The 144,179-nt window shown below is 35.4% G+C and overlaps 1 protein-coding gene across 1 annotated transcript; it reads left to right on the top strand.

Moving 5' to 3' along the window:
• Nucleotides 1–10,312: 10,312 nt before the first annotated feature.
• LOC149538297 (NADH-ubiquinone oxidoreductase 24 kDa subunit) lies at nucleotides 10,313–68,056 on the top strand. Its single transcript, XM_089799674.1, has 10 exons — nucleotides 10,313–10,380; nucleotides 10,473–10,535; nucleotides 10,641–10,706; nucleotides 34,873–34,989; nucleotides 36,711–36,788; nucleotides 66,385–66,490; nucleotides 66,824–66,870; nucleotides 67,005–67,082; nucleotides 67,257–67,322; nucleotides 67,416–68,056. The coding sequence occupies exons 1-10, from the start codon at nucleotides 10,345–10,347 to the stop codon at nucleotides 67,521–67,523; spliced, it is 765 nt and encodes a 254-aa protein (XP_089655800.1). The 5' UTR covers nucleotides 10,313–10,344; the 3' UTR covers nucleotides 67,524–68,056.
• The last annotated feature ends 76,123 nt before the right edge of the window (nucleotides 68,057–144,179 follow it).

Raw genomic sequence — 144,179 nt, forward strand, 5'->3', positions numbered from 1 at the left:
AACATCATAGTTGGATCCATAAGGTGTCAGAACCTCTATTTCCATATAAAGTTTGTCCATTTTGGACAATGTCAATCCGAGATGCAATTTTCTTTTGCCTAGAAGGTTGTACAACCTCCTACACATAAAATGAGGCAATTTGTTTGGCCTACAAGCCCTTATTGGTGCTAAAAAAAGACTTTTTTGGTGTTGCATTGGCACAAACCATCGATCTTTGAGTTTCCAGTCGTTGATCTTGTCTCTTCGGTCACTGCTCACCCACGACCACCGTGCCCTTGCCTAGACGCCACTCAGTTACTGCTCAACTCAACAGTAATTTTTTAAAAGTTTTTTTTAATTATTATTATTATTTTTTAATATATTTTTGTATTGCTTCTAGGGGGCCTGCCACTTTTTTCCATGATATCTTGAGCATACGGTGGGATTTTTTCAATCTAAAAGAAGCGTTGGAAAGCTAGATCTGAGACAGAGACAATGGAGAAGGAATTTTTGGGATTTTTTTTCTAGATTGATACCTATTTTGGCTCTTGAAGTTAGTTGATGACTTCTATCTTTCGAGGGCATAACTTCTTTGTTATAGCTCCATTTTTCATTCCGAAAAAGGTGCCAGAAAGCTCTTCTTAACCACTTTATAGATTCTTTGTCATTTCAAAAGTATATTATACCACATATTTGTGATTCATATATGAGTTTTTTTTCTCTTCTCTTATTTACACAATCTATTTGTAAGTTGGGGTTTAGTTTATTGCATTGTGGGGGTGTTTTTATATTGTTTTCTATTATTATATTAGTATATCAGAAAACTTGAAAAATCCTTTTTTAAAATAATGGCTGAGACCACTTCTTCTCTAGAACTTCTAACCCCTCACAAGTACCACAATTGGAAGACATTGATGACTCAACTTATCTAGGTAAAAGGGTTGTGATCATGTTTAGATGTCCTGCAACCTATTTTTTAGAGGTCTTATGGGATCATGCAGCGTTCAAACAAAATGGATGAGGCAATCAAATTGATTACATTACAGGTATCAGATAGTCTACAGTTTCATTTGGACGGGTGCAAGACTCCTCTAGCAATGTGAACCAAGCTTTATGGCTTGTTTGGTACTATGAATGAGTGCTAAGCACTTCAGATAGAGGCAGAGCTTACCTCACTTGTGCTAGATTCCTTTCTGACTATTGATGACCTCTTGATGAATTTTAATCAATAGAGATCCGTGTTGTAGGGTTGTGGAAAGACAAAAACTAATGCTGAGTGCATCTATTTGCTTCTCCTTAAGCTTCAAGGGAATTTTCAGATATTTGCTTCCACATTCTATTCCACCAAAGATGCTTTGGGGAATAGATTTGTTATGCCTACTTTTGAGGTCTTTTGTGATCGCTTGATGATAGAGTAGTCAAACCTTACACAGTTGGATACTATGACTAGTTCTAAGATGAAGGCATTGGTAGCTCAAACATCTATAGGAACGAATGTCATTTGATTTCCACAATCCATTAGTAATATCATGAGAATATTTTTTGGAGCTTGATTGTTTCACAAATTTTTAAGCATCAACATTTCAGATCACACAAAGTGATCCATCATTAGGATGAGGAGTGCAAGAGAATAGAGAAATAAAGTGATGATGGATCACTGTGTGTGATCCAAAATGTTGATGCTTAAAAAATTGTTACACAACCAAGCTCCAGAAAATCTTCTCATGATATATCTATAGGAATGCCAAAGCAAAAATTGAAGCATAAGTTAGATTCAATGGGCAGTGAGAGTTCCTCCAAGCCTTCTCCCAAATCAGATGCTCGAAAGTCCTCTTAGAAGGGTAATATTTCTAAGTCTGGTGAGTCTTCCTCCAAGACTAAGAAGTACTTAGGTGAACTCTGCAGTTTTTGTGGCAAGGAAGGACATTCAATTTCCATGTGTTGGAAATGTCTAAAGGCATTAGAGGAGGCAATGCAACATTCTAGTATTGATTCTCCAAAGCCTTCACCTCCACCTATAAGGAAAGGACATGCTCTTTCTGCAAGAGCATTGTCTTCTACAACTTCTTGGATTCTTGGTTTTGGAGCTTCCCATCATATAACACACTCAACTAATTTGGTTACCTCACTTGCTCAGGGTGTTACTACACAGATTACAGTTGGTGATTCTTCTCAGCTTTCAATCATAGGTTCAGGAACTATCTCTTTAGAAGGTGGTTCACTACAGGACATTCATAGGTTCAGGCTCTAGAAAGATAATTGCATTCTTACCACATGATGTGGTTATTCAAGACCTCCATGATTTTGACTTGGTTATTGTTATAGGGAGTGTTGATCTTTAGTCTTACCTATATTAGTTCGATGGCTTTGAGAGTTCTGATTCTACAGGTGTTTCTCTCGTTGCTCATGCAAACACAGTGAGCAAGCTTTGGCATGAGCATTTTGGCCATGTCAGCTATAGATATCTACAATAGATGAGTACATAGGAGCTAGTGATTGGGTTACCTCATGTCTCTTGTACTGACAGTGTGTGTCAAGGTTGAGCACTTGGCAAACATGATAGAGATCCTTTTCCAGCAGGTAGATCAACACGTGCTAAGGCACCATTGGAGTTGATACACAATGATCTTATGTCATTTCCCACTCCATCTTTTTCAGGTGCTTGATATGTGCTCACCTTCATTGATGACTTCTCTAGAAGCACATGGGTGTACTTTTTGAAGTACAAGTCTAATGTCTTTGATTCATTCTGAATCTTTAAGACATTTGTGGAGAAGCAGTCTGGTTTTCCAGTCAGGTGTATACACACTAACAATGGGGGGAATATGTGAATCAATTTTTCAAAGATTTTTGCACTGAGCATGGTTTATATCATTAGTTCTTTATTCCCTATACACCTCAATAGAATGGGCTTGCAGAGAGAAAGAACAAGACAATACCAGGGATGGCCAATTGTATGATATAGTCTTGTGCTATGAGTTCTTCTTTTTGGGTTGAGGCTATTAATTGTGCCAACTATATTCAGAATTAGATGCCTCATAAGGCATTGTGACACTTGAATTTTGAGGAGGCTTGGACTTGTGTCAAGCCCGATGTTTCTCCTTTCTACATTTTTGGTAATGAGGCTTGGGCATTTATTCCAGATGCTCTGCAGAAAGCCATGGAGAAGAAGAGTCGACCACTCATTTTTGTTGGTTGTTGTGAGAATGTGAAGGCTTATAGGTTATTTGATCCTAATTCTAGAGATGTCTTGTTTCAGTGAGATGTTCAATTTGATATGCGTTATCGTCTGATGGATCCTCCATCTTCAGCTTCTTCCTCACTACCTAGTACTTCCTCTACTCCTCTACAAGATTATGCATCCTCTAAGGAAGATCTTGATATTGATCCCTCTTCACCACCTCGACCAGATGTTTTGCAAGTGCCCAAGTGAGCTCGTGATACTGTTGATGCAACTGGACCTTTGGTAGGTGATTCTATAGATGCTCATCGCACTCGTACTTAGACTTTACGTAGTGGCCTTTTGAGTCATGTCATTTCAGATGATCCTTAGAGTTTTTCACAGGAAACAAGACACTTAGAGTGGGATAGGGCTATGGATAAGGAGTACTCTTCTTTGGTGAAGAACCACACATGAGATCTTTGTCCTCTTTCGAAAGGAAGAGAGTTGGTTCAATGTCATTGGGTGTACCATACAAAATATGTTGTAGATGGTTCTATTGATAGGTATAAGGCATGTCTTGTTGCAAAGTGTTTTTCACGAGTTGAGGGTATTGATTACTCTGAGACCTTTTCCCTTGTCACCAAGATGAATTCTATTTGCCTTGTACTCTCTCTAGTAGCTTCACAAGGATGGACAGTCCAGATGGATGTGAAGAGTGCTTTTCTACATGGAGACCTTCATGAGGAGATCTATATGGAGTAGCCTCATGGTTTTGTGTAGGACTCTTCATTGGTATGCCGACTTTGGAGGTCTTTATATGGTCTCAAATAGGCCCCTAGGGTTTGGTATGAGAAGATGGATTCCTTCTTGCTTGCTTCACGGTTCACTCGGTGTCATTCTGACCCTACGATTTATATTCAACATCATGGGACTAACTTATTGATACTTGTGCTTTATGTTGATGACCTCATCATCACATGAAGCTCAATCTCCATGACACAGGGTGTTCAATAAGCATTGAGAGAGCAGTTTGAGATGATAGATCTTGGACTTCTGCACTATTTTTTGGGCCTATAGGTTGTTTAGTCTTCAGATGGGATGGCCATACTCCAATAGAAGTATGATCTTGCTATGCTTCAGAGATTTGACATGCTTGATTACAAGCCTGCCCCTATACCTTTTTAGTTAGGTGTTGTTTTATCTACCACTTGCTCTACTCCTATAGTGGATTCCACTTTATATAGACAACTTGTGGGTAGTTTGTTATACCTAACACACACACATCCTGATAATTCCTTTGCAATTGGACTTGTCTCTAGATTCTACCATGATCCTCAGGAGAGTCGTTGGAAAGCATCCAAACGTATCTTGAGGTATATTAGAGGTACAACAGGTTATTGCATTCACTACACATCAGGGGATCCTCACATTGTTAGTTTCACATATTCAAATTGGGCTGGTGATATTGATGATCATAAGTCTACTATTGGTTTTGTATTTTGTCTTGGTTTTGGTCCTATCACATGGTCATGCAAGAAGCAACATGCTCATGCATTATCATCTACATAGGCATAATACAGGGCATCTATATTGGCTAGTTAGGAGGTTTTGTGGCTTCGACAATTTATGATAGAGTTTGGATTTTCTCCTCATAGTCTCACCTTTCTATGGCGTGACAATTAGAGTGCTATACACATTTCACACAACCTAGTTGAGCATCAGCAAACCAAGCACATTGAGCTTCACATGCACTTCATCAGGGATCTCATTTAGGATAACGTCTTGAGCTTGGAGTACATTCCTACTGCTGAGTAGGTTGCAAACATCTTCACTAAACCTTTTGCATCCCCGCAGTATCTTTAGCTATGTTCTATGCTTGGGGTGAAGGAAGTTTCTCTTGCGGGTCTTAGTAATGAATCCTTCCTTCCTTCTTTTTATTGCTATCTCTTTTTGGAGTAGAGTTTTTCCCATTGGGTTTTCTCTATTTCTCTATTTCATAGATATTTACTTGTGATTGGGTACCTCATAAAGCCTTGTTGTCGGGACCCAAGTTTGCTTTCAACATTGCTTTGTGGTTTCTTTTCTCTTTCTGCATTGTTTGTAGTTGCATTGTTGCTCATCTTAAGGAGGGGTGTTAGAGTAAAGCGTTAATTTAATTCAATTTATTAAATTCACTTTATTCCCTTCTTACGATTTTACTTTATGCACCTTTTGCATCTCTATTTAATAATTAATTAATAGCTTCTCCCTTTTAGGTTATCCCTTTGTAACTTTTTAGGCTACCCTTTCGGGTTTTGATCTCCTTTTATAAGGATTGATCTTTTGTAATTATTTTTTATCTCTTTCATTTCTAAGAATGCATTTGCATAATTTTCAGAGCGAAACCCTTGCCTTCTCTTGTCTTTTTCTTCTGTGACAGGTTTTTTTACATGCAGGTGTTCGAGGGCTTTCTGGATTTGTATTGATCAAATCCTTCATATATTAGTTAAAATCCTTTAATCAAGGTTGACTTAACAATCATTTGTAAATCCTTTAATCAAGGTGACATTCTAATGGGATTTTCTTAACCCCTTTAACCAGGACACTCCTAATAGGGTGATTATATCCTTTAATAGGATCACACCTAACAGTGTGTATTGTAACCTTTAATATGGTTGGTTATTAACCAAGCTCACTTTAGAAGAGTGAATATTGCTAGCATGTTACTAGTGGTTTTTCCCAAATTGGGTTTCCATGTTAAATCTTGGTGTTATACTTGTGTTAATGGTAGCTTGTGTATTTTATTTCTTATTTCTTTACATTCTGCAAGTAGGCTACTATTGGGATAGTGAACTACAAGTTTATGTTACTGATAAGTTGTTATAGAGATTGAGTGAACCAACGAATAAATCTGAGTTGTTAAAAGTGGTTAAAAGTTTGTTTGGAACATATGAACGTGAGGATAATTGATTCACCCCCCCTCTCAGTTATTCTAAAATGATTCTAACAATAATGTCAATGTTTTCATGTGTCTACATGGTTTTATGATGGATGGTTTTGGAAATAAGCTTAAACTTTTGATGTAGTGGTGGAAAATTGGTTGTAGGTATCTTTGTAATATAAGACTAAAATTGGATCTTACACATTGCAATAAAAGATAAAGTACTATTTAACTTTTCTTTTTTATTGCCTCCATAATGCACCCCTTTGTTTAAATTTGTTCTTTATTCTGAGATCAATAATTAACATTTGTTGGTTCATGTATTAGGTATATCAATATATTTTACATAATGTCTTTAATATTTTTACGCTTGTCAATTTCTATTACAAAATCACACTTTGTCTTAAAGTTGGACAATTTATGTTGGGATTCACAATGTTAACAATTTAAAGGGTTTACATGCTCTTGTTGTAGGTTGGGTTTGGAAAGAAGCTAAAGCTTCCAAATTAATGATGTAAACTTGGCCTTAGACATGCTTGTAAGAGAAGTTTAAAATTACACCTTTACAAATTACAAAAAAAAAAGATTAATTTCTTTCATCTCAGTCATGAAGGTTATCATGTGTTGTTTTGTGAGGGCATATCAATAGTTTTTATATTTTTTCTTATTTATAAGTTTCTCAAGTTTTAGTCTAAACTCATATTTTGTCTTAAAGCTATAATTTCAGTATTGCTAAGTGCCTAAAAAATATTGATTAAGATTAGCTTGAAAAGAAGTTAAAACACTTACACATATTTGCAATAGAAGGATAAAATTACACATTTACATATAGCCAAAAAAGATAACTTGCTATTTATATCTTGAAACATGTTCCCTTGTACTTGATTTCAACATTGTGCATTTTATTAGTTGAGTGATCACCTTGTCCCATAATTTTAACATAGACAAAAATATTATACTTCAATTTTCACAACTTTTAAATTATCGATTTAAAAATATTCCATTTTCCTTTCTTTTGGTTTTCACAACTTTAAATACTTCAATCTTTCAATATACAACCCAATGGCCTTGCCCACACTTTCCTTGATCTCCTTGGAGCACTTTTTTTTTTACCTTCAATATCTAACAATTTTCATTGACAAAACTAAATTTTATCCATTACACTTGCATGGAATTAGTTAATTCACTCTTAAAATATGTAAAGGGGAAAATTTATTTCTTATTCCTTTATAGGAGGAGGGTTCAATTCAAAGTCTCTCTCTACCATATATAAACTTGTCCATATTTATTTTGTAGCATGCAAATTGATAAATATGTGTGCAGGGTCTCTATTCCATGAGCTATATATTATGAGAGATATCTATTTTATTCATTTTTTGAAATTATATTACATTTAATTTGTAAATTGAGGATACAAAGTCCATTTGATAGAGTCCAAAAGAAATTAAAAAATGATTTGTAAGTTGTTGCCCTATATAACAAATAATAAAGAAAATACATAATTTAATGTTCTGGTTATCAAAAAATTCAACAAAGAGGTGGAATAATTTTCTTGAGTTTAATGTTTACCAATGGTAAAGAGAAAGATCACAAGAATATTAAAAAATAAGGATGAAGATAAAAATGCATGTAGACACAATAATATTAAAAAGGACAAAGACGTAAAAATATGCAATTCATGAAGCTTATGATTAAACTCTCTGCAATATACAAATTCATCTATTATATATATTTATTCATATTTATGAATGTTAAACATATTGGAAATGAATATTTCAAAAAATTTACATAGTTTTTTTTGTAAAGTATATGTATGATAAGGGTGTGCTTATGGAAGGGGGTTCCCTTAAAAAAATTAGTGGGTGTTGTTGAAAATTTTAAGATTATTTTAAAAGGGGTGGTCCCATAAATTTTGCGGTGTAGTTTAAGCTTCAAAATTTAGAGAAGTTGGTGGTGTTTTGATTTTTTAATCTAGCATATTCAATTAAAGTAAATAAGTAAAATAAAAGAAAATTGATATAAATTGAAAAACTTAGATGAGTAGGAAAAAACTAGGTGTAATTTCTAACACCCCACCTTTTCCACCATCTCAAATATGTAGCCATAAATAATACATACTACTATTTTGAGGAAACAAGTCCAATTAATCTTTGAACATTTATTTTAAATTTTTTATGGAACATCCCTTACAAAAACCTTGAGGAATTGCACCCTAACTTAAGAGCACATGAGACAAGCTAAGGTGCTATTGGTCCCTTCCCTAAGAGAAGAACACTAGTAACCGAATGTGTGCCAATAATCACACACTCCACACACACTTAATCTCCCCAATTACTATTTTCGAAGAAATGTCCCCAAAAATGATAGGTAGCATATGTACTGATAGTTGATCATTTTTGACTTTTTTGGTTCATAATCGACCCATTTGTGCACCACAATTGGGTCATTTGTCCACAAGTACTAACAATTTTGAGTGGAGGGTTATTGATGCATCTCTAAGTGGGTGCCCCTGTTCATGATTTTTTGTTAATATCTAGAAGCCGTGAAATATTCTTTAATGTACACAAGAAATATTTTTTAAGGTGCCACCTAAGATACAAAGACAATTTAAAAAATGTCAAAATTTGATGTATACTTTAGACTCTATAGGTGCACAGAGTTAGGGTGTACAAATATTGGTGCTCTTCCCTCAATATTAGTACATTGTCTTAGGTTTTAAACTAATGTCTCTACATGAAAGAACTTAATACCTGAACACATTCTAACAACTATGATACACGTTTTTGATTTGACACCCACACATTTTTTTTGGATGATAATATTTCACTTTTGATTGGAGCTATGAACTAGTGAGTCCAGGGGCCTCATCCCCTTGAAACTACCACCCCAAACTTGCGAGAATGGAAGTCCAATAGGGACATCAAGCTCGAGGGGTGTAAGAGACACATTCAACGTAGGTCTGACACAATGTCCGTGAGCACACCTATCCCTAGGGAGGGTTTGACAACTAGATTGATATGAACATTGTTATCTTCATCTCCATCAATAATTAATTGGCAACAGGCACTTCTTGGTTAGTAATCCCTTCTTGTGATTGTTATGCTAAACGATGACTCCTTTTGACTCTTGTCCCTAGCTTATTGCAGTCAACTTTGAGTACAATTTTCTGTAAGATTCAAACCACGTACTTATGCTGAAAGACGAGTCCTTCTGAATCTTGTCCCCAACATACACCATCTAACTTGAGTGGAACTCCTATGGTTCTAACATTGAACCTCCCTATTACAAAGGCTCACAACAATCATTGCATTATGGACTCATGCTCTCGATACCCACACTTGTTGATTTAATGTTTAGTTTTTTAACAATATTGCACCAATAATTTTGACTTAAAAGTTATAAGTACAATGATGATTATCTATAATTGAATAAAATGTACCTTTAATTGTGAAAATAACCAATTACATAATGCCAAATCAGTTACATAAAAATGAGTGTCTTTTTGTACAACCATTGATCTTACTATTTCTTTTGATTGTTTTGAAATTCTTAACAAAAATTAACAAAAAAAACTCACTGATGTAACATCATATTTGATGATGACCTTAAAACCTTAGATATAAGAAGAAAATCTATTAAATTAACTATACCAAAAATTATAAGTAAAAGATCTATTAAATTAATAGTAACAAAAAATTAATAAAAATAATTTCATATTTTTGATAATGAGACCTTAAAATCTTACATATAAGAAGATCTGTTAAATTAATTGTACCAAAAGTGATATAGAAGATCTATTAAATTGATAGTACCAAAAAAATTAATAAAAATAATTTCATATTTCCCTAAAAAAATAAATTAAAAATGTTAAATACTCAACTAGTGAACTTAGACATCCTCGTCATCACGTCGAAGGATCGATGTTTTTTAATTTTCAATTCGTGACGACGGTTTTATATGAAAAAAAAAGTAAGTAGATTTTATTATCCACGACACTATGCCATAGTTTTTGGGTTTACATATGATGAGAGTGATATGAGACTACCTCGTACTCTTTTTCCAGAGGCGCTTGGTGCTACAAACGAGGCGTACATACCCCACCCCCAGTGGAATTTGAACTTGTGACCTCTCGTACAATTTCTCCACCACTAGGCCAACTCGGGTTGTATGTAGGAAGGAAACACGGACTGAAGCCCAGGCCCGAGGAGAAATAGAACTATAGATACAGTTTGTGGGGTTGAAGAGTTAATGAGCGCCTAAAGCGTGATATTCAAAGGCGAAGATGTCCGGGCTTGCACAGGCCGCGCGCAGGGCACTGGTAAAGTAACATGCATCTCATGAATAATGGTCTCCCTGTAAAATTTGCACTCATTGTGGTTATTTTGTGAAAAATGTCTACTGGATCTGCAGGTGGCCCTGAGTGCGAGGAGATTTAATCCAGGGCTTCGTCATTTTTCAGCGGCCTTGAATTATGTAGGCAAATGCCCTATCAATATTCTTCCCTTTTTAATAGTAAATTTTAGAATTTTTATTTTATTGTTTGGAATACTTATATATGTGATCTGCCCGGTGTCACAGCACTTGGATTCTCCAGATAACAATCCTAATGTAGCATGGGAGTTTACAGAGCCCAACAAGGAGCGGGTAACCTTTTATTTGACGCCCTAATACATCAGATCCGCAGCTTTTTTATCTGGATTAAAAAATGATGAACATTATATTCATTTCTTATTTTAATTGTCTCTCTTTTTCATTTTCCTCATTTTTCCGCACCACCTGTCCAGTGTAGCCGGAGTTTGTGCTGAAGGCATTTATTATTCATAATGGAGGTCACCTGTGGTATTCCGGAGAGCGTAGAATTATATGTCTATGTAAGTAAACGAAACAAACAATCCCCCATAGAGAGCTGGCGTAAGTGGGCTTTATTTGACTTGCTACTCGCTTCAAACGCTACCTTTATTCTCTGCCTTTAAATGAACAGTTAATGAAGGTCTCCTGAGTTAACATAGAATCCTTCATCCTACACCTTGACAAGGGTCCAGAAGATAATCCAAATGTGGTTTAATCCTTTCAAATGACATTGTAACTTAGAAAAACAAAAATCAAAAGTGGAAGTTTAAAAATTCTTTACTGTAATTTGTTAGTGAGTCATTCAGAAAACTGAATCGATTCATTTAAAGAAAAGTCTAGAAAGAAAAAAATGCTGTTTGGTAGAAGTGAAGAGCAGATCTCCGAAAAAATAACAAATGAAATGAAATCCTAAGTAGGGCACATGTGATTAAACAGCTCAGCCAGCAAAGTGGCAAGGAAAAATGCCCCTAGAGCAACTTCAGTCAAGTAAAATTACAGTGGTTGATTGACTAGTGTCTACGTAAAAGCTTTTGTTATAATTATTACGTGGGTTTGAGCTCTGTTAGATGGGCATATGTCGATGGAGATCTAATCCTTTTAAGACTGTAGTGCACTTACAGTGGGTGTGAGTGTAGGTCATGTACTATCTTAGGCTTGTTAGCATTCTGGCAAATGATGCGAGTTTTTTACTGATTTGTTGAACAAAGCAGAAGAAAATGATTGGTAAAACTAACTTAAGGAGCATTGGCTCTAGTATTATGTATGTCGATAAGAAGAAGCTACAAAGCAAGATCATCTCCTAAAGAAAGACAGGAACAAGTGCATGTGGACAAGATAGACAAATGGATAGGACTTATTCTCTTGAGATCTATAAGAATTTTTCAATACAATGTGTGGTTGACAATAATTCATCTGGATCAGTGTCCTAAAGGTGGCTTGGGAAAAGAGGAGCCTGCAGAAATGACCTTGAAGGTGTTACTGTGTTGAACCAGATTATTATAAATGCAATAATCAGAACCTTTAATAATATACCACAAGAAAACCAGACACAGATTTATTCTGGGAAAACCCTCCAACTTGAGGGAAAAACACAGCAACAAAAAAACAATCTCTCTTTTATTAAATAATAGAGGTCCGTTTACAATGCTTCTAACTAAATATAAAAACTCATCACACAAAGCAATGATATATATCTAGAATTGAGAGTCTCTTAATATCATAAGCAATAGTCTCTTCATTTTCTAAATGTGTCTCTCTTCATATTTCCAAACACATGTCTCTTCGGTTGTCTCTTCATACTCTCAAACACGTCTCTTCATGTTCCTAAACATGAGTATATAAAAGAGCACCATGCAGATAACCAGGATATTTCCTGCAGCTACAAACATCAACAGAGGGCATCACTCTTAGCTTTCCTATGTGATTGAAGAGTATTTTACATGGTACATATGGGAAAAGAGGACTGAAGTAGATTCTGAAGACTGAGCAACTTAGCACACTGTCAAGGTAAAGCACACAGTTAAAAGAGATAGAAGGTGCAGCTTTTAAAATTTATGCTCAATTAATTCATCACCAACCTTTCATGTCAATTTCAATTTTCAACTGCTGCTTGGTTAATGCAGTTTATGTTAAACACTCGAGGTATCTCTTAAAGTTGGGAGGAGCCATATCATAAACCCAATTTCATTAGAATTTAAAGAACCATAATCATTTTAGGTTTTTCCTGGATGTTAGTTGTCCAGCAACAACCATGGTACTGCTTTTCTGCTTTACAATGAGGTTTTGATTTGCCATTGGGTACCACACATTAATGTTCTATCAAGAGTCTAGAGTGTAGGGATTAAGGAACAATTTACAAAGATGACTTGAAATGCCATTCTGAATCTATATGTGGATAAATTCTTGTGATCATTAGAGGAACCAGCAATCTTGGATGGTAGTTGCGCAGAAAGTTTAGAGCTCTATCTCCACGCATCCTTCATCTTAGTTGACCCATGATGACATGTTTTTCTTTTGAGGCAATCTTTGGCACCAACATGTGACAACACTGATCACCATACTTGGCATATGCAAAATTGAACTTCATCATTTTGCTTCATTTAGAGCTTTTCCTCTCACACAGCTATTCATGCATGTAATCCAAACATAAGGTGTACTTGTTTGGTATTGCTCCTTTTAACTAAGTTACACTGGTTTATTTATTAGTATTTTTTTATCTTCTTGCGTCCTTTTTCACTATTCTTTTATGCTATAATTTGTTCTTTTGAATTCTTTTGAAATGCTTTCATCATCTAGAAAATGTTGCTGTTAATATTTTTTCCTTTTTATCTTTATTTCTTTCATAGCATGTAGCACATTCATCCTCCCTTCCTTCTAGTTCATGAAACGTGCCACTAATTTTTAAATTTGAATGAACAGTTATCAAAGTAACTCAGGATAGAAGAGTAAGTGGGAAGAAGGTTTTCTTTCCTTAAGTTCAAGGCATTAGAGAGAAACTAGGCAGAATTTTGCGAAAGAAGGGTGCAAAAATTTTCATTTTTAAACTGTTCAAAACCCTATAGAAAAAAATACGGATCGGATGCTTGACAAAGGATTATACTATAGTCCTTGCATTTTATGAGTTTCCCAATTGTTGATGTAGTTTTAGGCACACTAACAAACATAGACTCACAACTTGCTGGATAGGTCGAAGTCCTCCATTTTAGGCAATGGTTAACCTTGGATTTCAAAATGGAGTTGGTCTTACAGTTTATTAATCAAACCAAAGAGGAAGACCTTTTAACCATTGAAATTGTCTGGAGTTAGATTATTACCAGTGCATGATGGTTGAAACGTTTGGGAGATGATAATAAACAAAACTAAATATGGTAGAGCAATTGTCTGTAAAACAAAATGCTAAAACTAACCATAATTAAATTTGCAATACCATGAGATTCACATCAAAGAAAATAAAAAGGGATTCAGGCACAGTAGACAGAAACTCCTATGCCCCTCCTTGGGCACGTATATCTCCGTATTTGATTTGGATACGTAACCAAGACGGCTCGGATAGACGTTGAGCACTGTAGCCATGTGTCCCCAAACACTCGACTTTCCAACCGTGTTGAATACTATTTGATTTGATTTTTTATAGATCTTCCCAAGTTGAATTTGAATAAATTCTTTCATGCATTTTAAAAAAATTTCTTTTGGTATAAACAAAACCTACACCAAATGAGATAGACAAATCAGATGTTTTTCTATTTCAGCAGCTCATTTCTTTGGGTTATGTTCCAATGCAATTGTACTATTTTTGCATATATGTAGCATTTGTGTGTGTATAGTGCTTTTGAAGTAATGGAAATCTCCTCTAATAACTTAGAAATTTGTGTTAACTATATCTGTTTGTGTTTTTTATTACTGTCATATCCAGCTGTATCCATTTTTAGGTCTAAAAAAATGGCCATATCTGTATACAATATGGTATCTGTATTTGTATCCATATCTTGGTCTGTGCAACTTTGGATTCAGGGTGAGTGGGGAAGAGGACAGAATTGAGATGAGGAATGAGGACGAGAAATACAGGAACAAGCCGACATAAATTTTATTGTTGCAATTACAAGTCACAAAGTACAAAATGACTTTTATTGTGTCTAAACTGATTGCCAACAAAAAGGCAAGAGTACAGATTTTCTTAACAATGGTATGGAAAAAAATCGCTTATTGTACTTTGTTGGTCATTGTAATTGCTATAGAGATCTTTATCTCTAGGTGTTAATACCATTATGGTCACCTTCAATTGAAGAGGGCATTTATGATGATTAAATATAAAGACGTGTGTCAGACGACATGCATTGAGACATGGTAATACAAAGAGTTGTGTACTTGAAAATGAAGAGTCATATTTTTGGGAAATTCAAGAGACCTTTGGTTGTAATGTGAAGAGTCTCTCTTGTGTTATATATATTGTTTCAAGTGAAAGGCATTGTACATTTGAACATTTTATTATCAATAAAGTGATATTTAGTTTTGGCTGGGTATTTCCCTTCATTTGGAAGGGTTTTCCCAAGGTATCTTCTTGTGTTTCTTGTATCTTCTTTATGGTTTTCCTTATTGCAGTTTATCATTGCTTTCTGGGTTAATTTCTTAACATGGTATCAGAGCCAGGTTTGATAACAACAATGAAGGAATCATTCATTATCTGCCTGTGTTTTTGCTTGTCTTATATTGTGCACTCATATTAATGCTTGTTGTCAAACTCTTATACCTTCTACATTCGTGTTCATATATCTATTCTGTCCTAGATTTTGGCTCTTCTAGGCTCACCTGGAATACTCACATATCTCTTCTGTTGTGCGTCTCTGGATGATCTTGTTATTTCTAGCAATAATTTTTAGATTCGTATTGATGGGTTTGTGCAACGGTTCTTTTGTATTCAATAAAAGACCAATCTTATTGTAAAGTCAGAGTGGTCATTTCATTTTTCATTCAAGTGGGAACCTGCATGCTTCGTTATCTGATTTTCTTGTTTACGTATTCTCTGTAATGTTAGCTGAATCTTAACATATTGATGTTAGTATATCAAACGAATGCAGCAAGTTGGATTTTTATGGCGGAGGCAGTGTTGCCCGCTAGGCATCATCACTCACATATCATTGGTGTCATCCACAAAATTGCCGGTGGGTGCAGCTGTGTGCAATTTCATCTGCCGAACTTTGGTTTTACAGGAAAGATTGTTGTGAGCTGTGTTGACTGTTATCTGCATGTTTGCACCATTCTTGAAAAATTTCTGCATGATTGAAGGCTGTAAGGCAAACCATTAACTCAGATAACAGTTGATGAGGAGCGGTTAATGAGATTCAAAGTTTTATCACACATAAATTTCCATAGCGGAATTTTCTGTACTTGATTACTCATGGAGGCTACAGAAACTAATTCACCAGAAAAGGATGCAGAGGCGGAAATTATTTTCATCGAGCTCCCAGCTGCCCCATGATGGAAGTCACAGACAGGATACAATGTCATGAAGATGGAAGGAGCATCAATGGTGGATGACACAAAAAGCATACTAGACAGATCTTTTGTTGGATGTTGGCAGGCCTGTCATGTTAAGTTCAAATATTATTTCAAGTTAGGGAAGTATTGTTACTTCCTTTAGATTTGTTTTTTTAAGTTTGCAAGATAAGTTCGGTTCTAACGTCAAATATTTTTATCACTCGCATGCAATTCCTTATTTCTAATTTCTATCATCTCAGCTCTCCTTGTAACTGCTGACAGTTTCAGCTCATATCATGACGAGATTAATATTGTTCCCATTCTGTGCAATTGTCAAGACAGGTGGTCTTGCATTATCTTTGTGAAAAGCAAATCAGTGGGAAAACTTATCGTGAGAGAACTTTTCAATCTCCCAGTCTTGTAATGTAATCGCATCTTGCTGAACTAAATACGAGTGAATTTCTGGCATCGATCTCTAAGTAGTTGGTATTGAATAATGACAGGATTCGATAAACAAATAAATTTTAAATTTTTGCACGTTTTCTTTGCAGTATTGCTCTGGGATGCCTGTCTTATTCATTTGCACGGCTCTAAGGTATCTAGCATATGAGGATAATGAATGCTAACTCTGCTAATATATTCAGAGTTATTTGTTCTGTGATCATGATATATGAGACACTGTGGACTGGGTTGTGAATTACATAGACTTGTTTTACAGCTCCTTTGTTATCTAGCTGCCGTTGGTTCTTTTCCTAGGAAAGTTGAAGACATTGCCACGCTCTTTCTATGATTTATACATCTCTTTGGAAGAACATATTTCTGATGTGACAAAATTAGGGTGAAACATGAAATAAGATTTTGATCAACAATCAAGCACTGATCAGACAAGTTTTATCGTGCTTTATATGTGAGCAATATTGTTGAAAGAAATATGTATTCTATACATTATTCTATGAGCACAGGTCATATATTATTGGGAATAATATTATGATTTTAGCATTGGTCTCTATATTTCTTTGAATGATAGGAAGCAATGGGATGATTGTATGCAAAAATCATGCAGACTGTGAAAATGGACATATTAATGCTGATATTCAGAGGGAGATTAGTTAGCTTCAGAGGGAGTTGTTTAATCCTTTGCAAACTTATTAGAATCTGGTATCTTATTGTGGTGATTAAAGTTGTTCATGTTGAGAGGGAGTGTTTATGGAATCCCCGTCATTTTTATACATATTGATAATATGTTGGACTCTTGTTGGAAAAAAGTTTCAATTATGATTTCCTTTCTTGTTAGATTTTGAGACTCTTGTTGGAAAAGAGTTTCAATTGTGACTTTGAGTTATTTTTCATGTAAAATTAATAATAATTGTAAGGACAACCTGATCTTATGAGTGATTCATAGTCAGCATCATGTAGAGAGAGTCTATGATGTCATCATGTTGAGAGATTCTGTGATGGGATTTGGAAGTCATGTTGAGAGAATCCATGACTATATCATGTTGAGAGAATACATGAAACAGTGCTGGTTGTAAACCTTACTAACCTTACTAACTTGTCATGTTGAGAGATTCCATGACAACATCATGTTGAGTGAGTTCGTGATGAAAGGTGATTGTGATTTTTGTAGGTTTGTCATGTTGAGAGATTCCATGATGTCATCATGTTGAGTGAATCTATGATGAAAGTTGAATGTGATTTTTGTTTTTTCATGTTGAGTGATTCCATGATAATGAGTAATTGTTAAATGCCTATCATGTTGAGTGATTCCATGATTATTAACAACGAGTAAACTGTTCTCTTAGTGTCAATTTGAGAGATTCCATGACAACATCACGATGAGAGAGTCTGTGATGGAAGCTGGTTGTTTTTCTTGCAGGGTTTTCATGTTGAGTGATTCCATGAATTTTATAAGATCTATGTGATTCGATTTTATCATTGACATTTTGGCTGGAGCCTTGTGTGACTGTTCAGCTAAAGATCTCTCTCTTGCTAAGAGGGAGTGTTGGAGATTGTAGCTGCAATAGAGATCTTTATCTTTGGGCATTAATACCGTTATGCGCATTTTCAATTGAAGAGGCCATTTATGATAATAATTGTAATATTAAGTATAAAGACATGTGTCGAAGCATGGAAATACAAAGAGTTTTGTACTTGAAAATGAAGTCATATTTTTGGAAAAATCATGAGACCTTTGGTTGTAATGTGAAGAATCTCTCGCGTTATATATATTGCTTCAAGCGAGAGGCATTATACATTTGAATATTTTATTATCAATAAAGTGATATTTTGTTGTGTGGTTGGGTTTTTCTATTCATTTGGAAGGGTTTTCTGGGTATCTTGTGTTTCTTGTATCTCCTTTATGGTTTTCCTTATAGCTGTATATCATTGATTTCTGGGTTAATTTCCTAACACACTTATCTTAGAAGTCTCTATAGTTGCCTTATTGCACCTAACTTATCTTGGAGTGTCTGAGATAGGAGATAAAACCAAAATACTGAGGTGGCAAATAAAATGAATTGACATTGATCATGGAGCAGAAAGAACATGAACCACAAAATAAAACTAACCCCACCTTATAGCTGTATATCATTGATTTCTGGGTCAATTTCCTAACACTTATCTTAGAAGTCTCTATAGTTCCTGTTAAAATGCTCAGTCAATATTGAAAAATACTGATTATAAATTCACAGGTCTGGAGTAGAACTAGAGGTATTCGACACTCAAGAGATAGACCAATTATTGATTTCGATGATCATATCTCTTGTTTGGATCCTTATCTCATATTTTCTCCAAGGTACACAAACATAGACAGTCAAGTCTATTCACCACATGTCTCTTCATGAAAAGACACGATTAGATATTAAAGAGCATTTATTTAGGGACCCGATTTTAATCGGGTGTGATTAGGTTAAACTAATAATCTGCAAACTTCGATTTGGAATAAACAATCATAGCCACAATTTGTTTTCTTAATCGAACATGATTTAAGAGAATGAATGCTTCAGAATTTATAGTTAGTTTGATGATGATAATTTGATTAGTTTCAAGAGCTATTTCGTTGATGGGAATAACAATTCTGATTATGCATGTTTGTGTATGCATACATATACCTGTTCATATGATGAGTTGGTATACATGCATGCATACATGTATACAGTTTTATCAGATCAATCCTTGAATTCTGACTGACGCTACCGTATCTTTAACACCCCCTCTTAGCTAGGGAAGATGACTAAGTATGAAGTGGTTTAGATATCACCTAACACTTGATATCAAGGAGTATACAAAATATCAAGTCACATGATAGTTGTATATCCTAGCATTGGTATGTGCATTGACATCACGTCACATGATGTCTACCATAACTTATCATGACATGTCCACGGATATTACCTCAAATAGCATCCACCATGATTATCTCATAAAGAGCATACTGATACACAATTGATATCAAGTCAGCATAATATCTATCAATAAGTCTAAGAGATATTAACTATTCCATGAATAGCGAGTCAACCTGATATTTGCCATGATAGTGAACATTGTAAAGTCGTCACCTTACAATGTTGTATACAAGTATATATTATCAGAAAGATCGTCATCTTTGAGTAATGTACACTAGGGGCCATAGAGTCATATAGTCACACATATAACAAAGGACTTACACACAGTCACCACGGATTCTCTCACGTGGTTTTGCCATGGCGATACCATTAACCATATCATACAGATAGTGGAACACAGGTTCCGCATTAAGCTTCTCTCTTATAGAGAAGAATCCAATAAGGTATATTTCAAGAAATTACCGAGGCCAAGTCCCCCCTCTTGATAATGGCTTTATTCTTCACAACTCGAAATGCACCAACTTTGTTTTGGTATGAGACTTGGTGAGAATATCAGTCTTATGTTCTTCAATGATAATGTACTGCAACCAAAAGTTAGAGAGACCATCTCGACATGGTCTACTCCCTCTGGATCAATATCATTGGATGTCAATAAATGTAGATCCTTAGGTTGCTCCCTCTGTCATGGAGGCATGTCCTATTCGTATAGTCCAATCATGGATAATATCTTGTTCCAAGGTATTCATCATTTGTTACATAATTTATTATTTTAATAAGAACAATTTCCCAAAACACACATGTACTTGTTTGAATCCATGGTAACCTGAGTGAATGTAATAAACTATGGATTTATCCTCAAATTTGGTTGCATTAGGCATTCATGCTAATTTGACTTCCTTTTGAAGCTCCAAGTACATTCGTCAACTTGTTGACGTCCTCGTCCAAGGTTGCTTCTAATGTGCTGCTATTTTCCTCTTCTTTGAAGATCATCTTAGTCCCATGACTATAAGCATTTAAGTATCCATCTAATCTCTAAGATCAATTGAATTAGACACTCTAGCTGCTCCCTCTTGTCATAGAATGATAAATTTCTTTAATATACTCGCATCTTCTACCATGATCAACATATGACTAAGATCCCAAAAACATCTTGGAGCTACAGTCCTAAGATTGAGTGCTTTACAATTCCTTGGTAGTGTACCTAATGCACCATTCTTATTTTCCTATAAGAACATCCTTGGAAACAAAGGAAAAGATCAAGGCAAATAACTCTTTATAGTACATATAGAAATGCGAGAGAGAGAGAGAGAGAGAGAGAGAGAGAGAGAGAGAGAGAGAGAGAGAGTAAATAAGTAAATAAATATAATATTCAAGGATAGTAAATACTTATTTGCGCATCAATATCTGAGATACAAGTTGCTCCAATGAAGGTCCATCTAAATAGAAAATGCCTCCATATAAGTATTTGTCAAACAATTTAAGTACGTCATTCTCAAATAATTTGAGAGACATCTCCCCTTCAACGATGGTTCAAATGTGAATGTAACATTGGTTATTATTTCCCCCCACAATGTAAAATTCCCACTTATTCCATTATTCAAAGTTTTCTTGGCATCTTTGAGACCATAATAAGCCCATTACTATTTCAACTGCTGGGTGTGTGAATTTGGACAAGTCTGCAATCATGGCATTCTCTATAATCATACAACTCTAACTTGAATGTATATTTGCTCTTCTTGATGAGAATGAATCCCTTTTACTTATGATTGTAGTGAACTTCACTTTCAATCCAGACTTTGCTCCATTGTTCAGAAATGACAAAGGTATTGTACTCCATAATATCTCAATCCTTCTACGTGTTCAGACACTAGTTACAATTGTCAAGAATGCAAAGTTCTATCAAAACACTTTGTATAACTCCATAGAGTAGACTCAGGGATCCGCGGTGCTTTTGGATTGGTATGTTTGGATAGGAAATCAAAACTTTGCATAACGAGTACACAACCAAGTCACCATAGATGAGGGAGGCCATTTTCTTCAAGTAGTTGATACTCAAAAACAAAATACACAAAGTGAGAGATTAACAATGGTCCAAGCTGTCCATGTGATTATTTATATAGAGGAAGCAATGTATGCGTCAACCAAACTTTTAATGAAATAATCTTCGAGTCTCCAAGATTTGTGGAAGCATGATTGCTTTAGTCAATGAGATTTATTGATTTACAGAAAATGTTCATGCAATCATAAGCACAACATGCTACATCCTCCCTAGGGAAGACTGGAGTATAATCCAGGCTCCAACCATCTTGAATTCAACTCAGATATTAATAACTTTTATCCTTTTACAACTTTTGACGAGTCAATTATGCCAGGTATGACATTTGAAAGTGGCTAGTAATTTAATCCCTGTCTTTAGCAGCACCTTTCGCTTGGAAGGATCATCAAAGTACTAACGTGAGTATTCTTAGCAAAAATATACGAGTCATCAATTGTAGCAATTGTTTGATCTGTATGCTGGGGTTAACAAATAAACTGCTCCAAATAATCATATAAGTGTGACATTCTTTCACATTATTTATCTTGGGCAGTATGATCAACCATTAATTTTCATGTAACCTTTGAAAGATGGACACATGAAGAGTTATGTTTGGTGTATGCTTTGACTAACATGAATTTTTTTCACCTTGTTTAAGTGTGTAACAACGTAGATGAAAATAAGAAACAATTTGACTGTGATTCCATCTCCACAAACATAGCTACTCAATTTTGCGGAATAGTTGTCGTTAATCAACTGTCCAAGATCTATTAAAATTTCTGAATTGCCCTTTTTATTGACCACGATATGGCTACGGAACATACTGTACTTATTGCTGTCAAGGTCCTTCCACTTACAGAAATGATTTGTTCCGTTTTTGAGGAGATAACTATAGTTGGAGGAATTTCAGCTCTGTTTTTCTTCATCAGAAAGACAATTGGCTATTAAGCTAAGATTAAAAGGGCAATTGTATAAGGAACCTAGCTTTGGGCAATCCTTAACTAGCAAAATATTTTGAGTCGTGAGAGCATAATGGCTCTGCAACTCATGGAGACTAGTCATGGCACTGAAATCCATGGCTGATGTGTACTCGATCGTTCGTGATATTTTCCACTTGGAATCCTTTCATGGTAATATCACTATCACTGGAACGATTGGGAATGTTAGGGCATTTTCCTCCAAAGCTGAAAGGATACGACACTATTTTCAAACCGCATTGTCAGTTGCAGGCCTCTTGAACCCTCAGATATGAGAACATGAAAGCTTGCCATGACCAGACATATCTTGAAACAATTAATATGCCTCTGTATACATATGTGATGATTCACCTGATATGGTATTGATCTATCTCTGTCAATGTTCAACCCAATGAATATATATTGATCTATCATGAAGCCTCTATATATATTTATCTTTTATTATAAAGATCTCTATATATCTATACATTTTGATCTATTATATGACTGTTTCTGTATATATATATCTCTGCATGTGTATCGAACTTTACTCTTACACTGTATACATACATTGATCTTTCCTTGAATATATGTATATGACCCTGCCTATATTAATCTGCTTGTAACCTTGTACGTATCAGTTGATATGACTTTGATTATTGCTCTGACTTCAATCACATATCTCTTCATATATGTTGATCTGATTGTAATGTCCGAGTAAAATATGCACAGGACCATATCTCCATCTAGTGCACCATTTGACATTCACACCGATAATCCCAATCATAACATGCTCCATTATCAGATTTCTATATCAAACTAATAAGTTGCATGACCTGCTCTAATACCATGCTAAATTGCTCAATCAGTATTGAAAAATACTGATTATAAATTCACAGGTCTGGAGTATAACTAGAGGTATTCGACACTCAAGAGGCAGAACAATTATTGATTTCGAGAACAATTATTGATTTCGATGATCATATCTCTTGTTTGGATCCTTATCTCATATTTTCTCCAAGGGACACAATCATAGACGGTCAAGACTATTCACCATATGTCTCTTCATGAAAAGACATTATTAGATATTAAAGAGCTTGTATTTAGGGACCTGATCCTAATTGGGTGTGATTAGGTTAAGCTAATCATCTGCAAACTTTGATTTGGAATAAACAATCATAACCACGGTTTGTTTTCTTGATCGAACATGATCCAAGAGAATGAATGCTTCAGAATTTATAGTTAGTTTGGTGATGATAATTTGATCAGTTTCAAGAGCTATTTTGTTGATGGCAATAACAGTTCTGATTATGTATGTATGTTTATGCATACATATACCAATTTATATGATGAACCAGTATACATACATGCATATATGTATACAGATTTATCAGATCAATCCTTGAATTCTGACTGATGCTACCATATCTTTAACAGTTCTCTTATTGCACCTAACTTATCTTGGAGTGTCTGAGATAGGAGATAAAACCAAAATACTCAGGTGGCAAATACAATGAATCGACATTGATCATGGAGCAGAAAGAACATGAACCACAAAATAAAACTAACCCCACAAAGATGAATTGTATCAGAAAACTGCATTCTTGATTCTATACATCAAAAGAAAAGAAAACCTTTAAAGCTTCAATCAACAGATTTTACCATTATTCAATCCTTAAAATGAATCACAAGAACTGAAGTTCATCAGTAATTGCTTTCAAAATGAGAAACTTAGACAATTGTTTGCAAAATGAGAAACTTAGATATTCAGATAATAATAAACTAGAGTTATGAGAATCTCTCTTCTCTTGTTGATTCCTTTTATCTTTCAATTCTTTTCACAATCTCTCTTCCTCTAGTTCTATTCATTTTTCTATAATGATTATCTTGCTATATTTTGAACCACTATACAAGAATGCAATAACAGAAAACACAAATTAGACAATAACAGATGACATAAAAAATTATTGTGGGAAAACCCTCCACTTGAGGGTGAATAACTCAGCCACACAAAAGATAGAACCTTTATTGAAGCTCCAAAAACAAATACAATGTTCTCAGGCTTATGATTTTTAACTTTTAACAATCAATCAGTAAGCCTCATTCACAGTTCAATCACTTTTGCTATGCATATACAGAACATACAGTGCTCCAAGTATCTCACAGATACTTTTGAGAAAATAAGAATGATCCGTGCTAGTAATTTGATCATCTACTGACCATACAATAACTCTCAAACATATGCAGATTTTGCTGTAGAGGCAATTTTTGCATTCTCTGTCTCTCAAAAAATACACATGGCTCATCTCATACAGCCTGGAAAAGACCTCAGTTAACTGATGCCTGACATAGACTGAATAGACTTTCACCGAGGAACACAAAGGGACACAACGTTTCATAATCATAAAGTTAAACGGTTGGCAATCAAGAGGCCAGATGTATTCACACAGGTCATATTCACGAGTCATCTCAGATATGAAGGAACCATGAAATATCCCTAGCAGACCGATTCACTGATCTGCTGTAATTTTATTTAAATAAATAGAATTCTCCTTAGCCACAGTCAATGCCAGATATGGATAGGTGGCCAGCTACAGGTCTGCAGCAGATTTGCTCTTATTCCAACACCCAGGTGTGCAGAAAAGGCGGCCCAATGCTGAAGATCAGATCTGAGATGGCGGCTGCTGCTGAAGATCAGATAAGAAGGGTTGCCATTGCTGAAACTGCTTGCTTTCTGCCTGAAAATAGTACTGAAGACTTGCTGAATCACAGCTGCTTGAGGGTTATGTCCCAAACGGTTTACTCTCTCAACCTAGGGTTGGTGTCTTAGTTGGAGGAATGCTCTACCAGAGCCAAGCGCCCAAAATGATGGATGAATAATGTAAAAGATAATCTTTCCTTCCTTTGCTTCTCCTTATAACTCCCTACTAGGCATTCGAACCCAAAAAATGACCTAATATGACTTAAGTGGAAACTTTGGGTTATAATGTTTATTTTCATTATTGGCGTCCAACATAGAGGAAAAAACATTATTTCAATCATGGTAAAAGTATCAAGTGTCACCGAAGCTCCTGTAGCTGGAAATCAAATAGTAGAGGTTTGACACTTTCCAACGGACTATCACACCCCAACACAATTGACCAACTGGAGCCAAAAATCTCCTTATTTCAACCTAGTGGCTAATAAATTAGCCTTATTTAAATATTTAATTACTAACTTAGGGAAATATATATATATATATATCCCCAAGAGCCAACTAATAGCCAGATCACCATCAGAAGGTGAAACTGAACTTGCCACCATCTGTGACTGATGTCGGATATCAAGAAATAATCGACAGTCTCATCCCTCAAATCTAGGGATAACCCTAAAAAGTAGGAAGACCTCCGAATCTCCCAAAATTGAAACCAGGGGACGGTCTCCTATAACCTCAATGCTGGATGATACCTCCACCTCCTAGAAAGTAGGGGTCTCCTCCTATAATTAAGGAACTCCTCTGAATCGTGCCCTTACTGTCAGGAACTTCAAATCCGAATACTGTAACCCTGATTGAGCCTCTGAACACTCTTGCCAGTGTACGAGACTCCTTGATAGGCTAACTCGCATATCACTGCCAGAAGGAGCTAAAGAGGGGACATGACAAACTAGGATGTCATGTGATCATCACATACTTTTTCCTTTTAGGGATCACATAATAATGATAATAACTAATAATTAAGAAAGCCACTGACAAAGATCGATGATTGCAGATAGAGATTACAACCTGATGACTCACACACATTGTAACAATCAAGCTGGCTGGTTATAGATAAAAAAGGAAGCTGACACATGTTTCATGTGACAAGAATAAAGACAATCATAATGTAGCCGTCACCAGAAAGCCCTTATAAGATTACAAAGCTAGATGCCCGACGACCCTTCATGATTTATTGTAACGGTGAGGCTATGCCATTTTACCTTGATAAAATATGAAGACTCAAGACGGTAATAGTAATAAATAGCAGAGATGAAAGAATTCAATAGACTCACGATAAAATCTAGCAATCATAAGCAACAACTCTGAAGCATACTTTTGATGACAGATGCCGAGGAGAACAGACTTAAAGCAGCGTGAATAAAGGAATCACACTATAATAGAATAAACAACATATGCTCATAAAGCATCAGAAGACAGAAGGAATAGAGCACCAAAGTCAAACTGAGAAAGCTTGAGTTCAAGATAATCATCAACATGAAAGTCTGCACATCCATCACATGTATGATGATATCTTCTGCTACTACAAAACATTAACATTCCCTCTTAGCAAAGGAGATATCATTTACAAATTTTCAAGTCACAGAGTCTCTTAACATGAAAAAACACCTGCATGTGTTAACAACAAAACATTTTCACTGATTTTCTCAACGTGATAGCATCATGGATTTACTCACATGATGTTCACCGTGGTCACTTCCCTATGTGAAATAAACACAAGCTCTCATCATGGAATCCCTCAACGTGATGTTGTTATGGGGTCTCTTAGGATGACATCCATGGTCCACCATAGCTACTCCTAGAGGGTGGATCAATTATGGCTACTCCCACGTAGGGAAATTCAAATGAGCATAAGGGCTCATCATGAAATCACTCAACGTGATGTCATATCATCGTTATGTTCACCATGACTACTCCCAAAGGGGGAATAAACACAAGTGCTAAGTCATGGAGTCTCTCACATGACATCCACCATGATTACTCCTAGAGGGTGGAACAAGGGCTTTCACCTTAAACTTCTTTTTGATAGAGAAGAATGCATTAACAAGGGCTTTCACCTCACATTTCTTTCTAATAGAGAAGAATGCATTAACAAAGTTTTCACCTCAAACATCGCTCTCACGGAGAAGAATGCATTACAAGGACTTTCACCACAAATCTCTCTATCTCAAAGAAAAAAATGCATTACAAGAGTTTTCACCTCAAATTTGTATATCTTAGAGAAGAATGCAGTATAGCACATAATAGGAACAATTGAATGTCTGGGACTCCCTCTCAACAAAGACTGCCTCTCGGCAGGGGCAACATTCTCACAACTTTGATTACCAAAATAAACTATAGTTGGCTCCAATGTTTGACCAAAAAATGAGCTTTAGCAGTCACTTTGTTACATGAGCTTGCAGATCCTTTGCAAACGATTTGGCACTTTCCATTTGCCTTTCAAGCTCCCTCTAAATCTCCTACAGCTTGCATCAACCTCCCGACTTCCTTGTTTGAGGTTGCCTCGATGCTTCTAAAGTCTAGGAGTGTCCTCTTTGACCTCATCACAAATCACCTTAAACAGAATGTTTGTGGAGCTACAAATGTTAAATATAAATTTGATGTCCAATTATGTTCTTTACAACACCACAACCCATTTAGCTGACATCTTTACTTCTTCACAGAACACCCTCTGAATGCGATATCCTCTTCTTAGAAATAGCTGATCGCAAAGCAAACTCTTCATCCTTTTCAATTTCCTTGCCAAAGCAAACTCTTCATCCAATGCTAACTCGACCTTGTTATGAGACATCAACTAAGATTCATGACTGCAAGCTAAGTCCTCATGAATGATCATATCTCCAACTGTCATGACATCCACACTAGATGCTTAATCTCTTTCTCCTTATGCGATTTCAGGTAAATGATCTATCATCCTTTTGCTTCTTGACCCATCTTGCAACACAGAGAGATTAATAATAACTCATAGAATTAAGCTATCCTGAAGAGAATTATACAGACCAATGCTAAAGGAATACATGAAATATATTCTAAATAAGAACTGCATAAAAGATACATTAAGATTAGTCAAGGATATGAAATACTTATCTCTTAATAGACAATAGCTTCCCCCTGGATCAAGGAATAAGAATCTCATGCTCCTACAAGATATTAAGACTTGTCAAAGCACCTCCAAAGAACACAAGGTGGTCTGCAACTAAAATCAAGAAACTTCTGTAGCAGACTATGTACCCAAATAGGGCAACTGAGTCTCTAAGCTTCACACAATGCCCTCAAAACTCACTCAAATAGTTTAAGTCAAAACAATAGAGAACAAAAGACTGAACAACAATCTGAAATTTCAAACAAAATAAGATCAAATCTTCAAACAAATTTGAAATGAGCCCATCACAAATCAAACTAGCAACCACTCAGAACTTTTTTCAATCTTCTCATGTTGCAAGTTATATATACGTACCCTACAGAAATAATATAGCTTTCCCTTAAACTGAAGTCGTGAGTACCCAACCAAAAAAGACAACTAGCTTGATGATCACTTCAGATTGCCTGAACCAGAGTGAGATCATTCATGATCTCTATCAATTCCATATGAATCAGCAAAAATGAATCCTTGAACCTTGCTGACTAAATCTGCAGTCATGCAACTTGAACACAATTATAAACTCATATCTTTACTACAGAATTTAAACCAGCAGCACAAAATTGGAATTAGGAATTTTGGACTTGAAAAATCTCTATACAAGAACCCTTCTCAAAATGAAAAACAAATTTAGATTCAACAATGAAAAATTGACACCTTTAATTCCAGAGCTTTGTTCAGAAATGTTAAACTGATCAGCCAGAAGGATGAACAAAAATAAACTTTATTAGGATCAGACTTATGCCAGAATCTTATTACTTTCTCAAAGCCACAAAATCAATATTCAACACAGGATTATATAATATGGCACCTAAAGTCAGGAAAGTAATACTTTAGATTCTTAGAATAAGAATCCTTCTTAATTGTCATCAGATACTCTATGAGGTGAAGCATTGTTAACGTATGCAACAGCAGCTTGATGTTTTGGTTTTGATAAACAATTTCTAGCAAAGTGACCATACTTGTCACATCTTAAACATTGAATTCTGGAGAGATCCTTCTTCTTCAGTTGAGGAACTGAATCAGTATCCTCATCTCTATTTGTCTTGAAATTTCCTTTTCTGTATTCACTTCCTTTCTTTCGAGATGTATGAGCAATAAGAACATGATTTTCTTCATGGTGAGATTTCCACCCATTTCCTCTCTCCTCCAACCTGCATTCCTCTTGAATGCAATCAGTTCTCAGGCGATTTTGGGTAGTTGATCTCTTCCACTAATCCCTTGAATGAAAGATTCCCAAGAGTGAGGAAGGCCATTCATGGTTACTAGACCAGGTCTTTCCCCTCAATTGATTCTTCAATAGCATTTAGTTGATCCTTCAATTCAGTAATCTTCATAAAGATGATCAAAATGCAGCTGTTGCCAGCAAGCACTTATAAGACCATGAAGCTAGATGCCAGGCGACCTTTCATGATTGATTGTAACGGTAAGGCTGTACCGTTTCACTTCAGTAAAATATGAAGACTCAAGACAGCAATAGTAATGAAGAATTCAACAAACTCTCGGTAAAAGCTGGCAATCATAAGCAACAGCTCCAAAGCATACTTCTGATGACAACTGCTGAGGAGAACAAACTTAAAGCAGCGTGAATAAAGAAATCACTAACAGCATATGCTTATAAAGCATCAGAAGACAAAAGGAACAGAGCACCAAATTTGAACTGAGAAAGCTTGAGTTCAAGATAATCATCAAAATGGAAGTCTGCATGTTCTGAGATATCCTCATGTTTTAGTGACAATGGGGTGGTTGACGAGCGGCACCAAGGAAACTTGGGAACAATGTCCCCATCACCCAGGGACATTCCCCTCTTGGGAATGGCTGGGTTAGCGGTGGGGACATCCCCAGGTTACACTGCTCAAATCCCGAAAAATACATTTGAAACCTGGATTATTAGTGGAAGGTCGAGTCTTTAGAAATTTTGGAGTTCTAGATCTGATAGAGCGGAAACCAGGTTGGAATCAATTGTCCGGTCAGCAGGTTCATTGTTAGGAAAAGGTAATGAATTCGGGTATCAAATTGATTAAACTGGAATGAAGGGCAATGTGTTTAGGAGCTAATTTTCAACACACAAGGATGAAATGATGAACACAAGTTGATTTTCAAGCCTGGTGCAACTTATCGATGGGTTTTCTTTAATTCCTTGATTGGGTTCTAGTTTTGATTGAAATTGTTTGATCAAGTTGGTTTCTGACCCTTGTTTTACACCCACTGCTCATGGCAATGTGGAAACTTTGTAGATATGCTTGCCTCTTAGCAATTCAATTTCTGTAGTAAGCTGGTTCCTTGTATCCTAGCTATATCTACTTTGACTGAGAAAAAAGAGAAACATACTTAAAATGGAGTAAACTGAAATGGAAATGGGGGTGATATGCCCAGATTATGCTGCTTTTCCTTTCATAATTCAAACAGATAAGGATGGCAGATGGACAGTAGGGACTGGCTATTAGGATAACTCAAATAAACTAAAAGCATGCTGACATTTTTAAGTAAATATGAGTTGCTGCATTTGCTTGGACAGTACTCTCTCTTCCCCCTTTTAAAACTTTTAGGGGTTCTGGCTTTCCTTTTTATCTTAAAATTATACATTTTTTATTTTCATGCACCAAATGGGGTGAGTTCTCCAGTCCTGTAAAAAGGGGATGACCCCTCCAAATCCCCAATTTTCTGGGATATTGAGGATGTTCCTCAGACCCCCAGTCCTCACGGTAAACTACTTTGAAAGTTACCTTTTCTACATGCTTGGTCTTTGCACCATGTTACCAAGTAATGAACAAGGAGATCACTGACTGAACTCGAACCTGGGTCATCACTGTGGTAATTGCTCCTTTGTACTACTAGACCTTGGGATGCTGGAATCTGAGTTTCTTTAGTGCTTTAGTGTCTACAGGAAATTTACTTACCATATTTTTCTTCAGGTCTTGTAGAATTGTCTTTTCTGAAGTATGAAATATTTGCTTGGCTGAATGTTTAGTCCTTGTTTACATGATTCTGTCTGGAAATTGGAGCCTAAAACTGTGGAGGTTCCTGAATGAATTGAAGAGTACTGTAACTAACTTGTTCCTTAACAGCCTTGATAAATTACAACATATGGATAATGTAATCAGATTCAGGAGTATCAGCAGACTTGACTGATATATTTTTGTCAAACTTAGTAGAAAATTGAATGCATCTCTAATTTGCCTTTTTCCTTGGTTATGTGTGATGCCAAGGTTCAAAGAGGCAAATGGTCTATTAATTGAAAAGTGCAAAATGTACATGCCTAGCTTAATTAAATAAAAAATGGTAAGCATTTTCCATGAGCTAGTGATATAGTAGATAAGGCTGGTTTCTTTTGTCAAAGTGATAAGAAGAAAGTTGACATAAACATTTAATTTGCTTTTCCCTTGGCTATGTATGGAGTCGAGACCCAAAGATTCAACATGCTAACTAATAAAAAAAGAGCAAAGTTCATTTGCATAGATTTAATAAAAAAATTGGTAAAGAGTTCTCCATGAACAAGTGAAATGTCATTGCTGGCAATACATTTACCATTTCAATGAATGGGAACTACGCTGGCTGACTCAATCACAGAACTGTGAGATTGGTCTTTATAAAACGACAACTTTATTCCATGCTACCATGAGATAGATGTTTGTCAATGTTCATGAGGTTTATCTTCCTTGTTTTTGTCCTTCTGACCTTCTGAATTGGATATTTCATCTATCATATATCTATCTATCTTGATTTTTCTTGCCATCCTTTACCTGTGGCATGCTGTGTGTCTGTCTCAAATAAGCCCTCATACCTGGGATTGCTAATGTTGACTTCCTTGAGCTGTTCTCTTTTAGCCAATCGAAATTTCCTTTTTAGTGCTGAGATTTCAGTTTTTAATATTTTATTAGGTAGTGAATTATTCCTTTTTAAAATCTTATTGCGAGATTTATAGAATTCTTACATTTGCAGTTTGTGTTTTCCTCATCTTTAGGTACATGAACCATCTTCTCTACTCTAAAAAGGAATCAAATAGAATTAGAGGTGTTGATTTGGGAAAAGCTATAAGTAAGAAAATTTATTTTCAAAGACTGTTAGTTACTGAAAGTGTTTTGCTTTCATCATAAACTTCTTCATTCAGTAAGGCATTGTACACACAAATGTAATGTTCTGTATATTCATAAGATTTTCTTGCAGACTGCCATGTAAATACATTGCATAGAATCATTTATAAACATTATCTTTGTTGGCAAACAATCCTCCCGTGGTTACCAATCCTGCTGTTACTGAGACCATGATGGATCTGTATTATTCTCTATACATGCAGAATTGTTCCAGTCCAATTCAGACATTTTATTAATTACTTCTTTACCAAGAACTAATTTTATTTCTTTGTCCAGCAAATAAAATTTAGCATGTGTTTAGCATGTGTATGTGTTATTACTTCTTTTTGATTTTTTGGGACAGCTAGTGTGGCAGTTCGGCTTCTCTTCTCGGTTCCTCATTTTGATTTTTGTTGTTGCTCTTATTCCTTTCCGCGGACACCACTTGGTGCTCCTGTTGCTGTCTTTTCTTCGGCCTGGCTGTTGTAGTCCCTTGGACCCGCTTGTTGGTCTTTTGTTGGACATTGACATTAATAAATTTTTCTTATCTTATCTATGTCATATAATATTTTTAGACAATTTTTTTTTATAAGTTAGATTTTCTGAAAATAAAATTCAACTTGGTGTCTGATTTTTTCTGTCTCACAAATCTGGATTTCTGAAGTTAGTGATTATGCTCATTACTCAGTTCATAATTATATCTAAAATAGTAAAATTTTGGTCAGTTCATAACTTTCTAATATGTATAATATTCCAACTTTTCAGAGTCTGACATAGATTTATAGAGAGTGATGGAAATAGTATGTGTATTAGTAAAAATCATAAATGTGTTTAGTGTAAATTGTTCTTATGCAGTCTCAAGTTTTAGCAGTTTTCTACCAAGGTAGTCAGATGAGTAGCCTATCTAGTTTTTTGTTTGCTGCTAGATTGGTGAAGCTATGCTCCTACTTTTGACCAACCTTTCCTACTACATACTTCATGTATCTTCTTATTACTATCAATTTACTTTTGTTCTAACTCTTGATGATATGAATTTGCTGACAATTTCTCTGCAACTGGAGGTGTTTGTTCGTAGGTATATTTTCCCAAAAAAGGACAGTCATTGCTAGATATTTTGTATTTGGTACTTGATATCAAAGAACCAAAACTCGGAATTGGCTTGGAATCGGCAAGGTTGACTCGACTCGTGAATCGGATCGGAATCGGCTATGAATCGGCAAAGTGAAAAAAACCCTTGAAATTTAGAGATTCTAACTATTTAAAACTTATTTCATGCACCCTTTATTGAATATATCTTAAAAACACTATAACATCATCAAATAGAAGCTAACTTACATAAACGAAGAATATATGATAAATGCATCACATACTTAAAATGTAAATTGTAATTTGTAGCTGAAGTAAATAGAAAACATAGAATTATATGACATAGATATATAGAATTATAAATGTTGTCAAATCATAAATGTATGTAAGATGAAGATCCATAAAACCAATGACATCAAATCATAGATGTATTTAAGATAAAGATCCATGCAACGTATGTCTATCTATAAATAAAATCAAAAGACAAGTCTATCTGCTCCAGCACGAGCTCAAGTCTATCTCATTTTTCCTCTCTTTTTGTCATACTCAACAAATAGAAGGCCTTTTATGGTTATAAGAAAGAGAAATGTGAAAAAAAATCATTAAAAAAGTTGTATTTTTTTATGTTTTTAAGTTGCCCAATTGGGCTACCCAATTTTTCCAGCCGATTCATGGCGATTCATGCCAAGAAATCGCCGATTCAATTTGTCGATTCACAAAAATTCGCCTCGCTTGAATCAATCCACTGAATTGCGTGAATCGCCATGATACTCAATATTCTGCTTTATTTTATATGCTATAGCCTATAAACCTTTACATAAGAATAGGTAATTTGGATATAAGGTTAAGAGCATTTTTACGTTTTTAATCTGAATTTGACCTGTTTCCTTGCCATCATACTTGTAAGCTGATGATCAGAACACAAGATTTGTCACTAATGATTTGAGCCCTATTTAGTTCGTAGCAGTCTTTTATATATAAAAATCAGGGAACTTATAGACTGATGCTATAGCTAACTCCAATATTTGCTGCTAACTATTGTAAGAGAAGATGAAGTTTCTTTTCGTCTTGTCTGGCAATGGTCCGTGGAGGTTCTCCAGAAATAGTTATAAAGGCATAATAGGAAGTTTTAATTGAATACTAAATGAATTGAATATTTAAGTATTGAGCAGTTGAACTGAATTTGAATTGTTTTTTGGCCATCATACATGTATGCTGATGACCAGGATACAAAATCTGTTGCCAGTGATTGAGTTCTATTTAGATAGTAGCAGAGTCTGTTGCATATAAAAGTCAGGATAGTTATCATGACTGATACTGCTAATTCTGTTAGCTATGGGATTGTTTTATGTAGAAGAGCTCTTTTTTTCTTGTCTGGCAATGACCCTTGGAGGTTCGCCATGGTTGGTTATAAAGGCATAATGGGATGTCTGCTAAATAGGTTATACATGCATTTTTATTTGTTATTAAGTATTATTTGGTTCACATCAGTCGGTGTAAATTGTATTTTTTCATTTTGTAACAATTAATGATAGACACTAAGAGGTTATGCAGATGCCAATGTGAAACTTACCTGACTTGCTCTATCATTATTTAGGTGAAAGAAATTATATCTCATTATCCTTCAAACTACAAGCAATCTGCTGTCATTGCTCTTCTTGATCTTGCGCAGCAACAACATGGAGGTTGGTTACCAGTCTCGGCCATGAACAAGGTACTTTGGGTGTTTAATGATATTTTTATTTTTGTGGTTCTGCTTTGAGAAAGATGATTCTTCTATAGAGTTTGTTGTGCCTTGGTTGTGTTACATTATTCACTCTGGATGTACCTTTGCTCTTGTTTTATATGTTTTCAATGTTCATATAATGTGTTTTCCAGTTCAATTCAGCCACTTTTGTTCAGCTGTGATCATCATGTTTTTAGGGGTAGCCTGTGTTTGGATTATCACTAGCAGGGCAAGCTCTTTAAAGTTTGCCGTGTTTGCTATATTGAGCTACTAGTTGACTTCCATCCTTCTGCTTGAACTAGTTGACTTCAATCCTTTGGGTTGAACTAAAGGTGTTCACTAATTTGATTCTAGAACAGTTATTTAATGTGTATATACCTTTTGATTTGACCTAGATTATGTTGTTTCATATATGCAGCATTCAACATATCATGAATTTTGTATTCTTTATCTTTGAGCTTGGTAATTCAATGTGGTGCATATTTGGCATTTGCAATGCGTTGATATGTTTTTTTGTTTTTTCCCTTCTTTCTCGCACGACTTTAACTATTTGGTTATGTTTGCGGTCTTAAGATTTATGGTTATGCCAGGCCTTTTTGATGTCAATGTCTTGTTTGTCATTACTTGGACCCAAACCTTTTGTAGCTAATTGGCTGTTTAATTGCCATATCTGTTACTTATTGACTTAATCTTACCATGGATATCTGGTATGTAGCAGTGCCATGCAATATTCTTTGTTTCATTGTCCACTTGTTATTGAGAAGCTTTGCAAATTTGCATGATTCACAGATAGTAGGTTGTGTATCGGGAAGCTTTCCTATCTATTAATAATCCTGAGACTGAGAATATTGCTGGTAGTATACCCTCTAAGGACTGTACTCCGACTTATATAAAAAGTGTGTACTCTTTGTTCTTCTAAATATTTTATGTATTTCTTTGTCCTGATTTTTTTCAGAGCTAAACTGAATCTTTCTACATATGAGTATTTTGAAGGCATAGTTTTGGTATTTACTAATCTCCCCGTGCTTCCTTATTTACTTGAATCAAATTTGTTTGCCGAGTGACTGAGTTAACCTAGTGGCCTGTTTTAGTTGGGGGATCTTGGAAATCTACATAAATAGTGTGGTTCATTAATTGAGTTCTTTAAGCAGATTAACCTATCATCACTTCCTCTTGATTAGATTAACCAATAGCCTTTTGTCCACCTCAGGAGATTATAATGTGTGTAACGGCACAATCCTATACAGGGTAGATTACTTTAAATTGTGCCAGACCTAATTTCTTCATGGCCAATATTTGATCATTAATCATTCTATTTTTATCCATATTCATTATGTTTGTAAATCTATTAAGATATCATTGGATATGCTCATGCAAACATACATATTTAGACTTTTTGAACTTCCCAAGAAAATTCTTTGCATTCGATCTTATGCATTCTGCCATAATAGAAGTTTCCAAAACCGGTTTCAATTTCTTTTATTAAGTAATTTGTCTTAGGTTTTTGCCAAAGAACATGAAATGGAAAATAAGTTGCTATGCTGTGCAGATTAAAAATGGCTTGATTTAAAAGCAATAATACGCTTATCCTAACAATAATTTTCTCTTTATTGTAACATATCTAGTGTTTATCCTAACAATATTTTCTGTCTCCTTGATAAGATTGTGAATATAAAAGTAACAAGGGTTTTTTCATTATGGTGATTCAGATAGCCGAGACCCTTGGAATGGCTCCAATTCGTGTTTTTGAAGTTGCCACATTTTATTCAATGTTTAATAGATCAAAGGTCAGATGTTGTCACTCATAGAAGCTCAAATAGCAATCAGCTCTTGCTTCTAGTTTATCTAATATTGTATACTCATTTGATTATGTTTGGTGTATCTTACATGCAAAGATAATTCAGATTTAAAGCTTGGTTTAACTTTTATAGAATTATTTAGAGATACAAAAAATTAAAGGGCTGTCCACTGCAGTTCATTTTATGCTTCAAATTTAATCAATTGTAACATATTTTTAGTTTTGATTATTTTGAGAGGAAATGCTTTTTTTGTAAGAACTGCTGTATCATGGAAAGGGGAAAGTTTTGTTTAAAAATGTTTTTAGAGTAAATGACCATCTCATAAGAACTCTTAACTATTGCATTTTTGAAAGGGGAAATGTAATGCCTCGCTAAGAAACCCTCAGAATGTAGGACAAAACATATGTTAACAGAGATGAAACAACTTTTTTTTAATCACACACATATATACCTATGCATAACTCGACATCCTCACATCATGAAGCACATGATTGCAAGATACATTAATCAATTATGATTACTCTCTCAATCAAACATTATTTGACAAGCAACTTATCACTCCAGGGTTCCTTGACCTTCCATACTAGATTCAATTGCATCCAGTGAAGTGTTCCTAGGCGGTCTGTTCATAACATTTATCATCATTATCACAAACCAAACATGATGTTCCGACCCTTAGAATACCAAGGAACATATTAGAATATTTTAAACATTTTTAGTATCTTGCTATAAATAGCTAGTTCTTCTAGAACCAAAGTTAATGGTCATTTAGGCTTTCTTTTTAGTTTGTTCATTTAGTTCTATTTATAGACAATCTTTATTAAGACAACCTTGCTTTTCTATTCATGCCTCTATAGCATTTGTAAGCTCTATTTATGAGTTCATTAATAATACAATTTTATCCCATTTTTAACAATTTCACGGTATTAGAGCAAACTGATTTGTGGGCGACATTTTTGGCAGTCTGTTGCAATACCTGGATTAGGGTTTTATTGCTAATTCGTGGGTCGGATCTGTTACTGCTGTTTGAAAATGGCAAAAAATACACCATAGCCGTTAGTGTTTTTTTACCATGGTCTTCTCTGTAAGTTGTGGATTCTATTCTGCTGAAAATTGCGAGTCTTAAAAATGCATTTTTTTGTATGACCCACCTTTGGCTTTCAACCACCTATCTGTTAGCGGTGATTCTTGTTTGTCTGGTAGCAAAGTTTTACCTAGACCTGCACTAGCACATGTCCAGCTTAACAAACAAAGAAATGGTTAGGGATAGGAGTTTTTTGGGGCCTAGTGTGATGATTGTTTCTCGTTTTATTTACCCAGCTAAACCCAACGAAAGCCGTAGGTTCATCCAGTCTATTTTCTTATTCGGTTTTCAGTTTTCCAGCGTGTTCAGTTTGTCTTGATTTTCATGTCTTCACAAGGTTGACCAACAACCTCCGTTTCAGTGATGGCATCTTTGACCAACATAATGTTGGAATGGAATCAACGGTTTAATGGCGACAACTACAGCACGTGGAAGGAACAGGTGATGACGACATTTTTATATCGTCTTGATAAGATCATTTTGGGTACAAAGCATGTCCTACTCAAGCTCAGAGAGATCAGGATAAATGGGACGAATGTAATCAGGAAGCTGTCACGCTACTCAAACTTTTAGTTATAGATGATCAACTCCCTCAGGTGCCTAAACATATAAGGAAGTCTGGGACATCATGAAGGATATTTACGAGACATCCGACAAGAGTAGTGCTTTCTTTCTGAAGAATTTGCTGTTTTCTATAATGATGGGCGAGAAGACAACTCTTTAGGCCCATCGTGCTGAAAATCAATGATCTATGTAACCAATTAGAAGCTATTGACTGCAAGATGGAGGAAGACGATATGGCAGTGATCACACTGAAAAAACTGCCTCGATCTTATGAGCTTTATAGACACACACATTATCAGTTTTACTAGTGTTGCCCTGGCATTCTCTGATCTTTGCAGCAAGCTTCTGCAAGAGGATAGATGGAAGCAACAATTTGGAAGTCAAGCCAGTTACTTCTCTTCTAAATGGGTAGCCTGCACAGCTAAAGCCTCAGACAAGAATAAAGGTAAACCTCAACCTACACAACAGAAAGGATTAAGGGAACCTCCAACTTCTTCTAAGAATAAGAGTTGCCAGTGCAATTACTGTCTCACTAATATGGTCACCTAAAGATAGATTGCAGGAAGCGGTTGGTTGCAGTGCAATCTTCACAGAAAGGGTCTCAGTGGAAGGCCCAAGTTGCTACCATTCTGATCAGAAGCAACCTATCTCCTATGTGTTCATGGCCACATGCCCATCAGTTCATGCCACATCCTCAGCCTGGTTCATTGACTCTGGTGCCTCTTGATATTTTACACATTGTTGGGATTGGTTAACAACAGAATTCATGCCTTTCTTTAATTAGTTGTTTTAGGAGGAGATGAGTATATAGTTGTTGGTAAAGGAAATGTACAGATTTCACTGTGGGAGGGATTTGAATCTCTCAATGTGTACTTTGTTCCAGGCATGAAGCTAAATCTACTGCCAGTCAGTCAGATTATGCTTAATTCTCCTCAGTTGGATGTTTTCAGTGCACACAAGTGTACTATTATTGGTGAGAACTATCAATCTACAGTTGCAGTTGGCCACAATTATCATGGTCTATATAGACTCATTGATACAAGCGATTCTTTGAGCAGGCCATGGCAGCAAAAAGTTATTCCATCAGCAATCTTTGGGATCAACAATATGGGCATCTGAATATCCACTATCTCTCTGTTGGTTAACAGATTTATAGAACACTTTCATAATGACTCGTGAATGCCCAAACTAGAAGAGACAATCTGCAACTAACAGTTGAGTCACTTGCAATTATTATGTCAAGTGCTCTCTGAATTTTAATACGAAGGTACAACTCCCTTCATCTGATTTACAATGAATGATTTTCTGATTATGCCTTTAACCGGAAGGCACAAAAGGCACACTAACATCCATTCATCAACATGAAATGAATGCAAATATAAATTTAAATAATGAAAAAGGAAATTAAATACATGACACACAGGCCATTTAATCAATTTTTTTGTATACAGAGAAACAAAAAGGAGATTTAATATTCCATTTTGCATATATGGATGCACAGAACCTACAGATTTTGTAACATACACATGCACCTATCAAGATGGAACAAAATGGCATCTAAAAATTCAATGAAGCAACCAACATATTATTTCAATCAGAATAATATATATTCAGACCAACAGATTTGAAAAAACATATATTTCCCCAATTTTTAAAATACACAGCAAAAATGTTCAACAGATCACCTTATCTCCTGCCCATAAACAAGCTGCAAAATGAAAATCAACGCCCCCTTCACTTCTCAGTTACAATTGCAGAATAAAATAATTTCCCTTTCTTAGAGCACAAGCTGCTGGAAAAAGAAGAAAAAAAACTCTTTTTCTTTGAAAATCCTTCTCTTTTATAGATAATTCCAAGTCCTTCCCATGACTTTCCCATTTTTAAATTACTACTTCTTGATGATCCTTTTTTACATCTTTCCCACATTTGTGAGTAAAAGTCAGACTTACTCTTCCACTTTCTTTCCTTCATAACTGATTTTTGATAAGCAGAAACAATTTTTTTTCTCTTTAATCGCTGCCTTTACAACCAATAAAAACATTGTTTTTAATTGCTTTATTAGAGAAAGTATTAAACTAATATATAATGTATGCTTATATGGTCATAAAAAATAAATCCAGGAATATTTAAGACCAAAATATTTGTTGGGTCAGCCTTAGATTTAAATAACCAGCAACCTTTTTCGAATGCATTTTTTTGACTATTGGATATGTACACATAAATTGATTGTTGAACCACTTTGAACCTGTTGAACCCAAAGTTCAAAATTACAGAATTTTCCCTAAATCATTTGCCTTCATTAATGACCTTTGCCTTCTCATTTTCATCCATGTTGAACATTTTGAACCTTTGAACTTGGTTGAATCACTTTGAACCTGCAAACTGGGATGACCGTGGATGAACCTGTTGAACTAGTTCAGGGGGATTCAATGACTTGCGCTTTCACTTAACTGTAATTTTAACATGCAAATTTAAAGGGAAGAAATGACTATAGATACATGACATTGAAATAAAGGGAGTTGCTCAATTTTTTTAAAGTTGGGGTGCTATAAGTGGGCCAACACTCACTCCATTGACAGGAGATAGTCTGGTTGTTGGCTTACCTACGATCTAGACACAAAATCATGGAGTTTGTAGAGCATATTAGAGTGGGAAGCAACATTGTACCCTATTTTCAGATGGTGATGTTTGGGGAGCATCCAAGCCCTTGCACTTGGTCCATGCACATCTTTGCAGACTCATGAATACTCCATTAAATCACAAGTTGCAGGCATTTTCTCCTACTTGATGATTTCGGTAGGAACTCAACATTCAGACATCTAGTGGGTAGCTTTTGTTAGCATGAATGCTGATGGTATTCCTTTTGGGGAGTATCCTAAGCATTGGACTGATGGTTAGCGTGATTGACATATTGCATTCATGACTGTGCTTGTCATTGATGTCAACATAACATTGTTTTTGTGAAAACTGGCAGAGTAGCAGACAGAGAACGAGGTCATACGGACTATGTATTGATAATCAGGTCAAGCGTCGTTGAGGATGTGTTCTACATTGTATCCTGATGAAGTGGTCAAGTGCGCGTACAGGGAACCAAAGAAATGCGGAAGATATGAATTACAATAAGGAGACGGAGTACCTAATAAGTGGTTTCTGATGTTTGGATTGTATCTCTTCACAGGGATAGAATCGTGATGACCACAATTAGACAATGACAGTAGACAGCCTGATGATGACGTCAATAAGTGCGCAAGGTCAACGGTCACACGTGTGAGCCGACAGTTTTGTGTAATTGTAAAATAATTTTAATATCTTAATGAGGTCCTATTATAATTAATTGTGTAATTATAAAATAATCGTAATATCTTAATGAATGTTATTTTGAGGATATGGTATAAATGAAGGTTATTTTCTTTATTGTGAAGTGTATGAATGTATGAAGTGCAAATTGTACAAGTGATATGCGAAGTTGGTAAATGCGTGTAAGTGATCCAAGGGATTATTGGATGCGAGTTGGAAGATTTGGTATGGAGATTTGAAAGAGGATTGTTCCGGTCAAGAGGACAGAGGAGTTCAAGTTATTCATCTCTATTATTCTGCAAGGAATAATATAGACCAGTTGGACAGTGAGTTTGGTGGTCTTGCCCTTGAAGTTGTTTGGACAGTGGGTCCATTTGCCTTCTACAACTCCTAATAGGGTTGGAATCTCCAACAAGGGATTAAAAGTCTCCTAATAAGGACTGATATGTACTAAATATATTTTTGATGTAGGTGCATCATGGGTTTGCTCGATGACTACTTGGAGTTCTTGGAGGAATGCTTGGTAGTTGCTTTGGAGAGTACTTGGAGTGTTATTCGGTCAGAGAAGAGGTGCTCGACGATCCTGGAGGTGTTCGGTCATCGAAGGCACTTGACATGCATTGGGAGCTTGGTGATGCTTGGTTGCAGTGTTGACCGAGTAGCTCGGTCAATGAAGGGACTCGGTTACCAACAGAGTAGAACTTGACATACACTGGGATCGCAACTTATACTGGCTTGCTCTTTTTGTAGTCTGGTGTTGTTGCTCGGCATTGCTTGGGGGATTTTGCTGATGTTCGATAGCGTGGTTTGCAGATTGGAGTTCTTGCAGATTAGATTGGCCGACTTGGCATATTTAATGTGTGTAGCATATGATTGTGGCGTGGATCAATCGTGGGAGTTTGTGTGGACGTATTTGGGTCTTGGTTATTTGTTCTATGTGTATTTGATTAGTGTTGTAAGCCTTTCTAAGTCATTTGGTATTTAATATCTGTTGGAGGTTGACTTGTGGCTCAACATGTATTTAACACAAGGGTTTATTTAATTTGTAACTTACTAGGCTGACTTGTGGCTTAGTTGGGTATAAGTAGAGGGTCTTGTGGAGTCTTAAGTCATAATCATCCAGCTTGGAGAAGAGGATGTGGCAGAAGAGTGAAGTTTGAGGCCGAAGAAACGAGGAGATTGCTTGTTGGGCTTGCGAGCACAAGTTTAGATCTCGCGAGGTGTTTCTTCTAGGGTCCTGTTGTGCTATAGATCTGGACTAGCTAGCGTTTGGATTGGATCTTGAGGGATTTGGTAGAACTAATATTGTAATTGCATTTGTATTTGGTTGTAACCAAGAAGGCCTTACAGCCTGGCACATTGCATGTAATTAGTTGATTTATGAATAAAGAGTTGAGTTGGTATCAGATTATATCTTGTGTTGTGTTTCTACTATGTGGTTATTTGTTGGGGGCTAGGTCATCTCCTTTGGGGATACTCCTACCTTGCACTATGTCAGGTGGTATCAGAGCACATTTGTTCGTGAGCGTGTAGATAGATTGTTGAAGTTGAGGCAGTTTGCACCAGGACCTTGGGTGGGATAAGCTGATCTGAGAAGATCTTGATCTTGTGGTGGATTCTTCTTTTTGGAGTCCTAGATAACATGGTTGCGAGGCGGCTGATTGTGGTTCTGACTTGCAATTGCAGAGGACTTGCAGATGGATCAATGGATGTAAAGATGGAAGGTTGATCTTGATGGAGCATGATCACAGAGAGTTTGTGTGATTTATGTTGCAGATCTGTGTTCTTGAACTTGTGATTTGTGTTAGTTTGTGGTGATTGATCAGGGAAGTACTGTACATACTTCATAATTCTTTGGGGCCGACATATGGCCGACATGTTATAACCCTAAAGTGACAAAAATACTTGTATAAAAGGGCTAAGGGTCAGGTATCTTTCATAATGTGTGATGCGAAAATTGCTTCTTGCGGCAGTATTGAGTTGTAAGGGATTACAGATTGTAATCAAGTTGTAATCACTGGATCATAATAATATTGGACCTGCTGTTTGGTGGACGTAGCCCAGGGTTTGGGTGAACTACGTTAAATCTTGGTGTCTTGTGTCATCTTCTGTGTGATTTATTATTTTGTCTAATATTGTTTATATTTGCATGTAATTGTTATTTCTATCTGTGGTTTAATCCTAACAAGTGGTATTAGAGTGAGGTGGTTTTTCAGTTATCCTTTGCAGGAAAGTCTCACAGTTGAGTGGGAGTGATGGAAAACGAGGGTAAGTTGAAGGTGGAGAAGTTTAATGGGTAAAACTTTCAGTTATGGAAGATGCAAATGGAGGACTATTTTTATCAGAAGGATTTATGGAAACCATTGGAAAGAAAATCCAAGAAACAAAGAACTATGACAGATGAGGACTGGGAGATTTTAGATAGAAAGGCACTTGGAAGTATTTGGTTATGCCTGGCACCATTGGTGACATTTAACATTACAAAAGTGAAGACGATGGAAGAGTTGATGGAAACCCTTGCGAAATTGTATGAAAAGTCCTCCGCTTCAAACAAGGTATTTCTCATGAAGCGTTTATTTAATATGAAGATGACAGAAGGTGGATCTGTTGTGGAGCATTTAAATGAGTTTAATACTGTTACTAGTTAGTTATCTTCTGTGGGTATTAATTTTGATGAAGAAATTAGGGCTCTCTTGATTTTGTGTTTTTTACCTGAATGCTGGAATGGCTGTGAGTAATTCTGTTTTTCGATCTAATACTCTAAAATTTGATGCTGTGATTGGTGTTATTTTGAGTGAGGAAACTTGTAGGAAAGCCTCAGGTGGATCTACATCAAGAAGTGCTTTGAATGCACAAAGCAGAGGTAGAATGACTGAGAGAGGAAACAATTTTGGAAACTATGGGAAATCAAGAGGAAAATCAAAGGGAAAGAGGTCTCAATTCAGAGGACCACGAGATTGTTGGTATTGTGGTAAACTAGGGCATAAAAAGAAAGATTGTTGGATTGGGAAGAACAATGAAGGAGATAAGCCAGAAGAGAACAAGGAGGCAAATGTGATAAGTAAAAAATCCGAAGATGATGTTTTGCTTCTTTTTTTAGAAAGTGTTGATGATTCATGGGTTTTAGTTTCTGGTGCTTCATTTCATGCTACACTTCATAGATGTTATTTTATTAATTATGTCAAAGGGGATTTTGGGCTTGTTTATTTGGGGGATAATGAACCCTATCAAATTGTTGGAAGGGAAAAGATAAGATTAAGTTGCAGAATGGGAATCATTGGCTACTACATGAGGTAAGACATGTTCCAAGGTTGAGTAAGAATTTAATTCCAACAGGGCAACTCGGTGATGAGGGTTGTGTAGTTACTTTTAATAATAAAAATTGGAAGGTTTCAAAAGGTTCCCTTGTGGTAGCAAAAGGTGTGAAAGTAGGCACCTTATATCTTTGTACATGTCATACTGTTCCTACTATGATTGTTTTAGAGAGAAATGAATGTTTAGGAACAATTGTTGTAGTTGAGCAGGAAGAACAAATGATTGCTGTAGATTCTGATACAACGCTATGACACAACAGACTTGGGCACATGAGTGAGAAAGGTATGAAAGTACTTAATTCAAAGAAAGTTTTACCAGGTGTAAAATGTGTTAATATGGATTTCTGTGAAAGTGGTGTGTATGGAAAACAAAAGAGAGTGAGTTTTGTGAAGAGTGGGAAGGAAAAGAAAAGTGAGAGATTAGAGTTTGTGCATACAGATGTAGGGGGACCAGCTCAGGTATCTTCCTTTGGTGGCTCTCATTATTATGTTACGTTTATTGATGATGCAACTAGGAAAATATGGATTTATTTCCTTAGATAAAAATTTGATGTATTTCAAACTTTTAAGAAATGGAAATGCTTGGTTGAAAATGAGATTGGTAAGAAATTAAAATGTTTCATATCTAATAATGGTGGTTAGTGTTGTAGTCATGAATTTGAAGAGTATTGCTTCACTAATGGTATTCATAGACAGAAAACTGTTCCAAGGACTCCATAATAAAATGGAGTGACTGAACGCATGAACATGACTATAATGGAGGGTGCAAGGAGCATAAGGTTGCATGTTGGGTTGCTCGTAAACATGTGGGCGGAGGCTGTCAATACTGCTGTATACTTGATTAATAGAGGTCTCTCTACTCCTTTGGGCTGTGGTATTTCAGAGGAAGCATGGACTGGTAAGAAGGTGAGTTATTCTTTTCTCAAAACCTTCGGTTGTGAAGCATTTGCTCATATAGATTCTGAAAATAGAATCAAGCTGGAAGCTTAGTTAAAGAAATGTGTATTTGTTGGATATGACATTGATGAATTTGGTTATAGGCTTGGGATTTTGAAAATCATAAAATTGTAAGAAGCAGGGATGTTATATTCAATGAGAAAGTGTTATACATAGATCTGTTGCAGCAACATGAGAAGAAAGAAAATGATTATGTAGTGCTGGATGATACTCCAAAAGATGATGTTCCAACAATTCCTCATGATTTGCAACAACTGCAACAACAAATACCACACACACTAGTGAATGTTTAGAGGGGTCAGCAAGGCTAAATAGACCTCCAGAAAGATTTTACCCCTCTTTGTATTATTTTTTACTTACTGATGCTAGTGAACTTGAATCTTATGATGAAGTTGTGCAGGTGGCTACTAAGATTCAGTGGGAGTTTGCAATGGCAGAGGAAATGGACTCCTTGTTGAAAAATAAGACTTGGGATTTACGCAAGATGCCTGCAGGGAAACAGGCTTTACAAAATAAATGGGTTTACAGGTTGACAAAAGAGGATGGAGGTAAGAAAAGATTTAAAGCTAGGTTAGTTGTAAAAGGATTTGCACAGAAAAAGGGCATTGATTTTGATGAGATATTCTCTCCTGTTGTTAAAATGACTAATATTCGTATAAGCATTGACATGACATTGATAAATTTGGTTATAGGCTTTGGGATTTTGAAAATCGTAAAATTGTAAGAAGCAGGGATGTCATATTCAATGAGAAAAGTGTTGTACAAAGATTTGTTGCAGCAACATGAGAAGAAAGAAGATGATTATGTAGTGCTGGATGACACTCCAAAAGATGACGTTCCAACAACTCCTCATGATTTGCAACAACCGCAACAACAAATACCACACACATTAGTGAATGTTAGATGGTCAACAAGGCTAAGTAGACCTCCAGAAAGATTTTCTCCTTCTTTGTATTCTATTTTACTTACTGATGCTAGTGAATGTGAATGTTATGATGATGCTGTGCGGGTGGCTACTAAGATTGCAATGACAGATGAAATGGATTCCTTACTGAAAAATAAGACTTGGGATTTATGCAAGTTGCTTACAGGGAAACAAGCTTTACAGAATGAATGGGTTTACAAGTTGAAAGAAGAGGATGGAGGTAAGAAAAGATTTAAAGCCAGGTTAGATGTAAAAGAATTTGCACAGAAAAAGGGCATTAATTTTGATGAGATATTCTTTCTTATTATTAAAATGACATATTCGTACTGTTTTAAGTATTGTGGCTACTCAAGATTTTCATTTGGAGCAGCTTGATGTTAAAACAACCTTCCTTAATGTTGATTTGGATGAAAAAATACATATGGCACATCCACAAGGATTTGAGGTCAAAGGTATAGAGAACTTAGTGTGCAGATTGAAGAAAATTTTATATGGCTTGAAGCAAGCACGTTGACAATGGTATTTGAAATTTGATAATTTTATGCATGAGCATGGATATAATAGGTGTCATTCAAATCATTGTATTTATTTTAAAGAGTTGGATGATGACAATTACATTATTTTATGTTTATATGTTGATGATATGCTTGTAGTTGGGTCTAACATGGATCACATTAAGGGGCTGAAACGCTAGTTAGCACATGCATTTGTTATGAAGGATTTGGGGGCAACAAAACAAATTCTTGGTACGGAAATTTGCAGAGATAGGAAGAACGGGAAATTGACATTATATCAGGCTGATTATATTGCGAAGGTGTTGCAATGTTTCTCAATGGAGAATGCTAAAGCTGTCAGCACACCTTTACTTGATCACTTGGAGTTGACTAAGGAGATGTGTCCAAAGACAAAAGAAGAGGAGGATAAGATGTCCAAGGTACCTTATGCATCAGCTGTAGGAAGCTTGATGTATGCTATGGTGTGTACAAGGCCAGATATTGCACATGCAATGGGAGTCGTTAGCAGGTATGTGAGTCATCCAGGAATTGAGCATTGGAATGCAGTAAAATAGATTCTCAGATATTTGAGAGGAACATCCAATAAGTGTCTACATTTTGGAGGCTCTACTATTGATTTACAAGGATATGTTGACTCAGATTTGGCAGGGGATATTGATACCAGGTGGAATACTACAGGTTATGTATTTACTGTTAGTGGGGTAGCAGTGAGTTGGGTTTCTCGATTGTAGAAGGTTAATACTTTATCCATTACATAGGCAAAGTATGTTGTTGCTACAGAGGCAACCAAGGAGACAATATGGCTTCAGTTCTTCTTGGAAGAATTGGAACACCTTCAACGGGATAATTATTTGTTTACAAATAGTCAAAGTGCCATTCATCTTGCGAAGAATTCCGCTCTGCATTCAAAGACAAAACACATACAGTTGTAGTACCATTTCATTTGGTCAATTTTGGATGATGGACAAATAAAGCTGGACAAGATACACACAGATGACAATTTAGTGGATATGGTCACAAAGGTAGTGCCAAGGGAGAAGCTGACCTCGTCTTCAGCTTTGGTTGGTCTTCTAGACTGAATAAAATAAGAGAACAGTTGAGTCTAGGGTGGTTTGATCCAGTGGGAGCCCTGTGTGGTAGCGATATTGTTACATGATCAATCTCCAAGTTTGAGATTATTGTTTAGAGTGGACCCTAATCAGTCCCCAAGTGGAAGATTGTTAGTTTGTGGTGATTGATAGGGAACTACTGTACACACTTCATAATTTGTTGGGTTGTGGCGGACATATGGCTGACATGTTGTAATTCTAAAGTAGCAAAAATACTTGTATAAAAGGGCTTAGGGTTAGGTATTCTTCATAATGTGTGATGCGAAAATTGCTTCTTGCAGTAGTATTGAGTTCTAAGGGATTATAGATTGTAATCAAGTTGTAATCATTGGATCGTAATAATATTGGACTTGTTGTTTGGTGGATGTAGCTCAGGTTTGGGTGAACCATGTTAAATCTTGGTGTCTTGTGTTCTCTTCTGTGTGATTTATTATTTTGTCTGATATTGTTTATATTTGCATGTAATTGTATATGAGCAATGTTGGTATGCTAATAGAAACCAAATTTAAATAAAGCTTCTACAAACTAAACAAAATTCATAAACTTCAAGATAGACTAAGATGAGCTCTCAATTGAGAATATGAGCCATTAATGGACTCTCAATAATAAGCTCTCTTGTTGAGTAGCTTTGTCTAAATAGATAGGATGTATGCTCAAGCTTTATGCTTCAAAAAGGGCTTCAAATGGAGTTGGAATTTGGGTGTGAGTGTATGGTTTTGATGTAAAATGGCTTCTCAAAATGGCATTACGACTTTACTTCATGGATTGTGTTGTTTTGCAAAAGGGAAGGATCCAATTTATAGGCAAGAGGCTTAAGGGATTGAGGGTTAAGATGCAAGGATGGGGAAAAGCTCATGGAGGGCTCAGATTGCATGAGAGGAGAGCACATGGATTGTGCTTCCTTACAGCCAATTAGGGAGTGACACATGTCACAGGGTGAGAGGATGGAGGAAAGGGGAAGGATGAGTCAACAAAGGAGGCTTAAGGGATAAAATCTTCATAAAGACCCTCATAATGGCTTATAAGAGCAATAAAAGGGCTTGGAAGAGTCATTTATGGCTTAGTGGGCTTCATAAAGTTTTATGGTTGAGATATTTTGAGGGAGATGAGAGGAATTTCGACTTGGGCTTGATTAGGAAGGTTTTAAGCTTGCTTAGGATGATGCAAATGATTAGAGGATGGATTAGGATGGTTTAGGATTAGCTTAGGGATAGGCAAGTGGATGGCATTTAATGAGGGTGGGTGAAGGAAGAGATATTTGTTAACTTTGGCTTGGGTTAGTAAGTCTTAACCCATTTTTAGGGAATGTGACAAGGTTATGAGGGGATTAGGATTAGGTTTAAAGACATCTTCTAGAAGAGTCTAGACTTTGGATGAGGATAAAGACTTTCTGGAATAGTCTAGAACTTCCTAGGATGAGGATGAAGACTTTCTAGAAGAGTCTAGAACTTTTTAGGATGAGGATAAATTATATTTTTAGGAAATAAATAAAGTTTTATTATTTCAAGGGTTTGGGTTGAGGAGATATTTATTAAAACTTTTTTAATAAACATGAGGATTAATATTTAATTTTAATTAAATATTTTGAGTTGGGATTAGGGGTAGGAAATGATGGGATTAGTCTTTAATCAAAATTAAAGAAGGATTAGAAGATTTTGGAAGAGGTTAGTGGTCTTAAGGAAATTGGCCAAGTTTTGGGCAAAAAATAAATTTTTTATTTATTTTGGGTTATTTGGTCAATTTATTAATTAAACAATTAATAAATAAGGAAATAATGTTTAAATAAGATTTAAACATTTTTGGGAGGGATTCCTTAATTAAATATTTTTAATTAAGATAAAGGGATTTAATGGCATAAAGATAAATAAATAAATTAAATAATTAATTAATTAGTAAATGATGATGTCATTAGGAATTTTTCAGAAAATAAAAATACTTTATTTTTTAAAGGTTTTTAGGTGTCTACAGTAATTGTTATTTCTGTCCATGGTTTAATCCTGACAATTTGTTTTTGGTTGTTCATGCAAGGTGGCAGTTTGCGATATGACTTGCAAACAATTTGGGTTGTCACAAGGTGCGTGGGAAAGATTTGTTGCAGAGGGTTTATGAAAATCTTGGAAGATGCTTTAGAAAAGATTGGACCCTAGGTTGATTGTGAATATCCATAATATAGTGGAGACCAGGATTAATGAGATAATTGCTTAGGTGAATGATGCTGCTTTTTTGTAAAAGAGTTGAGAAACAAAAGAAGAAAATCGTATGCCACTGGAGTTGGAGTTTATCGATCTGGAAGAGAGTTGTTTGGCCAGTTAGAAGACTTGTTCGAGAATGAAGATGACATGACAGGGTCGAGGTTGAGGTTGATTTTGTTGATTAGTTTGTGGAGTTTGATGTGAAACCTGTAGAGCAACTTGTGGTTGATCCTGGGATGGAGATTGGTATTCATGATAAGTAGGTTGAGCCTAACATGGAAATTGCAGAGCACTTGGTCGTGCATGATCCAATTGTTGTGGGAGATCTTATTATGAGCAATGAGATTGTTGGTGTTGGGAGTTTGGCATTTGCTGGTGATGCTGGTGATGTGGATTTGGTTTTGGATGTAAATGGTACTGCAAATTTGTATGTTCTTGATTTGCTGATAGCTGACATGGATGAGGATTTACTAGTGAAGCATTATGTTCAGTTTGTTCTTGGGAGTGAGCATGCTGATGGGGTTGTTGAGATTTAAGAGATTATGGTTTAGATAAAATGATGCAGATGTGGGTGATTTGCAGATTGGTTTTCTTGTCCCTAATGGAGTGGAAACCTTTGGTGAAGATGAAGACTGGATTGGGTCTTTCTTTGAGCATCAAAGTGTGGGACACACTTTTCTATTTACCGAGGGAGTCTAATGCAGGAGCATCATGGGTTTACTTGGTAACTACTATGGAGTTTTTGGAGGAATGCTTGGTAGTTGCTTTCGAGAATACTTGGAGTGTTACTCGGTCAAAGAAGAGGTGCTCGACAATCCTGGAGGTGTTCGGTTGTCGAAGGCACTCAACATGCAGTGGGAGCTCGATGATGCTTGGTTGCAGTGTTGACTGAGTAGCTTGGTTAGTGAAGGGACTCGATCACCAACAGAGTAGAACTCGACATACACTAGGAGCTCGACTTATATTGGCTTGCTCGGTTTGTACTGTGGTGTTGTTGCACAACGTTGCTTGGGGGATTTTGCTAATGCTCGGTAGCCTGGTTTGTTGACTGGAGTTCTTGCATATTAGATTGGCCAACTTGGTGTATTTAATGTGTGTAGCATATGATTGTGACATGGATCAATCGTGGGATTTTGTGTAGACCTATTTGGGTCTTAGTTATTTGTTTGATGTGTGTTTAATTAGTGTTCTAAGCCTTTCTAAGGCATTTGGTATTTAATATCTGTTGGAGACTGATTTTTGGCTCAACATGTATTTAATGCAAGGGTTTATTTAATTTGTAATTTAATAGGCCAACTTGTGGCTTAGTTGGGTATGAGTAGAGGGTCTTGTGGAGTCTTAAGTCATAATCATCCAGCTTGGAGAAGAGGATGTGGCAGAAGAGAAAAGTTTGAGCAGAGCTAGTGGTTGAGGCTGAAGAAACAAGGAGATTGCTTGTTGGGCTTGCGAGCATAGGTATGGATCTCGTGTGGGGTTTCTTACAGAGTGTTGTCATGTTATAGATTTGGACTAGCTAGGGTTTGGGTTGGATCTTGTAGAATTAATATTGTAATTGCTTTTGTATTTGGCCGTAACCGGGAAGGCCTTATATCTCAACACATTGCATGTAATCAGTTGATTTAGGAATAAAGAGTTGAGTTGGTATCAGATTTTATATCTTGTGTTGTGTTTCTATTGTGTGGTTATTTATTAGGGGCTAGGACATCTCCTTTGGGGATACTCTAGCGTTGCACTGCATCAATTTCATTGGTTCTTAACAGAGTCCATCCTCTTACAAGGAACTTTTATATTAGTACATCATTTTGTGGGTACAATTCCCACCAGGGTTTTCCTTCTGATCAAGGGTTTCCCTAGTTAACATATTTGGTGTTATTGTGTATGTGTATCTTCTTATGGTTGCTAATTATATTGCTCACATGGTTAAGGATTAATAATATTTTTAAATGTTTTAATAGTTGGATAACGGATTCACCCCCCCACTCTCTGTTATCTTGGTGGACTTTACTTTCTAACAACTTCATCCAATCTATCTAGCTGCCACTAAACCTGACATCAGCTATGTTGATAGTTACATCCCTCACTTCATGATAACCTGAGAGGCTGAACATTGCGTTGTCGTGAAGCGTGTGCTGTGATATGTGAAAGGTACTCCTAATTTTGACATTCTCTATGGCAAAAGTCAAGATCCTCAACTCACTTGTTATACAAATTTAGATTGGGGAGGTTTTATTGAAGATTAGAAGTCTACTTCTAGGTATGTTTTCAATTCGGGCACAGGTGGTCACATGGATCAACAAGAAGCAACAAATGGTAATACTCTCACCTATTGAAGTTGATTACTTCTTGTGAGGCAGTTTGGCTTTGCCAGATGCTTGCTGACTTTCACATGCGTTATAATGAGGGAGTTATGAAGTTAGCCAAGAATCAAGTCTTCCATGAACAAACAAAGCATGTAGTTCTTCATTGCCACTACATTTGCCAACTTGTCAAAGATGGAACTATGATGTTGCAATATGTATGCATTGGGGACAACATTGTCGAGAAAGTGTGTCAAGTTTATTGGGCAACTTGGTGTAGGTGATAGAATGACCATTAAGGGAGGGTATTTGATTATTTTTAATATTTTTAGTATCTCGCAATTAGCTTGTTTTTCTAGAACAAGACCCCAAACAATCCACATTGTTACACAAATCACCAAACTTGGTTTCCCTTACACTAGACAAAGATGTTGGTAGACAAACACAACCATCGGTGTACGCGGGCATGGACACCGGTGTACATAGGCTCAAATCTGAATCAGAGGTGTTAGTCGATAGTTAAATTTTTTGCGATGATTGAGATGTTTCAATCTAGAGAGGTGGAGGTGCTAGTTGATAGGCAGAGGTGCTGGGGGATAGTTAGGGACGCTGACTTGCACAGGTGTTGATGGATAGGTGCAAGCGCTGATTTGGAAACCTCACTCAAAATTTAAGCCCTTTCAACTTGACATCTTGCCCACATGGATAGTTAGCCTAAACATTAACTAGTCTAGTATGAAGGGTGTAAAATACACATCATCAAGGCTATATTTATTCGATATCATTATATGAATTATTATCACAATATCTGTCAATAAGATCTTCTATACACTAATCACAATTACTAGGTAAGAGAAGGTGAGAGAGGTAGATTTATCAAGTTTGGGACCACTTGAATCCTCTACTCCGGTTCCTAATGGGGCTTGGTCATGCCACCAAACCACACTGTATTCTTAGGCCTACCTCATCGTGCTTGCGAAGATAATCATATGACCCAAACCAATCATGCAGTAAGGTTCACAACACACTCTATAGACACAGCCATATACCCCTATGCACGAAAAAATGTAAATCAACAAGGTACCGAGGCTCACACTCAAGCAAGAGTAGTTGGCCACTTCTCACACTTAACTGGGTATGGGTGATGAGTTTAGAAGCAGGAGTGTGTCTAATTTTGTTCATTTATTAGTTTGTGTGTCATCTCTTACATTAAGAATCTCCTCAATTGGCCTTTGCAACAACCCCTTTGTACTGTAGCATCCTCAATTGAGACATACAACCTACTCAATTGGCTTATCTAGTAGCCCCTTGAAGCTGCGAAAACCCAATTGAGCTATTAAAAACTCTTCAGTTGACTTTTCTGATAACCTCTTTAGAGCCTCAACATCTCCAATGGAGTGCTACTCTACAAAACTGAGTGTACACCCATTCAAAGGCACGACTCAAACATACAATTGCGATGACACAACATATATGTTTTATAACACCTTGACTTAATCCCCATGCTATTACTTGTTGGCAATGATTATGACATGCACTCCATTGACATCATGGCAAGAACTAGGATCATATTGTTCCCATTACAAATACTTATGTCAAGGATAATCTCATAAACAATATAAGAATTATTAGATTACTTTTAGTATGGGAGGTTCTTGTTAAATTTAACTCGATCTTCTAGATTCTTAGTTAATGTTTATTTAGGCCTACCTTTTTTGTTTTTCTTAATATATTTTTAGATAATTATTAATTTTGTTTCATTAAGTTTTATAATATCAAAGTGGGGGAGGCCGTCTATGTATGAATCCCTTATGGGAGGATTTTTATAATTTTTACATCAAAATTTTGTTGTTGGGTTTTTATTAATTTTCCTCAAGAATTATTTGTTGGGTTTTAATAAATTTTCTTCAATTTTTTTTGGGTTTTAATAATTTATCCTCAAACATTATTTGGTGTTTTTTAATAATTTTTCCTCAAAAGTTATTTGGTAGGTTTTCATAAATTTTCCCTTAAAAAGTTTAGTTTACCATTTTTCTTTGAAAACACAGTTTTACATTCTTTGATCCATATCTCTGCTTCTATTTGGTTTTGATTGTTTTTTCATGTCTAAAATCATTTTTGAATTTGGTCAATTTTCCGCCTCAAAAATCATTTTGGTTTCTATAACATGCAAAGTTCAAGCATGATTTTCTATTTGGGATCTCTAATTTAAGGTTTTTACTGTTTTTTCCCAAACACGATGTTTTGTAATCTTCAAATCATGGTATTCTATAGTCGATTTTGGGTTATCTTGCTCATCTGCAAAGTTTGGAGGGTTTGTCAGTTGTTCTCAATGTCTTTGTTTATAGAGAAGGGCAACTTAGTTATTGAACATCATGTTAGATGTTTTAGTGATAATTCTCAGTCTATAGGTTTGCAGATTATGGAGGGTGAGTGGCAGAGTCAATGGTAGACTTTACTCTCTTGTTGCAGACCATTTTGAAGAAGTGGACACAACCCTCTCTATTTTTTCTTTGGCTACTCTTGGTCATTGACATTCTATAGATCTAAGGAAGATCTTAACAACAACAATGTAATGTCCCCACTTTAGCAGTTGTTCGGTTGTGTGACTGTTAGCCTTTTATTTTATTTTATTTATCCCACATTGCTTGTGAAAAGTGGTTGGCCCTATGAAGTAGGAATAAAAGGAGAGCTTGTGGCTATTGTTAGGCAGGGTTGAATATGAGAAGAAATTAGATGCGTGAGTTAGGGATCTGTTCTTGGCATTAGAGGACGTCTATCCTCTCGTGTGACATTCTAGATGTCATTCCCTTGGGGTTTGGCCTTTGGAATTCATTGCTATTAGCTTCATTAACAGGCAACTTGGGCACATTTCCAGCTACAGGCGGATTGGGTGTTTGCTCATACCATTCTCATTCCTTGTCCGATACTTATGCTATTGTGGAGGAATGTTTTTATGAGGGTCTTGGACTGATTGAAGGCAGTTTTTACTGTATCAGCACTGTAGCATGGCACTATTCATATTACTGTAGCAGCAAGTTGGGAAATCATGACTGGAATAACATGTTATGATGCTGGAGTAATTAGTGAGTTGGAAAGTTTGCTATGTAGTTGATTTTATTAGCTTGAAAACTAATATTATTTCAATGGTAGTTCAATCTTCAGTTTTGCATAAATTCCTTCTTGTTCATGTTATGGTTTCAAATCTATGCAAAGACATTAAAATCACTATCAGCAGTTGGTTCGGTTTTTTGGGTATTTCTAGGGTGCCCATTACAAACAAAATGTTATAAAGGATTTGTAACTACAATGACATGTAGAGGGAGGGTATTAGATTATACTTAATATCCTAGAGGGTATTAGATTATTTTTTGTATCCTAGGGTATTAGATTATTTTTAGTATCTGATGTTCTTGCCAAATTTAGCTCGTTCTTCCAGAATCTTAGTTAGTGGTCATTTAGGCTTTCTTTTTCAATTTTTCTTAATTTAGTCTATTTTTAGACTATGCTATTATTAGTGTTTGTAAACTCTATTTAGGAGCACATTGTTAATGCAATTTTTAATTTTGTTTTATAAAGTTTCAGAAATCATAACCAATTCATTCACATCTTTGTTCCTATCAACAAATGCCCCTAAATTGGGTGCAACCAAGCCTCCCAAGCCTCGAATTCAAATTCTGTTGAAACCCATTGATTCCCTACACATTGTCATTTCCAAAATGCATTCATTTCATCCAATCACTCAAACAAATTCCCAAAGCATAATACCATATAAACCCTAATTTTCTCATAAATTTAAAGGAAAAATCTCCATCAAATAACTTCAAACAAGTTTGCAAGAAGCTAAAATCCAAGAGGAAAAAGTAGAACTGTTAGTGTTTTGGCCAGAAATAATGATAAACAACAATAAAAAAATAGAAAAAAATAGGCATAAAAAGACAAAAGAACTTACCCTTATGACACTCTTCAACTCGAAGGGAAAAATCCAACCACACCAGAAAAATCTCTCTTTTATTTATAATTAATGTTCAAGTCAAAGTAACGAGAATCGGAATTGGCAATGCTGAATCGAATTGTAAATCGGCCATGAATCAAAATCGAATTGGCAAATTAAAAAATCTCTTTAAATTTAGAGATTTTAACAATTTGAAATTTATTTCGTGCACCCTTTATTGAATATAACTTAAACACACTATAACATCATCAAATAGAAGTTAACATACATAAACATGGAACATAAATGATAAATCCATCACATACGTAACTACGATACACATAAAATGTAAATTGTAGGCTCTAGCTGAAGTAAATAGAAATCATTGGATCATAATGATTCAAATCATAGAAACTAGAATGTATTCAAATCATAGAAAATAGAATGTATATAAGATGAAGATCCATAAGACATCAAATCATAAATGTATGTAAGAATTTAAGATAAGATCCATGAAACGTATGTCTATCAATATCTGTAAACAAAATGAAAAAATAGGGCTCCAGCTCAAGCCTTATCATCATCCTCAAGGTTGGTCGTAGCCTTAGCTTCAGCCTTTGAGTATCTAGTCTGCCTTCTAGAAATGCAATGTAGGTCCTAGAGGATTGTCGAGCCATAGCCCCCACATGTAAGATGGGCTCATGAACATCACTAGGGCCCATGGCTGTGTGTGCGTCTACCAGTACTTGAATGTGCTCTAGCTGCCTCCTCTGCCATGGCCATAGCTTCAGCCTCTCTATCCACCTAGTCAACCCACTCATGGTCTTCCTCAACGAAGATTGGATCCACAGCCTCAGTGAGCCACTTTGATTTTGGATCAACCTCCTCTAGAATGATCGGAGAGGAGTCATTGCCTAAAATCTTTCTGATCCTAAGACGGAGGTTGTAATGAACAAAGACAAGCTCATTCAACCTCCGCACAATCAACCTATTTCTTCTCTTTGAGTGGATGTGCTTGAACATGGACCGACTGCGCTCACATCCATAAGTGCTGCTTGACTGACTCAGAATACAGATGGCAATATTTCAAAATATTGAGGTTGTGGGCCCAAACATTTGCCACCATCTATTTGAAATAAGGGAAAACAAAACCAGTTAGTCTGATTTACAACTTCAAAATTAAATAATCAAAAATTAAAATGCACAACTTATAAGTCATAAACTTAAGATTCATGAATATATTATTTTTACTTGGCTATATTGTTGTCTAAGCATCTATGGCCATCTTGCCAGAGAAAAGTGGTCCTTTATTATCAATAGTTGTAGCTGTCTTCATCACTACTCAACCTCTTGATCATTGTACATAAGCCGGTGAGAACCTTCTCATCCGCCTTGAAGTTGGGACAAAAACAAAATGTTGGATTCAAAAGGTAAGCCATTGCATGGATGGATTGGTGGAGTTGATTCTGCCATCTCCTATCAATGATCTCCCAAATAGGGGCATACTTCTCTTGCACTCCTGCATATTGGGCTCTAATGGTCTCCTTGGCCCTATCCATGCCCTCATATATGTAGCCCATAGAGGGCTTCTCTTCATCAGTAGTTCGTAGGAGAGATATAGGGGGCTCAGTGACTTGCATATAATGTAAAACAAACATGTGAGTCAAAACTTAAATATAAAATAATATAACTAAAAGTAAAACTAAATCATTAAACAATTAAATAATAAATATTAAATACTAAATAGTAAAATACTAAATGTTAAATTCAATAAATTTACCTTAAGGATTTCTTTAGCAGGTTTCCAAAAACCATCATCATCAAAGATGCAATTCACCACATCTACCCCAACAGTGGTTGTAGCATAGGAAAATGTAATCCTCTCTCGCCCAACAAACATGCTACTCAAATCGTCCCTTGATGTCAACAGGGACTGCAGTGTGATGAAATTCGAGGCAAACCTTGTGATGCCTGGATGAGAGCTAACTCCCTACCTTTTGTGTAGTCCCTTATTGTGCGAGGGATGAATGAATGATTGTAGATAAACTTGCATATACTTTTTGCTCTTTCGACACATGATTTGACCCACTCAAGCTTGCCAATTTCCTCCAATATGAGGTCAAGGCAATGTGCCGTACAAGGAGACTAAAATATGGTGTGGTGCCTCTTCATCAAAAGTTTACCTAAAACAATTTTAAGTTAATTAGAAATTCAAACATGTTAGGAAACTTAGAATTAGAAAAAGTTCAAAATTCAAATAAATTTATCTTCAAAACTTGAAAAGTTAAAAGTTTACCTACAACAACATAACTTGCTGCATTATTTATCACCACCTGTACCACATGTTGTTCCCCCACCTCTGCTATAACTTCCTTAATAACCTCACATAAGTATGTGGCGTTTTTGATATTAACAGAAGCAACAATGGATTTGAGGAACATGGTATATCCTACAAAACAATGAATTATCATGAATCATCAACAAATCACAATTTGAAATATTCAATCACGATTCACAATTCACAATATATGCAGGAAAGGAGAATGATCAATCACCTCCACAGAAAACAAGAAAGTTGAGGAGTGTTCTATTCTTCCTATTTGTCCAACCATCAATCATGATGGTGCAACCTTTTTTGATCCACTCCTTTCGGTGGTCCTCAAGCTCAACCTTCATATCCTCTACCAGTTCATCTAAGAGGTATCCACTCAATTCAACTTTAGTTAGGGCTTTAAACCTTGGACCACAAATAACAACTGCATCTATCATGTTTTGCCAATAAGGAGCCCTATCACAAATAGAATATGATTAGAAATTTAGATGGAAAATCATTATATAAGCTTGTAAACTAATCTATGATTAATTTATGAATCATAAAACAAGTAGACATAATTAAATTTTTACTTTAACCTTAAAGAAAACAAATAAAAAAGATTCAATTACTTGGCTGCAACAAATAGAATGCTGCAAAAGTACCAAAATTTGCAAATTTATTTTTTGGCAGCATCATGAATCTCCTTGTTCAAACCCATACCCTCAAGCGTGGGTTGTGAGCCAGGAGTAGTGTGGGGCACAAAGTAACTTTCCAATCTGTTCTTCTAGGTTGCAATAGGTTTGACTCAATCTCAGTATAAGACTAATTAGCACTAGCATTAGCACGAGCACTAGAATTAGGACGGAAAGGAGGCCTGGAAGAACCCTCTCCAACACACCGTATGGATGCAAATGTTGATGTGATTACAGGAGCATGGGAGCCAATAGCCCTTAACCCTTCAAGTTGCCTTTTCTTATTCAATTTCTCTTGTTTCTATTTTTCTGTTGCCACTAAACAAGTGCGTTTTGCCTCAGTAGTTTGTTGAGTGCAAATTGTAATATCATGTCCAGGTATAGCAGCAATGTGATATTTGAATTTATAAATACCACCAGAATTTATTTCTTTACAATACATACATTTCATTTGAAATTTGTTTCTTCCAGGAAAGTCTTCGGTATATTTCCAATATTCATTTTTCTTACTCATTGTGGAAAATAAAAGTCAAGGCTGCTGCAATAAGAAAATTCAAGTAAAACCTCAAAGTTTGAAAGTAATAAACAATAGTTACAAAACAACAATCCCTACTTTGCAATTTAGTAAAACTAAAAACATTCAAGATTTGCAAATGAAAACTAAAAAAATTTAACAAAAAATGCTTAATACACTAACATGCAAAAAAAATCAACACTAAACTAAAAAAAATTCAAGATTTGCAAATGAAAACTAAAAAAATTTAACAAAAAATGCTTAATACACTAACATGTAAAAAAAATCAACACTTATCTCTTGCAAATGAGTTGAGGAGTGTTGCTATTGACTTCTTAATGCTCCCAATGCAATCTTATGGCCTCTCCAAATGGACTTTTGATCTCTTTGGTGCTCTTCCTTCTTGTTGGTTGCAAACTTGTGGTTTTTCTTCTCTTCCTCTCTCTCACTTTTACTCTCTTCTACTCATGCTAAACAATTAGAGGGCCCTTTAGGGTTAAAACAAAGAGGAAAGACAAAAAAACTAAAATTAAAAAAATTTGTTTTCATTAAAAAATGAGGTCACTTTTTGGCTTGCCCCGTGGCCGATTTAAGCGATTTTTTGCATGAATCACATGAATCGGTGATTCATGGCAAAAAACCGGTGATTCAATTCACCAGCTCCAAAAAAATCACCATGCCTGAATCGAATTGCCAAACTGGCGATTCTGGCTATTTTAGGGCGATTCTCAGAACTATGGTTTGAGTACAATGATTTCAACTTGATACAATATCTTTGGGTCCCTCTAAAACCCATTTTTCCATAATCAAAAGTTTGGTACAATATCAAAAAGCAGTCACACACATATATGGAACTGGGATACTCTTCATATCACAACCAAAGGTCTTTTCAATTTTCAAATACGAGTCTCTTCATATTACCAAATGCATGACTCTTCGCAAGACACATTTCTCTTCATATAATTTTATCTCAAATATTATCATAACTATCTTCTCCAGCTGTAAATACGATACAAAGGTATTATCTCAAATTCAATATATAGCAAAATCAGAGATAAAGATCTCTTTTGCAGTTACAATCTTCAACACTCCCTTTAGCAAGATAAGATCTTTGGTAAGGAAGGCACACATAGCTGCAATTGAAAGATGTCAATGATAAATTCTCATCATTAAAACATGTTATCTCAACATAACATAATTCACCATAGTTACTTCATAATAGCATAACATTAAAGTCATGGAGTCACATACATGACTTCCACCATGCCTACTTGTAGAGAGTGGATCCACCATACCTACTCACAAAGGGTGGAATGAGGGCTTTCACCTTAGACTTCTCCCATGGAAGAATGCATTTCCACCATGCCTACTCGTAGGTGGTCCACCATACTTGCTCGCAGAGGGTGGAACAGGGTGATGCCTACTCGCAAAATGTTGAACGAGGGCTTTCAACTCAGCCTTCTCCTAGAGAAGAATGCATTTCCACCATGCCTACTTGTAGAGGGTGGAACAAGGGATTTCACCTAGAAGTTCTCTCGCATAGAAGAACTCACTAACAAGGGATTTCAACTTGAACTTCTCTGTTACAGAGAAGAACTCATTAACAACATGTATAAGAATGGCTGAGATTCTCTTTCAACAGAGACTCACTCTCAGCAGGGACAATTTTGATCTCCACAATAAGTTAGCTGATTTCAATTTGACCAAATAAGCTTGCAAAGAATTTAGACATTCCCCTCTGTCACATAACCTCCCTTTGAAGCTGAATAGTCACCCTCTGAATATCATTTCCTGTATGTGATCTTCCTCTTTTAATGAAGATACATATCGACATTCAGTTCCATGACTGCAAATAGCATCCTCATGTTCATTTCTACAGTCTATATAATATTTCATCATCTCATTGCTTCTTGCCCTGCAACCAAGAGGGATTAATAATAACTCATAAAGAATCAAAGTTTATAGAGATCAATGCCAAAAGCAAGTGCTATTCCCAGTGCTATAACAAAAAATTCATAATAAGATTCAAGAAATAATCATAGAATACTTATCTCTTTTGTGGTCTGAATGCACAAGAACTCAGCTCTACACCTTTCTCTCACTGAAAGATTATGTATTCTTGTCAAAACCAAATATGAACAATCCTTACTCCTGCTTATATTGTAAACTGTACAATTCAGGAAGATGCACCTGCTGCGGTATTAGCCTTCACTGAATACCCCAACAGTAGCTATTGCCTTTTTATTAAGTTTATATGCTGCTTTACTCATGTTCTTCACCTCCTTATATGACTGATTTTTCTGTGATCTCACAATCTAGGTTGATGTTACATAGGTATGCGACAATATTCTATAATAACCACTGTTGTGGCTTGAGGATCTTGCAGATAATAAAGGTGCAATGATTAACTTATCAAAATGATGTCAGTGAAAGAGACTGTAAACACAGTTGCAGATATAAATATTTCTCAGACACACAGATTGCTGCTATTTGCACCTGATGAATTATCTCTATTTGTGAGTAGGTATTGCTGCTATTTACACCTGATAAATTATCTCAATCACCATATGTAACCTCAATCACAATCATGATGCTCAAGAAAAAATATAGAAAACACTTCTTAAAAAGCTTTTTTGAAATGATAACCATTCCTCAAATGATTTCTTGCAGCAAATATTATTAATCACACATCACTAGCTGAGTCAAAGCCCTTCACTAATAAAAAGACTGAACAAGAAATAATGCTGTCTACCCAGCTATTCTTTATTTTGCAGAATACAAAATATGAAATGCTTCAAGCATCTCACAGATACTTATTATCGTCAGAATATAATTCAGTAACAAAATAGATCATACACTGATGAATGATAATTTACGGAATAACTTTCTAGCAAAATATTTTGATATGGAAGCATACGTCAGGAAGCTTGACCCAGGCACACATACGCCTCCATCTCAGCACCATCATTTTTAACTGCATCCTGTTCTTCGATGCTTATTATTAAACCACTCATATATCTCTCAAGCTCAATATTATGCAGAAAGACTAGAAACACAGGAAGAGAAAGAGTCACTGCCCGGGGCTCACCCAAAAGACCTGACGGTGGTTACAATTTTGGCGTTTTACAGGTCTAGATCCACATGACTCTTATTTTTATTAATCTTTTAATTTGAAGACAGTAAAGCTGATGACCAATCATAGAAGATATTTACAGAATAGGCTTTTACCGAGAAATACAAAGGGATGCAATGTTTCATTAATATAACCTGTCAGCAATCAAGAGGCCAGACGTGTGCATACAGTCGCAATCACAAGCCACCTCATTTATGAAGGAATCACGATGCCCAGTCATCATCAAATGTTCCTTCTGGATAAGGATTGCATAATAATAATAATAATTGATAATGTAAAAAGGCTTTGACAAAGAACAAGGTCCCAAAAGTCTCTCTTCTAAGAATGTGGACCGGCAGCCAATGAAACTTTAACAGAGAAAATGCTCTGAGAAACTTAGCTGATTACACAGGCAAGAATGATCTCAATCACAGCTACATTATCTTTAACACTCCTATATTGCTGTTATGGTACCTGCTCTGATACCATGTTAGTGTTTTGCCCAAAAATAATGACAAACAACAATAAATAAATATAGAATTATTAAAAAAGGCACAAAAGGAAACAAGAACTTATCTAGGGAAGACTCTTCAACTAGAAGGGAAAAATCCTAACACCAGAAAAATCTCACTTTTATTGATAATAAATGTTCTAGTACAATGCTTTCAACTTGATTCAATATCTTAGGGTCCCTCTAAAACCTGTTTTTCACGTAATAATTTTTTTAATACAAAATAAAAAAGTAATCACGTATATATATAGAATTGAGAGACTCTTATATCACAACCGAAGGTCTCTTCAATTTTCAAGTATTAATCTCTTTATCTTTCCAAATGCATGACGCGTCTCTTCATATATAATTATCTCAAATTTTATCATAAATATCTTCTCCAGCTGTAAGCACAATACAAAGGTATTATCTCAATTTCAATATATAGAAAATTCAGAGATAAAGATCTCTTTCACAGCTACAATCTTCAACAAAAACATCACGAACTTGCCTTCAATGGGGGAAAACCAAGAAATAGTGGTAAGTTGACAAATCCTCTAAACAAAATGAGATTTTGGAGGCAAGTAGGTTTCAGTGTGAGGAATTTAATGAGCAAATACCCACAAGATTTTCATTCCAGAAGTTCCCTCCCCAACCCCAAAAGTGAATTTCAAAAGAGGGTTTTCAAGGAACTCAAGAGGAACTGGGAAAAAAACATAACACAAACTAAAATGAACATTTCACATAAAATTTAACGAACTAACTTGTAAAATATGAGAGCCAAAATAAATGATACAATTCCATGCTGGTACGCTTTTGGGACTGATAGTAAAACACCAATTAATTGAAAAGGCCCTTACAAAACTTTCCGGCAACAATGACAGTTATCATATGATACTGACCAGTGACACTAACTATTAAACAAATATATATTATTTTACTCATGCACTAACTGCCAACTATCACAATCAACTAGAATACACCAACATAACACAGTGGTCTCATCACATTATGCAGGGGTAGCTGGATGTTACCACCTGCTAATTGGATGGGTAGGCATAGGCAACTGATCATTGTCATGTAAGAGTAGGAATGACAATTAGGCATAAGAACATGATTGGCCTATGACTATCTCCAATTTAATCATCCTCAAGGATATTATAGGCATGCTCAGACCTGTGGAGCCAGGTGGAGTCGATGCCTTGTACCTGTCATCACTCAAATGCCATGTCAAGTGCACCAGATCATATATACATGATCGTTAAATATTAATAATTAGTGAAAGAGAACTTTAGCAATGTAATCATCCCACAATTGTTATTGCACCACCCTTCTCAGCCAAAGTCACTATTTATGTAATATATTAATAATCATTAATTAACATTAAATATGATTGGTCGTGATTATCATCATTTAAACATCACAGGTATAATCTCATCTAAGCTATAATGTTAAGCATTGTCGAACATCATTAATAATACACTATATCATTAAAAAATCACTAACTAATATGAACGTCATTTAATCAATATTAATGAACACACTATTAATCCCTGGAATAGGTTTAACATCAGCACATAATCATCATAGCATAGCACATGAATCAATAACACCACATTGCATTCATCATGGAATCACCGATAATTCTAGATCCAAAATATCACACACACACACACACACACATAATATAACATCATAACACATACTCGGGAGAATCATCATGCATATATGATCATCACTGAACCACGTGTAACTAACCATCCACCTCAACAATGATATATAAACAAAAGAATTTGTCAGTAATGGAGTGCTTCGCAAAAATTCCAGCACCAAAAGAACACATACAAATATATATATATATATATCACATCATAACACATACTCGCAGAGTCATCATTCATATATGATCGTCACTGAACTACATGTGTAACTAACCATCCACCTCAACAATGATACATAAACAAAAGAATTTGTCAGTAACGGAGTACATTGCAAAAATTCCAGCACCAAAAGAACACATACAAATGCTCACAAGATTATGATATTAGAGTCTAACTTGGATCAAAAGAAGAAGCATATAACAGGATGCAAACATGAGAGGCACTATAAGAAATAGCAGTGGATATTTGATTAGCAATGTTTGAGCTATAATGTTTCGAATGTGGAAATGAAATTATATCAACGAATTAGAACAATTATAAAGTTAGGTTTCTCAGGTGGAAGCCTTGTTGCTCAGATCTTTTTTTGTTGATGCAATCTAATGCAAATTTGCAGGTGGGAAAATATCACCTTTTAGTCTGTGGTACCACCCCTTGTATGATTCGGGGTTCATGTGATATCGAGGCAGCACTTTTGAAGCACCTTGGTGTAAAGCGAAATGGTAAAGTCCATTAATATATTGACAAGTTTGTTTAATCCTTTATCTTCCCATTTTATTTGTGTAATTTGGAGGTTAGACTCCCTGAAAACATTTGAGCTTGGTAGTATGGACTATGGAGCACCTAATCTGCACTGTTGAGTAGTGTTTGCCAATTATGGAAGCATTTAGTTAGATATGACTTGCACAGCTATTTAATGTTCACAGTTGGGCATCCACTTTCATGTATTTTTTGGGGATTTTAAATGATTTTGATGTCTACCATAAAAATGAATATTTTTCCATATGAAACTTATTTGGGCCTGAGGTGTTCATTAGTTGTACCTTAAATTTCAGAGGTAACAAAAGATGGCATGTTTTCAGTGGGCGAAATGGAGTGTATGGTAAGATAGAATTTGTAGTTGGTTACTTCTAATTCCTGTTAACTTTTCTACTAAAATTGACATACTTTTAAAGTTTTAATAGGTTAATTTAGTGATTCTCTTCATTGTATACTTTTTTGTCTGGTTTTTCTCAGGGATGTTGTGTGAATGCTCCCATGATTACTGTTGCTGATTACACAAAGGGCTCAGAAGGATTTTCATACAACTATTATGTTGGTTTCTAAATGCTGTTAATTTGCATTTGGTCTATTTCTCTTTACAAAGTTGGAAGAGCAAAATTTTAATATTAGGATCATTTAGATCTGAGTAATATGTGTTTTTTAACTGCAGTGAAGTTTTCCTCGGCAGAATTTTTGGTTTTTAAATTATCAATGCTTGTTGTACAGGAGGATGTGACACCAAAGCGTGTTATTGAGATTGTTGAGATGCTGAGGCGTGGAGAAATTCCTCCAGTAGGCCTAATCAATGTTTTCTATTTACCCTTCTTTACAGGAATTTCTAGGTTTGCCAACATTCAAATGCATTTCCTATTTTCTTTCTTGCAGGTTGGGACACAGAATCCAGATCGTATTAAGTCAGGTCCAGCTGGTGGCAATACCACTTTGCTTGGTGAACCAAAGCCTCCACCTTGCCGTGACTTGGATGCTTGTTGATATCATGGAGGATTTTAGGATTTCTTTCTGTGCAGATTTAAAATGCTCTTTGCAACATGTCCAATCCCTAGGAACAGAAATATAGGGAAAATAAAAGCTTCACTGTTATGTGGAAACCTTTGTCAGAGTTTCCTGGGGTTGCTGCTTCAGGAAACAGTCTTTTCAAATGACTGAAATTGTTTCTTAAAATTCAAGGTCTCATTCCATTTTCATTTTCATTTACAATATTTCATAGCAGCCATTTCACATCATCGCTCTTGTTTTCTCCTGAGACTTGAGGACTGCATGATTTCTTGGGGAATAAGGAAATCGAGAGGAGGAAACATTATAATCTGGTGGTATTTCATTGAATCAGGCTTGCTTTGTGTTCAATGCGGTACTTGTCTACTAGTGCAACTGCTGTAGATGTGTAAACCATACACGATTTCTAAGTGTCACTAGAACTTCAATCTGATGACTGTTACATGACAGCATTGACTAAAGCTGTCAATTTCCCTAATTTTAAGATGCTAGATGTATTATTGTTGAGCTCATATGTTGATGCAGGATGACCCATGTCACCTTTCTTGAGTATCAATTTTGAGAACAAATTAGAAACACAGGCAAAAATTTGGAGCACACTAATGCCGCACAAATAATTAAAACTATCGCTCCTAACATATCTACCCTACTTAGATTAATTTTTTGTAAGTTGTAATTTTGGGATAGTGTTTTTTATGTGGTGAACAAAAGATGCCTTAACAATGACATTTTGCCTAGAAATGGTGCACGGTCTCTGTTCAGTCAAAAATCTTCAATTTGGTCTTTGGTAGAATCAATGATTGTAATCTATTTGCATCGATGTGTCTTCTTGACAAGTAGTTTCTAGCATGCTGGCAAGTCTGTGTCTGTGTGTGTGGTTGTAATGCTTGAGCTGTTTCTCTTGCATTAATTATATGTTCTCATGACATTCCTTATGCTAACTGAACTGTGAATTTAATGAATTGAAAAGAATGTGATGATAAGCTAGAAAATTGGACGAAATCCATAACCACCTATCAGTTTATTAGAGTATATAAGGTGAAAAGGTCCTCTTTTGATAAACACAAGTTTGAAGCAGTGTGGTTCCTAGATGCCTATTATGTCAAATGTATCCAGGTCATTCTTGACAAGGGCAACCTACAAATATCTTAGGTTTCACAATTTCATTCCAGATATTTGAGCATTCCTAGTAACTAAGTACCTTTTTCTATGTTGGTGTTAAGGAAAATTAGATTTGGATCACTCCGCCCGCTTAAGACTGCACAAAATTTGTCTTGATCACAGATCTGATCTTGCAACTTGTGGTTTTCTGCTCAGGTTTGGTGAATTCATTGAACTCTAATTTGTTGCAAGATCAGTAGTATTTATGGACACATTTAGATGGTTACTAGATCCCATTTGGGGAGCATATTCTCCTGGGTCATGCCTGAATTTATGATCGTGCCAAGCATTGGCAAGGGGCAGCTGCACAGATGTTCTAAATGCTGCTGCTGAAGTAACTGCTATTATTAGTGCACCAATTGAGGTTTTCTAATCAACGCACGTTAAAAGTTCTATGGATGTTAATGATCTAGGATACGAAGCCAAGACTAAGAGCAATGAAATGCCTTTAAATACAAGGACACAACAATAAATCACATGGATGTGTGCTTAGTTGGCTCATAATGAATGGTGAAATGTGCAAGAGATGATCTATTTTGGATTTAAATTTTGAGATCTAAGAAACTTAGAGACTTGGGTGTGGAATAGAGAAAATTCACCCATCTTGAGACTGAATAAAATCTGAAGAAACTAGCACTCTAGTGAGGTAGAAGATCAAGACAGCAAAGTGTTAAAATGTGTATTTAAGACTGAACAATTATAAAGTGGAATTAAAGAACTCAACTAACTACAACATGCTGAGAAAAATGTTTTGATTATTGAAAATAATAAAACTAATAAAATCCCTAGGGATGAATTACCCCTTGTGTCACCTCACTTCAACTAGTGCTCTAGGGAGTTGGGAATCAAGACAACCAAGGGATAAAATATGTATTTAAGACTTGGAAAAGTTGTTGATTTGTGGTGACTGTACACTTTTCATAAGGTGCGGGGTTTGGGTGATTTTTTGGGGGTTCTCACGACCAATATGTTCGAGGTGACTTGTCAAGCTTTTTCCAAGATTGACTCATCTAGTATGTTTAGGGTTAACTTGTTTTTGATTAAGATAAAAACAAGTTTTAAAGGGACCTCAAAACCCCTTACAACTTCACATCATGAAGATTTTCAACTAAGCACATACAACTAGAACAATTGCAGAGAGGAATTTGGCTTCCAATTATAGGGGGCCAAACAAGGGCCAAAAAGGAGTCACACAAAACAAGACTAAAAGAGGCTAGAAGATTAGAATAAAAAAATAGTGGGCTCAGTTTGCCCCAAGGGAAAGAAACTAGGAGCCCTCATCCAATTTTAAAAAAAGGAAAAAATGTAGGATTTTCCTTTATATCCCTTCTTGTAGGAGTGTGACATCATATCAAAATGAGGAGAAGACAAATTGCGACAACAAACCCAACAAGAGAATTGTGAAGAAGCAAAAATTATGGCAACAAACCCAACAAGAGAATATTGGACATGCCCAACAAAATCTGAACGAATAACAAAGGGAACAACAACATATCTAGCATTGGCAAATATCTTGAAGTCATGTAATTTGACATAAGCAATGTAATATTGGGTTTTCTAAAGGAGAATATATAGCTATTTGTAGCGATTTTAAGTTGTAAGGGAGATCACAAATTATAACAAGTTGAAGCTATAAGATAATAATATTAGATTCTTTGTTTGATGGACGCAGCCCAAAATTGGGTGAATCACACTAAATATGTGTTTTGTTGGTCTGCTCTTATACTGGCTTCCCTTGAAGGAGTGCTTAGCTTATTCTATTGCAACATCAATATTTCAATGCTACAATATCCATTTGTTTGAGCTTACTCTTATGCCTACCAAAAAATAAGTCATCTCTTTGTCTATTGCATAAAAAATAAATTGCCCTACAACTATAGAAAGGTTGTTCCTTTGTGTTCTTTATTATTTTGTATTATTGGTTATATTTGCGTATATCTGTTACCTTTTGTCTAAATAATCCTAACATAACCTGGAACGAGAGAACTCAAATAACTACAAAATGTTGACAACTAGAAATATTTTGATTATTGAAAATAAGAAAGCCAACTACCATAGTTGACTACACAAGCTCATTGCCTTGGACAACAGTGCCGGTCAAGGATGATAGTGTGGGTGCAAGAAGTTAGTGCAATGTGTTTTCCTGTGATATGGGTAGAGTACAAAGATTGCTATGAGAAAATTAGAAACTAACTAGAACAACAGAAGGTAAAAGCTAATTGTAAAGCTTGAAGAAGGCAACTAACTATGAAAATGAAGACTATAAGTAGGTGAAAGGTGAGAAGCTCACAACAAAGAAGGTTGGCTTAATTGGTGAACCATTTCACTTCTTCCAACAAACTTGCTCACACATAGAAATAATGGAAGTTTCTATGAAAGTGGTCGTGGGTTGTATAGGAGCTTGCTGTAATTAAACCCCTGCTTTGGTGTTTCCACTTCCATAGATAGTAAGATAAAGAATCTATGATGGATGATCAAAATAGACAAGGATAATATGTAATAAATGGAAAGATGATGATAAAGACAACATTGTGCTCAATGAAATACAAGATAGGATAATGAGAAACTCTCCTCCAAGACCATAACATTGAAGCAAAGTGCAATCAAGGCAAGTTGACTATAGTGTCAATATGCCAATGCATTGTGGAAGTTACAAAACCATGCACAAAGATGTCCCAATACAATAAGAATGTGATAAAGAAGGTCAATTGTAGAGCTCACAAGTGTATAGAAGTGAAATGCAAAAGTTGAAAAATATGGCATAGGGTTGAATTTTGGTTTTGATGGGTGGTGGTATGAAGTGTTACACTACAAGGGTGGTAGTTGTAATGCTTCAATTTGTTGCATGCCTATAGATTTGTGGGCCAAGTGTGCATCATGATAAGAACTCCTCTATGAGCATGTGTCCTAGGTTGACTAGGCTGCATGGCCAAGATTTTAATGCATAGTGACAAGCCGAAACAAAGGGATGTGGAAGTTGATGTGGTATTTCACATTTTAAGTTTTACTCAAGGGTGCAAATTTTTGACACATTTTATCCCCACTTAAGTGATCATATCATTATAGAGAATGTAAGATAAAGTAAATAAAACTTGACTAACTTGTGGGTTAATGCTTCAACAACTCGTTGCATGCTTGCACATTCATGGGACAAGTGTGCATTGTGAGAAGAACTCCCCTATGAGCAAGTGTCCTAGGTTGACTAGGTTGCATGGCCAAGATTTCAATGGATAGTGACATGACAAAACTAAGGGATGTGGAGGCTGATGTGGTATTTCACATTTTAATTATTACTTAAGGGTGCAAAATTTTGACACATTTTGTCCCCACTTTAGTGATCATATCATTATAGAGATTGTAAGATAAAATAAATACAACTTACTTGACTAACTTGCGGTTTTTTTTTGTTCACATAGGATTGCCCTCTCAAAGAAAGCCTTTAACTGTTACTGAGCTGCATCCAACATGCAAACCGTAGACCAACATGCTAGATGATAAAGACAATCTATAGATAAAGACCTTTGATGGTATGCCAATATGTGTAGCATGTTATGTTATGCTAGATAACCATATGATAGGGCGATTTTTGTGTGTTGATGCAAATAACGAAATCTAGACAGTTGCATGATAAGGTGAGTTTAGACATGGGCTGATGTGAGTAGCAAAAGCTTGATAGTTGCATGATAGGCAACTTAAGACACATGTTGACATGAGTAGCAAAAGCTAGATACATGTGTAATAGGGTGACATTAATGATGCTAATACAAATTATATATGCTAGATAGTCATAAGATAGAGTGAGATTTGATAAGATAGTGGATTGGTGCCCACAAAAGCAAACAAATAGATAAGATAAGATAAATTTATTAATGTCCAATAGGAGACCAACGAGGGTCTAAGGGACTGGAAACATTACAAAGGGCAAACGCCAGTAGGGGGAGCACCAAACGATGTCTGCAGAAAGAACGTGAAAGCAAACCAACAAAAGAACCAAGAAAAGGAATAACAACAACTAAGAACTCCTCACAGGCGAGAAGTAGTCCATAATGGAAAGGTGGGTATTAGATCAATTAGGTACTCTGGAAGGTCATCTTTGAGGTACTAGAGGGACGTTGTCGAGTGTGATATCTGCGGGGTCTCACAAATCTGGTGTGAACCGAGATAGTGCAGGGAGGCCACTTCAATCCTCGGGTAGGGACCGCTGGATTGAAGAAAGAGGTGATGAGTTGCGTAGGGGTCAATGTCAAGCAGAGCTGGAACTGTATAGTGTGCTCGTGAAGCCGCATGGTCTCTTGAAGGTAGAGTGCAAGACAATGTTGGTCAATATATTTGAAGAATGAGGGAAGAGATCGACACTTTCTGAACAAACAGTAGAATCTCCCTCGGATCTCATAGTAAATGGGACAATGAAAAATAAAGTGAGACTCGATCTCAACCTCCCTGAGCTGACAAAGATGATAGATCTTGTCCTCCTTGCTGATCTGGTGATCAGTCTAAATACGCGGTGAGATCCCAAGGAGATGCAAAGAGCGTAAGTCTAATGACAAGTGAGGTACCGGGGGCATAAGATGATCCCGTCCTGGATATCAAGGAAGTGCTCAACATAGAAGGCAATACGCGGACGGAGCCCACCTGGGGGATTCCTCCAGGTCATGATAATATATTGTCTGTAGATGTCAAGTCTAACATACTCATTCAACTCCCGCTAAGATGGAAGAAGATGGGCTGGAGCGTCCAACAAAAACTAAAAGGGGGGAAGATTATCTTGACTAATACCAATCAAGCCCAAGAGGGCAGAGACCTGGGTGCACCATCAACGAGACCTGTGGCCAGAGTCTGAACCCACAACCTCCATAGAGGAATAGTAAGCCAAGTAGGAATATCTGTGACGACCCTCAGAGGAATCAGGGAAGCTTCGGAGCCGGTGAAGAAGCCAAACTAAATCAAAGATGGTCCCTAATCTGAAAGGGCGAGCACCAAACTCTGCTAGAACGATGCTGTACGGTGTGGATTGGTGACGTCTGATAATGCGCTGAAGGAAAAGAGTTTGGACTCTCTCAACGAAGGCCCAGTTAGACTCCAAGAGGGAGGGGCCCCAATAAGATAATCAAACAATATACGATGTAGAGCCAATAAGATAATGAAACAATATACTAAAGCTAACAAACTCCTTAAATGGACCATGTTCCTCAAAGGGGAGTATAAGACATTTGAAGGAGAGATAAAGACATTGTGACATGTCAAAATACAAGATGTTTTCCATAGTGTGTCACCCAACAACAGGTGTCACATGATTTCCGCAAGATATAGATAGAGACAAGGGACTCTGTTCAATCAACATTATAACTTGGAAGATCGACAAATATATATGATATAAATCCTTGCAGGTGCATTTCATCAAGGCTGACTTGGTTCAGATGCCCTCAGAGTCTCATGAGCATATGTAAGAGGAAGAGTTGTTTTTGGAGACCTCCTACCCTTGTTGTAAATAGTAAGGTGAGGTATGCTTGCAAGGATTGGAATGGGAAAAGGTGGACAAACCTTGGGCTTTGCAACATGGGTGCTTTTGCTTGTTTGTACTAGGTGCAAACATTAAAACATAGGATACCGCTAGGCTTCCCCTGAGGCACATGCTTTCCTTGTGTCTTCGATGAATAAATGATACATGATTGCCTTGAGCCTTCAATGAATAAACAATAGAAGCCAAAGCACATATGAGCCACAAGAGACACATGTACATTAAGAGAAGGGATAAGTAAATTAGACTTGAAATTCAACTCTTCGACCTCGTACTCTTGATAAGCTAAAAATGAAGCATTCTTTTAGGAACATAAGGATACATCATAATCACAAAAATCTGACTTAAGCATATACTCAATCCTACTAATACAATAACATATATCAAATCATGATTCGAAAGAAGGCCGTGAGATAGTAGGAGACAATAGCTAGTATTCCTAACTTCATGGATGATATCCTATCAAGGAAAACTTCAAACATTCATGCACAAATGGAGGGATGACTCTTGTAGAGACTAGTTAGGTAATGCCCAACTTGACTTTAAAGACATTTGGTTGGGAATAACAATGTTAGTTAAAAAGATCGACTTAGGGTTCGGGAGGGTCATCAAGGAGATTGACCTCAAAGGGTAAAGAGAGAGTTAGTCTAGTATTTGTATGGTGGAAAAACACTCATCATGTCTCACATGATTTAGACTATTTATGAAGAACACCTCCAGAGTCATAAGGTCTACCCGATATGTGAGGTCAACCATAGTGCCACTAACAAAACTCCCATTGATCAATGCTAGGATACAAAGGGAGGAGGGTTCCTTTCTATATGGCTTGTCTAGAAGGGTGAATGCAATATTTATTTTAGACATGAGGAGACGTTGAAGATGCATAAATAATATTTGAAGAATGTGCTAGAAAAAGGATCAATATAGATATGAAGCTTACTATTTTCCCTATCCACTGATTAGTTTGCCTTTGGCTTCCTCTCATTTACCTGAATGGCATCACTACTTGTAGTTTTAAACTAGGTGTCGAAGATGTATGCAATGCTTAGTGTCATGCCAAAACATATGTTGGCATTAACAAAACTCTGATTGATTATACCAATAAGGGTATCGACAATTATTTGGAAGAGATCAAATTTCAAGGGGAGTTATAGAGTTGTCTTCCAAAAAAATTTGCAAAAAATCGCATAAGAATCAAACAACTTAGTGAATGCATGACTACAATGTGGTTTTGTTGAAAAATAATCTCTCCAAGGGTTCTCATAAATGCCATGATCTCACTGGTTATAGCCTTTTTCTTTTGGGAATCACTAAAGGAGGATGTTCCTCCATAGGAATTCAAGGAAGAATCCTCAAATTGAGCCATAATATTACGATAACCAATCAAAGCATTGTAAAGACTTGTGAAATTGGGATATTGGTTTAGATAAAGCTTCTCTCTCAAAGATGGCTGGAATTTTTTTATGAACATGCTTTGAAGGTCATCATCTAGCAAAGGATAGGGAACTCTTGCAAAGTTAGACCGGTTTCTTGAGATAAAATCAATTACCTTTTCATTTGGCTTTTGTTTATATTGAACAAGATATGCAATAGTGACCTTGTTTTCTATATTAAGTTGAAACAAATTTAGAAAAGAGTATTAATTGATCAAAAGTGTTGATAGAATAGTTCAAAAGAGAATTGTATCATTTCATGGAAGTTCCTTTCATAGATCTTGAGAACATCTCAAGAATAACATAATCCATGGCATGATGAAAACTATATAGATTAAGGAAATAATTTATGTGGGGATGAGGTTTCTAATCACCACTATATATTTCAAACTTTAGGGACTCACCCGCTACAATATTGGAGTACTCAATATTCATTGTCAAGGAACTACAATGATACTATATGTATACATATTCTCATCTTCAAAATGGTCAAGGTATCAATGATGGTGGATGCAATCCAACTCCACCTCACCCACCATTGATCTCATTCGTGTAAAATATAGAATAGTTGCAACAATGCTTGCTAAAATTTTCCTCTCTCTCTCTCTCTCTCTCTCTCTCTCTCTCTCTCTCTGTAAACACACACACACACACACAGGGAGAGGAAAATTTTAACAAGCATTGCTGCAATATATATATATATATATATATATATATATATATACAGAGAGAGAGAGAGAGAGAGAGAGAGAGAGAGAGAGAGAGAGAGAGAGGAAATTTTTAACAAGCGTTGTTGCAACTGTTCTATATTTTACACGAATGAGATCAATGGTGGGTGAGGCGGAGTTGAATTACATCCACCGCCATTCATACCTTGACCAGTTTGAAGATGAGAACCAATATTTTGTGAATTGTATCCCAAGGCTACCTACTCACATGCACATGTGACATAACACTACTACACAAATGATTAGTATTAGGTGTTGATTCCACCATGTGCATTGCTACCTTGGGTATTGCAAAACTTTCTCTCTGGTAACATTAGGAAAGTTTCCTTGGGAATCTAAAGGAGCAAGAGAGACATGGTCATCAATTATTCATTCTAATGGAATAAGTACCACAAGATCCTACTTGTTTGAGATTAAAAATTCCTTCAACTAACCAATATTGGTTCTAGTCCGAGGGCGAGCTTCTTGATTTTTAAGAAATCCCTTGAAATACTTTAGATCCTTCTCAAATAATTAAATCTTATCAAGTTAAATAGTAAGATACGACTCATGATCCATTGTGGAAATTGATTTAGAGGGAGAGATTTTTGTAGTGTCTACATACAACTTTTGGAGAAATGTTGAGTCCCACTATAAGGCTATGGAAGAAATGGGATCTAGAGAGGTCATTAGGACCCATATGTTTGGAAGTTGGACATATTATCATTGATGCCAATATGTCACTAATATGTTAGTGGTTGAATATTGTACATGGAAAATGTTTATTACACAATTTGGTTATCAGTTTTGCAATTTTCTAGTTTTACAAGATGTTTAGATGGTTAACACATGAAGAAAAATGAACTTGAGGATCAATGCAACTCAAAGGTTGACGTAGAGGTAACTAAATTTCTCATGTCAAGTTATGGATTTTGACATGATGATTTAGTGAAGTTATGGTGTCACATATCAAGACTGGTTGTTTTACCACTTTGCTAGTATAACAAAGTTGACATACTTTGTTTCAAGCACAAACACATGACAATATCTTTGATTGTGCAAATGGGGATGTGTTAAGGACCTAATTATGTATCTACCATTTAAATGGTTTGTAATTTTGATATTCCATGAGGTATTGAGATATTTGACAATGTTTTTGAGCTTAATGACTCACTAAGATGATCTTGGATCATGTGCTAGATCATTTGGTAGTTTACATTAATAAAGGTGATCAAGAGTGGAAGATCCACCCATTTATACGTTACATCTTTTTGTTTTAAGACGACATGATGAAAGATATAAAATGATTTATAAGAGATAGGTATAAGACTTTATTGTTTAGGTGATGATATCTGGGCATTTGAGATGGATCCAAATCATGTTTGGCTTGCATATAATGATCCTGATTGTTGATTTTGGTGTGCGCAACTTAGAGTTTGGAAGAAGAATTTTGTTAACCTAATTTTTGAAAAAAGGAGATGAATCAGGGGTTTAATATTGTAGTTGTGCATTACATAGGCAAAGAAGTGACCGTAGACTCCAAGGATTACCAAAGGAGAAATTGATTTATGTTAATTGTGAGGAGGTTGTAGAAGGGAGATGCAATAGTAAATCTGTTTATACTTAAATGTATCTGATCAAGGCATAAGAAGATGCTACTACACGACTCACCAATTTATCAGATTATCGTATGAGGCCTATTTGTAAGTCAGTGTGACTTCTTAAATTCCATGTGCATTCTCCATATTTTAATAAGCTATACTTATAACAAGGAACTAGCCTTATTGTAGGTATCAACTCCATCATAGTTTTCACCCTAATTTGGGTTTCCATAATAGAAATCTTTGTGCTATGGTGTGTTGATGCTTTGTAATTTATGTTTACATGCTTTACATTTCATTAATCAAAATGAAGGGTTTAAGCATCAAAGGGGAGTTATGATTTGAGAGTTTCAAGGGTTAAGTTTTTATGTTTTAGAAGCAATTGATTCCACCCTCTCTATCTCTCTCTCATTTACTTGCTATATGTTTCCAAAATTTTGTATTAGAGTCCGTCCCTTAAAGGAAGCCCAACAACTTGGGGGAGATTTAAGGATGGAAAATTATAAGAAAGACAAACCGAGATTTGAAAGAAACAACTACACCTTGTGGAACAACCACATGAAAATGCATCTTAAATGCATTGATGAAGATTATTGGAAGATTACAAATAATTATTACAATCCTCCTTCAACTCCTACAACCCATAACGAGATAATTGAGTCCAAAGAAAATAATAGGGCAACATATGCTTTGCTAAGTGCATTCCCAGATGTAGAGATGATAAATGTAATGGATTTGGAAACAACCAATCAGATTTGAGAAAAGTTAGAGACTCTTTATTAAATAGATAAAATAGTAAAGATGGCCAAGTTGAAAAGTTTAAAGTGGAATTATGAAGCCATGAAGGTGACTGAAGATAAAAACACTTCTTCCTACATATTGAGGATAAATGAAATAGTAATTTCTATTTGATCATTGGATTCTTCTTATAAGAAAAAATTGCATCCTTCAATTGTGACAAGAGGCAAGCTATTTGGAATGCTTACTACCTTTGAATTTAGTGAAATAGGTGGCACTCTACCCTAGGTAAAGACAACATTCAAAGCCACTACTACTGGAAGGGATATGCATAGAAGAGAAGTTGAAAGATCCACACGAAGAATATGAAACTATGATAAGGAAATGGAAGATCTTGAAGAAGAAGAAGAAAGGGAACTTTGAGAGTTGGAAGTAATGATTACAAGGAAGTTACTAAGAGCTCCTAGTGGTAAGTACAAAGGAAATATGCCTCTCAAATGTTTTACATGCAATACGATAGGACATTTTTCTTCTAGGTGTTTGAATAGAGTTTCAAAATATAGACCAAAATATAAAGAGTGTTACTATGCTTTGGATGATGATGATGGTGTTACTGATGATGAATACACATTCATTTCCTTTAAAGGAGATGTTTCTAAAAGTAACAACTCCATTCCCTTTGACCTTTAATTTTTTAAGAAAAGGCTTTGATAGATCAAGTTGCTAAAAAAAGAGAGTGGGTGGTAAGAAATGGATGCTCACGTCATATGACATGTGATAAGAACAAAATTACAAGAAATGAAAAGTATGATTGCACTACAACATTTGGAGCCATTTTGTGACATCCGACCATCGCCTTAGCGATAGACTTGCTCGTCAGCTTCTGTCAGACTTTTGGTGTTGCAAATTGCGATGGTGAGAGAATCCATCGTAATTGCAATGGTAAAAATTTCCATAAATTGGAAGAAGGGAGGACAAGACTTCATGTTCACTATGCCACAATTGTGATAGTACATCGTCATAAGTATGGCGATTTAAACTTTAACTCAGTCATTGCAATTGTGACGTATATGCAGAAGCTGCACTATACAATCAATGATTATCTATTGAAGCTTGCCATCGTAGTTACGACACTGTTGCGACAACTATGTTATGCAAGGGATGGATAGTTGTCAGAACTAACTATCACTTTCAAGGTGGGTCCTTCATAATTGAGTCAACTAGTTGAATTATTAAAAAAAATCATTGTTTTTGTCCACTAGCATATACAGGTGTCAAAGTACAGGGGTTATCGACTAGAGGGCTTAAAAGGAAAGCCACCCCCCATAAATCCATAGTCTCAATTGGGAAGGTCAGGCAGCTAGTGGCGAGGCGTTAATTTCATGAACGATGTAGGTCATTTGTGCCCAAGCAATCCATCATTTCCATTTAGTCTTTTGCTACATTTGCTAATGCATGAATACTTGTTTATTGGTGGGGAGGTGTAGGGATAACTTTAGTGGCGAAAATTTGCCAATTGGTGAGTCTCACTCACCGAGGACCTTGAATTTGGCAAAAAATTTGCACTTTCGAGCTGGTTGTATCACCCACACTTTATGAAAATTGGGTCCCATGATTTGATCAATCACTAATAATGATACAAAATTATTTTAATTTTAGTGATGTCTTTGCCAATAGAATTTAATCTTTTCACACGGTACATTGAATATTTTTTCCTACAATTTCCAAGGCTTGCCTTTATTGATAGTCATATTTTCCATTATGTGGTATAAATTTAAGTTAGGTTAGAGTTTAAGTACATATATATGACACATGTCTCTATTCTGGAGAGTTTCCTAGGAACTTTATATCCTTTCTTAGTTTGTCTCGAAATAGATATTATTGTAGACACGTGTCTTTATTTCAGGAACTTTCTCTAAAACTTGGTGTCCTTCAAAATATTTTCTCGAAATGGGATTTGGGCCATTGATTAAGGATCATCAAACCGTTATATTGATTTACTTAGGCTCATTTAACCTTCAAGTTCAATAATTAATTAGGCTACATATAATAATAATAGAATAATCTTTTCTTGATATGTGGACTTATTCACCTATGGATTATTAGCTTTGATTTTATTCAATAATGAAAGATTCACCAACATTTTATAGAAATTCAATAGGATTGGAAAAAAATGACAATAAGATTAAATTATTTCCTACTTTGGAAAAAAATCGCCAATAGAACCTTTGGGAAGTGCTCTTTGCCGAAACAAACCCTTCAAAAATTTCAAGTGTCTCTCAACCATCCACATTGACCTAGGCTGTATAGGTCCACACAATTCAATCTCCTAAACTTGGTGTAGGAGGTAGTGTTCTTGTGCATTGAAAAAAGTTGAAGGTAAACACTTTTTCATTTCACACATTAGTCGACAAATTCTTTTCTTCCAATATTTTATATCTTCTTAATGGATTTCTTTAGATGACAACCACCTACAAGGGATTCAAGACACAAAAATATATAAATATGACACTTTACAATATATTACTTGTTTTATATTATTGTTTGATATATTGAACAAATATCACTGCTTACCTCATGTATTTTTCAAGATCATATATCACTTGTTTGATATTATTGTCGAAGTAGTGTGGGAGCGATAGGGGTAGCACATACCGCAAAAATTGTCAACTAATCATTTCATTCTTTTCTAACATAACACAATGAGAATTGAATGCAATTTTACACATATATTGTAAATACAAAAGATCGTGACTTACTTTGATGAAGGTATACCAATCATGCCTTTTTCAGCCCTAAACCAAATTCACTTTTATTTGATATGAGATTTATTGTATTCACAGAAAATCTTGTAGGAAATCAAATTTTTTTCTTGATTTCTTTTATGGCATTACTTTGCTGCTCTATTAATAACCAAGGAAGGGCACTTGCACTAATTCGGTCTCCATTGCTATTTGATTCAATGATATTTTTCATTGCATGATTGGAATCATGAATGCCACTACAAATTTTGGCAAGTTTTTCTTTGCCACACCTTCCACCCAATATTTTCCATAGTGTCTCTCTTACATTCTTTCCAATATGCACAATATCAAACAAATGCACAATTTTTAGTTGCTCGTAGTAGGGTAGCCTGTGAAATTCTCTGGGATAACATTTTAGTCCCTTTGGAAGGTGGTCAGTGATACTTTGACGACCTTCATGATCATGAATGACATAATTAGCCAACAAAATACAATCAAAATATATAATTTTCAAACATAAACCATTAGGTGGAGCGATACTACCTCAAATTCCATTATATTTCAACTACTGAAGGTGAGGTGTCATTCTTTGTGGCTTTGATGTAATCTCTTCTTTCCTATTGAAAATATGTTTTTTCACACTTTGATACTTATGATTTTCGTGGAGGAAGTGCTTATACTGATGAAACACCTTCTTCCTTAAACTTTTGGAGTGACAAGATTTCATCTTTGGACCACACATTGGACATGCAAATTTTCAATTGTTTGAAGAGCTACAAGATAAACATACAATTGGATTAAATATGTTAATTTTTAGAATTAGTATTATCGTGTACAACTAGATTTCAACATAACATACCGCGTAAATGTGTTAACCCTAGGGCATCATGAATTGTCCACACAAGCATTGCATGGAATTGAAATTGTTTTTGTCCAATTGGTCTAGAGATATCATACATAGTGAAACCATTCCATAACACCAAAAAATCATCGATAAGAGGCACAATGTATACATTATATCTTTCACTTGATACTTACCTAATTGAATGAACAACATCAGATAATTATTACGGTCATTTCACTCCAAGACTTATAATTACTTGTATATAAAAATAAAATAATGAAATACCTTGAATAACCATTGCCAACATAATGTGCTCCCTCTTTATTGACATCCATCAAGGAAGGTTTTTGTTGATAACATAAATAGGCTACACTGAGTAGATAGATCACATCTCTCCAAATGGATTGACACCATCAGTTGCCAAAGAAAGTCTGATATTTTGAGGTTCTTCTTTAAAGTGTGGCCACTTTTCCTCTATGTCCATAAATGCTGAACCATCCACATGCATTCAAATAATGTAATCTCAACTTCTATTGCGTGCATGGTAATCCATAAATTATGCCAAGCTACTGCACCTAAATAATCGTTTAAGACGTGGAATAATGGGGATGTAACAAAGAACCTTTTGAGGCACCTTTTTTATCACTTGATCATCTCGATATCTTCTCATATGACATTTGGGCATTCTATTGCATTTTCGTATTCTATTCCAATATATTTCATAGTGGCACATGATTCTCAGTATGAGCGAGGGAGAAAATTTGATGCTGGTAACAAAAAGTCACCTATCAATCTACAAAAAAAATATAAGTCATTAGTATAAAAAATGTTAATGGTACATGTTTCACCTTTTATAGACTATAATGAGGTATATGACAAATCTTAGCATACATTACATTGTTATGTTGGATAAACCATTCATAACCTTCAAATTCACAAACAACAATACAATAGAGAGAAGAGTTGATTGGGATCCTTTGTAAAGGGTCATGTTTTCCTTCTCAAGAAGAGGTATATCATGGACGACCTCAATGTCATCCTCATCGTAATAATCATCATCATCATCATCAACAACAAACAACAACACTAGTACCAAATGTGTCATTGATCAATGCGTTTGTACCATTATCTTCAAATGTTTTTTTTGGCACATAATCATCATCTTCCATGAGATCATGATATTCTCCTTCAATACTCACACCTCCATGTTGCTCCATATTCACACCTCCATGTTCCTCTGAGATGTGGTGGTCCATATCACAGACTACCTGTTAGGATTAACCATAGACATAAATAATATTTACATGCAAATATAACCAATATCATAATATAATAGATCACACAAAAGAGAACAGAAGATGCCAAGATTTAATGTGGTTCACCCAATCCATAGGCTATGTCCACCAACAAGAAGTCTAATATTATTACTATCCAATGATTACAATCCACAATCCCTTATAGCTTAATATTTCCACAAGAAGCTACAATATCACCATACATTATGAAATCCCTAAGCATAAGGCTTTTAATACAAGATTTTTACTACTTACAAAATTAGGGCTAGAATAAGTCATCTAATAGAAAAATAACAGTTGATGCCTTTTACAATATAAGGTCATTTTTGGCTTCGGGGGCATTTTTCCTTGAACCTACCGCACCTAATGTGTTGCCCAAGGACCCTGCAGGGGCGCTACCCCTTGACCCCATCTTGGGGGCATTGCCCCCAAAATCTCGTAGAAATAATCTAGGGAGGAACTGCACCAAATAAACCTCCAAGTCTGATTAGGCTCCACATGAAAACACCACGCTGGGGATATATACCTATATAAAAATGATGATAATCAAACCCCCCTTCAATGTGATAATCAAACCCCCATTCTGTGGTTCATATGTATATTAATTGTGAAAACAATATAACAACCAACTTACCAATAGATGACAATCAAACCCCCTTCAATGTGACCATTCTCCCTACAATGTCTCTTAGCTATTTTGATTTTGATTCTTCTTGCCTTTAAGCCATTACAACTCTTTTAAGGACAATAACATTTGTCATCACCTTCTCTTTGAAAGTTAGATAACAATATAGTGATTGTTGCCCTATTTTGATCAAATTCCCTTGTATTATCTGACATGATCCTTCTTCACGGGAATACATTTTTCTTCTACCCTTATTCAGTTGGTTGTACTTGCTAGATCTATCATTGATAACCATTTCAACATACACATTGACATTAAAGATAAAACCTTAATTTTTTTTTCCGAAATGGTGTTCTTAATGTTTATATCTGCACATATGGTTTTGAAAGAAAAAAATTGGTGTGCTTAATGTGTATATATGCAAAAAAATTGGTAAAAATTGTACTTAATGTTTATATATGCATATATGGTTTTGAAAGAAAAAAATGGTGAAATTAATGTGTATATTTGCAAAAATACTAGACATGTACTTTATATTTGCACATATGGTTTTGAAAGAAAAAATTTGGTGTATTTAATGTGTATATCTGCAAAAAAATTAGACATATTGTACTTAATGTTTATATCTGCACATATGGTTTTGAAAGAAAAAATTGGTGTAATTAATGTGTATATTTGCAAAAATATTGGACATGTTGTACTTAATTTTTATATTTGCACATTATGGTTTTGAAGATCGTAGAATTATTAAAAAAAATATTTCTTCATTGAACTGCATTAAAATCACCATGTATTTATTCACTAAACTGCATTAAAATGTGCCTATGGGCTACAAGGCACTTGACATATAAATACAGTTTGACCAAATGATATCATTTAAGTACTTTTTGTTGTAAATATACATTTCTTTTGTGAATCCCAATAAGTAAGTTGGCAAACTTGATATACAGATGAAATATATTTTGCATAAACACTATATACATTGTCTGCAATAAACAAATGACAACTACAAAAACTATCATTTTTCATTTTTCTTCTTCTTAAGTACTCTTTCTTCTTGATCACAGAGTGTGATCAAACACAAAACATTATCTATTTTATCACTCTCTTTTTTCTTCACATTTCTCACCTAATGATCCCATCCCACCCTTATAAATATGCTCCATTTATATCTCCATCTATCACATCAACACAACTCCCATTTCATATTGATTACTTATTTGGACTATCTTTCTCCCATTCATATCCCCTCACACATTTGATCATTTGAGAAAATAAACTATTTGATTCTGTTGTTGCATGAACTGTGTGTGGAGATTTTCAATATGCTAATCATTCATAGAATCATAAGAGATTTTTGTGTTAAAATTTTATTTGTATGATTTCAAATGTCAAAAGCATATTCTTCTTAAGGGTTCAATATACGCTCTAGAGGAGCATGGTTTTTGAATATTTGATCAATGTATGATTGATTGATTGTTGTAAGACATCTATTATGAGAAGCATTGTGTGATACTTATAATTTTGTATATTCAACATGCCATGCAAAAATATTATTGATTGATTGTTCAGATTCTTCAATCATAAGCAAGAGAACATTATATTTGTTTTGAGAAATCAATAAAGGATCTATCTTTTGGGGGCTAGGTTTTTGATGGGAGCACCTAGGGATTGCCTAAGCAATCTAATTTTTCATGTTCTTGTTGTGTGGATGTGAGACTTAAGGAATTTTTGGATGTGTTGGATATAAGGTTATGTTGACCATAGTAGTAGTATAAGTGGGCTATTGTTCATAGGGTCTTAAACCTTTTGGCTAGGTGCAATTGGGGGATAACAAGTTGTAAAGCCCTCTAAGCATAATGGTGATTTCATCATGAGGTCAGAAGAGTCTTGGATGGATTGGGATGTTGTTTTTACTTTAGTTGAGGTTCTTGGTTGAGTTTGGGAGGCAATGGAGGTCATTTGGCTAAAGTTGGGAAAAGTTGCTAAAAAGATATAAAAGTTGCATTGTGCAACTTTGCAACTTTGAAAAGTTGCTTGAGCAACTTGACAAGAAAGTTGAAATTTGATGGAAAGAGCTCTAAGGGGAAAATAACCACCCAACCACCCTATATAAGGCATGCCAAGACCTGTGAACAAGATTGGATGCTCATTGTATAGATTAAGTATTTTTGCAATCAACATTTGGAAGCAATTTGCTATTGATGACAATAGGTAGTTATAAGTTCAAGAGCCATGCTATAACTTGTGTATCCTTTGGATTATAGGTTTTCTTGATTTAGTGTGTTGGTAGATAGAGATTTTGATCATTTTATTTTCCTTTTGTGAAATTGTTTTGCTTTTACACTATCACTGGTTTTGTGTAGACAGTTGCTGAAGATGGAGTTCTAACTCACTTTTCCAATGTCCATTTTATACGACCTCTTGGGGATAGTGAGTAGACTCCATGTACATAATGTATACAAAATAAAGGGCCCTCAAATGTAGAGGAAGTATTTTTAAGGTCTTTCCCTAGGCAAGCCTGTGGTGAGTCTGACTAGGGGAGACTATAAAGTGATCAATTACTTGTAGAGGAGCAAAGATAGAGTCCAAATTATTTGTGGAAATGGAATAAGGCATTCTTACCAACATTAAATGAAGTCAAGAGGATCATACCAATCCTGGAGCAAGCCTAAAACAATATTGATTGTTGGAGTAGCATGTGAAGCCTAAAAAGCCTAATTTTCACCCACTTTGGTTAGAGCAATGGGTGGAAGGATATGACCCCAAGACCCCAAAAATATTTAAGGGTGAATAATGAACCAAGAAACCTAGAAAATATTACATGGTTCCTTTGGAAGGCATAGGAGAAAAACTCTATTTTCTCAAAGTAGGAGACTAGGATGGATATCTAACATCCCTGGTTGATTGCATTGGAGTCCCTTAGAACACCTCCACACCAGTACAAGGTTGGCTAAAGAATATGGAGGATTTAGGCCTTTGAAGATGGTTTGAGGGCTATGGAAAGTGAGCAAGAATGCAAGAATAAGTTGAATGAGCATACAAAACTTATTAGTAAGTAAGTTGGCTTAAGGAGACTAGGGGATCATAGTGAACAAAGTGTCCTATAGGTGCTCTGGTAGGAGAGAAAAATACCCTAGAAGTCTTCAAGAAGACCAGAAGCATGAGCCAATGATTGGTTCATCCAATCTCCCTATCAATTTTTTCACCCTCAAGTGGAGGGTTTTCCTAGGACAACTTAATGTGTCATTTTTTATTGAGTTTCTGTTTATCGCATTCTTGCATTTTGGTTCAAAACATTAACAAAACTAATCCTAGCTAGCAATTTTTTTCTGATTAACTGAAGATGAAAACATCAAGAAATGAATTTTATACAGGAAACCACCAATTTATAAAGCACATAGTTTCCATTGAATAGAGTGACAACCGAATTTTAATACAAAAACTTATGAACTAGTATAATTCCCAAAATGGGTAAAAATGGGACATCTTCTGACATAATACCTTCACTTTGAACCATAGAGATCATGGGTAACTCTCAAGGGTCTTTTCAAAATTTAAAGCCAAATATGTAACAAACATGTTGAGAGAGGTGGAGATATTAATTAAAATTGATCCAAATGTAAAATTTCTTTTAATCATTAAAATTATAATAGAAGAAGAAAGATGGTATGTAAAACTAGAATTTCAGCAAGGTAGAATTTGTGAAGTACATATTTGATGACCTCATATATACCTAGCTTTTTTCAGATCTACAAAGATGGACTTTTCTATTGTTGAGTCTAGTGAGTAGAAACTAGAACCTTATTACAATATATAGAAACTGTATCCTCCACAGATGAGAGACAAACATGCATGACACAAATTATTTTATCAAAGTAAGTATCCTCTATTTTTACCACTAGAAGGTTTTCATACAAATTAGTTTTTAATTTTAGGTTGAGTACATCTATTCTCAACTTGAATACAAAGAACATTCAAAGGAATAACTGATAGAATAAAAAAGGAACTTATTATGTATTACAAAAAAATGTGTTGTCAATAATTGTTTGTTAGTGGAGGGAATGGAAAAATAAAGCATCTTAACTATACTTGAGAAAAAAAAAACTTTAATCAAAATTGTCTAAGAAACACAAGGAATGAAGAGCATGCAAAAATAAGTGGTTAATAAAAGTACTGAATGATCAACAAGATGATTAGCATCAATCATCAACTTTTTAGCCACTTAGTATACTATAGTGGTAACAACATCCTATCTGCAATATTGTCTCTGGATTCGATTATGTCATTATTTTTGCATCAACATTTAGAATCACACTTTGTGATCCATCATTAGGATGAGCATAACATAGAGCATAAGGAGTAAGTGAATAAATTAACAAGGCCTTGTGTGACTATTTATTCACTTACTCCTTATGCTCTTTATTATGCTCATCCTAATGATGGATCATATAGTGTGATCCAAAATGATGATTAAAGAATCACACAATCAAATCCAAAAATAATATTTCAAATTATCTCTTGGATTGTGGAAATCAACTTGATCTAAACAACTTACTAACTAGTTATGAACTCACCAAACTATGCTGGGTGGTTACATACACCAAATAAGATTTCATCCTACCAATTAAGACTTGGATTTCATTAATAAAAAATAAATAGTCTTCCACAGTAGTTGAAAATAAATTTTCAAGTCATACTAAACCTATAAATCAATTTTGGGCCTTGAATTCACAACAATTAAACCCTATTATTGTGCTTGCCTATGTTGTGATAAAGGTGCACCTAGTGCTCGCCTTGCTTAATAAAGTAGGCACCCAATTAACAAGATTGGTAAATAGGGGGACACTAATAGTTAGGCCTACAAATCCTCATTTTTCTTTTTTTCTTGTTAACCTTAGGCTTGAAAAAATGTGTACTAAGTCAAAACTAGCAAATTTAACATTCTATATGTCTTGATTTTATCAATTCTCCATTTCTACATTCATATATCTAGAAAAATATTTTTGTAATATTTCTTCCATAACGAGAATGCTAATGTCCAATGACTGAATTTAAGATTTAAAATCAAAACACATAAAAATTAAAATTGGCATGTTTTTAATTTTATTTACTTGATCTATTTTTATATCTTTGGTACATTCTTCCAGTGCAACCAAACATAAATTTCATATAACATCTGACCATACTTTTGTATCTTTGGCATATTCTTCCATAGAAAACAATCATAACTTTGATGTAGAACTCATACAACATTCAATCATAATTTTACAATTAATCTTAATTCATTCAATTATCAAGTTAAAATATTTTTAGATATTATCAACCTATTTCCATATTAATAAAGAATTTACATACAAAAATACCTTCAAATTTGTAACTTAACAATAATAAACATTTTCTTTTCTATTTACTCAATCTAATTAAGTTATGCTATGTTTGGCTTTTGAAGTGATGCAGGAAGGAAGACGAAGTTGAGGTAATATCAGATTGTAACATTTTATTTTTTCTCATATACCCACCACTATCACCATGTATTTTTCTTTGCTTGGAAGGTGATGACTAGGAGTTTTGGAGTTGCAGTAGGTTCATTTATGTGAATACCACGTGTGACTTTTCTTTTTTCTCCACCCACAAATCTATTGGCCACCAAATCCAAACACTTTCCTTCCTCTTCAAATCCAACAATGTGAGATTTTTTGGGTCCCTTTTTAACTTTACAATAAGGAAAGGAGTTCTATGGAAAATGACTCATTCATCCTCTAGAAGTAGAGAGATTTAGTAGTGAGATTCAACATTCAATTATGTGGCCCTACGAACTTGCCTCACAATAAAAATGGGGTAGCTATGAATGTCAGGGTAGTCATGCTGATATTTCACCCTAGCTCAATTTTTAATGCCTTAGAGGCTCCAAAATGAAGTTCAAATGTCATTAGATAGATGCTTGCATGGATGAAATGCTATGGATAAGAAACTTCCATTTATGACAAGTTGTTATCATAGTCAATCAGATCTACAATTAAGAAGTTATGGCCTCCAAAAGTTGTGCTACCTAAAATTAGAAATTGTAATTATTTTGAGTTGGCCCTAATGTAATAAATATGAAAAAATAAAATGATTTTAGGGTTTGTTAGCCTCAAGTGTTAGGGATGAATTCTAGAACCTTCTTAGACAATGTAAAATTGCTTATATAAGGAAGGCCCATAGGGTTATCAAGGGCAGTTCTAGGTGATTGTTTGTGGCTCTTTCTTATAGAATATTGTAAGGAAAATGCCCTGTGGCTTCACATGTTGTATTTCTGAAATATGTAATTTCATACTTTTGGAGATAATAAGAAGCTATTTTTTGTTTTTGCAAATTGCTATTGTTTCTCTATTTCTGTTATGTGTTTTTGGTATTAAGAGGAACAAACTTCATCAACATTTATCAGATTATCTTGTACAAAAGTTGTCTCTACATGCATCTAATTCACATTAATATCAAGAGAAAAAATATATGCTAATAATAACTATGCTAGATTTTAACCATGAAAAAATGAATAAAGTATGACTAAAATATATTTCCTTAATTTGTAGACAAATTTGGCTTACAAACTATTCTTTGTTAGATAACTAAGAGGAGGGTGAGTAAGTTATATCCAATTACCCTATTGTTTAGTGGTAAAATGGAAGAACTTTAATACAATGTAGACTTTCACTTTACGAGGTCACTAAGGCATTCAAATATGTGTGTGAGGGAAAGGGGAGAATTTCCAATTATGATTCCAATTATGATCCAAAATAGATTAGCTAGGATCCAAAGGATGAAGGGAGCTAAAACTAAATTCAAATTATAAAGAGGAATGCAATACAAGGAAATATATGCTCTTTGGCCCTTAATAGGATAATGTGAATGTGAAATTGAACTAATTTCTTAAATAATGTAAATCTAGATGCTATGTAAACACTATTAGCCCAATTAAGATCTAGATCTAGGGAAAATATATAAAAGAAAATTAAATATAAATGAATCACCTTGAAATGTGTAGAGGAAGATGTATTTTTGCTCCAAAATTCACACACCTGAATTGTATCTGAATATCCGTTCGTGAATCTTGAAATGAAATGATGAAAGTAACAAAACCCATAAATCTCCCTAGAACCTGAGACTGAAGGACAATATCAACTTTGGAAGACATCTTACAACAAGGTTGATGTAGTCCGATGATCTATAATTGATGACTCCAATTTTTTTGTAAATAGTAGGTTCTCGATCTACAATCCTTTTCTCTCCCAACCTAAAAATTAACACAAAAAAGAAAGATTTGGGGGTTGAGGTTTGATGAAGGCTTACCTTGGTCAAGCCATAGTTTAGGTAATTAACATTAATTGAGAAATGTAAATGTATATGACTAAAAGACAAGACAAATTTTAGGATTCACCTTGCTTTTATGTATGTAAATATAGTGTAGATCTTGAATTAGGAATGTAGGGCATCTCCACTCTTTGAAACATATCTAGCATAATACCATAATGATGCCAAGGATATTAAAGTGCATCAAGGAAGAAGATGATGAATGCTTCAATGTAGATCTCCTCCCTTGATGGCCAAGAATAAGCTAGATCTTGAAGAGGAAACACCCATAAAAGATTCTTCAATGCTAGATATAAATCTCCTTTCTTAAATACTTGACAAACTTGAATACTTGAATTCCTTCAATGCAAAAGGGAAAAATATTCACTTGAGAGAAAAAGCTTGAGTGCATGAATGAATGAGATGAGAAATATATGAAAATGAAGCCCCCAAGTCTCCTTGTATATGTGTTTTTGGGTGGGAAAACAATATAGGCCGACTGGGTGATGGTAAAAAACTAATTAAACCCCTAAGTTCTTTTAGGCCGTGAGCTCTAAAATTTCCAGGGACTAGGTTAACCTGTGAGGACTAGGTCAACCTAGGTTAACCTAGTCTAGATTAGATAAACCTAAGTTGACCTAAACCTGGAGGTCAAGTACTGGGTTCTATAGAAACAAGGGGTAGGTGCCAAAAATAATAGGGTGGAAAGAGGAAGAAGAGAGGAGAAAATAAGTTTGAGCACAAGAATATCCATGGTTTGAAGAAGGAATTATGATGAGGGATCTAAAAAGTCTTAAAAGGAAAGTATATCCATTTTAAGATAATATATTTAGCTCCCACTTTAATGAGAATACAAGTTTCCTCAAACTCATGGTAAAGTAGATCAAAAGAAAAAGATGATCTTATTAAAACTTAGGAGGCAAAGAAATCACCAAGCTAGGAACAATGCATATATTTACATATATAACCTATAAATCATACCAAGATAAAAAGACAAAGTACTCTAAGGCATACTCAAATCCGTATATTTTGAGTCTTTATCAAATCCGTAAATCACAATAGAGAGATACTACTAAAAAGAAAGAAAGAGAGAGAAGGGGGTGTGATCAGATTGACTAATAAGGTTTGTGTTCCTTATTGTGAATCACACAAAAGGAGATGAGATTGCATGGTCTAACAGGTTTTTGTGCTCGATAGTCAATTCCACAAATTATCTTTACACTCTCATGACATAATACTATTATATTATAAGAATGGTTTGTGTGTGTGTTTGGATAGGTCAAATTGTCTAGAAACTGTGTGAGGCATTCTATTCAACCAATCCAAGACATGTATAAAAAGAGAGAGTAGCTAGCCCTAGCAAGTTGTGTCATGATAGTGTACTCTATGTGGTGTGATTTGAAAAATAAAAACAGAGGACCATGTATGCTCCCCCTTAAGATGGAAAAATAATTTCTTATTTTTGTTAGCATGAATGATGATGATTTTCCTATGGGGGAGTATCCTAACATTGCTAGAGTAGTGGAGAGATAGTTAACATAATTGTGTGTTGCATTCATGACTATGTTTGTCATTGATGTCAACATATTGAGAAGATTGGTAGAGTAGAAGACAAAGATCGAGATCATACAAATTGAGTATTGAAGATGAGGTCAAGCATAGTTGGGGACATGCTCTATAGTATATCCTAACGATGTGGGTAAGTGTATGTGTAGAAAGTCAAAGACATGTGAGAGTTATTTGTGATTTATAGATGACAGTGTGTAGACATAGTATTTGAGAAGCCATTTCTAGTAATTGGATTGTATATCCTAACAAGGATATAATCTAGATGAGAAAATTTAGATAGATATTTTAGACAACCGAATGATGAAATCAACAAGTGTGTGAAGTACGAGGTTGCAAATGTGAGTTGTGAAGACTGTGAGCCAAAAGTGTTTTGTAATTATGAAAAGATGTAATGATTTGTATTATCTTATTGAGGTCCTATTATAATTGTAATTGGAAAATAATCAAGGCCAACTCAATGATTTATGTTGAGGACATGATATAAAGGAAAGTTATTTTCCTTGCGATGAAGAATATGTGTGAATTGTAAAAGTAATATGTGAACTTGGTAAATGTGAGTAAGCGATCAAAGGGATCATTATGATGAAAAGTTAGAGATTCGCTATTGAGATCTAAAAAGTATTTGGTACAATATTGGAATAGTAAGAGGTCAGAGAAAGAGTTCAAGATATTGAGATCAATTTCATTTCTATTAGTTTGAAAGGAATGATACAGAGACCGCTTGGACAATGAGTTCAATGGTCTTGCCCTTGAAGATGTTTGGACAGTGGGTCCTTTTACCTTCTACAACTCTTAACAGGGTTAGAATCTCCTCACAGAGATTCAAAATCTCATAATAGGGACTGATATATACTAAATGTATTTCATTGTCTCCTAACATAGTCTATCATCTTCATTGATTAGATATCTAATTCATCCTCCCCTCTCAGTTATTTTAGAGGACTTTACTTTCTAAAAATTTGGCATCTTAAGGAAGTGATGAAGAAGGATAATTTTTTTTTAGCATCAAGATAACATCCACAAGAAACATCTAGTCCATAGAAAAGAGGTCATAAATCCTACAAGGTCATAAAAGGGTAGAATGTAGAGACACCATGCAAGAAGTAAAAAAGTAAATCCTTAAAAAAGAGGATGCACTATTATGAGTCTCCAAGGTAAGTGGTCTATCTACCATAAAAATCCACTTGTTAATAATATAACATTAGATGTGACATGATAAATGAATAACACTCAACCAAAGGAAATAGTGGATCTGTGAGAAAGTGAAAAAGAAGAAAATGATTCCATTGCCCCCCAAGTATAGAACCACAAGAAGAGAAAATAAACCTATTATGCTACTCACAAAGAAAACCATGTATGACAATGAGCCCCCACAAAGAAGGTCAACAATGTTACATGGCATGGAGAAACATAATAGGGACTTACATTTTATTTAAATGAATCATAAGTAAAAGAAAGCCCATTATAGGAGATATGTTAAAAAACCTCATTAGTAATGATTTGTTGGATCTTATAATGTAAATATTGACAATCATTACTAGAGTGATAATGACAATAGTGATACATGCAAAATAGAAAATTCACAAGTTTTTGACTATGTTTCTTTCTAAATTTAGGCCTAGTAATCACCTTAGCACAAAGAAGTTTAGGTAGAATAAGTTCTTGATTAGTAGGAGAAGATATGTGATGAGAGGTTGCAGAAAAATAATAAGATTCAATACTTTTTTGCACATATATGACATTATGATCAACAATAGTGTTAGAAGAGTTCTTATGACTCTTATTGCCTAAGGGCATATGATTTTTATCACTAGATTCAATAGATTAATCATTAGTGGAAGTAGAAACAAATTTGGTGAATAAAGGAGTTTTATGATCTCTCATGAATGGCAAGCCCTTAACTCTATATTCTCCAATAATGGTTTGTGTAAAATATAAGGACCCCCAATAATTACCTAGAAGAGTACTTGTATTAGGAGGATTGTCATTAGATTCTTTTTTTTTTAAGTTCTTCAAAATTTAGAAAACTATTTGGTTTAGTGTCCATATGAATAGTGTACATAACATTATTGTAGATAAGTTTGACTTTTTGATGAAGAGTTGAAGGAATAAAATGCATGGCATTTAACCAAGGCCTTCCCAAAGAAGATTGTAATCTAGAGGTCCAGGCATAATGTGAATATGATTATTCAGAAAAAATGGACCTACTTTGATAGATAAACTTATGGTGCCTAAGTTTTTTAGAAATGTTATCAAAGCCACAAATAGAGGTAGTATCAGGTTTGATAGTTGAAAGACCAGCCTTAATTTCTTTGAACATATCCATGCTATAAATATTAAGCTCATATCCATTATCAAATAGAGTTTAACGAATAAGATTACCATTAATAAGGAAAACTACCATAATAGCATCATAACAATATTGAATTTCCTTAGGTGGTAAATCATCATGAGTAAACATAATTTGTAGTGGGACAGATGTAGTGTTCATGCAATATAAAAAGACATCGATGTTATTTTGATTAGGAGATGAAGTTGGAAGAGTGGATAAAGCATTTTTCAAGGCTTCATGATATGTAAGAGATGTTTGAAGAATTTGCCAAAGAGAAATCTTGGTAGGGGTATTAAGTAAATACGATACCAAATCATAATCCAATCTAATATTTTGGAAAAGATGAGACAGAAGGGGAAGAATAGTTTGAGAAGGGGGATAAGAGGTAATAGGTTGAGGATTATTTCTTGTATGATAGGTGTGAGACACCATATTATAATCCTTATAATCTCTATGTTTCCTTTTACAAGTTTGGGAAGGACAACCCTTACGAATGATGAGAGGTTTATTTGATGAATGGTAACCCTTGAGAGTGAGAATAGGTTGAGATAGATGAACTTGATTAAGATCTTGATTCTCCATAGACTCATCACTAGAAGGGATTTCATTAGGGAAAATTCCATTATCATTTTTTCCAAGGAATTCTTAGAATAGGGATTACAAATGTACGTTAATGAATCATCTCTACTAGGAGTATCAAATGCAGGCAAGATCACATTAATGAAAGTAGTTATCATGTTTTCCTCTTTCTCTAAAATATCATTAAAAGAAGTATATATATTAGGGGAAGAAGAAACATGAAAGGAGAAGGTATAAATCATGTTAACACTTTTTTAATGAAGAGAATAGTCAATATTAACATAAAGAGGTTCGTCCAAAATAGTGGAATTATCAACAAGACTATCAATGAAGCACACCATAGAGGAATGATCATGCATTGAAGTGAGGTATGTTAAGGGGGGGCTGATTAAAATAAGAGATACAACCATCCTTAATCAATGCATCTCAATAGTCAATGTGTATATTAGGAGAAGAACCAATATCAATCTGTCACTCATCTTCATATGGTAAATTTACGTTGATCGGAGGGTGATGTTAAATGTAAAAGATAAGGGAATAATGTTTAAAAAATTCTTTAAAATACTTGTGCAATATGATAAAAAGATAAGTGCATAGAGTAGATCCCACCAATCAGTGATTCAATAAAATGTATGCAAGATCCCATAAAAATTTGAATAATAAAGCATGAAAAAAACATAATCAATGTTGCAAAATCCATGAAAAATAGTTCTTAATTCTTCTAGATGCAAAGAGGGAAATAAGGGAGATCATAGGATCTAACCCTAAAATCCACAAGAAGTTAATGAAAAAAAGGTAAATACAAAAAAAAAAGTAGCTAAATCTAATAAGAAATAGGCATAAGGTTGGGTTCATCAAAAGAAGGTAAACACTCAATGCAAATAAGCACGTTTTAACTCCAAAGATAAAAAAAGAAGGGGAAAAGAAACCAAGTTCAACATAAGAAGGTAAACACCCAATAAAATGAAAAATAAGAGAGATCTTGAAAAGAGAAATATATAACTCCAAGAAATAGGGTAAGCTATTAGGTTCAACAATAGGAAGATAAATTCCTAGAATAAACAATCTAATTCCAGAAAGAAAGGGGCACAAGTTGGGTTAACCAAAATTTATCTGGTAAAATGGAAGCACTTTAATAAGATGTAGACTTCCACTTTACAGGGTCACTAAGCCATTCGAATATGGGTGTGAGGGAAAGTGGGTAATTTCCAAGTATGATTCCACTTATGATATAAATTAGGTTAGGGGTAAGTGCACCAAGTTGTGGTGCCAAAAGTGGGGTATAAATGGCCACTTTTTTTTTAAATTTTTTTAAATTATATATTTATTTTATTTTCTAAAATCAATAATTTATGAACTTCGGCAAGAATTTGAAGATAGTTACGCTAAAAATTTTAATATATGACAAAAAAAAGTAGTATTCCTTTGAATCTAGTTTCTAAATTACTATTTTTCTTTTTTCAAAATGGTTTAGTTCTAGGTCCTCGAAAAAGGGGCCATAGAAAGTGGTACTATTTTTTCAGAAAAAAAACATAACATAGTGAAAAATGTGATCCCCTAAAATTTGAACTTTTTTTTTGAAATTCTTTAATTGCTCTAGTCAAAAGTTACCTAACACTGTGTAGTTTATCCTAGATTTTTTGGGTAATTTTATAATGGGCATTTTTTATTATGAATTTTGTAATTGGACACATCCCAAAAACGTGAAATATCTATGTGATCCCCCTAAAAATGATTGAAAACTAATCTAAAATCAAAACTTCTTTTTTTCAAAGTGTGTAGAATGGAGTCTAGTTTCTAAAAAACTAAGTTGTTGCAAAATTTGATAAATGAGCTAAAATCTACACCCCAATTAGTGCATGTTGGTTTTTGATAGAAAAAGGACATACATTAAAAAAAAAAATAGTTGAAAGGCTTGAAATAGTTCAAATTTGAAATAAATTATATGGTTATATAGATAACATAGAGATCTACAATGTCATGTAACATGATTTGATCAATGCTAAACCACTAGGAAACTTAAAGAAGAGCACACAAGAAAAATCAATCATTTTTTGTATGTTTGCTGAAAAATATATCTTAGGCCAGTTTAGAGACTCCAAACCTTTGGATTGGATCCCCAAGGAAAATAAAAGCCTTAGGCTTGGTATAATCCAAATCTTTCAATAGAGTGCACATGCTATTTAAATTAATTTTAAATTCAAGCTTACATAGTACGTATGCGCTATAGTATACACACTTTGCAAGCTTGAATTTCAATAAAGAGGGAAGGAGAGAAGGTAGAGAGTGAGAGAGAGTAGGAGATGGGAGATATGGAGGGACAAATGGGGAGAGAGGGAGAGAGGGAGAGAGAGAGAGAGAGAGAGAGAGAGAGATTAGGGGATGGGAGAAGACAGGATAGGGAGAGAGGGACAAAGAAATGGAGAGAGAGAGATTAGGGGATGGGAGAGGGAGAGAGTGAGAGAAAGGGAGAGTAGGGGATGAGAGAGGGTGTGATAGGGGAGAGAGATATGTGTGTGAGAAATATATAGTAAAAGAGAGGAGTGGAAGGGATATGTAGAAAGAGAAATATGGGGATGAAGATCAAGATACATATATACATACATACATACATACATACATACATACATATATATATATATATATACATATATATATATATATATGTATATACATATATACATATATATACATATATATACATATATATACATATATATACATATATATATATATATACATATATATAAATATAAATATAAATATAAATATAAATATATATATATATATATGTATATATATATGTATATATATATATATATATATATATATAGAGAGAGAGAGAGAGAGAGAGAGAGAGAGAGGGTGCAATAGGGGGGAGAGAGAGTAGGGGATGGGAGAGGGTGGGATAGAGAGAGATATTTTTCACATAGTGCGTACACGCTTTATAGTGCATACACACTATATGAAAATACCAAAGAATGGTTATAACAAAAGTTTGGGTCCCTATTGACCCATATTCTCTTTTTTGTTGGTTTTTTGTTTTGCTATTTCGACATAAAACATGGGTTTCATGTTGTTGGAAGTTAGCAAACACCGAATTCAATCATTGGATATACTATTTGAAGCTTTTTGAACATTCTTTCATGCTATTGGAAGCTAGAAATCACCAAATTTAATCATTGGATACACTATTTGAAGGCTTTTTCAATATTCTTTCTGTAGAAAAGGTCAGTGCAGTCCTCTTTAAATATTCCTTGTTACTATAGAGACAAATTTTATTATAATTTGACAAGTTGTTTAATACATAGTGAATTCATTGAAATTTGTATGTTTGAATGAATTGTTATTTGTAAATGGTTAGAAATCTGACAAGTTTTTTAATATATATTGTGTATTCATTAAAATAAATTGTAATTTGTATATGTATTTGAATGATTTATAATTTATAAATTGTAAGTAATTCAGATGTTTGAATAATTTGACATATAGAAATCATCATCATGCCAAGTAAGAAACCAAAAACTCAAACAATGGAAGAGATATTGGGCACATAAAAGAGATAAAATGAAACTACTATGTGAACAAAGAAAATTGCAATGCAATAATGAAGAATTTTCTTTCAAAGAGGAACATGAACCACCAATACAAAGAAACAAATAGGAAGAATTGGAAAGACAAAGAGAATGAATGAGACTCTTACGCTCAAGAATACAATTGAATTGTGAAGCAACACCATCATCCAATGTTGGAGTCATATCATCATATCATTTTGAAGAGACACTAATTTTTGCATCTAAAAATGTACACACTCCATCATGTCTTGTTGAAGGCACAACATCAACATATCAAGTAGGTGATATTCCATCTTTTGCATCTTCTTGCCAAGGAACATCATCTTTGGTTCAATGTACGCAAAACACTCAACCTTATGTTGATGTTCAAAATATTGAGAAAATGGAAGATACCTTCTATAATTGATTTTAGGAGACCAAAATATTTGATTGATATTGATACTAATATTTGAAATCAATGCCAGAGAAGATTAGCAAGCATACTTGTCAAAGAAAAGTTAATCCTATGTGGAGATTATTCTTTGAAGAAATAAATATTATGGGTCAATGCCAATTATTTGTTGAAATGATGAAGAATTTGAAATTTAGGCCCATCATGAAGATTCTAGGGCTAATAACGATGGATGATTAAAATGAAAAAAAATATTGTAAAGAATCTAATGAGTGCATATGACAAAGTGTGTTCTAAATCACACACCAAAGATAGTAATATCACAAGACACATACTTACATCAACTACACTAAGTACCCAAATGAGGAAAGCTTGAATGATGAGAAAGACAAGAAAAACATTGAAAATCGGTAGAGGTACTCTAAGGAGAGCCATGGTAAGGCATGAGAGAGTGGAAGTTCCAACAAAAAATGAGTTATGAACATTTAGTGGTAGACTATCATGAAAGGATAAAGAAATTAGTGAAGCTTTGAAATCATTGATTGAAGATTTTTGGACAAATAACATGCTTGTTTCCCCTAATCAAAGAGATGTTAGAAGAAGGAGGATTGGTAGCTGAAATCGTGATCCACATGCAAAACATTTTTTCAACTCAACTTAGACATAATTTTTTGCAAAATTTATTGGTATGTATCCTCAAATTCAAATAAGTCAAATATTTTCTAAGATGGGTAAACCTTTTTATATGAAGATAAATCACACATGCACAACTTGTTGTTGTAGGATATGTAGCCCTTATTTTCACTATACCAAAATTTTGAGATTCCATTGTGAAAATATTCTAAATTGAGTTTTATTGTTAGGGTTTTGTGTTTCATTTATTTTTAGTTTCCAAAAAAACCCTAATTGGGTCACTTTTGCTTTAGCCTAGTGTTGAAAATCTTGTCTTAGTGGAATATTTTGTTATCTTAAGGTTGTATCCTTACCATTGTCATGAAAAAATTCATTAAAATCTACAATTGTTCTTACCCTTAGCGTAGGCTTTATTTCAAAGTGGGAGAGTGTATGTCATTCAAATTATATGTTACAATCTTAGGATCAAGGCTTAGGTATTTGGTTGTAAGCTTAAAATATTACTCTCCTAATGTTATGATATAAGAATTAGTAGAGGATCATAGGGGTAATATTTGAGTCTCCTGATCTTAAGATATATTATGGTCATAACATCAAAAGTGCTCAAAATAAGGTTTTTGATCTTACAACTCCCTTTGTGTTGTGTCATCTTAGGTGCATGTTGGAAAGGTTTTAAAATCAAGGTGTACAATGTTACAACAAATAGGTGACCATGGATCATAAAGGAAAAAATGGAGGCTCATGGCCATATGATAAAGTGGATCATAAAGGTAGAAATGGAGGCTCATGACCATATGATAAAGTGGTGTTCGTAAGATCGCAAGGACACAAAGGTGCAAAGGGTTAAGTAAATCCCAATTTTACAAAAAAGGGAAGATCAAGGAATCATGTAGGTTTTCAAGAGGACTTCTAAAGATATGAAAAGGTCATGATCATAGGATCATGGAAGAAAATTTTAGGGTGTTCGAGAACACTATAAAGAGACAATCACAAGATCGTAAGGATCAGATGATAAAGTAAGGTGGGGCCAGGCACATTTGCATGAGTTCTTAAGACACGTGGAACGTCATATTTTATGATGCTATGAAAAAATATAGATCATAATATCTCAAGGGAAAGTCGGTAGCTTTACAAAGCTACAAAGCAGTGTTAGATTGTGGGATCATAACGATGAAGATTGATGCTTTTGAGGCTACAATAAATAAAGCATAATCATTGTCATGTGGTTGTAGGTCAATGATAGCTGCTAAAGGTAACCTCTAATGCTATGAAGTAAGTTTAATAATTTTGGTAGAGAGGTTGTAAGGAACAAAAAATGAAGACACAATTTATGCCAATGCTATGCTTGTAACATCGAAGGGGCTTGAAGGGTAATTGCCAAAGTTATGAAATGGTTCACTAAACTATGATCATAGGATCATGAGGAAAAAGAAATCAAGATAAGATGCTACACCGATATGTATAAAATGTGTCTCGTGGGATCATAAGAGATTTAAAGGCAAGCTCTGATGCCATGGTAATTGATGTATCACAAGATCATGGAAGCCATTTTCATGGCTTGGGATGATGCAATAATGGGTTTGATTTTGAATGATCATAAGATCATAGAACCAAAATTTCCTACCTAAGATGATATGAAGAATTATTTCTTTAGTATATCATAAGATCATAAACCCTAGTTTGACATGAAAAAGTGAACTTTTCTCTTCTAAGAGCTAGAATAACGACAAAATGCCTGTGGCCAATGGAATTTTAGTAAAGTACAAAAGGTTCCTGAGTTGAAATAGTTATGTGGATGCTCCATCTGAGATGATATACTACACTAAATTTAATACTTGAGAAGGTTGATGATAGTACACTTAGCATAAAACATTCCATAAATCGATAATCCATTACCATTTGCAGAGATTGGAGATTTCAAAGCAGTCATAGAGCTTTCAATATTAACAAATCATTATTTTTAGATATATTTGTTGAAATTTCTAGTCTATTTACATAATATCTGACAAGAAAGTAGAAGAAATTCAAGCTTTAGACATGGAGGTTGTAGAAACTTCAACTTCAAAAGGAGGAAAAACTACGTAGAAGAAACCTAATAGGTTTGTAGAAGAATAGATTAAGTTATTTACAAAATCCTCAAATGCTATTTCTATAGATGACCATGAGTGCAAGGACCCCTATGTATTTTTTAGGGATGATACATGTCCTAGAGTCACTAGTTATGAGCTTTTTAGATGTTTCTATGGTAATAGATCAAAGAAGATCTCTATTTGCAATCCATGGAAGAAGAGCTTGGCACAGTTAATCTTTCTAGAGGTCTTTGTGGACATTGATTTGGTAAAGGCCCTAATCAAATCATATAATCTAGCTACCAAATCATTCCATAGAAAGGATGAAACTATTCTATGCAACCTGGACTGTGTCTCTTTTATTGAATCATTTGGATTGAACGGTGCCATGAGTGAACCAATAGACCTGGTTGACCTACAAAGAAAATTTGAGAGAAAATCCAAAGCCTACACAGAAAAGTCAATGCTACAACATATTCCAATGGACCTAAAATAGGTGGGTGATTACCCCATGAAGGTGGAGAAGATGATGCCTTTGGACAAGTTCAAGAATTATTTTTTGAAAATTGTATATGGTGTCCATAAGGTAGTTGGTAAAGATGGAACTAACATGGTAAATGACATAGAATTCATCATTTCTAGGGATGTGCAAGAATCCTACCATGGTGGAGAATATGACTATGTTGAGTATATTGTAGCGAGGATGAAGGAGAGTATTAGACTGGCCTAGAATGGATAAATGGAAAAATTCAAATTTCACGATTACTCATTGCTGATGCACCTGATCCTATAAAAAAATGTGGGGTATATAAGCCCATACTTTATTGATCACACATCTAATGCCGATGGAGAGCTACTAGTTCAACTGTGGACATGGGTATGGGATAACTCCTATCATTACTATGATTCAGTCTCATTTTTCAATAATTTCAGTACCATCATAATGAGAATGTTAGACTCAAGTTAGTTTAGGGCACTTGAGGTTTTGAAGAGTCTTTTAAGACCAACCCTACTCCCTAAAAAAAAAATATTAGATCATAATTGGGGAGATATTTTCCTATTTCCAACTTTTTCCTTGATGAGCGTTTATGGTTGTCCCCAACCTCTACATATATTTCCAAAATTCATTCCCCTTGGACTAGCCATCATTGAATTCATATGGTAGTTGTTCATGGTAAATAGGGAGTATCTAGGATCAAAAGTTCATAAAGGCACATTCTTATGTAGGTGTTTTAAGGTGGGGGACTTTTCAATTGGAAAAGAATCCCTAGATAAAATTCATCCTTTCCTCCATCACTACAATCTCTCAACTAGTACTTATAGAATGTATGATCCTAATTATTGGATGAGGAACACCCTAAAGGAAATAATAAACTATGTGTTTCCTAGTACCAAAGAGTTTCCCCATGAAGACCTCATTCCCAATATTTTTGATGAGGGGGAGGTAGTTGAAAAATTGCCAAAATTTGATGATGTGCTAAGGGTAGAGAGGGAGTTGAAGAGATTAGGCCCCAATTTTAAAGAGTTTTATCTAGATATCCCCTACCCAAAAAGGATAAGAAAAATGGTGGTTGATCATGCATAACCTATAACATAAATGCTAGAGAAACCACTTGGGGAAGAAGAGAGGGTGAATCCTGATAGTCTTGAGCCTAATGTGACCTTAGAATTGGAAGAAGATGAGCCCCCTAAGGCATCATGGGTCACTAAGGGAAACAAGAGGAAACAGGTTGTCCACATCCCTGAAAAGGTTAAATAGAGGACACTACAGATCTTTCCTGGTAGCTGACTTAAGACAAAGTTTTATCCAAGATAGAGTCATTGTAGCTAAGAGCACACTTACTAACTTGGAACTAGCAACAACAAGGTTGGATGATAGGATCATCCAAGCCCAAAAATTCATAGAAGATGATGAGTTCATCAAATCAACCGAGTTTAAGAGCTTCTTATATAAGGTCAAACAAAGTGAGCTAGTGTTAATGATGAAACCAGTTGAGTCAGATGAGCAGAAGCAAGAGTTGGTTGAAAAATTACATTCCTATGATCCAAAAAGTGAAGTCATGACTCTTGAGGAATTAAGGGATCTAGTGCAGAGGAGTGGGATGTTATTGGTGCTTGGGTGGGATTTGGAACAAGCATTTATTCTTGACCAAATCAAAAGATAAGAGAATGCCATCTCATATGAGGAATATGGTGCTGGTGGACTATAAAGAGGATTTGGATTCAACATTGATGCCAAGTATTTGGTAGTATGGAGTATGGCTCCTATAACATACAAGCCCAAATTAATGGATGTGTAGAGCACAAATTAGGAAAACATGATAGTATGGAAACTATAGGGTACCTCAGGTACAAAGATCTCCGAGGCTATAAATTTTTTTTCATTTATGAATGAGGCCAAGGTATAGGAGATAGAGACAAGGATATCCAAATCCTTTCATGACTAAATTGATGTTAGGAAGCTCTATGGGGATGAGCTTAGGAAAATCCATGTATACAAGGGAAAGATTGAAGAGCTTGTGGCCAAGGTCCAAGGGTTAGAAACTGAAGTTGCATCTTTTAGAGAGAAACTATACAATGTAGAACATGTTTCCATTACATAATAGGGAAAGGCACATGATAGTTAGGAGTAGACATCCAAGGCCACAACAAAGATAACAACATAGACAGATGACCTGGAGGTAGATGATATAGGGTCTAGGAGAATGAGCATTGATGCTTCACCAACACAACATGATGATGATGCAAGGACAATGACTCTTAGAGGTATAATTGGCCATAGGGTTGAAACTCTAAAGAGTATATCACAAAAAGCTCATACATTATATGTTTCTTTACAATATTCTGAGCAATTTTGCAATGAAGCACTTTCATGGCTGTCACCCACATTCAATCTTTGGGGGCCATACATTCAGTTCTTAGAGAGGCTTATTATGTTGATGGCTAAAAAGCCAAATTTGATTGACAAGATCATTACAATAAAGGAAGGAATATAAATAGTAAAGGAATTAATTGGCTTCTTTACTAGAATACTACAAATAATACAGGGAAAAATGAAAGTTCTATCTTAGGGAATTGAGCCCTATATTCCACCCATTTTGGACACAAACAACAATTTAAGAGAATGGAAGGAATGGTCTAATTCATTCAATATAGTGTTGACTCAAGAGGCATAATAGCAATTTTTGAAGATAACAGTGATGTCCCATTCAACAATTTGATTGAATCCTTATTCAGAGCTGAAATAGGTTTAAACAAATTTTCAATGGAGTCTAAAGCCATAATAGATACCAGGTGGACTAAAGCCAAAAAACACTTAGAAGAATTTAAATCAATCGAGTGACCCACCAAGAGGGAGATCTATGTATGGGAAGTGATGGGAGAGTATAAGGCTTTGTTGGCGAGAGGTAGTTGAGGATTTACTTGCCGAGGATGATAGAAGACAAAGAATTAATGTTAAAGCTCCAGTAATGAATGATCACCTACTAACTTTTCAACTACATCCTATTTTTGGATCAAGTGTAGAGGAATGTCTTAAATATAACTTTTGTACATGTCTTGCCACCTTTTTATTCCATTAGGGTCTTGACATGTGTCCTCCTCTCATTTGAAGCTTGTTGCAATCCTTTATTAGGATTTCCAAGATGTGGAGTAGAGGTTGGAAGTCTATATATTTTTCAATTTTATGTCATTTTACAGTCCATCCAATTTTGTTTATTGAAGGAATGCATTCAATCTTGTAAACTTGAAGATACAATGAATATGAATGATCAAGTTGTCAAGTTCTAAGTTATATTTTGAGTCTATATTAGTATTGTATTCATTTTCAGAGGAGATTGATACAAAAGAAAGTTTTGAATATTTGTCTATCTGAGTTTTGTCTCCTTTCTTGCATATCTATGATTTTGGGATTGAAATGAACAATGTTCTTTCAGTTTAATGCAATTTAGATAAATTGTAACTCTCTTATTGATTGCTTTTGGTTCAAATAATTAAGTAGTTGCTTTTAGTAAGTGATAGGGTTTTGGGTATATGAGAGGGATATGATAAGAATGAAATTCAGAGTTCACTATTAATAAATTTAATTGCGAGGAAATTAAATAGGTCTAGAGTTGCTGGTTTTGACTTTATATAACAATGGATAAAGCACTAGCCAATTGATTCCAGTTGCAAATTGATAATTCATTTGGTTGCAAAATACATATATCAATAAAAAAATATTTTTCCATTTTATGTAATGAAGAACTAAAGTTGTTGGTTAGAACTTATTTGTAATAAGCTTTCCTTTGGTTATAACTAGCTATTATAAGAAAATAGTTTATTGCAAATTGAGGAATAAATTTAAACCATTATCTGCTATAAGAGATAGTTTTGAAAGAAGAATTATTAGTGAGCAACTGTGTGAAGAGAAAATCAAAATAACCTATCACATTCATATCCCTAAGGTGCACCCACCTTAGCCCTGAAGAGCCTAAAGTGTAGAGAGTCTAGTGTACTCTGTTGAAGTTGATTTATAATTGAGATTAATCTTGCTGAGTATGGGACCTAGCTAATCCTTAGGCTTGTTTTCATCTTGTGCACCTTGATATTGGGTTAGTGAGACTCGATAGTCTAAAAAACACCAACATGATACATATTGAATTTTCTAACCATTTTGATGTTTTAAGGCATATATGTGTATTTTTTCTTTCTAAGTTTGTTTTGCAAGATTGTGACATAAATGAGCCACCTAGATCTTCAAGGGAATTCATATCCAACATTTTATGTGAAATAGGGGATGGTCAATTTTTTTTCAAGATGTCATGCTTGGATGGTATATGCTTATTTTGTAGCTCTTTGCAACTTTTATCAACTTGTGAACATATAGATAGTACACATGCAACTAGAAATGCAATAGTAGATTACAGAAAATATAAGATAGTGACATATGCTCTAAAACATGAGAAATAGGGTAAAAGATGTGATTTAGTCATTGAAAATATTCTAGTGTATGAGTTCATGAAGATTTTTTTTGAAAAGATTATTTATGAGTATGCAAGGCATACACATAGAGCTTGATGACTAGATTTGCAATTCAAGTTGTGCAAGGATATATTTCCATTGGATACTATTGTTTCAATTGCAAACTTCATAGAGAACTACATAGTACAACCACAAAATGAGGTGCAAGAAAAGTATTATAGTTCTCAAAAGGTTTCCATATTTTTTCACATAACATTTATTCATTCACCTACAAGTAGAGAGGATGACAAGAAGATATTGAGGAAGTACTATTTTTACATGAATGATGATCGATCATATTCTATGAAGTTTGTACATGGTTGTTTTCAACTATTTTATGGAGATTTGGTTAATAGGGACATACCATATCACCAACACATTATTTGATTAGACAATTGCGAATCTCAATTCAAGAATACACAAATGTTCTATTGGTTGAGGAGGATGCACAAGTTGTCTAGAATTCAATATATGTAGAATTTCACAAAGGTTGGTCATGGAAAGGGAGAGCATGATGGTACAGGCACATGCATCAAAAGAGCTTTAGCTCATGAAGAACTAAAGTACAAAGATGTAGAAACATTGACAAATGCAAAATCCATTGTCTAGTGGTGTAACACTACAATGGGTCTAGGTAAGGAAGGTGAGTCTACAGTTCAGAGATTCTTTTGGTTGATACATAATACTAACATTGCACTACATGATGACTGTTGCACACTGATAGGATCAAGTGAGTTACACTCTTCTAGAAACTCTGATGTAGATTTATAGAGTATCCACACATAAAAAATGACATGCTTTTTCCCATCATGTGTAGAGGAAAATTGGGATGAGTATAAGTTGATTGAATGGGTGGACAAATGGGATATATAGGTTTTGGACCCAATTGACACCTATCGTCCCCCACAAGCACTAGAAATGGTAGAGACAAATTCATCCATTGACTTTGACTACTTGTCTGATCTAGTGCAACCTGGTAATATATATATCTCTATAAATTCAATATGTAACTTTATAAATTTTACTTAAGTATTTGTTGGATTAATGATCACATTTTGTACATTTATCACTGCAGGCCATGTTTTTGCTGTTATTGCACTTGAAGTCAATGAAGAAGGGACATATTATTATTTGTGTCATTGTGTCCAAGCCAAAAAAAATTGGATCACTCAGTTATAGATGGTGAAGGGTTAGAGTACCATATAGGTGTGGTGGTTGTAACCAACACATGACAGATGATATTCTATGAAGAACCCTAACTTGTGGTTATTTGAGAATTGGTAAAAAAAAGGAAGATTCTTCATTATTTGAGCCTTGTCATGTAAAATTTCCACTTGATAAAATATGGTGGAAAACCTCATAATAAGACTCTTTGGAAGGTTCACGAGTTAGATCATGAGGCAATACTTAAGACATTGAAATGTAGAGAAGATCCAGTTGGTTCATTAGACTAAATATAATTGCAAAAACATGGACCTCTCTTGCTCAATAGGTAAAATGTTGTTAGGGTTGCAAAAATAAAGTATTTGGTTACCTAATAGGTCCTAGGTATCCTAACTAGGGTTTCTTAGAATGGTCCTAGATGGACCCATTTGATTAAAAGATGTAAAGAGCAAAAAATGCTTAAATGTTGCAAAGTTTCTCAAAAAGTTGCTTGAGAAAAAAGTTGCAAATGATAGTTTGGAAAGTTTTAACTACCCATGCTGGGGTATTTGAGTACGAGGAAACATATTTTGGAAGGTTAGAAGTTTATTAGCATGGGGAAGCACTCAAATTTCTCAAAAGTTACAAAGCTGCTCAAAAAGTTGCTTGAACAACTTTTGCAATTTTTGCAAAAAGTTGCAAATGGAGGTTTAGAAAGTTGTAACTACCCATGCTCGGGTATATGAGCATGGGAAATATATTTTGGAAGGTTAGAAGGTTTCTAGTCAAATTTCACACTCCTTTCCACCCAAGTTGCATTTTTGAGCAACTTTTACAACTTTTGTAATTTTGCACAAAAAGTGCAACTTTTGCAAGTTCACTAGATTTCACTTCTAGGACTTGGAAACGGTTCCAAATTATTGAAAAAAAAAAAAAAAACACCTAATCCTAGGCTATCTTGACCAAAAACTCAAGAAGACCCAATTTTTCATAATTAGCAACTTTTTCTCATACCTTACACAAAGTGGCCTAGGCATACATATCTTGCTCATATCTCTCTCACTATTCATCATGGGATCAAAAGGTCTACTTTTTAAGCTTTGAGTGGCTAGGTAAACCATAACCCTAAGCTCATTCCATCCTATTGACCAATCAAAAATTCTTGAGAATGCCAAATGAAAATTGACCATGAGAGTCACTAAATGCCATAGGACAATGATTTTTGATGGGGCATATCTTGGAGCTCATGCGAGGATGCAATTCTGGGTGCTACATGATTGTGTTCCTAGAACCTACAACAACCTATATCTCTTTTTGGAGATTGGATTCCATTTTGATTTTGTGGCCACATCTTGGGTGATGTTTGAACTTGTAGTGTTGGCCAATACAAAGTCGCCAACTAGTGAATCTCTCTAAGTGTTTTTCATGGGATTGGACTATGTATTCTATTAGCTCTGGGTGGCTAAGTAAAACCTATTCCCAAGCTTGTCCCATCCCATTGATTGCTTGAACATTCTTAGGCACACCAAAAATAATTAACCCTAAGAGTCACTAAATTCCATAGGGCAATGATCTTTGAGAAGGCATATCTTAAAGCTTGTGTAAGGTATTGATGCAATTATGGGTGCTATAGGATTGTCTTTCTAACACCTACATTAACCTCTCTCTCTTTTTGAAGATTGGATTCCATTTTGATTTTGCGGTTCCATCTCAGGTGATGCTAAAACTTGTACTATTGGCTAGTACAAAGTCATGAACTAGTGAATCACTGTAACCATTCATCATGGGATTAAAATGTCTATTCCATTATCCCTAGGTGGTTGAGGAAACCTTATTCCCAATCTTATTCTATCCCATTGACTGATCAAACAATCTTGGGCACATTGAACAGAATTAACCCCGAGAGTCACCAAATGCCATAGGGTAGTGATCTTTGATGGGGCGTATCTTGGAGCTCTTGTGAGGTATGGATGCAATTCTAGATGCTATAAGATCATGTTTCCAAAAAATAAATTAAAATATCTCTCTTTTTGGAGATTGGAATCTATTTTTATTTTGCAGCTCCATCTCAGGTGATGCTGAAACTTGTAGTGTTGGCCAATACAAAGTTGCTAACTAGGGAATCTCTCTAATTGTTAATCGTGGGATCAAACTATCCATTTCATTAGTTTTGAATGGCTGAGTAAACCCCAGTCCCAAGCTCAACCCATCCTATTGACCACTCAAACATTCTCAAGAATGCCAAATGAAATTGACCCTAAGAGTCACTAAATGCCATAGGGTAGTGATATTTGACAAGGCATATCTCAAAGCTCGTGCAAGGTATGGATGTAATTCTAGGTGCTACAGGATTGTGTTGCCAACACCTACTTTAATCTCTCTATCATTTTAGAGATTGGATTTTATTTTGATTTTTTGGGCCCATCTTGGGTGATACTAAAACTTGTTGTGTTGGCTAGTATAAAGTTGCCAATAGGTGAATCTCTCTAAGCATTCATCATGGGATTGAACTATCTATTCTATTAGGTATGAGTGGCCAAGTAAACCCTAGTCCAAAGATCATCCTATCTTGTTGATCGCTCAAACATTCTTGGCATGCCAAATGGAATTGAACCTGAGAGTTACTAAATAACATATGGTAGTGATCTTTGACGGGGCATACCTTGGAGCTCATGCGAGGTATGGATGAAATTCTAGGTGCTATAGTATCATTTTTGACATCTAAAATAACCTCTCTCACTTTTTGGAGATTGGATTCCATTTTGATTTTGCCACCCCATCTCAGGTGATGCTAAAACTTGTAGTGTTGGCCAGTACAAAGTTTCCAACTAGTGAATCTCTCTAACCATTCGTCGTGGGATTGAACTATATATTTTGTTAGCTCTAGGTGGCTAGGTAAACCCTAGTCCCAAGTTCTTCCCATCCTGTTGATGATTCAAACATTCTTAGGCACACATAATGAAATTAAGCTCTAGAGTCACTAAATGCCATAAGACAACAATATTTGATAGGGCATATCTTGGAGCTCATGCAAGGTATGGATGTAATTTAGGGTGCTATAATATAATGTTACCAACATATACATTAAACTCTCTCTCTTTTTGGAGATTAGTTTTTTTTTGATTTTGCAGCCCCATCTTGGGTGATGCTAAAACTTGTAGTGTTGGCCAATACAAAGTTGCCAACTAGTGAATCTCTCTAACCATTCATCATGGGATCAAACTGTCTATTCTATTAGCTCTAGGTGGCTAGGTAAACCCTAGTCCCAAGCTCAACCTATCCCATTGACCACTCAAACATTCTCAGGCATGCTGAACAAAATTGATCCTAGGAGTCACTAAATGACATATTGCAACAATCTTTGATGGAGCATATCTTAGAGCTTGTGCAGGGTATGGATGGAATTCTAGGTGCTATAGGATCATGTTTTTGATACCTACATTAACCTCTCTCTCTTTTTGGAGATTATATTTTGATTTTGTGGATCTTGGGTGATGCTAAAACCTGTAGTTTTGGCTAGTATAAAGTCACCAATTGGTGAATCTCTCTAACCATTCATTGTGGGATTAAACTATTTATTCTGTTAGCTTTGAGTGGCCACTTGGAAACATTTTTCCCTGCCATGACTTTCAAAATCAGATTTCTCATTCTATCATTTCCCTTACAAAGATATATTTTGAGGAAAATTGGAGGCACAACAATTGTAGAAAGCCATAACTACCAATTTGAGTCCATGGGTGCAAGAATTTATTCCTCTTATAGTACAATACATGAATCTCCCTCCATGCCCATCCACTTTCCCAATTGCCCCTCCAAAAATGAATGTAACCTCACTAGTATCATACAATATTGTTCTAGCTTCATTCCAACTGCAAATAAATTATGTTCCACACATGATGAATTATATTCCATAAATCTATCCATTGAGTTTCCCTTTCATGGGTTGCCCGATTCCTTCTCCTCCTATAAATACTCCCTTTCCTAGTGGAAGAATAGTGGAACCATTTAATTTTCTACCCAATTTTTTGATTTTCCCTCCTCATGAGCAACAAGGTTTGGAGGGTCATCCTCCACAACATCACTATACAAACTTTGATCCACTTTGACCACCTAGTGTTTATTAGCTTGCACATACCCAAACAAGACTTAGTTAAACCATCTTGATCTAAGCATACCAACACACCACCGTAACTTGGCTAGAGTCACAACAAGCCTCAAACAAAGCCAAAATAAGGGTTGTTAGGTGCTCTACACTAGGATAATGATAGACAAAAGATATCCAAGAAAAAATACAACAACTATATCTATAAGAAGCATAAGAAGAGCATATATAATGTGTTTCCATGAATGAAGCTCTCGAAGAGATGGATAAGCAAGCAATATTGATATCAAATTGCATGAATAAATTAAAAAATTTATTTCAAGTCTTCTCATTATCTGAAGATAAAGAATATAATATAAACTCTTCAAGTGTTTATGATGACAGTAAGATTCAAGCTTCTACATTTACATAAAGTAGCCAACTCAAGACTCAGAGTTTAATGTTAATTGTATAATAGTAATAATAATTCAAGTTTCATTGTTCTCATCCCAACAAAAACTTCGAATAAGTTACTCATAATAAAAAGTACTCATAACTTGTACAATTTAAATAAAAATTAATATCATAGCCTTATTCAAATGTCAAAATATACTATCAAAGATTATTATAATGATTCCTACCCTAATTTTGGATGCAAATTACATTAAAATGAAATACATGAAATACTTAAAATGTAAACAAGAAAAACAAGATATATTTTATGATAACCAATAATGTCATACATGAACAAGCCGATGCATCAAAGTTGTAAGTCTAATAATTCCATGCATCAAATATATGTCATATATCAAATATAAAATGTCATATATACATCAAATGTACGTCGAATATGTCCACTAACATAAAATCCAAGATATATGTCCACTAATGCCTATACATTTGTGCCCATCCCTATATATTCTCCTTCCCATGAGGGGCAAGAAAAAAATTCCCAGAGGTCTTCGATCATTGCATGAAGGGAGATAATGGGGATGAATCGCTCTTCCTCACACACTCACTCATCCTCTTGTTTAGGCTCCTCTCTAATTGGAGTTGATACAAACAAAGTATATATGAATGAATAATTATTATAAATTGAAATAAAATATATGTACACACAAAATTAATTATTTTCTTACCACCATCAAATAGTCATTCTATACATCCACCTCAAAGGCTTGTGGATGATCAGGAGTAACAAGGGCCTACAACAATTCAATCAATATAAGAATTTGATCATACTTATAAATACCATTTGAAATTTCAATACTAACTATTATAAGTAACAATTAAAACTATGAAAACTCTTTCATACCTTGGTCAATGGATTTGAACTAGCCATCACCGCTGCAAATCTAGGATCAATGGACTGGTGAAGATGAGGAGGACTCTCAGACATCAACAACTGCAAATCATATAATAAAATTTACATGTTTTTTTATAGAATATAATATAATCAAATGAATTAAATTAACATGAAACAAATATACCTCTACGAAGCTCATATCATGCATTGGCTTAGAGTCCCTTGTGAATGTCGATGGTCTAGTAGAGAACTAATGTACATGGATAATTTTTTTGTCAATCCTTCATATGATTTCTTAATAAATATATGTATTAATTTTAATGATTAAATCATTACATACCTCTCAACTCATTGATGGGATGTAAAATGGGGTCAAGGAATCTATACTAGGGCCATCAACACTCTTACCTTGAATTTTGAACAATTTCAAGACATGCTAATTAATTAGTCATTCAATGTACATATGAAATGTGATCAAATTAGTTTATTATAATTGTAATTTACCCATGTCAATGCCAAATGTGTCACTCAAGAACTCATCAGTGACTAGCCCATCATCCATAGTGTCTCCAACATGACTGCCAAACATGCATAAGGATCCACATGACATGCACATGTGACTGCGAAAAAAAGAAGGCCCCCCCTCAACTAATGGACTGGCGTAATGAATGAGGGTTTGTGTCAAAGAATTGATAGTCCCTAGAGTACTGGTCTCTACATGTTCCTTCACAATTGAAGGAATAATGACATGCTTACCTTGTGGCTTGACAACAGGTGTCCTAACTACATTAGGATCATGACATGTCCTTGACCTCTCAAATAATGACCCTCTACCTCTACCTTGAGAATCTAACATGTCAAAATAATTGGGGATCTACCCAAGGAAAAATTTACAATATAATTTCTTTAAGAAATACATTAGAACCTCGTGATTATTACAGGGATGGGCATCAAAGAGAATCCACCATCTATCCCAAAAGTTATTTCTAATATCATCATGTATGCACCAATGGATGGGGAACCTTTTAGTTTTATGTTTAACAATGTCTTGTTCTCCAAGATTTTTAAACAATGCACATATGCTACCTTTCACTATGTCCTTTTTTCTTACATCTTTATAGGATATTTTTTTTGCATAATATCTTATTTGTTCTTCTCTCTTAACATGTCAAATATCTAACTGACCACTAACATAAGCTACATGGCTCATAATGGACTCAAGGGAGGATGCCAACTATGCTCTCATAGGATTAGTATACCCATAAGCTTTCAACCTACCAATGATTGCATCTAATTCATTTTTACCTCTTTTTATTTCATTAATTATATTATCTTGGGTGTCAGGAGGAGGTCTTTCAATTGGTGGAGGTTGTGGAAGTTCTTGCTCTTCTTGTCGAGGGTTTTCATTTTGATTTTGTTGATTAGGTTGGGGATTTGGTGGTTGATTATTCACATTTCTTGATAAGAAAATAATTGCATTTTAAATAAATAAACAAATTTGAATAAAAACTAACAAAACATACAAAACAATGCAAAAAAAAGAATAGAAAACATACTTGATGATCCCAATCTTGATCTCCAGTGACAAGGAGGCAATTTGAGGACCTGAGAGAGAAAATTCTTCAACTTCTACAAACTGTGTGCATGCTATTGAGGGGAAAGAAGACAACATCAAAAAGAAAGAAGAGAAAATAGAATGGGCCATGGGTTTGCAACACACACACACACACACACACACACACACACACACACACACACACACACACACACACACACACACACACACACACACACACACACACACACACACACACACAAAAGTGTGCACATGCTATAGCCCATACGCACTTAATCTTGGGCTCCAAAAGCCTAAGCACGTATGCACTATAGTGCATGAATGCTTTTAGAATTTTGAAAAATTGAGTTGTGTGTCATCTTTTTGGCACCACAACTTGGTGCATTTTCCCTTAGGTAGAACCCAAAGGAAGAAGGAAGCTAATACTAAGTCTAAATTATAAAGAGGAACAAAATAAAAAGAAATGTAATCTCTTTGGCCCTTAATAGGATAATGTGAATGTGAAATTGAACTAATTGATTAAATATTACAAACCTAGATGCTATGCAAACACAATTATCCCAATAAAGATATAGATCTAGGGTAAAGATATACAAGGAAATAAAATATAAATGAATCAACTTGAAATGAGTAGAGGAAGATGTATTTTTTCTCTAGAACATGTAGATCTAAACTGTATATGAATATCCATTCATGAATCTTAGAATGAAATGATGAAAGGAACAAAAAGTATCCCAAAATATGAGACTGGAGGACTGGGTTGACTTGGGAAGATGTCTTATGACTAGGTTGACATAGTCTGGTGATTTGTAACTAAAGATTCTAGAAATATTGTGAACAATAGGTTCAAGATCTATAATCCTTTTCATTCCCAACCCATATATCAACATATAAAAGAAAGGTTTGGGGGATGGGGTTTTATGAGGGTTTTGGCTCTTGATCTACTAGGATTTTAATTACCTTTGAGACATCATAAGATACCTAGGAGTTATCCAAAAACCATTGTAGAGATCTTCATAAATAAACAAGAGGACCAACTATTAAGACTTTCTAGTCTTCTTCTCTTTGAACTCTACAAAGTTTAGATAAGTAAACCTTGAAGTTTATTATTTGTTTATAAAACAACATTTATTACTGTAAACCCCATTTCAACATAACATTTGCCTTTATATCTTCTACTTTAGAGAGTATACAAGGGATGTAAACCAATTATTTCTCCATACCCTAGACAAATCTAAATCAAGTACATGCAGACCTTTTCTAATCTATAAATGTATGAAATTAGATTTGGATTTTAAGAATTTATAACTATGCAAACCATAACCCTATTTAACTGATAATCTGATTAGTGCTTTGTCCATTTGGAAATTTCCTCACACATTTGACATCAAAACTCTTTGATCTATTTATTTACCTTGTAAATAAGATCAATACATATTTGGAACCTATACTTATCAAAATATTGTTCTTTCTTTCATGGACTTTCTCAAAATACATTAAGCATTTACATAATCCCTTATAGTATCAACAAAACATATTATGAAATAAAATTGAAAGAGAATTATAACTGGAACCCAATGACCTTTTCTAGTGAATTATAGAAAATCATGAAAGATAACCAAAGAGATGAGATCAAAATGATGTAACTCCAATATTTGTATTCTTTGTATTACTTCCCGAAACAATACATATATATTTTTAGACAATGATCCAAAAGACCTAAAATAGACTCAACATTTCAATATTTCTTTTCACTAAGTATCAAAAAACTTGACACAATGAATTGGATCAATTTTTTTGTTTTCTCTTGACCTAAGAAGTTATTGGACCCATTTTTCAAAGCCCTAGAAATCATTTTATAGAATAAGGATTGCAACAAGCTTTAGGCTAGAAAGAACTTATAGATGTCATTTTTTCATTTGACAAATAATTTTGTTATGGAAAAGCTAAAATAATGTGAATAAAACATCTAGAGATAGTTCAAAATTGGATAGTTGGCATAATGAATGTTCAAGATCAACTCTCTATTTATAATGTGAGAATGCCCATAGTGGGTGAACCACAAAAGTAAAGTATCTTATCAAGCTAGTTGTCCTTCCTTTGTTTGTTTCTCATAATTGATCCAAATATATTCAGTCCATATCTCCATTTGGCAGTGGTTTAATTTTAGCTATAACCTCTCATATAGTAATGTTTGTCTCACCATCCGTCTAGGTGACATCTATCAATATTTAACTTACTCAGACATTGACCACATGTCAAATCTATTATAACCCTTACTTCTGCCACAAACTTATTCATGTCCATCTCAACTTTGTACAAAACATCAATCATATCATAAATGGTTTAAACTTCAATTTCATCATTACAATAAGAACAAAAATCTCACGCTTCAAAATATCTTCAAAAGACATGGCCCACTATTGCCATTATTTTAACTTGCCTTCATCATTAATGATTTTTAACACACAACCAAGCATGCCCTCTGAAATGATCTTCATTTTATTCTGTATTATTTGTGTCTTTCCTGAAAAGAAACCATATAACTCCTTGACTTTTCCAATAAGTTTTCTGGTAGGAATAATAATTTCTTTTGACAATTCTTTCTTCTGAGTCAAGATTGGAACAATTTTATCAAAAAATTGGATACATGGACCCCACTTTTTGAACAAAGGAGAAAGTAAGGATAGTGCCTCAAAATACTGATATTTTGCACCTTGTAATACAATGTAACTACTACGAACATTTTGTGACATTTTCTTCAAAACACCTATCTTTTGGGCAAGAATATTCTTCATTGTCTTTACCTTAGCTTCTTTATATGTATCCCATTCATCTACATCCATACTCGATGGCTAATTAGTCATTTCAATGCTGTCTGATGCATCTCCTTCTATTTGAGTCTCTTTATCATTTACCCTAGTGATAGGCCTAGTAGCAGTCTTCAATATTTTAACTTTAGCTTCTAATTCAACAATCCTTTGCTCAAATACATATGTCATTTTTATTTCTTCTTCTTACTGCTTTCTAGTATCTATGTACTTACCACAGGCTTGCTACAATTGTTCTTCAATTTAGTTCATTTGATCCTCACTCATATGACACCATGTTTAACAAGCTATAAATTTATTTACCAAAAGTAGAATGGATGTTCCAAAAAATTATACTCCCCTATGGTGAATCTCTGATTTCCATTAATCTTGGATTTTTAGATTCTAGAGCAATGCTCAATACTACCATAGTTTGGGCATCAATGTTATACCTTAACCCTCTTGATTTTCCATCCATGCTTACATCCTCAAAAGATATAGACTTCTCCTATCTATTGATATGATCTAGCATAAAAGAAGAGCTCAAATCCCAACTAGAGAGCAATAACATACCACTTCTCCTAACTAAATCTCTAGCCTCCTCCATAGTAAGAGTCTTATTGTTAGGACCATATGCTTGTAGTTTTCCTACCATCTTGGCCACTTTTTCATTAGAATATCCTAGCTACAACTATAAGGATAATTAATTTTTTTTTAAATTGAAAATAAAACTCTTGAACTCATCAGATTTCACAAAGCCATCATCACCCAAGAACTCCTGAGCTTGAATGATCTTATCATCTATCATTTTAGCTTCAATTTCTAGCTTGTTAGGAGTCTTCTCTATTGGAAATAATCAAGACTAGCTAGGTTACTAAGAGGGGAGGGGTGAATCAGTAACCCCAAAACTTTTGAATTAATTTTGTACTTAACTATAGATATCATTCATCTAATCTACTGCATACAATAGTATTGAAAGATAAAACATTCATCACACAGAAGAACACAATGTTTTGGTGACCCAAAAACCTTCCAAATAGAAAGTAAAACTAGGGTGGGGATGGTACCCACAAAAATTTACTACTGCAACACAAAGTTGGCCTGCTAAGGCTTACGTTAACCACTTCTGGTGGTCTACCCTATTAGGAGCACAAAGGACTGCTAGGTCCACCTTGTTAGAAGATTTACAGACATACAATGAAGTATGTACTTGGTTAAGAGATTTATACAAAGACTGTTAAGTCTACCTTGTCAAAGGATTTAGAAACTGATTCACCTGTTAGGATGAAGTAGTAGATCTAATTACAACTGATTTCTAATAAGATCCTTTATGCACTGATCACCTTATGTGATAGATATGAATTTTCTGCTTCTGTATTAACCTTGCTCATTCCTTACACTACTGTTGATAATTATTCACATGCACTTCTCAAAAATTCTTCTTGGTATTTCAATATTTTGATATCTTACAATGCATCTTACATATATACCTTTTCAATTTACAAAATTGCAAGGCCAGCCAAAATACAAGTGAACAACACATTACAAAGTTAGCCCAATAGTAACTAACTCGAGTTCACTGAACTGACTGGGTGACTTTTTGATACTCAACATTCACTACATTACACGACATCATCATGTAGTTAGTAGAAGTGAAGGCTCGGTCCATACTGATCACTTGATGTAGTTTTGAACTCAGTGACCATTGGTGACTAGGTAGATGTAGTGGCACTCAGTAGATATTGCACACTGAGTTTACCTTGCTTCACTCGGTAAACACTACTTCCAACACTCGGTTTAGACTAAATTTCCATGACACAAACTTACTACTCGGTAGACACTGCGAAGCTTGATAGACATTGCTGGTCTTCACATTTGCCTATATTCACTCGGTAGCCACTATTCTGCTGAGTTTAATCTACTAAACACTTCGAAGCTTGGTTAACACTAGAACATTGGGTGAGGGAAGGAAACTGAGTGCTGAGCTCGGTAGCTATATTGATATAGATAAGTGTTGTCACTAATGGTAATAATAACTTAATGCCAACAATCTCCTCCTTTGGCATTAGTGACAAAACACTTATAAGTCAAAACATATATACATAATCTTACTCACTAAATTTTGGTTTTTCAAAAATTGATCTTTGTAAAGTTGCTACATATACATTCCTACATATATCTTCTTGATAACACATAATGTATATACAAAGATACTTATGTACATAGCTATACACATATACATGCTAACTCTATTGAGTGCTAACTCCCCCTTTCACTTATACTAATATCTCTCCTTATATAAAATGTTTCCCCCTTTTTGCTTATCCTGGTATCTCTCCCCCTTTTTGACAGTAATGCCAAAGAGCTACATATACTATTTATTTAGTTACACCAAAATGAGATAGAAATTCTTGATGTACCTTAAGAATGAGGGTGAATGAGTTATCCCAATTTTCTTACAAAATTTGGCAGGTGGAGAGGGCAATCTAAAATTCTGCTGATAATTTGATCATGTGATTAGCCACTAAGAAGTTCTGATCCTAGACCAATGTTTTGCAATGAGAAATATGTTTTTGCATTGTATCCATTATTGGCAAGACCATGTTTTGAATATCAATCAAGTTTGCTCTTATTCTTGCTTCTTTTATTAGAAGTTCTGCCTGCATGTCTGCTAGATATTTCACCGTGGTGTGACGAGAGGAGCTGTAGGAGGGCTTAGACTACAACTTTGATGCACTTGATTGCACATCAACATCAATCTTATTTAGCTTCTCCTTTATTTCTATAGTAAAATTGGAGACATCACAAAGTTTGGCAAAAAGTGATGCTGCACTATTAATTTTTTTTCCAAAGTTACCCAAAAATGTGGACAACTCAACTTGTTTGATTGCAATTTGCTGAGCAATATGCTCTAGTACCTTGTCATCAAACTTGCTTTCATCTCTTTCAATAAGTTTCTCTTGTCCGAAAGAGTCCTCATTATATTTCTATACAACCTCTTCTAACTGAATCAAAATGTGTTGAGTGGAATCCACTTCAACACCTATAGCCTCTGTAATTATATTCTTGGCATTCTCAATTATTCTATATTCCTTATCCCTTTCAGAACTTAACTACTTCTGCATAGCTTTCTTCTCTATGAGTTGACTTGCTAACCTCATCTCTTCAATAGTAGTAGTGTCAAAGTCAATCTTAGGTATTACTATCTTTGTGTATAAGTCAATATCTTCTTCAATTCCCTTTCCAGTGATTAGAAGTTTCAATGGTTGCCTTTGTTGTACTTCTGTGATTACTAGTTTGACTTTTGGAATAGACACAATAGTGGAGATAGAAGGGCTAGCAGTAAAAAATAAGATAGGACTTAAGGATTGAATGCCAATAGAGGTACTAACTGAATCAAAAATTGAAACACTTCCCAAAAATGGTGACACACTTGGTAGAATACCCATAGAAATATCTAAACTAACTGGAATAGAAGTGGATGTAGATAATGCTGATGAAAACAAAACTATAGAGCTAACTGGAATAGATGAAGACAAAATTGTAGAACTCAATGTTGCACTTACTGATGATGCAAGAGTAGAGGGAGCTAACTTGGTAGTTGAAGAAGTAACAGTCAGCTTGGTGGATGAAGTGCTTGACACTTCCATTGTAGATACCTGGAGCTGGGAGGTGGCTAGTGAAGATTGAGCAATTGATGTTACTGTTGTGCTCACAATCTCACTAGTAGAAGTTGTCTCCATAGATGTGATAGTATGCGGTGAAGTGTGAGGAAGAGATGCAATTGCTTTGGCTACTATTCTAACTGGATCATCTTCATCCTTTCTTCCTCTTCTACTTCTTCCTCCTTTTCTTCTCCTTCCTTCACCTCCATTAGAGCATGCAACTCTCCTGCTGTAATAGTGATTGAAGGAGTATTGTCATCATCATCATCATTGTCACTGCTAACATCATCTTTAATTACAATAGTTTCTTTTGATGGCTTGTTGAGATGATATATATCTCTCCAAATGTTTGAGGCATGCTTAGACACTGATTCTATATTCTTCATTAATATGAAGTATGCATTAAGCTTTAGAATCATTCTATCTTCATGCTCTTTTATTGCCTTCTTCACTTCTGCATCAGTTAGATTTGGTATCAATTGTCTCAACTATTGTTCAAAGATGTCCTTTATAGTTTGCACCATGTTCTCCCATCTGACTTTGATTTTATCAAAAAGATCTACATGGATTTGAGGTTGCATTTGTGTAAGGGAGTATTTCCAAATACCCATCTTTTCCATAACTAAGTCCTCAATCTCTTTTTGCTTAGCTAGAGTCTGAGTCTCATATTCGAGAACTTTGAAGTTGCAAATTCCTGCTCCAACTCTTAGTTGTTTCATTCTTTCCTCAAATGTAGGTGCAGAGCGGACAAATACTAGTTCACTTTTACCTTTCCTAGATCTCCTGGTGAACACTATAGTTGGTTGCTTCTGAGGATTGGTGATAATCACTCTTCCTTTCTTCTTTGCTGGTTCCTCTTTCTCTAATTTTTCCTCTTCTTCTTCATATTCCTCCTCTTCATCCTCACCCTTGCCCTTAGTAAGAATTAGAGGACCTTCAACTATCTTTAATTTAGCAATTCTCTTCTTGCCTCTGCTGAGAGCTTGAGGAATCTTAATACTAAGCTCTATCCTCTTTTTGGCTTCCTCATATGTGCCAAATGTAGGAAGATTAGGATTGGCTGGTTCATTTACTAATGCCTCTATGATGTCTCTAGCTTCATCAATATTAATTTCATAAGGCAATGGTTTTACCCATGCCACTCTTGGTATGACTGCTTGAATGAACACTCTGTCACAGTCCACCATGAAATATATATCATCCTTGTATTCTTCAACAAGCTTGGGTGGGATTCATAATTTGTTGTTCATTTTCTCCTTGAACACCTCAAAATAGTTATCCAACACCCTTAAATTTTTTTCACCCATTTCTTCAATAAATTCATTTATCTGATAAAGTACAAGGGTGTCTTTCCTCCACACAACTGTGCCCTTCGATGGAAAGAATTTTTGAACATAAAATAATATGCAAGTAAGCAATGAACCAAACTTGAAGGGATTTGTTTTGGAAGTCTTCACACTATCAATGTTTTTGTTTAATTGCTTCAGTAACACATCTGATAGATCATATTCGAGGTTCTTCTTTACAACTTTGTATGCTAGGTCAATTGCCTCACAAGGAACATTGTTCGACTGAATCAAGCTGTAAATCTTGTGTGCAATGATGTAGATGCCAAACCTAAGCTCTATGTTAGTGACATTATTTATTTTCAAACCTCTACCATCCCACTCAGCTAGAGTTTTCTTTTGCAGTTCCTCCCGACCTAGGGTTTTGGTTGTCTTAGCTTTGCTTAATATTGGCAGACCTGTAACCTTGTGTATCATCTTCTTTGTAACCAGAATGGGTTGCTCCAACCATAATTGTCCACTGTGGAACTAACTCAATATGTACCTTATCCATTTTACTTGGAAAATTTGTGGCAAGGGAGGGATATGAGTTAATCCTTTTATTTCCAAATGCTTATGCTTGGGTTTCAAAACTTTGGCAACACAAATTTTAGCTAGGGAATTATCCATTTCTAATGTCCCTACTTCTTGAAAAATACATTTAAAATGAGTTCCTATGTCACTAATTAGGAGTACCTTTGATGAGATTTGCGACTGAGCACCGTGAGGATCAAGTGATTCAGCAATGACCAGAATGAGCTTGAAGTTTGGTGCTTTCCATTCGATGCCCTTAACCAACATTTTGGAACCCTTCTTTGGTTTAGTGCTGCTTCCACTGGTAGATGCCATCACTGCTCAGTAGATGATGAAATTTGTGAAGATCTCACTACTAAATTTCTCAAAAACACTATAATGCTCTTCCAAATCACTCTGCTCTATGAATGCTATGAATGCAATGAAAAATGAAGTCAAAATTGTCCCTTTTGTTCATAAATTTTCATAAATTCTTAGTTCCATAATGACATAGTGCATGATAGACTATCATCCATTAACCTAACTCGAAAAGAGTATCAACTCGGCAAACAAATTTTTTTTCCTTTACTCCCAACCTTGCTCAGTTAGGTCTTCAACCACCTTTCCTTAGTGAAGTCTAATGCAACTCGGTGAAAGATAACCTTTCTATGATCCTTGTGTATCTGAAATACTGATTGGATCATTTGCATTCTTCATATTTGTTGGAACTGCTTATGATTTTCTTGCTGAGTATAGCTCCAACACAATCTTAGGAATTTAGTTTGAGAGGATGGAGTCACCCACCTCTTGAGTGACTTCACTTCCATGATTTGAGCTTGTATCCTTAGTGGATTTAGGAATCCATTGCTGCTTCATTTGTTTCCTTATGTTGTTAGCCCTTATTTTCTTTTCATCTTCAATTTTTCTTATATTCATGTAGTTTTTAGCTATATGACCGAGTTCAATGGATGTGTAACACCTTATAGTAGTATCTTTCTTTCTTAGGTGATGCCTTGCACAATTTATCCCAGTGTGTCCATATTCTCCACAATAATGACATTTGCACCAAGTATTGTAGTCCCATCCAAATATTGCCTTTACAAGTTGTTTAGCTGAATTGAATGATTTTTATCTGCATTGAGATGCCTTGTGACCATGCTTTTTGCATTTGTGACATTTACCTTCAAATTTTGGTTTCTTCTTGCATTCATTAGCTTTGTGACCATGCTGATTATAGTTGTAGCACTTTTCATTGAATTTTTCTTTCCATTGCTCCAGCATTTGTTTGATGTATGACGAATTTTACCACAATGATTGCATGAGGGTTTTTGATTCCTTTTTGCAACTTGCTTGGAAGATTCACCTTCTTCTTCATTGTATCCAAGACCCACTTTAGCTTTTTTCCTATAAGATTCTGCTCATTTTTCTAATTCAACTGATTCATGTCTTCTTGAGGTTTCATCATTCTCTCATTGATTTGTTTTTCAAAATTTAGGTGATTCTTCAATTCTTCAATGGTTTTCTTTTTAGATCTCAGTTCTCTCATTGTTCTTTCATTAATTTATCTATCATAATTTAGATCATTTCTTATTCTTTCATTCTATGCTTTGAGAATCCTAATTTCTTCATTTTCTTTAGTGATTTGATCAACAAGGTCTTCATGCTGATTGGATTGATTTTTTTCTTCATTGTTTTTTGCCTCCAACTCTTCTGTTGCCTTATTCATTTGTTCCAAAATCTCATATAGCCTGACTGATTGAATTTGTAATGCCCCGCCTGGACATCCTTGGAAACAAGGATTCAAATCAAGCCAAGATTTTTTTTTTTAACAAGTATGAATGCATAAGACAACATCATACAGGGATCACAGAGATCACAACGGAAGACTTCAACACAATCCTGACAACCAACAAATCTCCAAACGCCACTACCAAAAGAAAAACACGAACAAAAGCCAACAACCACCAAAACAAGATGAGGGTTCAAGAACAACCACTCATCAACAAAACACCGAGCTAGGGTAAAATGTAGAATCCTGAAATTTGGCTAAGCCTGAAATCTTGAAGCCCTAAAAATTGGCTAAGTTTGGATTTCTGAAGCCCTGAAATTTCCTAGAATCCTTAACTTATCTCTGAGAGGTCTAAAACCTATCTCAAATGATTTTTCGCATATATTAAATTATATCTTAAGTATAAGAAATAATGTCAACTTATACTTAAACGATATATTTTAAACCCCTAGGAAATTTGTTTTGAACTAGGAAGGTGTAAAAACCAAAAGAGTGTACAAAACCAACTTTTGAACTTTCATCTGACAAGCCTAGATAGCCCCTGTTTCTCGCGCAAGAAAGAAAATTGGTCTCGAGTTTCACGTGGGATCTTTCACCACTTTGTGCGAGAAAGTGCGCACTTCACGCGAGGACTACTGAGCTTCGCGTGAGGATTCACATTCTCGTGCGAGGATTCCTTACGCGTCGTGCGAAGATTTGCATTCTCGCATGGGAAGTGTATTCTTTCGTGCGAGGAAGAAATAGTCTCATGTGAGGAAAGTACAATCTCGTGCGAGGAAACAAATCAGTGCGACACAAAATGCAAACAAAAAGCTAAACAAACAAGGAAACCTCCACACTGGGGAGTACCGGGTCCACAAAAATTGAGGAAGGAACACTCGAGAGCACTAACAGCAAGGAAAGAGGAACATCTATCCATCTAAACCATAATAGCAAAGCACATACTGAAATAAACATCGCAATGAACAAAATACATTTCAAAACTAAACAACCAAATAAGTGCGTGGTTCCTCCCAACCATCAATAGCATCCTAAGACCATCGTGGGTCCTAGCCATCCCCCGTGCATAACATCCCAAGCCACTGACCAGATTGTCACTACTTTCGTAATAGGGACGTCATTACTAAAACATGCATAATAATAGCATAAGAAAATCTAACATGCTAGTGATACACATAAGATAATCCTATGGTAGATAACATCACCTATCACATGCTAAACAACAGTAAGCAATAGATATACTACTAAAGAAAATCAAATCATCTAATCATATGCTAAACATCATAATAAGGGAATGTGCCAAATCAAATAACATCATCTAAACATGGTATACAAGCATCCCAATGAAAGCATAAATCACAAGAAAGCATACTCTGAAACCCGAAGTACCAAGTGAAGACATCCAACAACGGTTGCACTAGGACAAAAGATCATCTCTGTACATTGATCCCTAGCAGTGGTGAAGGTAGCTACGCCTCCCATCCACGTGGCACCCATAGGTCCACACCTTCCATGCTGATGGAGATAATGATCCAACCACAAATGCACATAAAGCACAACATCCAAGGCTAACACTCATGCTAGACAGTATGATGGCTGCAACCAAGAACCTAAGACAATGCAAGGAGTACAGGTCCTGGTCAGACACTCAATAGGCTACTAAGTAGGGACTAACATCATGGAGAGTCACTTGGCATCCAAAAGCCCAAGCTAGTATAGGCAGCTACTCTTCTTGATAGAAGGCACACAACCTAGGGCAGCAACTCTTCACGACGGAAGGTGCACAACCCAGGGCAACTACTCTGCTCAATAGAAGGCGCACAACCCACACATTTTATTATCACTTATATAAAACTTCTTTTTCCAACCGGGGAATAGTCACCAGGTTGCAGGATAGAAGCCCCTCCATATGCTACCCTACCCTACCCATGCTCATCCTATGACAAGTGCCCGTGGCATGCATACTCCCATCCCAACCCCAATGATCATAACTTCCAAAAAATCCATGGAAGATCGGGCCTCGCAAGTCACCCAACAAATGTACATGCACGTACTCATATATGGCACACCACCATTATGAAGATCATAACACAAGGATAAGAATGAGAACACAATGCAAAGAAAACACCCAACTGAAAGCAACACGGGAAGGACAAATTCTACACAAATCCCAAAGCCAATAAAACCATACATCATTAAATCACTCAATTGCCTCAATTCGAGAGTATAGATTCTACACGAATCCCAATGATGCAACAAGACCAAACATCATGAACTCACTCAATCAGCCTCAATCTGAGAGTATGGATTCTACACGAATCCTAGCGTTCACGAAGCAAAAGCAAAGGTCCAACAAAAACCATAACAAGTATAAAATCACTCAACCGAACACAATGTTAGGAGTACGGATGCAACATGCATCCCAATGCAACATAAAAGTGAAAAAGTGGTCTGACTGATATCCAAACAGATCATCAAGGTCCATGACCCACATTGTGCCAAGAAAACCCAAGAAAATAGGGCAGCATGCAAAATGAGGTAAAAACTCCAAAAAATTAGAAAACTTCAAAATTAAAACCCATTTGGCCTTTGGGTTCAAAAACCCCAAAAATTCAAAAATAAATGAAATCGGGCACCGTATGCAAAAATGACCAGCATAACGGTGCAAAACTCCAAACCCTCATCCTGAAAAATAGGGAAATGTTCATACCCGCCCAACCGAGTAGAACTAACATACAGAAACTGAGGGGAACACTAGTTCTCAGCCTCCAAACAAATGGCTACCAAAAATAGAAGTAGAAACAGAGTAGAAACAATAAAACAGGAAAACCCTACCTCATAGCCAAAAGGGCAAAAACGGAATCAGAACCATAAAATAAATATCTCGCAGAAGTAGCTGAAAATTGCAGCAATCCAAGGTTTCCCTGAGCTGGATCCAGCGAGCCCAACCTCACGAGGATCTCATGCCCGTAGCTCCCACAATGAACAAAACAATAAATCCTCATGAAGAGGATTTTGGGTTTTACTCTCCAACTTTCCAATTTGAAAGTGAGAAGTGAGGAATTAAATTCCTCTTTGGATACTTATTCACTTTTCGGGTGAATAATTGATTAGGGCATTTAACTAGCCAATCTAGTTAAACCCTGAATTGACCCAAATGGAAATAGGCTATTCCTATAAATAGGAATTCATCTATGGAAAAGCTGCCAAAAATTAAAATTAATCAATTAAAAAGCTCAGAAACTCAAAAACACATAAATCTCCTTAAACAACTTTCGTGACAATGCAAACCTCTAAATGCACAAACAAGCTTATTGGTCTAATCACATAATACAATGAGTTTGGATTTAATAATCACCGAAAGGTTTAAATTAAATATTTAATTAAGGATATGTCGACCATACAAGGACAACATTGGTAAAATATGAATGGATGAATCACTAACTCCAAGTGCCACTGCCAAGGATATAAATCCTGCACACTAAACAACACAATCAAGTGCAATTGCATATAATAACATAGCCAAAGCAATAAATGTATTAAATCACCTAATTTAACCATTTATTTAATTATATTAAAATAATCTATTTACATCACTCACGTTCGCAAAAGGCATAGCAACGTGAGAATGAAGTAAATAACCATAGCATTAAATCCATCACATAACAAAATCAGAGGTATGTCCAAATACCAGATAACCAGGTAACATCATAAAACACACTATCATCTCAAAATGGCATCATCATACAATATGATTAACTGAACAACATAGTAGTCTAAAATCCATGATACTGGAATCAAAGTGTAGCATCTAACCTTCGGGTCCTCTCAAATGTAAACATAACATGAGTAACAAATATCTCTCTAATCAGAAATATAACAAGGTAAATGTCTGCAGCACATAACCAAAGAATCCAACAAGAATAATCCATTTCTAATCATTAATGCATTTAATAAGGAACTTAAAACACATAAGCGAACACAGTCATAAACATGACTAACCACTGCTACAGGAACCTAGTGCAGTGTAGCATGGTAATAGTACATAGTGCAATCTTTGCACACATCTCAGGGTAATCATAGAACAACCTCATGATACCACATCGATCCTGGTAACAACTGGCACAAACCTCAGTGAACCAAAAATCACATCATAATCTCATAGATCAGTCAAAAGCATAAACAAAGCAACTGATATAAAAATATAAATCCAAACACCTTGACGGTGTAGACCACTCAGGGTCACAATCATGATCCATCACAACAAAAGATCAGCAAGGTTGCATCCATTAGGATGACTTATAGAAGTCAAATGGGAGAGGCAATACAAAATTTCTTGTTCTCTTTTGAGTTTCCTTACTTCCTCCTATAGAGATCCATTCTTTTCTAGGAGTTCTTTGATTGCATTGTTTGCTTCATCTGAGTTTCTTGAAAGAAAAAAGGTCTTCAATCATTTCTTTAACATATTTGGGGTCATTCATCTGATTTGCAAGTTCCTTTCTTCTTTTTAGGGATTCAGAAAGATGTTCCTTTACTTCCATGAGTTGAACTATGACCATCTCCAGATCTAATTTTTCATTTTCAATTTCCTTGTCAAGTCTGAATATGTCTATTTGTCTTTAGATCTTTGCTCAAGCTATTAAACTTTATCTTGAGAACCACAAAACTCTGATACCAATTGTTGGAAATAATCAAGACTAGCTAGGTTACTAAGAGGGGAGGGGTGAATCAATAACCTCAAAACTTTTGAATTAATTTTGTACTTAACTGTAGATATCATTCATCATTCATTTATCTAATCTTCTTGTAGGACCAAAAAATAGGTTAGAAGCATAACACACTATGAGAAAATCACAAGCTCAATCAACATGTATTAGCACCCACTAGTCTGCCATGAAAGCCAAACTAATCAAAAGAAAGCAAACATAGTAAAAAACTCCCTTTTCCATTTGTAGCTCCCATGTCCTTCTTTCTTCTCCAAATGATGTAGCTCCAATTTTCCTATAGTGCACACAAGATTGAAGCAAAAGCCTATGATAGGGATAAAGCCATGAGAATACTTGAGGTGTGATTTTATTGTGAGAGTGAGAATGCAAAATGCAAATTAGTAGAGACTCCAAAACTCAAAGATTCAAGGACTCAAGACTTAAGCATTCTAGCTCTGAAATGAGAGGATGGGTTTCTATTTTATAATTTTAATGTAGGGTGAGAGCATTGGATTTCTCACCCACAGACATGCGATGTGGCAAGAGATTCCTATGTCGCATATGATGGAATATGCCCAAAGTAGGATTCTATGACACATGAGAGTCAAATTTGGAAGAGAATCTATGACACGTCATAAGATTCCTCAACTCACTCAAAGCCAAGAATTTATGACGAATAAGCCAAATAGGGGCATGCGTAAGAGGTAATAATATTTGATTATGACAAGTCTCAGCCAAGTGCCAAAGGAGGATCCACGAGGTGTCACATCCAAGTGTCGTGATGATGCAATATTTTATGGAATATTTGAATTAAAAATCCTCTTATTCCACAAAATAAGAATTAGTAGAAAATGGAATTAATGATGGAAAATAGAACTTAGGAAATTGTAAATTTCCATGGTTTGCAGATAATGAATCAATTAATTAATTGAGGATGATAATCAGGAAGAATAATTAGTGAGAATAATAGAATTAAATTATGGGTTATTTAATCCTATAGAGAAAATTAGTAGATGATTGGCCAAATTGATTAAATGAATGTGACCGTACATTTTGATGAAAATGTGACGATGATGGATATCGAATAAGATGATGAAAAGGTAGACCAAAACCATGGTCAAATTAATTGATAGATCAAAATTGATAACATGCCAAGGACACATGACATGAATTAATTGATATGTAACATTTAACCGACATTGTAAATGCTACAGGATTGAAATTGATTGATAAGGTTTGATCATAATAACATTGACGGACACTGTCAATATTATTAAAATGGTTGATGATGCCATGATCTGACATTGAAAGCCTCAACAACGTCAAAGATTGAATGACATGAATGATATTTTGACCTAGTACTGAGAGCCATGACAATACTAAGGTCAGATTGATAAGATTGATAAGTTGATAGGTTTCCAAGGCATTAAAAGCCACAACAATGCCTAGGATCAGATAAATGATGATTGATTTGGGATGTTTGATATGTTTTGGGTTGATTAGGACTGATTTTGAGTGATTTTGAGTTGATCTGGGGTGATTCCAAGTTGATTTGATATGATTTTGAGTTGATTTGATATGATTCTGAGTTGATTTGATATGATTATGAGTTGATATGAAATTGATGTGAAAGGGGATATAAATGACAAAATATGGTCAATCTGGCCAAAAGATCGAACTTAGTAGAATGAGAAAATGGGACAAATTACTATGAAGAAGTGATGAGGTTGTAGATGCGAACCATTTTTTAGCGTCTACATTTTGCCCCTCTTTGATACAATGTGATTTATAACATTGTATCAAAGAATAACTGATGAGAAAGCCACAACATGCCCTAGTAGGGATGATATATATGGGTGCCCCCTCAAGAAATTGACTAAGATAAGCATACGATAAGTCAATTTATTGACAATAAGAAGACAAAACCATAGCGACTAACGAAATGACCCGAAACTGTGCGTGCCTGCCCAAAATGATGGAAAGATGTCATAATATGAGGGAAATCATCAAAAATGGTCATATTTGGTCAAATATGATGAGACAAATGTTAGACTGAGGTTGAACTAGGTGGAAAGCCATAGAAAGTTGATTGAAAACGTAGGATGATGCAAGAATGCATGAATGCAAGATGAAGATGATTTGGTGAATTAGAAGACATGATCATGGTGATGGAGAATGAGATGACAAAGAAAGATGAGATGAGGAGATGTTAGTATGATGGAAAGACTTTTTCTTCTAGAAAGTGCACTATATGTCAAATGGAGCTTTATTTTGATATGGCAAATGGAATGCAATGCATCATGGCATAAAGGGCCAGAGCCCAAATGCAAGCCTTTTGTGTAAACAAGCACGATGCAAACAGAGAATGACCTTGTCCTTCCTGAGGCATATGTACATGCCCCAGACTCTTAAAGGTACATTGTAATAGACAAAAATGGAAAAAGATGACCATGAACCATCTTGGCCACTCTCATAGATCAATTTATATCATCGAGTAGCATAGGGACATGATCAAAGAAAAAACAAAGCAAAAATAAATCACTCACTAAATAGCATGAGCCAACAGCTATTCTTGTCCATTATTACGTTCTTGTTAATGTTTTAGGTGTGTAGATAGTGTTCGACATGTTGATAATGTGATAGTTCTAGTTGTGGATTCAGTTGATAAGTTCATAGTGACATGTTGGATTGATTGTTGGTTCACATTGGTTAGATATTGTGATTGGCAAGGAGGCGTAGTGCTTTGATTTTCAGTCTGCAAAGTGCAAGTGTTTACACAAAAGGGGTGGTTATCCACAGTGAGAATGTGCAAAGTTTATTACAAATTTTTGACGAGTTTTGTGATTTTTAGGGTTTTTGGGGATATTTGATTTTTTTTGTGTAAACTAATTTCTTCAGGACATTTTACGATTTTTAGGGTTTATTTCAGGACATTTTATGATTTTTAGTGATTTTTTCAGGACATGCTATGATTTTTAGTGATTTTTCTCAGGACATTTTATGATTTTTAGGGATTTTTTCAAGATCGTATTTGAATTTTTAAGATTTTTTTCAGGACATTATGCAATTTTTAGTGATTTTTTCAGAATCGAATTTGAATTTTTTAAGGATTTTTTCAGGACATTTTATGATTTTTAGGGATTATTTTAGGATCGTATAAGCATAAAAAAGTGTTAGCTCCAATTTGTTATGCGATAGGTCTAATGGATAAAAAGCACTTAGTGATATGCCCCCAGTTCAAATTCAAACTCATGCACCATGTAGGTAATATGCCCCCAGACAAGATGCAAACTATGTATGAAGGCCAATGATAGAGTGTGTGTGTAGACTGGTGATGCTTAGGCAAGGTAACAAAGGACATTAACTAGTTCATGAGCCATGATAAGGGACCAAGGATGTCTTGCAATATGAAGGATATCATCAAGGAATGATGGAGGGGGAAAAGAATAGATAGAATCCTGATAGATGGAGGAGCAACATTGATTACACATAGCACCTGTTTGCCAGGTTTTCACCATGGTACTTTCCCAAAGTGCCTGTTTGCCAGGTTTTCACTTTTGTACAAATTTTTTCTCTTGACTCAAATTTTCATGCCAAGATGCCTGTTTGCCAGGTTGTCATCAAGGCATCCATTTTTCATGACTTTTTGCATTTTTTTTTTGATATTTTTTCAGGACTTTTAGATGAAATCAAGAATGTCACTGACAAATGTTGAGAAGATATCTGTTGTTGGTGCTGCTAGCTGATGAGCTCTGGATCCATGACTGACCATAACTATGGAGGATTTGTTTCGAATCTATAGCTAAAAACAAACCACTAGAAAGGCCTCGAGAGATACCATCATGTATCGTATGTAAGACAATGTCTATCTCTTGTGAATCAAGGCATCTAAGGATAATTGGGTTAATAGAAATGTCATGTGGGATGTCACTGATGATGACATATGCAAAGGCTTGTTGGATAAATACTTGATTTTGGTTATTGGAAAAAGTAGTTAGTTGGATTGGGGGATAAACAAATGGATATAAGGGAGGGTTGGGAGGGTTGAGACCAATGACCTTCCGCATGAATGCTGATTGAGAGAGCTCCAAAAGACTTTGTGGCATGTTGAAAACTGGAACACTGATATCCATGGCATCATATTTTTCATTTTGTATCCTTGGGAGCTTCTTAGCTTTTGATTTTTTATGGTCTAATAGTGCCTTTCAATTTTCACCAAGAGACCTATGCTTGTTATTTCTTTCTCTTTTTTCTTTGTAACTAGAAGGTGGAGTAGGCTCCCCAAAGTATGCCAATGTGTTCTCTTTAGGAGAAACTACTTCTTTATGATCTTTAGTCATAATGCCTTCAAAGTCTATTATGAGAGTGTCATCGTCATCGAATTGATAAAAAATTGGTGGTCCACATTGGTCCCAATCCAAAGGTTCAGGATAACTTGAGGAGATGTCATCATTAGTGTGGAATGGACTTTGGTTGAAGGTAGAAATATGGGCAACTGATTCAATTGGGTCATTGGGGTTATGCTCAGAGGCTAGGGGATTGTTGGTTTCAAGTGGGATATCCTCAAATGCCTTTTCATCATTCAAAACATCCATGGTCTTACATGTAGGTACCGTGGTACTAGGAGGACCTATTCGTAATGGTTTAAATCCAAGCCCCAAACTAGGAGCTTGTCCTTTTGTAGTGATGGCTTCAATTATACCTTATTTTTGAGATCCAAGATCACTATAGCCATCATAACCTTGTTTATGCATGATAGTAAACCCATGTCCATACTTGCTAGGAGATATCAAAGTGGGTTCTCATTCTGCTTTTTCTTTCTTAATACATATGGATGTATTCTCATTGATAGAAGTATCATTCTTTGTACTAATGGGAGAAAGTGGTGACTCCCTAATGTGAGAGACTTGAGACATAAAACACTCTCCACACCCATTGTCTTCAATCTTCATCTTTTCCTTGGCTTTACTGAGCAGTATATCAACATCCACATACTTAGAGGGATTTGTGGGTTGTGCTTCATTGTTTGTTGGGATTTGGAATGCAGTAGCATCTCTTAGATTAGCACAAAATTGGAAAGGATCTGGACCGCCAGGGATGGTAACCTCCATGTTATTATAGGAAAAATTCAAACATTGATGGTATGTAGAAGGGACTGCTTTCATAGCATGAAGCCAAGGGCGTCCTAGTATCATGTTGCAATTCATTTCTGTATCTAGGACATGGAAAAATGTATCTTCAATAGCTGGACCAACTCTGACAGGTAGTGTGATGATGCCCTTGGAATAGCATTCACCATCATCATAAGCTTTTATTGTGATTCTTCGAGAGGGATCTACATCATCTTCAAAATAACCCAAATTGTTGACAACCTTAAGAGTACAGATGTTCAGTCCTGCTCCTCCATCTATTAAGACACGTCTGATTTTGGCATTATGGATGAAGACTTCGAGATAAAGGGGATCATTATGGTTAGGTTTGTCCTTAGGAATATATCAAGGTGAAAAAGTGATATGTTGTGATGTGGATAGGTTCCCAACCATGGCTTGGAACTGGGCAACATCAATGTTATCTGGGACAACTGACTCTTTAAGGGCTTGATCCAAGATCTTTTGACGTTGGGGAGATGCACACAGTAGGTCCAAAATGGATATTTGTGTAGGGGTTTTTCCGAGTTGTTCAACAAGGCTATAATTAGATGAAGTAAGAGTAGTAGGTCTACATGGGGGTGCAGGTCTAGTAGAAGCAGTAGGTCTAGATGGGGCTCCAGGTAGGGTGATCTTGCTACGACGTGTAGTGATAGCACAATGATGGTCTTCAGCCTTCAATGTGAATGTGGATATGTGGAAGTCAGACTCATTAAAGCAATTGATGATGTAGTCATAGCCGATGCATGTGTAATTCACATTACCTTGTGAGTTTGAGTTTGAACTTGAGGGTTGCTCTTTGTCATGATTACCCAAAGGATCTTTGAAAATAGTATGATCAGAGTTGGATGCTAACAGTGATGGATCAACTGTGATAACACCATCATCAATAAGGTCTTGTATTGCATATTTTAGTTGGAAGCATGATGAAGTTTTGTGTCCTTTGGTGCGATGGTAATCACAATACTTTTTGTCATCCCACCAATTAGCTTTAGTCAATGGTTCATCTTTGATTGGGGGTAATTGCAGGAAGTTATTACTCAGTAACTGTTGTAATGCAGTCTCAAGTGGTATCCCCAATGGTGTGAATTTCCTATCTTTGGTTCTAGGATGTCTTCAAGGTTTATCTTGCGTGGGAGTCTCAATTTTCTATTGTGGAGCTGATGTTTGATTAGAGGTTTGTGAATTTGTAGGGTTTACACCTTTCAAATTCAATTGAGGTTGTGCTGTGCTAATTGTGCGAGCATCCACAATACCATCATTAGTCACATTCTTATTTTTGGAGAAGAATTTTTCCTTGTCATTAGATGAGTTGGTGTTTGTGTTTTCTTTGTTTATCTTGAGGACTCCCTTACGGATAAGAGCATCTTCAATACTAGCCCCTTTTTTCATTAGTTTAGAAATGGTGCTTGAACTCTTGATTTTGAGTTCATACATTAAGTTCGAGACTAAGTTTTCAATGCACAAGTTTACTTGTTGTTCTTCAGGAATATCTAGTGAGCATTGACTAAATAGGTTTCTCTAACACAGTAAGAATGTGATGAATGATTTTCCTGTCTTCTGTTTAGTCGAGCACAAATCAAAAAGTGTCACCTCATTTGCGATGTTAAAGGCAAAGTGGGAGATAAACTTGTCTGCTAGTTCTGACCAAGATTTGATATTACCAGGAAGTTTGGAGTACCATTCAAGTGCAGGCCCACCAAGAGAACCAGGGAACAATCTCATAAGGTACGTGGGCTCATCACTGAGTTCGATGCATGAAGCACAAAATTCTTAGATGTGATCAATAGGGTTTCCTTTTCCTCAGTATTTTTCAAACCTTGGAGCTTCAAAGGGTTTTGGAAATGGAGGCATATACAAAATTTTATCGAATGGGTTAGGACGTAGGTCCCTTTCTGTATATAGAGCCTGTTTCTTTTGGATTCCCAATGCCTCAACTTGTTTGGAAAGTTGTTTGAATTGTTGTAATAGTTCTTCATTGGGGTTTTGCATGATAAGTCTTTTGTGTCTATGAGTAGACCATTTGTTGTGGCGTAAACTATGTCTACTTGGTTCTGACATTTCTGTGTCTGATGAGTCTAATGAAGTGTCACTGGGTGGTGGAGGTAAGTTGGCACCTCGAAGACAAAAAAGTCCCTGTTGTTGGGGAACTTGTTGTGGTATTTGATGTGGCACTTGTTGTGGGATTGACTGCAATTGTTGTACCATGTGTTATTGTTGTGCCATGTGTTGTGGTTATTGTTGGGATACCTCTATTGGTTGTATGTGAGACCATGTGCGTGCTTTTTTTTGTAGAGGTATTTGTTGAGGTTGTTGTGGAACATGTTATTGTTGTAACAAATGTTGCTAGTATTCGATTTGTTGCTCAAGGTGTCTTTGGTATTCCAACTGTTGCTTGAGTTTCTCGTGTTGTTTAGCAAACATCATTTGTTGTTGTTGTTATTGTTTTTGATAAATTGTGTGTAAGTCAAGTGAGTCCACATGAGATTGCATGTTAGGAATGTTGGATGTTTGCCCCACTTGTGGTTGTTGTTTTTGCGTTTGATGTTGTTGTTGATATGTGGGATGTGTGTCAAGCAGATGTAGACTTGGTTGTGCCTTGGAAGTGTTGAGTCCTTGTACCATTGTAGGTTGTTTTTGTAATGGGGGTTGACTAAGCCCTTGAGAATTGAATGTCATGTTTGTATTGTTGTTTTGGTACCTTTGTGTTTTAGATGTTCCTACTTGCGACATCATATTGACTTGACTATGAGATGTGTCCCTGTTAGGAATGGGCGTAATGTCAATAAGACTTTTCCTTTGTGCATCTATAGGGATGGTGGCACTTGATGTTTCACATGTTGTATTTATGAGAGGCTCCATAGTGTTTGATGTCATAGCATGGGGTAAAGTTAGAAGTAAAGGTGTACTTTGTTGATTTTCCTCCAAAGAAGGTATGTCTGGCATCCCTAGAGCACGGGTCCCTTTAGGTGCATCTTGTTGTTGCATCATGTGACTAAAATCAAGTCTTAATGTCCTTTTGGGGTGTTTAGGGATTGGTGGTATTTCATCAAACAAGGGGTTGAAATTGATGTGTTCAAATGTACTTTGGAGGATTTCAATTGTTAGTTCTTGATGGGATCTTATAGGTGCCATTATTGTGTTTGAAAACTCCAAAGGTTGTTTTCCCTTGTTTAAGTCCAAATTTATCATGGGTTGGATGTTTTCAATTGTTGTGTTGGTTTGCTTTTTGGACTTAGGACCTTCCAAGTTTGGATTAAATTTGACAATTTCTTGAGCTGCCAAACGTTTGAAGTTCTTGCGAAAACTTTTGTCTTGACATGCCCTAGCCATTTCTTCACCAGTGATGCCATAATTAGTGTCAGAGTCATCACTTAGGTGTACAATACCTTGTTGTATGTTTGATGTGTTAGGTTGGCTAAATTCAAATGCATGTGATTCTTCATCTTCAGGTGAGGTTGGTACACTTCCTCCTCCTGGTGGCATTGGCACAAATATAGGTTCAAAGTCAGGACTCCATCGAACCATCCCATGTGTGAGGGAAGTTTTTGGAGGAAATCTCATGGTAGGTTTATTGTTCAAGGTTTTTTGTGGCATAGCTTGAGGATCTTGCGGATACATGTTCAAGGGGTCTGCTAGTAATGGTTGTGATGCCTTGATTTGGTCTTCGTCAAAGGTTTGTTGGATTTTCTTGCTCTTTCTTTATCTTGGACGAGGTTTTGGTTGTGCTTGTGCCTCAGAAAACAAAGGTTGGTAGAGTTCCTTGGGTCTCTGAGCTGATTGTCTCCTAGTAAGTGGTAACATGATACCTAAGAGTGTAAATGTAATGGAATTTTTGAGTGTTTTCGGTGATTTTAGAGTGGTGGGTATGCAAGATATGAGTGTTTTTTGGGATTTTTAAGTGTTTAGGAACGTTATGCAATGTCAGAAAAATTCTAGATGAATTATGGTTTTGATGTGCACAGTGCAAATGTCCTAGGGATGTTATGCAAAAGCAAATGCAAGGTGATGTTTTGAAGTTTGACCAGAGGAGATGAAAATGACTCTAAGGTATGCAAAATGACAATTAGAGTTATGTTTTGGACTTGGTAATGATACTAAAGGTACATGTATGCAAGTTAGACTATGTAAAGGATGGTGTTCTAGGGTTCATAATGACGTTTGGAACATGCAAAATGAGGGTAAATGCTCAAGAAGGCAATTTGGTTGATGGACAATTTGATAGGATTTGGTAGTGAAAATGATGCTAAGGATTTTGATCAATGCAATATGAAGGGGATATACCACTAGGGTAAGTCAAAATGAAATTTGGGGATGCTAGGGATATGATTATGCTATGAAAAGGGTATATGGAAAGTTTTGAACTTAGGTAAAACCTTTTAGAAAGTATTTTGTCTAAGAGTTTAACCTTAAGATAAAGGACTGTGGATCTTGACCAAAAAAACTGATAAAAGATGAAAAGGTCAAATGGATAAAAGATGACAAGGTCAAATCTATCAAGACATAGACAGATTTTGACCAAAGAAAATGATAAGAAAAGATAAAAAGACTAGTCAAGATCCATTATCCATCAACACTAGGAGATACTCTAAGACTCATACTTTGTTTAGATTTTTGACTAAATTCAAAGGTTTTGGGGGTTCAAAATGACACTTAGAGGACTCAAAATGGTGGTGATGCTGAGTGGATATGTGATATGAAAATGCCTATTATGAAAAAGGGGATTTTGGGTGCAAGATGCGGTTTTGGGTCAAGTGCAGAACAGGGAGGTCTAGAGGCTCCTAGATGCAGTTTTGGAGTCCTAAAGTGCAGTTCGGAGGCGCAAAATGGTCATGTAGGTACCCAAGTGTTCCCTAATAGTTCCAAGTGTGCCCTAATAGTACCAAATGCATCATTAATGCACTTGGAGCCAGTTTGGGCGTAGTTGGTAGTTTCTAGGCGCAGTTGGTAAGCTAGGAAGAGTGTTTCCTAATTCTGAGGGGTATGTTTATCAAACTGACATGCCAGGAAGCCAAGATGCTGGGATTGATGTTAGGATGGTTTGGGAGATGAAAAATGAAGGTTATGACATATAGAATGATTTCTTAAGTGAAGGTGCTGTAGAATGCAGATCTGGGCAAGCTAGTGCAAGGGGAGCTAACCAGGTACCTAAGGACACTGTTGAAGCCCCAAAATGTTATCTGGAACCAAAAACTAGATCTCAAGACCACCAAGTGCACCCAAAAAGTTTAGACTATGTCAATGACATAGTTGGGGCCTAGTTGGGCACAGTTGGTAGTTTCTGGGCACAGTTGGTAAGCTGGGCTGAAATTGAGGCAATTCTAGAAGCTATTGTTGCAGGATTGATGTCACAGAGAGATAAATGATAGAGGATAGTGTTAGGGCTAGTTTGGATGCTCAAAATGATGGTTAGGACACTTAAAATGATGGATAAAGTGGTCAAGATGATGAATAGGTATGCAAAGATGCAACGTGCTGATTCTGAGAAGGGAACGCAAAAACTAAGGAAAGTAAAACTGAACCTAAATGGATGCAATATGAAAAGTAATAGATACTAAATGAGGACTAAAAGGTGCAATATGAAGTCTATATGATGTAAAAATGAAGCATGGACTAGGGTGAATGCAAGTGAAATCTATGCAAGTGTGAGATCTACATTTTGCCAAGCACATTTAAGAGCACAAGTCACCATGTTTTCCAAGGTTCGAGTGTGTTGAATCAATGTTTTCAAAGTTTGATAAAGGTTGAAATGTTTTGGCAATGTGTGATGTTTTGACAAGTTCAAATGATATCCAAGGTGTAAATTTAAAAGTTTGGCATTTAGCTTGATTATGTTTTACACACACGCAAGACACATCAAGACAAGAATAACTGTTGTAAAAGTTAACAAACACACCACAACCTAGGCTTTTAGGACTGTATCCATTGAATTCCTACTTGAACCAAAGTTCACCCATTCTTATCTAGAGTGGACAACCTAGGATCTTGGCACCACAGGCTCCCCCTTACAGTGCACTCACTTCTCGGGGCTACCAAGATCTGCTTCCCAAGGGGCATGACTTCCCAAGGGACTGTTGCCTCTACTAAGGACCATGAGAATGTAGGATGTCTTCATGGGCATGGGTGACCCCTTGAGCCAATGGATAGAAAGGATTTTGGCCACTAAAACATGGTTTTTAGTAAGGGAATTCCATTCATCAAGTTAATGATAAACTTTCGCAAAAGGTCTCCCAGCCCCGAGAACTGAGGTTTGATGCACCACAAGGGTACTAGAGGAGAGCTATCATGCAAAAATATTGCCAACACAGCTTTCACTGTAATCAAATTTTATATAGTGGCTAGAACGTTGACCTAGCTTTGGCCCATTACCGCTCTGAGGTCATCCCCTGGCATACCCAATATTGAGTATCTTGGTCCAAGGTAGGCCTCCTATAGAAGTTAGATGAATTTCTCTCACATCCAAGATCCACGAATGGCAAGGGGAGAGGATACGTCCAATGCAACTCCTAGGGATTTAACACTGTAGACATGCTAGGCAGAAAAGAAAAAGGTTATTTTTAAGCACCAAATGAAATGTTATCTAATCTAGGAAATCCACACACATGGTTTTGAAAGACACACAAAGTCTTCGACAACGTCTGGCAAAGCACACACATCAGTAGTTTGTTATGATCATATCTTCATCCAACAATCACCACATGCTAAAAATAGATCATCAATAACACAAAATCACCTAATCTATTTCCTAGAGAGTGATAGGAGCTTGAAATTCAGATTTTGATTGATGCATGTGCTTACTGTGAACCTACATGTGTTTCGATAGTGCAAATTGCTCCCCAGAAGGCCAAAATGGCTCTGTACATCCCCAAGTGCACCCAGATAGTGTAGACTACATCAATGAAATAGTTGGGGCCCAGTTGGGTGTAGTTGGTAGTTTTAGGGCACAGTTGGGAAGTTAGGTGCAGGGTGTGGGGAAATGGGTGCCTAGTCAAGACCCAAAAATTGAAATTTTTAGAGCTACACTCCCAAGTGCGCCCAAAAAATGTAGACTGCATCAATGATGTAGTTGGGGCCTAGATGGGTGTAGTTGGTAAGTTGGAAATAATAGAAAGAGGCTTTGGTGTCTTTTGGGCTCCTAAAATTGCTCCTAGGGTTCCCAAGTGCGCCCTGATAGAGCAGAGTGCACCCTAGGATAGTAAGCTAATAGAATGTATGAAACAACAACATATAAGATTTTACTGGACCCCTTGATTAATCTATGTGTGAAAAGGAAGAGTAGATAGTTGTTATACCCTTCCAAGTGAGCTCCTTCCTTGCACCTACAAGCACAAACAAGAAAACACAAGTTAGATATGCATGTTCACGTCGGGTTCACCAAATGTAGGACCAGAAAATGGGTTAGAAGCATAACAGACTATGAGAAAATCACAAACTCAATCAACGTGTATTAGCACCCACTAGTCTACCATGAAATCCAAACTAATCAAAAGAAAGAAAACATAATCAAAAACTCCCTTTTCCATTTGTAGCTCCCATGTCCTTCTTTCTTCTCCAAATGATTGTAGCTCCAATTCGCCTATAGTGCACACAAGATTGAAGCAAAAGCCTATGATAGGGATAAAGCCATGAGAATACTTGAAGTGTGATTTTATTGTGAGAGCGAGAATGAAAAATGAAAATTAGTAGAGACTCCAAAACTCAAAGATTCAAGGACTCAAGACTTAAGCATTCTAGCTTTGAAATGAGAGGATGGGTGTCCATTTTATAATTTTCATGTAGGGTGAGAGCATTGGATTTGTCACCCATAGACATGCGTTGTGGCAAGAGATTCCTATGATGCATATGACAGAATATGCCAAAAGTAGGATTCTATGACACATGAGAGTCAAATTTGGAAGAGAATCTATGACAGGTCATAAGATTCCTCAACCCACTCAAAGCCAAGAATTTATGACGAATAAGCCAAATAGGGACATGCGTAAGAGGTAATAATATTTGATTATGACAAGTCTCAGCCAAGTGTCAAAGGAGGATCCACGAGGTGTCACATCCAAGTGTCATGATGACGCAATATTTTATGGAATATTTGAATTAAAAATCCTCTTATTCTACAAAATAAGAATTAGTAGAAAATGGAATTAATGAAGGAAAATAGAACTTAGGAAATTGTAAATTTCCATGGTTTGTAGATAATGAATCAATTAATTAATAAAATTAATTAATTGAGGATGATAATTAGGAAGAATAATTAGTGAGAATAATAGAATTAAATTATGGGTTATTTAATCTTATAGAAAAAATTAGTAGATGATTGGCCAAATTGATTAAATGAATGCGACCGTACCCTTTGATGAAAATGTGACGATGATGGATATCGAATAAGATGATGAAAAGGTAGACCAAAACCATGGTCAAATTAATTGATAG

The sequence above is a fragment of the Cupressus sempervirens genome, chromosome 9 (genome assembly GCF_028749045.1).
Source record: "Cupressus sempervirens isolate cs-2001-9-10 chromosome 9, ASM2874904v1, whole genome shotgun sequence".
NCBI classification, from domain to species: domain Eukaryota; kingdom Viridiplantae; phylum Streptophyta; class Pinopsida; order Cupressales; family Cupressaceae; genus Cupressus; species Cupressus sempervirens.

Coding starts and splice junctions, on each gene's coding strand:
- LOC149538297 (XM_089799674.1), top strand. CDS start 10,345: ATGTCCGGGCTTGCACAGGCCGCGCGCAGGGCACTG. Junction 10,381..10,472: donor AGGCCGCGCGCAGGGCACTG/GTAAAGTAACAT, acceptor CTGGATCTGCAG/GTGGCCCTGAGTGCGAGGAG. Junction 67,323..67,415: donor GGCGTGGAGAAATTCCTCCA/GTAGGCCTAATC, acceptor TCTTTCTTGCAG/GTTGGGACACAGAATCCAGA.